At 44.2% G+C, this 144,179-nt stretch overlaps 3 protein-coding genes across 3 annotated transcripts in view; 1 reads left to right on the top strand and 2 right to left on the bottom strand.

Annotated features, from left to right (window-relative positions):
- Positions 1–2,745, bottom strand: part of si:ch211-198m17.1 (protein HEG) — a 57,225-nt gene extending 54,480 nt beyond the window's left edge. Inside the window, exon 1 of the mRNA XM_028819321.2 lies at positions 2,502–2,745. Coding sequence (XP_028675154.2) covers positions 2,502–2,577 — 76 coding nt within the window. The 5' untranslated portion in view covers positions 2,578–2,745. The remainder of the gene's footprint in view (positions 1–2,501) is intronic.
- A 23,445-nt stretch (positions 2,746–26,190) lies between these two features.
- Positions 26,191–84,856, bottom strand: LOC114664720 (zinc finger protein 281-like). The gene is made up of 7 exons (XM_028818950.2): positions 84,649–84,856; positions 59,552–59,955; positions 47,672–47,785; positions 46,624–46,747; positions 42,071–42,154; positions 31,513–31,631; positions 26,191–30,027 (listed from the first exon to the last, which is right to left on the bottom strand). The coding sequence occupies exons 2-7, from the start codon at positions 59,912–59,914 to the stop codon at positions 28,399–28,401; spliced, it is 2,433 nt and encodes an 810-aa protein (XP_028674783.1). The 5' UTR covers positions 59,915–59,955; positions 84,649–84,856; the 3' UTR covers positions 26,191–28,398.
- Positions 84,857–99,358: 14,502 nt separating this feature from the next.
- Positions 99,359–143,302, top strand: kcnj19a (potassium inwardly rectifying channel subfamily J member 19a). Its single transcript, XM_051918923.1, has 3 exons — positions 99,359–100,354; positions 134,664–134,880; positions 142,342–143,302. Exons 1-3 carry the CDS (start codon positions 99,689–99,691, stop codon positions 142,947–142,949), a joined length of 1,491 nt encoding a protein of 496 aa, XP_051774883.1. The 5' UTR covers positions 99,359–99,688; the 3' UTR covers positions 142,950–143,302.
- Positions 143,303–144,179: the final 877 nt, after the last annotated feature.

Genomic DNA, 144,179 nt, shown 5'->3' with positions numbered 1-144,179 from the left:
CGCAATGAATAAAAAGTAGCGAGGGGGCCAGAAGGACGTTAGCGACCTTCATATCCCGACTTGATGAGACAACCGGACTAGCTTGTCCAAAGTATCATCACGATCGCTCGAATGTTCGAATACAATAATGGATATTTAAAATATGACACTTGGTTTACCTTACGACAGAAGAAACACACACACGTGTGCGACGCTCGCATCCAAAGTGACCTACAAATCGCAAGAACGCACTCTAGTGGGTGCACCTTTAACGTATGGGACCCCTGACACCCTTCCTAGAGTCTCAGCAGATCCGTTTAGTGCGACGTAAAAGGGGCCAACAGCGTAAATCAGAGGTGCTTAGGGGACAGGGGGTGACACGATGCGACAGTCCCAAGACGCTGCCACTCTAGATTTACAACGTCATAAGTTAATAGAAATCACAACAATTACAATAATACATGCTGCTTATAGCGCCTTTCCCATGTTCTGAATAGGTGTGACGCACTTTGAAGGGTGTAAAAAAAATAAAAAATAAAAGCAACAAATAAAAGATCAAATACAACAATGGATGCAAACTGGGAACATCTGGATTATTGTCGTTTATCGTCTCTAATGCAAACTTATTCCCAGTATTCCTCTTCATTTGGTTTTATGAGGTTATTATTTGCATTCAATGACGTGTATTGCCCGTCGCTCATTTTTAATTTCTGTACAGCACCGAGCACGAGAAAGGCGCTATATGGACAAAAGGCAGGATTACCAACAATTTAATACATGAAAGAAATGTATGAATTAGAGTACAAAAAATAAGCAGGAATATACGAGCATTGCTAAAAAGGAAGCCATGAATGGGATCATCGGTGTGGACCACCCATAACCTTAACGGAGTTAGTCGAGCGTTAAACCTCCCATCCGGGAGTTTCTTATGGCAGCGCAGTTACGCAAACGCCCCTCAGATCGGGAAGTTTTCCTGTTGACATGCAACACTTCAGGTGGTCTGACGAAACCCCGAAACCGCACAACAAACCGAAACTGGCGGGGCTCGATAGCGGAAAACAAAAATCGGAAAAGCAGGAAGGCTCGGCCAGCGCTGCCTGAAGGTCGAGGAAGGCGCTATACTGAGTGGATCAGCAGAAAGGTCAATGAGGGGCGTCCTCGCGTCTATAGGCATCCTGGTCACCTCATCTTGAAAGGCGCTATATTCAATCACGAGTAGAGTTAAACTTCAATCCCCTGCACTGCCGTCCTTCACCTCAAGCTGCTCACCTGATGTTTTTTAGGTGACCTATAAGGGGTCTCCCACTCTAAACCATATAGCGCACCTTTACCACGATAAGCGCGCAGCCCAAGACACCTGTCCAGGTGGGTATAACCCTCATAGGGGGTGCGTCGCACTGGTGGGACCAGCCCGCTGAGTTTTAAGAAAATCGAGCCGTCCATTTTCTTTCCCGCTTCTCCGGTTTCGACCACACGGGCAGGTCTGGGGGTCGCACGCTACAAAATGAAGGTACCCGAGCGGTTTTTCACATCGATGCTACAGGGGTGACATTTTTGGTTCCCAGAAGACCCCATTCACATCAAAGTTCCAGGAAGAACTCTTTAGATTTGTATGGGACGGGAACAGATTTGTTAAAATCTCAGTGGGCTCCCTCGCTGCATGCAAAGACAAGGGCTAACCTGCAGGTTTGATGTCGTATGTCCTCCTGGGGGTCTACCAAACATTAAACAGATTTCAGTTTGTTTTTCTACATATTGGAAAAGTTTTTCAAAGCACAAGGAGCCAGAGTCGTATGTAAAGCGCCCGCCCCAGAATGCAATGGTGGAACCACACAACCCAGTAAAGAACCCCAAAGTGCCATTAAAGCGCCAGCGTTTAGAAGAGCGCGGAGAACAAAACCCGGGCGGAACGCCAAAACAGGGCAGGATTGTTCACACCTGTTTAACCGAACAAGGAGGGGTCATGGAAGCAGGGCACCAAAACTGAATGCCACCGATTCCAACTTTGGGTCACAGGCGGCTGATCCAAGAGGACGCCTGCGTGTCGATGGCGACGGACCTCCGCTACAGTTTAGAGAGAAAAGCGTAGTTTGCGGTTCGGTTTGCTCGGAGACCCCGGCCGGGCCCCCGGCCAACTAGGGTGCGGTGGGAGTCGGAGACCCTCAAAGCTTGACTATCTCTGACGTATGAGTAATGGGGGGCTCTGCTTAATTTCACGCTTAAAATGAATCTCTGCGACTCTTTCAGTTCTCTCGGGAATGAATCACCAGCACTAGCAGGAGATGACGAATGCGCAGCGTTATGCCCAAACTCCGCCGGCCCCTTCACCCCCTGCCCCGGACACTCACAGTCGCTTTTACTGATTAAGAGGGGGGTGTGTTTGTTGGGAAGTCTCGATGCCAACAATAAACAGAGAAATGCCATAAAGTTCCCAGGTAAATACACTCAGGCGGTCGGGGCTCAGCTGATCCCCTCAGTTACACACAGTATCCCGAGTATACACACGCCCATCTCGCCCATACCTGTTACGTTGGCTTGCGTGGGAAACAAAATCATCTGCACCAGCGCCCAAAAGCACAGCGTCGTCAGTCGATTCATGTTTAGCTTCACGAATCAGGTCGGTACCGCGCAGCACAGACACAAAAACTCCAAGTTTCTTCCACCGGGCTGCTGTCGAAGAAGAAGGAGGAGGAGGAGGGGGAAAAAAACTGAAGAGTGGCGCTGAATTAGAGAAGAGTCCGGAGCGCCAGCGCAGGTGTTCACTCCGCAAGCAGGTCTGCGTCTGCGAACAGCCGAGGCGGAGTATAGCGGTTTGGAGTGGGGCCACGCCCCTCGGGGGAGGAGACTACGGGTGCCTCATAAACAAAGAAAGAAGAAGAAGAAAGGCAATCATATACTGTAGTGCTAGTCCTGTTGAGCCATGACGAAACAAATCACAAAATATTCAATTAATGACAGAAAAAATAAATGAAGTAATTAGCTGCATTTACACAGCTCTTTAACTACTGAAAAACGTTAAGAAAGAAAGAAAAAAGAAAGAAAGAAAGAAAGTAAGTTTACATAGTCATTTCCTGTTGGCCCATACCCAAAGTAAATGGCAAACATTTAACTTTATTTTTATAAGTTTGTTTTATTTTGAGAGACACCCACAGTTAAGTAACGATGCATTAACTTTGAAGAAAGAAAGAAAGAAAGAAAGAAAGAAAGAAAGAAAGAAAGAAAGTAATATAGTGCCTTACGTGTTGGCTCATACCCAGGATGAATGCCAAAAGATTTAATGAAAGAAAGAAAGAAAGAAAGAAAGAAAGAAAGAAAGAAAGAAAGAAAAGTTATATAGTGCCTTATGTGTTGGCTCATACCCAGGATGAATGCCAAAAGATTTAAAGAAAGAAAGAAAGAAAGAAAGAAAGAAAGAAAGAAAGAAAGAAAGAAAGAAAGAAAGAAAGAAAGAAAGTTTACATAGTCATTTCCTGTTGGCCCATACCCAAAGTAAATGGCAAACATTTAACTTTATTTTTATAAGTTTGTTTTATTTTGAGAGACACCCACAGTTAAGTAACGATGCATTAACTTTGAAGAAAGAAAGAAAGAAAGAAAGTAATATAGTGCCTTACGTGTTGGCTCATACCCAGGATGAATGCCAAAAGATTTAATGAAAGAAAGAAAGAAAGAAAGAAAGAAAGAAAGAAAAGTTATATAGTGCCTTATGTGTTGGCTCATACCCAGGATGAATGCCAAAAGATTTAAAGAAAGAAAGAAAGAAAGAAAGAAAGAAAGAAAGAAAGAAAGAAAAGTTATATAGTGCCTTATGTGTTGGCTCATACCCAGGATGAATGCCAAAAGATTTAATGAAAGAAAGAAAGAAAGAAAGAAAGAAAGAAAGAAAGAAAGAAAGAAAGAAAGAAAAGTTATATAGTATCTTACGTGTTGGCTCATACCCGGGATGAATGCCAAAAGATTTAATTAAAGAAAGAAAGAAAGAAAGAAAGAAAGAAAGAAAGAAAGAAAGAAAGAAAGAAAGAAAGAAAGAAAGAAAAGTTATATAGTGCCTTATGTGTTGGCTCATACCCAGGATGAATGCCAAAAGATTTAATTAAAGAAAGAAAGAAAGAAAGAAAGAAAGAAAGAAAGAAAGAAAGAAAGAAAGAAAGAAAGAAAGAAAGAGCTGCAGTTTTAGTTTGAGGACACTTCACAGAATCGCGTCTTTACTCATCTACGCATCCATCCGGAGGCAGGGGCCCCCGTCAGCAGCACTGAGCCCAAGGCAGGAGACCCCCACACCATGGCCCAAATGGAAGGCCAGGACATAGCAGGACACACGAACTGACAGGCCCTGTGATGATTCACTCTTGTTTGAGGTTATCATTTAGAGGGGGAGTTCCGGGAATTCACGTCTTTGTTCTCCTTTGTGTTCTCCCTTTTGAACCCTTTAAAGATGGGAGCAATAAATTAGTTCAACAGCGGCTCTCCAAGACGCGGCTTTTCAAGGCCCAGCAGTAATCTGATTATCGTCCAGATAAAATCACTAAGCCGTAGGTAGTGAGAGGGGCTGTGCAAATACGGGGGGATTCCCACGGCGATATTAAACGTAGGGCGGCGAATGTCGGGCACTCCACAGCTCCCCAAAGTCCTGGGTTAAAAGCCAGGCTCACTGACGCTCTGTCTGTCCTTAGGAGTACATGGGGGCTCCTCGTGCATCCAAAGAACTCACACGTCATGTTACCTGGCGACTCAAACACGAATGGCCGCGTCGCTCTGCACCGCTTTACTGCTCGTCTAGAACGGGCACTGGAGGAACAAACCGGGTGGGGGGATGGGGGGTTGCGACTTGCGAAGACTACTGGCAATGAGCTCATAGTACAACAGGCGGATTGAGAAAATGGACGGACTGATGGACGACACAGCTGAGCGCTATATAGATAGATACACAGTATAACGCTTTCAAGGTGGGCGGGAGAAAAATCAAAATCGGGACTTCGTTAGGAAGTTTATATGAAGATCGGCGCATTACAGCTGAATGTGAATCTGTTATATAGTGCCTTTTAGCTCTATCTATATTTGTAATGCCTTTCACATCTATTGACCTATACACTATAATAAAGTGTCTTTAATATCATCTATTATATAGGACATGTCACATCAATCATATATAGCGCCTATTTTTTGTATAGCACAATAGATAGATAGACAGCCATGAAAGGCACAATATAAACAAACAGATAGATAAGGCAGAACAGAAAACATCATTTCTTATTTATCTTTTTCTGTGTGTTAGTTGTATAGAGCCTTTCATATGCATCTAGTCATGGAATTTATAATGCCTTTAATATTTGTTGATCTTCTTATGTGGCACTGTTCATTAAATCACATGTTGTGCCATTCATATTTCCGTCTATTATATACATTTCATATGTATCTACAGTATATATATATGTGTGTGTGTGTGTGTGTGTCTTTCCCAATTTTCTTTTATAATAGCTCCTTTATGCATAGATCTGTTGTATAGCACTTCTGATATCTTAGATGTGAAATTCACTGATAGAAAAAGAGAATCCGCTGTGACGAGCAGCCGAAAGAAGAAGATCTCAAATTCACTATCTATCTATCTATCTATCTATCTATCTATCTATCTATCTATCTATCTATCTATCTATCTATCTATCTATCTATCTATCTATCTATCTATCTATCTATCATATAGCGCCTTTCATTTCTTTCTATTTAGTGTATTGCATTGCTTGCATATCTAAAGCCGTCAATGTGGCCGTAGAGGTTAAGGCTTTGAACTTCAGGCCCTGAGGTGGTGGATTCAAACCCCACACTCTGTGTCCCTGAACAAGTCACTTCAGCGGCTTGTGTTCCAATTAGTAAAAGACGACATAAATGTGCCCATCTGCATCTCAAATGCTGTAAGTCACTTTGGGTACAGACGTCACCCAGGTAAGACTACATTGTTTATTTGCGACTTTGTCCTTTTATAAGGTGCTTCTCATCTATCTACCTCTTCTAATATAGTGCCTTTCAGACGTATGTTTTACATACAGTTTATTATTCCACTTCTAGTGCTATTTAGATGCTTTCAGATTCTTTCATTCAAGCCGATTTCTTTATTTCTTTCTGCACGAGGTATTTGTAGAGATCTTTCCATGTAATTTATTTCATGCCATACTTCTGGATATGTAAATAGAAGGAATTGGAATATAGCGCCTCTGTAGGTCATTTTGCAGACCCTCTTTCAGACGCATATCGACTGAGCCGTTGTGACAGCGCCATCCTTGTCGGGGTTTTCGCGTGTCGGGGGTCTTCGGTTGGTGTCGCACTGCGAGAGCTCGCGTCTGTCTTTCCATTTGAAGCCCCCCCAAATCCCTCAATTTTCGGTTTGCTCTGACCGTCCTCGTCCTTGTGGGCCTCCTCGAGTCGGTCGAGAATTTTCACCGTCACACCAGTCGAGTGATTTTTAACCCTTTAGTAATAAAACGGGTACACGTTTTTAGTTTTGTCTTAAACTGTTTAACTTTCCTGTGAGTTATCACCAAAGGGAAGTGACGGAGGTTACAAAACAACGCGAACTAAAATTAAACTGCAGGAAAAGAGCGGGAGGACCTGGCGAGGGGGCGGGGCGACATGAACAGAGGGCGGGGCCTGGTGGCGAGGGGCGGGGCGTCGGGCGTGCTTCATATTATCATAAAAAGGGACACAGAGATTGCTCTCTTAAACACGATGGGGCTTTAATGGCCTTTTAATGGGTTGGGTGGTTCCCTGTTGCTCCATAGCTTGACAAAGAGCCATTTCATTCTAAGGAGGCTTTTTTGCATATGAAGTTGGTTCTTTGGCTGTTGATAAGGTTCCTAATATGGGAACAAAACAGAAATCTGTCATGTCTGGTAGGCGACTTAGCAGGATAGAAGAGATCAGGCATGCAGTGAGAGTCCTCTTAAAATCAGGAAAGTCACTGGGATTTCACCAATCTGTCGTCATCTCGGAGCCTGCCGGAGCTTGAAGTGACATTCGATCCATCCATCCATCCATTTTCCAACCCCCTGAATCCAAACACAGGGTCACGGGGGTCTGCTGGAGCCAATCCCAGCCAACACAGGGCACAAGGCAGGGACCAATCCTGGGCAGGGTGCCAACCCACCGCAGGACACACACAAACACACCCACACACCAAGCACACACTAGGGCCAATTTAGAATCGCCAATCCACCTAACCAGCATGTCTTTGGACTGTGGGAGGAAACCCACGAAGACACGGGGAGAACATGCAAACTCAACGCAGGGAGGACCCGGGAAGTGAACCCAGGTCCCCAGATCTCCCAACAGCGAGGCAGCAGCGCTACCCACTGCGCCACCGTGCCGCCCTCAAATAATAATAATAATCTTAATAATAATAAACTGTATTTATATAGGGCAGCACGGTGGCGCAGTGATAGCGCTGCTGCCTCGCAGTTAGTCCTCTCTGCATGGAGTTTGCATGTTCTCCCCGTGTCTGCGTGGGTTTCCTCCCACAGTCCAAAGACATGCAGGTTAGGTGGATTGGCGATTCTAAATTTGCCCAAGTGTGTGCTTGGTGTGTGGGTGTGTTTGTGTGTGTCCTGCGGTGGGTTGGCACCCTGCCCGGGTTTGTTTCCTGCTTTGTGCCCTGTGTTGGCTGGGATTGGCTCCAGCAGACCCCCGTGACCCTGTGTTCGGATTCAGCGGGTTGGAAAATGGATGGATGGATGGATGTATTTATATAGCGCCTTTCCCATGATCAAAGTTCACTATGGAGAGGCGCTATATAAAAGCGGAAGGCTTCAGGTTCAGCACACCACCATTGCCAGTCTTTGAAATTCGAAAGTAAGTCGATTAATCGGGCAGAGCTCCGAAATGAGAAACGTAGAAACAGCTGCTTTTGTAGGCGTGTGCTTTGTAAGTCGCTTTGGAGAAAACCCGAAAGGCAATCCAAAGACATTTTTGTGTTACCCTGACATATCGTGTATCGCCCGCGATCTTTGTGTCCCCTTTGGAGATATTGTTCTACATATCTATTAGCGAACTCCAAATCTAACACCCCGGGGATCGAAACCTCAATGGGGGACACCAGCACCCCCGAGCTAAGGACTGATCCGAACTGGAGAACTGCGGAGCGGAGCCGCAGCCTTTAATTCAGTCCAACCCACCACAGCGCCCCCATCCTGTGGCTCCGGACATTCCGCCGCACCTTCGACTTCAGTCTTCCTCCGTCCGTTAACTGAAGCCGCCGCCGCCGCCACGCCCCCTTCACGGCAGGGCCTGGTTAGCCATTAAGCAAAATAAGCGGGTGCTTAGGGCACCGAGGAAGGGGGGGCACCACAGACATTTTCCATCGCCGGATTTACTTTGGATCACTTGGTGCAAAACTTCAAATGGTGCCGCTGAACCAGAGTCCACAAGATAGGGCTCCCACATTAAATGACAAAATGATAAATAAATATGTATACAATAATAATAAAATAGTAATAATAAAGGTTAATGATCTACAATACAACACAATCAGAATCTGCTAACTTGCACTCGTCCACCGAGGCTCACGTGATCGTCCTCGTCCGCTCAGAGTGAGCGCAACTCACATGTGGGGGTAGAGAGGGGGGGGGGGGTCCAAAATCATTTAAGCGCGTAGCCTCTAATGGTCGTAAAATCCAGCGATGGCTCCACGGTCTCCGCTCGACTGGCCAGGAAAGGCCGCGGGACAAATGACCAGTGGAGCGGAGACAGGAGGGGCGCCGGCGGAGGTCCGGGCCGCACCTCAGCTCAGGTTTATGGAGCGCCTTCCTTCACGGCTCCGTCTGAACGCACCGGCGCTTTCGGGGTTTGCTGTGGGGCTGCAGAGCCGTCGGCTTCATTCGCCGCTTCATTTAAACACCTGGTTGTTGTGGTATCAGAAATACTAAACAGACAGAGAAAGGAAAGGCACTATATAACAAATACATAGAGTTGAAAGGCGCTACATAATATAGAAACAGGAAAATCTGAAAGGCTACAATAGATAGAGCAAGGAAAGGCACTTTATACAAATACACAGAAAGAAAGAGAGATCAGAAAGGCACTATACAACAGATAAAGTAAAAGCACTATATAAGGTTAAGGTTTCTTTATTTAGTCATGTTTACACAAGAAAACATGAAATTTGCCTTCTCAGTTGCATCTAATAACAGACAGAATAAAATAAAACGGACAAATAGAAACGAGAAAGGTTAAGGTAAGGCAGTTAGATAATACATATTTACACACAAAAAAAGTTACAGGATATATATGAAAATATTAATCATTATCTCCGATATTTCTTATTGAAAAGTCGTATGGCACTAGGAAGAAAGGAGTTTCTGAAGTATATAGATAAATAGATAAACAAATGAATTATGTAAATGATAGGCTGATAGATCTGAAAGGCGCTATATAATAGATAAATAGATAAATGAATGAATTATGTAAATGATAGGCCGATAGATCTGAAAGGCGCTATATAATAGATAAATAGGTAAATGAATTATGTAAATGATAGACTGATAGATCTGAAAGGCGCTATATAATAGATAAATAGATAAATGAATGAATTATGTAAATGATAGACCGATAGATCTGAAAGGCGCTATATAATAGATAAATAAATGAATGAATTATGTAAATGATAGGCCGATAGATCTGAAAGGCGCTATATATTAGATAAATAAATGAATGAATTATGTAAATGATAGGCTGATAGATCTGAAAGGCGCTATATAATAGATAAATAGATAAATGAATTATGTAAATGATAGGCCGATAGATCTGAAAGGCGCTATATAATAGATAAATAGATAAATGAATTATGCAAATGATAGGCCGATAGATCTGAAAGGCGCTATATAATACATAAATAAATGACTGAATTATGTAAATGATAGGCCGATAGATCTGAAAGGCACTATATAATAGATAAATAGATAAATGAATTATGTAAATGATAGACTGATAGATCTGAAAGGCGATATATAGTAGATAAATAAATGAATTATGTAAATGATAGACGGATAGATCTGAAAGGCGCTATATAGTAGATAAATAGATAAGGCACTATATACTGTAGTAGACAGATATAAATTGAATAAAATTTAATCCCAGAGGAGTTACAGGCTTCAGTAAAGGGAGTCCATCATAAAGTTCCAAAACTAACAATTAACAGTATAGCTGACAGCGTAGAATGGGGTGGTCTTCACCCAGGCCAAAGGACCCCCTAGATCCGGGTCTGCTGGGTGTACGCGGCTCATTCCTGACGGGTTTCTTGCCCGTTGTCTGTAAACGTTTGTGTGTTTGAGGGTTTGCGGCGGGTAAAGACGTCTTCCACGTGATTGGCAGTAATTCAATGCTGCCTCGTGATGCCCTGCGTGGAGTTGGCATGTTCTCGCCGTGTCCACGTGGGTCTTCTTGCACAGCTTAAGTGGTCTGGCCTCGCTAAAGTGGCGCCCCGTCCTCAGCAGATTGTTCCTGCCTGTGTGGGTTGAGAACACGGACGGATGAAATGTCATTTTTTTTTTTTTTTTTTATATAGCGCCCACCTGCTTGTGGAGGTCTGCACTCGAGGAGACAGGAGGACACAGAACTGCTAGTCCAGGGCTTGAAGTCCAAACTGTAACTGGCCCACCACTCCGCCTGTCAGGAAAACTTAAAAGAGAAATCCAGTGGAGGGCTGGGGGGCTTGAAGCTCAAATTCTGGCTACTCATTTTAAAGAAAGCCCCCATTATTACTACGAGCAGAGCTATTTCTGGGAGGGCAGGATGGCACAGGGGTGCAGCCAAGGATTCATTTTTTGTATTCCATGTATGACCAATCAGTAGGAGCTCTCATAAAATAGATGGGGGCGGGGCTTCACATCTGAAATCTGCCCCCTCTGTAAATGACGTGACATGACGTGATGGCACGGTGGTCAGAGCTGCTGCGCTCCAGAGAATCTTGTTCTAATCCCACTGCCCCCCCTCCACCATTAACAAGTACAGTAAACTGGTGCCTGGTGCAGAGATAAGTAAGGAGGGAATGCCCATTTTGCCCCCAGTGCCAGGGCAGTTTCCTGGTATAAGTGACTGAATGGGGTGAGTTTCTGTGTGTACGTGTGTGTGTTTTTGGGGTCTTATCCCGAACAAAGAAGAAAGAAACGGACAAAGGGACCCTCAAAAGTTTATAATGACCCCACCAGCACTGCTGGCATCAGCTTTGGCCCCTCCAAAGTCTCAGTTGGATTTCCCAGCTGTGTGCCATGCCATGTTGGGCTGAGGTGCCAATTACTGTGTTGCTGTGCCCCCCCCACCAAATGAGGTGCCTATCATCATCCCTATTTGCTCACTGAAAGTTTAAAATGGCCCTACCACTTCCTCTGGCACCTCATAACTCATGATTTGATTTCTTGCATCATGCCATGCTGGTAGTGGCTGAGGTGCTAACCTCTGTGCCACCATAGCCCCCTTGTCCTTGTTTGCTCACTCATACCATCACCGTTTACCTTTTTGCCTCAGGTGATTCACCCGTAGTGGGGCTGTGGCCTAACGTGGATGGGTACAATGCCCACAGCCATGTTTATGTCCTAGAGATCTCATATTCCAGGGTCTGTGCCACACTCAGCAAGGCATTCTAGTTGGTCAAAGCAGCGGGCAACACCCAAACTTGGTGCCAGAACACGCAGAGGCCAAGTGGCAGTAGTGCCATCACCCAGGCTCCACTCCGTCTCCAGTCACATTCCTTCTTAATCTGCTGCCAACCTCAGTTTACCCACCTGGGATGGGCAAATTGTGAAATACAGGCCAGTATTCCGGAGTCTAAAGTGACAAGATCCGCATTCCATGTGTCAGCATTCCAGATGGTGCCAAACTGGATGGGGTCCATCAGGTGGCCAAAGGTACAAAAAAAAAAAGTGAAGCCCAGGGTCCAACACGGACTTCTCTATCAGGGTCACCAAAAAGGAGCAGGAGGTGACAAAACCGTGTGGTCGAAACCACAAAGTCCAACGGTCGATTTGCCAGGGAGAGGAAGAATTTGGAGCCAGTCAGGAATGTGAAATGCCCACCAGCTTAGAAGGGAGACAATAGTGAGTCACCACCCTACACACCCGCGTCTCTCTGACATCATGTGTCACAACTTCTGGCCATCATGAGGTGACAACGGTGAGCCGTCACTGGCAGCAAAAAAAAGTGGCATCAGCAAAGCAAAATGGCAGCCCAGAAACGGTAACAAAAAGAACAAAAAAGTTAAGCAAGAAAAAATACGAAATTCGGCACGCATCAAACTCCTAAAAATCATAAAAGGGACCAAGACAAAGTGGAGAGGACTATGCCACCCAGGACCAGTCAAGAGGGCTACAACTCTTCCACCCAGTTGCCCAGGCCACTCACTCATTTAGGATTTTGCACGTTGTTGGTATGCGGCGTCTGGAGATCAATGCCGATGTTGGGTTTGGCAGTTAATGGGGTGGCCACAATAGCCTCTAAAACTCTTATAGCAGTCAAGTTGGCACATCTTCTGGGGATCCGAATGTCACAAATAAGTAGTGGCACCAAGAAAGGGACAGTTTTCATCTGCTTGTGGATGTCCAAATTTGTTGAGTTTTTGGTATTGTGGTGCCCGGCGGGCATCCATGCCCGGCCGGGACGCCTAGGAGGAGTGGAGGAGGGCTTGTGCCTCCTCCAGGACACGAGGGGGCGTCCTCCCTGGTGGCTTTGGGGACCACGGGTACGGAGCTTGGAAGCTCAGCCCTGTAGGGGCCCGTGGTCACCGCCAGGGGGCGCCCCAATGCCTTGGGAGTGTTGGCCCTCAGTACTTCCGCCACACCGGGAAGTGCTGGGGGGAAGAAACCTGAAAGCACCTGGTGGACTTCCGGAAACACCTTGGGAGCTTCCGCCACACAGGGGTGTGGCCACGGAGGCCCTAATGATGCACCTGGAGCCCATCCGGGGCATATAAAAGGGGCCGCCTCCCTCCAGTCAAGGCGAGAGTCGGGAGGAAGAAGACGACGAAGCATATTGGAGAGGAGTGGAGGCGGACCAGAGAAAGAGAAAGGCATTGTGTTGTGGCCAGGACTTTGAAAGGGTGATTGGTGCTTTGTGCACTGGGATTGTGCAATATAACTGTAAATAATGTATAATAAACGTGTGTTGGGTGACATGAACGTGTCTGCCTGTCTGTGTCCGAGCCAGTCTCCACAGTATGTTGGCTGAATTTTGGGGGCACAAATACACTTGAAGCAATTAGGAAATTGGGGTCGGGGGGGGGGGGGGGGGGGGCTGTGGGACACCAGTTCCAAGATGGACCACAGGAGGGCTGCAGTCTGCTGAGTCACTCAGAAGTTTACGTGGCCAGTAGGGGTCAGCATTCAAGTGGTGATAACAGACTTGCAAAAAAGCCAGAGGCCTGACGGTCGATTCCTGGAGGAGGACATCTTGGGTGAGAAAGCTTCGTGTTTTACCGCCACAGTTCTGTTTTCCTTCTGAAAAATTGCCAGAAATTGGCTGAGTGTCCCGGGTTTGACCCACATCATGCATCTCAGGTAAAAGCTTCCATGTTATCAAAAGCCACGCCCACTTTCTATCCATCACATATAGGGCCCGCCTACCTTCTATTCGTTACCTATCGGGCCCGTCCACCTTCTATCTGTCACCTATAGGGCCCGCCTACCTTCTATCTGTCACCTATAGGGACGCCCACCTTCTAATCCGTCACCTATCGGGCCGCCCACCTTCTATCTATCACCTATCGGGCCCGTCCACCTTCTATCCATCACCTATCGGGCCCGCACACCTTCATTCATCACCTATAGGGCCGTCCACCTTCTATCTGTCACCTATAGGGCCCGCCCACCTTCTGTCACCTATAGGGCCCACCCACCTTCTATCACATATAGGGCCCGCCTACCTTCTATCCATTACCTATCGGGCCCGTCCACCTTCTATCTGTCACCTATAGGGCCCGCCCACCTTCTATCCATCACCTATCGGGCCCGCACACGTTATATCAATCACTTACAGGGCCCGCCCATCTTCTCTCCGTCACCTATTGGGCCCGCCCACCCCAAACAAGCAGGTGGTGCTCTACTTAGATTGAAGACTCTCAGCTCCGTCTCCTTAGTTTGCAAAGCTTTGGTGGGCTCGAAGGGCTTTGGACTACGCAGATGACCAGCACACTCACCACCGGACAGCCAAATTTTATTATAAATGGAAGACCCCATAAGTGGGCAGTACACACACATATAAATGCCAACTTGAACCGAACCAGGAATCAAGGGGTGTGTGACCACAGTGCTACCCACCGAGTCACCCCTGTACCCCATGACAGTAGACGGTTCAGCTTGCCAATGATGAAGTCAGGTTTGTAACGCTGACCCCCCACGGCCCCCTACTGAGGTCTGGAGCTCCACCGAGTGCCTCCTCCTGTCCAAACGTCATTTCAGCAGACGCTGATCCTGCAGTTTCTTACACGGTAGATTTTGGGGGACATTTCAGATTCCAGCCTCATGACGACGACGTGTCCTGCTATGGGAGGTGCAGTTCAGGCTGTCACTCATTAATGACGTCAGGACAAACAAGATGAACGCAGGCTGGCTTTGGTCACACACAGACTGCTGTCATTCCAGCTTTATGACAGTTCGTCATCGTGAACGTCGACTCTTCAGGTGCCCCGATAAAGAAAGAAAAAACAGTCCAAGGCACAGCCGTCCTGTGCAAGGCGCTACATCAACAAAGATGAAATGGGGAAGGGGCTGTGAGCCCAGGGGTCTGGATGGCAGGGCATCAAAGGTTTAGTTTACACATGAAAGGCGCTACATTGACAAAAACTAAATACAGTACAGTTGTGCAAGGCGCTATAGTAACAAAGATCAAGTGTGGAGAGACTGTGATGCCAGCGGTCTGACGGGTAAGTCTGTGGACTGCAAGGTACCAGAGGTCCAGTTTACACATGAAAGGCGCTACATCAACAAGGACCTCATACAGCTGTGCAAGGCGCTATATTAACAAAGATCGAGTGTTGAGTTCTGTTACACCAGGGTCTGAACAGCAGGGCATCAAAAGCTTAGCTTATAAATGATAGGCGCTATATAGGTAACTACCAGTGATGGAATTTTGGAGCAACAGGACTACCCTGATACCAGGCAGGCCAAAACTCTGACTGGCATCTATGTGCCAACTGGGCACTCCATCACCCTGGCACCACCTCCAAAAACTACTTGTATCGTTTACCGATAAAAACATTTCCTTAAAGACTTAAATAAAGTACAGAGTCACGGCTTATAAAGTTGTGTAAACGTTCAGACAGATTCCTGGCACGAACCACTGTGACTGTTTGCCGTGGCACCATGCCAGCAGAACCACTGATGTGATGATTTTGCGTAATCGAAACTGAAGCCCTGAAGAGCATTTGGGTGGAGTTCTGGAGGTGCAGTACCCAGGCGCTCCAGCAGAGGGCAGAAGGTGCAGCTCAATCAAAGCTCCTCACTCAGCTCTTAAATACGTCAGATGGCACCCCCAGTGGTAAAGCAGTGGTACAGCAGGCCCTGGGGTCGAGTCGGGCACACTGCATAGCAGTGGTGTTCTTCCTGGCACTCCCTCACTTCATGTTTGGTTGGCTTGGCAAACTTGCATTGCCAAATGGGACGGGTCAGCCAGCCTTGCCAGGCGTTCCGGGCAGGTAGAGGGGTCCAGCACTTGATCTGCTCACAGGCCGTTCATTCCATCTTTTTGAATAATTTGATATGATCTGGGGGTCAGGTGGTGGGCCGACACCTCAAATGTCTCTTGCCTTGTCTTCCTAACTTTTCTCTTCCAGAATGGCCTGGTGGCACAGTGCTTGGCACTCCTGCATCCCAAACCAAGCCCCCTTAATTCACATTTCCCCAAGTTTCAAGGCTTTCCCTGCATGGCCTTCCAGGTCCCACATGACACGGTGTCTGATCCAGTGTGGGCACATGGAATGGCATTCCATCCTGGATTGGGTGCCCCTTAGTGCCACAAAAAGCTCCATTGGGTCACCTGCACTAGCGTGACGGCCCAGTCGGTGCCAGCCTATTGTCTATTTGCCGAGTGCCACTTTTCTTTTCCGTTCACACGGTAACTTGGATATGCTGCTGTCAACAATCCAGTAGCCATGGAGACCAAAAGAAACAATGCCACGGTAAACCTTCAAGGACTGTGGGCACACCGTGAAGCGATCGATTTGCCTCGCGAGTGGCAATGTGGAAATCTGGAGGGCAGACGTGGAGCTTCATGAGCAAGCGCTGGCCGGGCTCACCTTCCAGTTAAGCAGCGGTGGGTGAGCGTCACCTTTCTCTGTCCAAAAAACACTCGAGTGACACCAGCACTGCACTTGAAAAGGGCATAGAAGCACTACATTTTAAACTGGCATAGAAGTCTCCAGGAGTTGCCCACCCAAACGTGACCTGCAGCTGTAAAGCGCGCTGGCTGGGCGTCTGTGATGAAAGCACACAGCTGATGGTTCAAACCCCTCGGCCACCTCGAGGTGGGACCCTCCAGGCTTTCTCTGACCACCAGAGGGCTCACAGGGAAGTGCCAGCTGCAGCCAAGAGCACTCATTAGGGCAGGATAACAGAAAACGGCCATGAAGACCCGAGGGTCTTGTGCTCTGTAGTTAATAACCCACTTCAGGCCCAAAGACCTCCTCTGCCAACGTCTGCAAAATGAAAGATCAAAATAATTTAACTAATAAAAGTACATCATCTGTAGACATCTCCCCCTGACTGCCCACTCCATGTTAAGGACCTGCTTTGGAAGATCAGCAACCCCTGCTTGTGTCCTGGACCCCAACTCCCCCCCCCCCTACACTTTTTAAATCCTGCCCTCATTGCCACAATCGTACCCGTTATGACAACCATAAACCCCTCCCTTGACACTGGCATTGTGCCAGCCACTTTTAAAATGGCTTTTGTGACCCGCAGCTGCTCCGTCCTGCGTGTGACTGGGAAATGGCATCTGGCCCCCCAAGGTGGTCCTCCAACTTATGAGGAAAACTTGGGGGCTGGCACAACAACTGGCATGCCAGCTTCTGTATGTATTTAAAAAAAAAAAAAACTCCCAGTGCCCTCGGATCCCAATCCGGGTGGTTCGTCATAAGGTGGGTGCTGCGCCGTGTTATCAGCGTTACCAACCCCAACCTTCTCCTCCTCCTCCTCCATGCTGACAACCTTAATTTTCAGCCGATCTCTCACTTACCATTTCTGTCAAAAGTTGTTGAGAGTGTTGTGGTCTCCCACCTCACCAATTACTTAACTTCAAATAAGCTGATGGGACCCTTCAGACTGGTGACAGGCCTGGTGCTCTGCTTTGGGCACCCAATGACCGGCTTATGGCAGCAGACTCGGGACAAACTGGCATATAAATTCTTTTAGACTGCAGTGCAACGCAGCTTTTGACACCCGGGTCAGACGTGACATTCTACTGTCCAGAATGGAGGGCATTCTGGGGAAACTCTGGCACCACCTTCCGGTGGGTATGTCTGGCACCGCCCTCCAGTGGGTGCATCTGCCACCGTCCTCTAAAGGGGATCTCTGGCACCGCCCTCCATTGGATGTGCCAGGCAATGTCCTCCAGTGGGTGTGTCTGGCACCACCCTCTAAAGGGGATCTCTGGCCACCGCCCCTCCAGTGGGTGTGTCTGGTGCCACCCTCCAGTGGGTGCATCTGCCACTGCCCTCCAAAGGGGGATCTCTGGTGCTGCCCTCCAGTGGGTGTGTCTGGCACCACCCTCTAAAGGGGGATCTCTGGCATTGTCCTCTATTGGATGTGCCAGGCAATGTCCTCCAGTGGGTGTGTCTGGCACTGCCCTCCAGTGGGTATTGGCACTGTCCTCCAGTGGGTGTGTCTGGCACCACCCTCCAGTGGGTAGTAGCACTGCCATCCAGTGGGTGTGTCTGGCACCACCCTCTAAAGGGGATTTCTGGTACTGCCCTCCAGTGGGTGTGTCTGGTGCCACCCTCAGTGGGTGCATCTGCCACTGCCCCTCCAAAGGGGGATCTCTGGTGCTGCCCTCCAGTGGGTGTGTCTGGCACCACCCTCTAAAGGGGGATCTCTGGCATTGTCCTCTATTGGATGTGCCAGGCAATGTCCTCCAGTGGGTGTGTCTGGCACTGCCCTCCAGTGGGTATTGGCACTGTCCTCCAGTGGGTGTGTCTGGCACCACCCTCCAGTGGGTAGTAGCACTGCCATCCAGTGGGTGTGTCTGGCACCACCCTCTAAAGGGGATTTCTGGTACTGCCCTCCAGTGGGTGTGTCTGGTGCCACCCCTCCAGTGGGTGCATCTGCCACTGCCCTCCAAAGGGGGATCTCTGGCGCTGCCCTCCAGTGGATGTGTCTGGCACTGCCCTCCAGTGGGTATTGGCACTGTCCTCCAGTGGGTGTGTCTGGCACCACCCTCTAAAGGGGATCTCTGGCACCGCCCTCCAGTGGATGTGTCTGGCAGCGCCCTCCAGTGGTTGAAGTCCTCTTTGACTGACAGGCCACTGCAGGTGCAGCTCAGCGCTGGTCACACAGGGGGTCCCTCAGGGGTCTTGTCCTCGGCCCCCCTGCTCTTCTGTATCTCCATAATCTTCCCCATGGACTGGGTTATCATTTGTTTTTGCAGATGACGCTTGTCTCTCTTTCAACATTTAAAGGTGGTGGGGGGGGGGGGGGGGGGGGCTGATTAGTTTTGAACCTTTTTTTTTTCTTTGTATGGAATGTGATTTGCTTTTAATAAAATCAATTAAAAAAAAAAAAAAAAAAAAAAAAGTGAAACTTCCTCGACTCTCCGCAGTGAATTTCAGACCCGGACGGCGCAGAACTCAGTCAAACGAAACTGCAGCCCAAGTGACGACAACGCGCTCCTCCTCAGCCCCTCTTGCCGGTGATGGTGTCAGACCTTCTCCTGATGCCAGGACTCTCGGGGTCTCCTCCCTATCTCATGGCGGGCCTGTGCACTGGTACTGTGAGTGCTGTGCAGAGTGCAGGCAGACCCTCAGCGTTTTTCCCAGTTGATTCTGGGGGTCCGTCAGCGGTCTGTTCTGCTCCTCTTCTGTTCAATGCTGGCATGGACTGGGCGTTCAGCAGGGTGGTGGGGTCCAGCGGCTGGGGGCCATCTGTTGGTGAAGAGAGATTCATGGATCTTGACTTTGCCGACGATGCTATAATCTTCAAAGGAGGCTCTGATCGGGGGTCTCGAGAGACTGAGTGAGGGTCCTGATAAAACCAACAGCCAGGCCTTTAATGACCTCTTGGGCTTGGCCATCAGCCGTGTGTCTGTCTGTGGAGTGTGTCAACCTCATCAGTGACATTCATGTGACTCTGGTGACTCTTCCTATGACATCAGTAGACGGATTGGGAGAGCATGAGGGGTCATGAGGTCACTGGAAAGGACGAAGGTGAGACATGGATGCTATTCAGTGACCCGAGACCAAGACTGGACCCCCTTCATGTGTGTCTCTTTGGAGGGTCCTTGGGTATCCACTGGTTTGACTTTGTGTTGCTCATGGGGTCCCAAATGAGGCACATGACCAGCATTGTGAGGGAGCGTCAGTTACGGCACTACTGCCATGTGACGCCATTACCCGAGGGTGATCCGGCTCATTGTCGAGGACCCAAGTGGCTGTGCCAGGGCAAAGGGACGCCCACCTAACACCCGGCTGTGGCAGATAGAGGGTCATTACTGGGGGGTGGGCCTGGACCTGTGTGTCTGCCTATGCATTTTGTCATGTGGTGGGTGTGGCAATATGCTGAACCCTGACTCCGCCCACATAAAGTAACTTCCCTATCGTCACCTCCGTCATGTACCCCCGTTACTCGCTCTTTCTGCTCTTTTTCTAATGCTGAGACACTTGTCCCTGCTTTTGTCACATCCCACACCCCCCACTGGCCGGTGTCCCTTCTGATCTTTTATCACAGCTCCAGTAGATTTAAAGCTCTGTTTTGAGGGTCCCGACGTGGAGCACATCACAGCCATCTTGCTTCACCTCCACTGCTCTCCGTGTCTTATAGGATTGAATATTAAATTCTCTTATTAATCTACAAAGCTTTAACTGGCCACACAGCGGAACACGTCAGTGACCTTCTCCATCACTCGGCTCCTGCTTGCCCACTAAGGTCCTCTGATTCCGGCCATCTTGTTGTGCCCACACCCCCCCAACCTGCCCTCGGTAGGTAGATGACAGCAAGGCCTTCAGTTCTATATAGCGCCCTGACTCTGGAATGACCATCAATGAGATCCGCAAACTCCACTCATTCAACTGAGAGGTCGTCGAGCATTGGAGTGGCCACCACTAAACCTTCTACAGACCAAGTGTGGGCCACACAGAAAACAAGCAAATTTAACTGGGTGATAGACCACCAGAACTGTCATGGGACAGGGGCCTGCCACGTCTCAAGAGGCTCACAGAAAGTGACCGGAAGCGCTGCCCTCAAATTAAAGGACACGCTGACGCAGTTCAGAAGACGTCACCCACCTGAAGCTAAGCAAGGAATGGAATGGGAGACCACCTGGGAAAAGCAGCTGGCGGGCCTGTAGTCTGAGTGTGAACCGCCAATGCCCCTTATTGGCTGAGTGTGGATCCCCGAAGGCCACTGTGGTCTGAGGATGGACCGCAATGCCCCCTTGTAGTCCGAGTGTGTACCCCCAATGCCCCCTGTGGTCTGAGTGTGAACCCCAATGCCCCCCAGTGCTGTCATGGGGGACACTGTGATGTACAAATGGTGCCGTCCTTCGGATGAGATGTAAAACTGAGGTCCCGACTGTTGGTGTGGAGCATTAAAAGACCCCTGGGTATCCTTCATAAAGAGTAGGGGGGATCCCCTGAATCACCCCCCAGCTCTGACTGGCCAACTCTGTCACCTGACAGCTAAGGTGTGGTGAGCACACCAACACAAAATGGCTGCGGTCCCATCATGTAGGTGGGTGCTGCACATTAATGGCAGTTGAAGTGGCTCCCCACTCAAGGAGTGAGAATCGGGGTACAGCCCTGTAAACAATTCTTATTCTTCTTATCATTCAGTATTTTTGAAGTTGAAGTTACTTCTTCACAGCCACACTTTGTATTGTCTGCAATGCAAAACTGTGTTGTAAAGTTAAGAGCTTACTATCAATCTTTATAAAAGCCACTCTGGCGCTTCCAATGGAGGCCACAGAGGAGAAGCCTAAAACTTAAATACGTCCGTTTTATAAGCCAAGGCAGCCGTCGAGCGGCGAGCCGCGTTTTCCAGGTTTTTGACAACTGAAGGCCTCTGCGAACGCTCGCCTTATTCCTGGTGCCAGTTTTCTTACAGCAATTATTACATTTAAAAAAAAAACTCGCTCATGTGAATTTTTACGTAAACACGGAAGCAAATCAAGACAAAGCCACCCATGTGACACAAACACTCGACTGTGATTGGATCTCAGGGAGGAGTGAAGACGACTGAGCGGTGAGCTCTCGTGCACAGCTGCTCTTCTTTGTAAAATGGCGGCCCCTCGTGATGTTGCCTTTTCTTTGTTCAAAGACGACACACTGTAACGATCTTCACGAGGCGCGTGTAACTTCGAGGCTCGGATCAACGCTCCACAACGGACGCATTTGGTCCATTTTCAAGTTTTAACCCTGTGCCCCGTAGACTGAAATGTGAAGTGTTTATAGAAAACGATTCACTTCAGGACACAACTTCACGTGGCAAACGCACACATCCAGCGGCATGCAAAAGTCTGTGACCACCCCCCCCCTCCGGCCTTGCTTGAAATGTCTGTTAGTGTGAACAGAGAAGCAAGCAGAAGATGAGCCGATCTCCAACAGACGTCACATTTCTTTTAAGATTTTCAGTAAGGTGACAGTTTTACTGCGGTGCATTGGCACCCTGCCCAGGATTGGTTCCTGCCTTGTGCCCCGTGTTGGCTGGGATGGCTCCAGCAGACCCCCCGTGACCCGGTGTTCGGATTCAGCGGGTTGGAAAATGGATGGATGGATGGATGTAAACAGTTTTAGTCCCATCATGCACGAAAGGCCCAGAAGAAAAAATGAAAAGGGCCTGAAGCAACAGTTTGGGCCCCCGACACGGTCCAGTACTTAGTAAGACCCCCTTTACACAGCTTATAAATGCTTTTTGTAGGCTGCTAGGAGTCTTTCCGTTCTTCCTTGAGGGTCTCTTCGCTCATTCATCCTCACAAGGGGCTCCCGACTCAGATTCTTGGGGCCCGTCACTGCTCTTTGGAGATCTTCAATGATGTCTCAGGGCGCCAACCTGCACCTCGTGAGGTATTCCATTGTGTTTCAGATCCTTATCTCGTTGGAGGGGCCGATACTCGATGGGGTGACGTTTGCTTCCAGAATGTGCCGGTAATTATTTGACTCCATTCCTCCCTCCGCCGATGCCAACGTCACCCCATTGAGGATGGGCCCCTCCAACGAGATAACGATGAAAACATAGTGGAATAGCTCACGGGGTGCAGGGCTGGCAGTTTGCAGTGACCCTCGCAGTCCGACGACCTGAAACATCATTGAAGATCTCAAAAGAACAGAGTCGGGAGCCCCTTGTGAGGACGAACGGGCAAAGATCCCCCCCCCCCCCCCCCCCCCCCCAAAAGTAAGAACGGACCCTACACTAGGCATGTGAGAGAGTGGACTGTGACACCTCAAAAGGTTGGTAAACACGACTCCAAGCAATGGACATGCAAAGCCACCGAGTACAAACGAGATTTTATGTCAGACCACTGAAAATCTGATCACGTAAATGACGGCTGAAATCCGCCCATCTCTCGGCTACTAATGTGACGGGACGAGTCCCGGACATCAAGACCACCCTCCTTCATCTCATTTGGCTCCCGACTCGGAGATTCTTGGGGCCCGTCGCTGCTCTTTGGAGATCTTCAATGACGTTTGAGGTCGCCAGCCTGCACCCCTGTGTTTCGGATCCTTATCTCGTTGGAGGGGCCCATACTCGATGGGGTGACGTTTGCTTCCAGAATGTGCCGGTAATTATTTGACTCCATTCCTCCCTCCACGGCTGCCACACAAGCACAAAGCTGATCGATCCACTGCCACTGCTTCATCGTTGGGGACGGATTCTTTTCCGGGGATTTGCCCCCCACACACTTTTAGGTTTCATTTCGACTTCCTGAATGCCTCAGGCTCGTTCAGAGGTTCATTTGCAAACTTCAGGTGCGGAGTTTGGTGGCTGAGATGCAGTAAAGGTTTGTCTTCTGTCGACTCTACCCTAAGGTCAGATTTAAACAAAAGCGGACCACCACACCAGAGGCTGCTGAATCTTCCTGAAGTCACACAGGGGGGGCTCCGAGTTGCCTTTCCAGCAGTTCTTTCAGTTCTTCCAAGACCTCAACTTGACCTCCGCCGTTCCTGTTAACTGCCATTTCTTAATATCACGACAATCTGAGGAGAACGGACCCCTGAAAACATTTTGCTGTCTTCTTGTCGCCTCCCCCTGCTTTGTTGAACCTCAACTGTCTGATTTTCCAGAGCACCGGGGCAGCTGCTTAGAGGAAGCTCATGGCTGCCGATCATTGGGACGAGAATTATTTAAACAGCTTTGACATTTGCATGGCCGGTTGGGTCTCCTGAACGAGCCACAGTCCTGACAAGCTAATGGAAGGTTCAAGACCACCCTAGGAAAAGTGATCCGAGACCTCAAATATCAGGGGGGTGCTCCTTTCCCGCTTGCACTGTACAATTCTACAAATCAAAAAAAAAAAAAAAAACAACGCCACACTAAAAGTGTCCCCTTGAAATGGATGCCTTGTGGTGGTCTGGTCATCTTCGGCCCACCTAACTATCCACACTAACGGACATTTTAAGTTAAATCGGGGGCAAAGTTTTGCATGCTGCTCTAGCACACCTGTGAAGAAGTAACATTGATTTGAAAAAACACCAAACTGATCCCCCACCCCTGACGAAACCCCAAACCCCCCCCCCAAACCCCTCAGACTATCGCAGCCAATCGTGGACGACTGTCCCCAACTCCCACTCTGACAACTGCACTCGATTCATCCAACTTTCTGGCGACTGTTTGGGGACCATTCACCCCCCCCCCCATGCTAGACTCTTTGAGGGGGGGGCACCCCATTATCCACGTTGGGTCCAGAAAAGAACCCAACTCCAACTATGAAGCATGGCAGAGAATCGATCAGCTTTGAGCTTGTGTGGCAGCCGTGGGGGAAGGAATGGAGTCAAACAATTACCGGCACATTCTGGAAGCAAACGTCACCCCACTGAGGATGGGCCCCTCCAACGAGATAACGATGGAAACACAGTGGAATACCTCACGGGGTGTGCAGGGCCGGCGGTTTGCAGTGACCCTCGCAGTCCGACGACCTGAAACGTCACTGAAGATCTTTAAAGAGCAGAGTCGGGAGCCCCTTGTGAGGATGAACGGGTGAAGAGACCCCCCCCCCCCCCAAATAAGAACGGACCCTACACTAGCATGTGAGAGAGTGGACTGTGACACCTCAAAAGGTTGGTAAACACGACTCCAAGCAATGGACAAACGAGATTTTATGTCGGACCACTGAAAATCTGATCATGTAAATTAAGGCCGAAATCCGTCGATCTCTCAGCTACTAATGTGACGGGACAAGTCCCGGACATCAAGACCACCCTCCTTCATTTGACTTGACATGCGGGGGGACGGGACGAATGGAGTTTGAATAGTCCTTAGTTGAGCTACAGTGGTGGTGGTGAAGGGGGGATAAGGATTTGATCCCCCCGTTGAATTTTTAAGTTTGCTCATTCAGAATGAAAGGAACTGTCTCAAATTTTCATGGTGGTTTCATTTGAATGGAGAGACGGAATATCAACCAAAAAATCCATAAAAGACACATGACATCAAAGTTAGAAATTGATTTGCATGTCATTGAGTGAAGTAAGAATTTGATCGCCTACAACTCGGGCAGAAGTCTTAACTCTCTGGAGGCTTCATTTTTTTGTGATCGTTTCGTTTTTATTATCCAGATTGAGGAAAAACATAAAACTAACAAAACGGTTTTTCAGCAGAATTCCTCCGACAACTCAAAACTCCTGATCCGACAGTGCAGAATCCGATCCGAGTCCCCGACAATACACACAGTGGATTCCTTTAGACGAGAGGAGCTTAAACGAAGGGCGACTCCGCGTCCTCACATGGGTTTTTGCTGCCATCTAGTGGACAGAACTATACAACACGTCTGAGGTGATTTGTCCTGGCGGTTAGTTAGCCTCCAGATCTGTGTGTGTCGACACTTATCAACACCTGCCTTGAAAGAGTTAAAGAGAATTGGAGACTCCCGTGACCGCCAGTCTTCTAAACCTGACGTACCCAATGACTTGTCTCAACCAAACGGGATCGAGTCTTAAGAGATGCAACCAACGCTATCTGAGGAAGGACCCTCCAGAGCTCCTCTCCATCGAGAAGGCTGCTGCTTTATATTTATACATGTCTCTGATAACATCTGGTGACACGAGGGTTAAGATAAGGGCTGGGGGAGGAGTTACCTGACGCAAAGTAAAGACCATGTGACAAAAATCTCCCATCCCATTGGCTGTCCAGCAGAGCTACCGAATGAATCACGAAGGTCTGCAGCTGGAGCGGACAACCAAGCAGCACTTACGTGGAATGAAGAAAGTGGGCGTTTTGGGCCTCACAAACAGAAGAGAGACTTGTGGGTCCGACACACCTTGTGTGTTATGTACCTGACATCAAGACCACCCTCCCTCATTGACTTGACACACTTGGTGTATGGAGCCTGAAACTCCTTAGCTAAGATGGATGGAAAATGTTGGCCTTGACTGGACGTTTGGCGACCATTTCTAATGGGTTAGCAGGGTGAAGAAACAGGAAAATACAACGGTTCCCGGACAACACGTGGAAAATAAATTATGTGGGGGGGGGTAAAAAAAAATAAAATAAAAATCACACATACAGTTTGCAGCGCATTATAGTCAACGGAACTCTTCAAACGTATGAGGGAACAGAGATCGCAGCTGAACTTGGCCTACCTGTAAAGTTTTTGCCAGGCTGCGTGTTCTCGGCGAGCTTGCGATACTTCAGAAATGTGTGGGGGAAAAACAAGGCGGAAAGTCGTCACGGAGTCATTGACACACCCAGCGATTAACCGGTCGAGTAACTGGACACTGTGGGGGAGACGAGATCAGCAACCACCGCCGTCCCCTCCAGACTTGAAGTCGTGCCGCCATGTGACATCTTGGACAGAAAGAGACACGAACACAGCCAAGGCAAATATTATTATTATTATTATTTTTTTGTTTAAACCCAGCCATTGTCAGAAACATTCACATACAAGCATTCAAAATATTTAAGCAAAACTGTTGATAACAGAAGTTTTAATGAATTCATCTAAACAATTATAAATTGAATGAACTGTTACAGTCCTGCAAAGAGTCACATCACAGGTCTTAAAAGAAGGAAAACAAACAAAAAAATAAAATAAAAATACAAATTAAATTAGACAGCAAAGAAAGCCGTTGGATTCTAAAAAGAGTTTGATATGGCGACAAGAAGGAAAAAAAAAAAAAAAAATACGGAACAGAAGAGTCAACTACAGGGGGGGAGAGAAAAAAACGAAGAGGAAGAAGAAGAAGTCACACGTTTAGTGTTTTCTTTTTTATACATACTTGCTTGTAAACACTGTCTTGTCTAAATTTAATTAAAAACACAATATGGCAAAAGAAAAAATAAAAATACATGGTAAGAAAAAAATGTCAAAGTGGAACTCACAAGAACGGCACACTGCTTGGCGTCACGACGACCTTGTTGGTTTTTTTTTTTTTTTTTGTCTTGTATTTGTTCGTTATCTCTCTCCTTGTAAACACGGTTGGCTTCGTCGATGTGAATTTCGCAGTCCCTGCTTTACGCTCCAGCAGTGATTTGAGGTATATAAAAAACATCGCACGTCACTCGAGTGGTCACATGTTGTTCCCTAGGGTCACTTTGCAGTCTCTCTCTTTTTTTTTTTTGCGCTACGTCCAAAGGGCTTTTCACTTTCGCCACGGGCTCCACCAAACAATCCTTCCGGCCCTTTCCGGGAGAATTCAATAAATATGGAAGACAAAGCAAAGTCCAGCTGCAGAAATAACACTTGTCAATCACCTCGGGTGGAATCTCATTATTATTATTTTTTGGTTAGTGAGTGAAGGTCCACTGATTTTTTTTTTTTTGTTGTTGTTTTGTTTGCACAGCTTTTTGTGTTTTTGTGTTTTTTGGGGACAAAAATTGATAAAAGAAAAAAAAAAAAAAATGTAGATATAAATTACAAAATTGGTAACATTCAGTGAAAATTCCAGCTCTTCTAGTTGTTAATGCCTCCTTCCTCTCACCACCTACAGGAGGCGCAATTTTACCCATCGACTATTTTGCACAGCTTGGCACTGCGGAGTACCAGCCTGGGATGCTGGTTTGCTTGCGTTAAACCACAACATTGGTTTCAGTGGGCAGAAAATCCTCCAAAAGGGCACTCCGGCTGGGGTGAACCTACTGCACTGTATTGAGATACGAGACAAAAATAATAAAAATTAAAAAATAAAAAAACTTTACAGTCAGTGCATAAAAAAAAAAAAAAAAAAATTGGAGTTCAGCAGCCACGGCTCACCCACGGTGGCCAGTGAAGAAGACGACAAGGACGACGACGACGATGATGACGACGATAGTTAATCGTTAGCGTGTGCAATGTTGAACAGACAGCAATCCCCCCGGGCAGGACACCAGGGTTGCTAATAATAAAAAAAACAAAAAACAAAAAGTGGCAGACGCTTGACGGTGTGGACCCCAAGGGGTCCTTTGCATATGCAGCTGAAGAGAGTGGCACGTTGGCATGTCTCCTCGGGCAACGGCTTTCTCTCTCTCTTGCACTCATAAACAGGCCTGCATCCGCCCGCTTGCCCACCCCACCCTACCCCCCCTTACTTTACTTTACTTACCCCTCCCCGCCTTAGTACAGCTGTCTCTTTTTATTCCTGAGTAATACTTAATTTCCTTGTAACAGACTCAATTTTTTTTTTTTTTTTTTCCATTTTTTTTTTTTTTTTTTTTTGCTATTTTGAAAAACTGGGCTATTCCCTGCCATTTTTTCTTTTTATTATTTTCGACTACAATTGTAAAGAACTGATTGCTAAAACACAGGTTTATTGAAAAAATAGTTAAGCCAGTCTCCAACTATTCTATTCTGCTTAAAATTCACCCCGACCTGACCTAACTTTATTACAATATCATGAATAAAACGCCTAGATAATTAAAAAAACAACAAAAAAAAATAATAATAATAAAAAATAAAATAAAAGAGTTGCATTGGAAGGACGTCACGTACACCATTTCCTGGTAGGACTTTAGAAACATTCTAATGGCAGTGTAATTAAAAAACAAAAAAAAAAAACAAAAGAACCAATAACTGACGATATCAAAAGCCTCCAAGCAGGTGTTGAGTCTCGAGACCTTACCTGTAGCTTTGGCTCGTTGGGGTCTTTGATCCTGTACTAACTGGCTCATTAACATCTGACAACAAATTAGTGTACCCTGAGAATTCTGACACCGGAGTCCGTATTCGGTGGTCGACCTCTGCCGCCGTGCCGCTGCTAAAAGCCAGCGGCACCCTGCTGCCCGACTTGAACTGAGAACCAAACGCCTGGGCGAAGTTCTCAATCTGGTACGTTGCTCGCAGGTCAATGTTCTTGCCGGGGTCGAGCTGGACCGCCAGCTCCTGAGACGATATCTGGTAGCTGGAAGAAGTGCTCTTTCCCTGTTCCTTCTGGCCGCCCAGCTCCTGGGCCGCCATCGGGTAACCTGTGGGGGGCTCCAGGCTCTTCTGCTGCTCGATCTGGTCGGTGAGCTCCTGAGAAGGGGTCAGCTGCTGATGTGCCGAATCCAGGCTGCTCAAGTGGAAGCTGGGCTGGGAAGAGCCCACCAACATCCCAAAATGGGACTTTGGCAACGCGGCGGGCAACACTGAGGTAACAGACTGGCCGAAACCGCTCTCCAGGGGAGGCGTAGTGTACACGTGCTTGTCAGAAAACAAGGTGTTGGGGTGCGAGGAGGAGGAGAGGCTGACGAAGGGTGAGCCCGAGCCCAGGGTGAAGGTGCTGCTGTGGCTCGTCCTCTCTAAAGCTTGCAGGAGGAATTTGGAATACTCGTGCATGATGAGGGACTTGTCGGCGGTGGACGACGGCGAGTCGGAGCACACGTTCTCCTCCTGGCCCATCTCAGGGTTGTCGCCAGAGGAGTGGATGTCGACGTGCTGGTCACTAATGTCGAAGGTGACGTCGTGCTGCCCGTCCGATTTTTGGGAATAGTGGTCAAGGAGGCTCTGCAGCACCTCGTCCGGGATCCCAGACTTGTCGTGACATGGCTTCATGTCCACGTTCATCGGGGAGGAGTCCAAAAGGTTGAGCGTGGCCTCGCTTTCCATCACACTGGTGATGGCACCCTGAATTACAGTTTGTTGGGAGGCCATGTGACCCACGTTCACTCCATAATCACCGCTGTTGGCAGCCTGCAAGTACCGCCTTTTCTTCAGAAACTGCATGGCGTCATCATAGTTGCTGCTGGTCTGGCCCGGCTTAGACGAGGATCCCTGCAGGAGGCCCATTCCATCAACCCCCGTGCCGCCGGATAAGTCGAGAGATCCCGACTTTTCAGATAGCAGCTTTTGGCCGACCATGCCGGCGGCTGCCCCCAAGGCCAGTTCATTCTTTTCCACCGACTTCCTACTGACCTTCTTGAAGACCAGTTTCGGTGCCCGCGAATGCAGACTGTGCACGTTGCCACCCACCAGACTGTTGCTTGACGAGACGATGGGTATCTCTACTGCGTAGTCGTGGAGGCCGAGATTAGTTGGTATTTGCGTTTCACTTAGTTTCTTCTTCTTCCGCTCGCTGGCTTCACCGGAAGCATTTTTGGATTTGCCCTTTTTCCGCCCGGAAGCACTTATATTTCCCTGAGTAAGGCTGTAGCTGCTGTGCCCGATATCTCCACTTCCCTGGTCAGAGGTCCCAGGCTCCATTCCTTTCTTTATGGCTTCTCCACATGTCCTCTTGTGCTTTAACAGTCGATCCGTCCTTGAAAAATACTGAAAAGACAAGAAATAAGGTGTTGGGGAGCAAACGGGCAGACACGCGGGCGCATGAACGGACAAACACGGGGCAAAGCTGCGGCAGCCCCTTGGAAAGCATTCATTGGTTGGGTTTGGTGGCCTATCCTATTCAAGGGCAATGAATGACAAAAAACTGAGAAGCGGCTACCCAGTGTGGTAAAGCAGAGAGCTCCTGACTGTAACATGGATGCCAGGGGACTCTGGGCGGATGTTGGCATTAGTGTTATGCTTACCTGGGCTTTCGAATCAACATCTCACAAAGTTTAAGGTCACTGTGAATGTTAAGACCGTCAATGTGATTCCAAAAGGCGCCACTGTAAACCACTCAACCCAAGGCGCTGAGGCTTATCAAAGCTTTCACGTCCTTGGAGTTTGTCAATTTTTGTAGAGAACTGGCACCTTTAGTTGTGATTTGGTTTGCCATCGAGCAACACAAAACGCCCCATAGGAAAACTAAGCTCAACAGGTACATCTAAATCAACTACAAGATCGGACTCTTTGCTGTAACAAGCCAAGTCTTTTGGTGCCACCATTTGTCCTTAGACATCACGTCACTTATTTAATGAAGGCCACGTCCACAGGGTCTCAGAGAGGCCAGCGCTACCCATCACATCTGCCACCTCAGCTGTCAAAATGAACAAATGACTCATAAACTCACTGAAAAGCATCCATCAGAGGAAGGCATGAAGAAAACAATCCAGACATTGAATTCAAATACCCAGAATGTGTTTATAAGTGAGCAAGTGGATAACCTCAGAGCAGTAACAGGGACTACTAAGGAGGTACTGCACTCCCAGGTATTTATAGGTCCGCACCCTCTGTACACAGTCACCTCTGATGATCACGGGGTCCATGAGGGGCCTGGTCCTCCTAAAATCCACCACCAGCTCTTTGGTTTTGCTGGTGTTCAGTTGTAGGTGGTTTGAGTCGCACTATTTAACAAAGTCCTTGATTAGGTTCCTATACTCCTCCTCCTGCCCACTGCTGATGCAGCCCTGAACTGTTTTGGTTTCTGTGTTACAGAAATGACATAGGAGTGCCAGAGAAGAGCAACCAGACAGATAACAGGAATGAGTTATGAAGTAAGACTGAAGGAGGTGAACACAGTTCAGGCAAATGGCGATTAAGAGGAGACCTGACTGAAGTGTTTAAAATGATGAAGGGAATAAGTGCAGTGGATCAAGATGGTGACTTCTAGAACACGGGGACACAGCTAGAAACTTGTGAAGAGGGAAGTTTAACACAAACGTTAGGAAGAGAACCACAGACACATGGAATAAGTGATGAAGCAGGGTAGTGGACAGTATGACATTAGGGGGTCTTCTAAGCCCAACTTGATGTTATTTTGGACTGGCGAGCTTTGGTGTCTAGGAAGTCTAGCAAGTGTCTAGGACTTGAGGCACACACACACACACACACACACACACACACACACACTCTCAGCTCCCCACTACACATTACCTGTTGGCAGGTGTCACATTTGTATGGCTTTTCTCCACTGTGCGTCCTCTTGTGTCTCTCCATGTGGTACTTCTGAATGAACCTCATATTACACTGGTCACAGCTGAAGGGCTTCTCTCCTGTAATAAAACAATCAGCCATCAGTTCCACAACCAACTTGTGCATGGGAAAGGCGCAACATTATTATTAAGGCTGGTCCAACCACCCCTCAGCTCTACAACAAGGTGGAGGTCAGCAGTCCCAGCCTCATCTAATGCTCTACATTCTTTTTCTTGTCATCTTCAAGCCCCGCCATTCATTTATCACTCACCTCACACATCCCTTCATTTGGTGTTAATTCTTTTCCTTATGAATTCTGATTTGATATTTTTGAAGCAGATTTCAAATTCACTGGCACATGTGACAAGGCAGCCAGAGCAGCAGAGACCAGGAGGTCGGCGTCTCTGTGCTTCATAAAATGTCCCGCATTCACTCCCTGAACCCACAGCTTTATTCCAGTAAACATTTACAGCAACCCGGAGTTCATCCCAGCAGCAGGCACAGACAACAGGAAGCATATGTGACCTGCCACCTTCAGGGCACTCCACTGATGTTCTATGGGGATTGAGAGGATCTGCCAGGAAGATTGGGATCAACTGCCCAGCTTATAGAGACTAATCCAAGAGGACTCAAAAGGTGGGATTCCTGCTCAAGGGGCAGTGAATTAGGGGTCCGAATACTTCTAAGGTTCTTTGATTTTTTTTTTTTTTACTAAATCTGCAAACCCTTCTGGTCACATGTTTTCGCTTCGTAATTCTGGTTATTGATCTGTAGACTGCTGGGTAAAAATGGCAAATCCTAACCATTTAAAATTAAATCAAGTCAAGTCATCTAATTACTTTCTAAATCTACCATATGTGTAATATTCTGGCTTGAGAATGAAATGGACCCACACAACAACTAACACACTCTCATGCTCAGTGATAGGAGAGAAGAAAACGCAAGTCATGTGGTGAACATAAAAACAGAAGACGTCACTAACTGATAAGAAAGAGGAAAAAAAAAAAAAGGCCTGGTGCATATTGGACACAATTTGATAAGAATTTAATGCTGACTCGTATCCAAATCATGCAATTGTGAAATAAAGCCGAGTCACAGCATATGACATGAGATACTGGCACACAAGGCAGGCAAACTGCTCACTCTCTGGCCGACTAACACTAGCCATCACCCTAAACCGGCGACTCTGCCCAGCTGCCATTGCTTATACACAATTAAACTTACCATATATACTCATGTATAGGCTGGGTCTTGAAACCAGAAAAATCGATCATAAAATCAGACCCCAACTTATAGGACCGTTGAAAAATTCAACACTTAATTTTGCCTCCTTCAATCTCACATCAGTTTCTCAGACGCATCAAATTTTGTTGCAGCAGTGCAGTTACCAATTTCTTTCGCTACTTTAATGACTTTTAATTTAAAGCCAGCTTCATATTTTCTTCTAATTGTTGATAAATGATGCTCTTACGATAAAGGTGTATGAGGGTGTGAGATACAAAAAACACAAATCAGTGCAAACGTCCCTTCGAAATAGTTTGAGTATTACTGTGTGGTCACGCAGGCACAATACATAGAGATAAAAAGGCTGTGTGCTCCGTGGTTCCTCTCTCAGGTGGGCGTTAGTATGTCGTAATCTCTTGGACCAATAGCGTGAGTTTTCCGCATTTGATTTATATGACTGACATTATAAAATACTGTAAATTATAATTTAAAATCAAGTCCCAACTTATCTGTGGGAGAACGTATTTGTGAGTATATACAGTAATAAACATGGTTAACTAAACACATTTAAATGGCCAACACAACATCTACCAAAATAACCGTGAAAGACGCAAAGAAGAATAACCTACTTACGAAGAGTACAATTACACAGAAGGGTAAGCAGAACAAATATACAATCATTTGAAACATAAATCAGTCTGTTTAATAAATTTTAGCATAGATTATAATAAAGGAATAAGAACATCATAATAGGAAACTTATGAAATAAGGCCCAGCATACATATCAAACGAAACGCAACAGACAATTATAATGAAATATACGATGAAATATAAATATTGTATTTTATTTTGGTGAACAATTCAGGTAAATTACCACTTTCAGTAAGCGGAAGAGGGTCAAAAATTGCAACAGACTTTAGTAACGTAATACTTTTAATTTCGTTTACGTAAAGCAAAAATGATCTCAAATATGTACAATATGTATTACCATTTAATGTCAAATGGAAAACTGTGGTAATCTGAAAAACCGGTCATTTTTCGAAAACATGCAAAGAGACAAAAAATGCTTAGAAGGTGGTGCTTTACCATAATATGATGTGAAATTATCAAAATGTATAATATTTTTTGGGGAAACGTTTCAGGTAAAGTACCACTTCCGGTTTGCTGGAAATACTTTAGCTCAAAAGTTGATAGAAATCTCCATTATGTATTTGATACTCGTATGAAAAATTTGGTTGACCGAAGTGAAAGCGTAACACAGGTTATCGTGTTTATATATACACACACACACACACAGACGGAGACGCAATTCCAAAAACGGACAATTACAATTCTTTCCCTACGAGAAAGTAAATCGAACTCAGGGAGGACAAAAATGTTGAGATGCATCAAAATCTCAAAATAGAGTTTTTGACGATTTCAAAACAGTGAATTCATAAAGAATCCAAAATATAAAAAGACCTCATGAAGCACATTTTTGTTTTTTCCATTTTTATACGTTTCTATATAAAAACAAAATAAGTTTTTATATAGTTTCTAAAACTACCTTGTTTTCTTGATTGGGGCTGTTATGTTAAGTGGGTAGTATATTAGGTTTTGTTAACACTTTATATTTTGTATTTATAGATTTTATTTTTTGTACAAATACATAATAATTTAGCTGTCTATCATGTATGCAGGGCCTTATTCATAAATTTCATATCATGGTGTTCTTATTCCTTTATTATAAACTAAGCTAAGATTTATTAACTAGACTGATTTATGTGTCACATGATTGTGTATTTGTTTGGTTCTACTTACACAACATCCAGCCGGAGTCACTACTTACAAAATTCAGGTAACTGGGAAATGATGTCAACACCCCTCTGAAATAAATGCTATCCAACTTACCAGCAAAGGATTCCTAATCTTTGAAATCATCCTCCACACCCAACAGAGGAATTGTACATTAACAAAAATCTCAGTGCGATTTTAGAGAAGATTCGATAGAACATTTGCAAAACCATCCTGCTCAATGAAATAACCAAATTTCCCCTTTTTGACGGCTACATGTCACAAACAATTTAACTCGACAACAAGCCTTACTGATCCCTCAGATCGTAAATAGCTGAAGTGCTCCCTCTAGTGACATTTCACAGATTGCACTACACTTTAGTGTGAACTTCTAACAGCAGTGTTGCGTCACAAGACTTTTCCAAGAATTTTCTGTCCTTTAGCACATTTCCATGCGGCCAGTTAGTCAGAGAAACCCAATTTCTAAAATGCCATGTAAACGCTTACTCCAGTTAGAGAAATTGGGTTGTTGGTCCCTGACAAACCTGACCTAACAGAGTTGGATTCCTCCACAAACACACTGATCATGTAGCCAGGTAAACCCTTGACTGGGTTACTGTTAAGGATTTTATAGTCCATTGCACTCTATCCGTTTGCACACACTCTTAGCAGCTGTGGGTAGAAGAGTCCACAGAATAGACTTCCGGGGGCAAACGCTCAGGCAATCGCATTATTCCTTCTCCTTCCTGAAATGACTGGTCTCAATTAGGGCTGTGTATTGGCAAGAATTTTGCGATATGACACGTATCATAATACAGGCATTACGATTCAGTATATTGCAATACTGTAAGCAAGGTGATATATTGCAATTTTTTTAAATGTAATTTTAGGTAAACCATCGTAGTGTAAAGCACATCACTATACAGTCATATGAAAAAGTCTGGGAACCCTCTTAATTCTTTGGATTTTTGTTTCTCATTGACTGATACTTCCTTTTAATATCTGACATGCCTTATGGACACAGTAGTATTTCAGCAGTGACATTAAGTTTATTGGATTAACAGAAAATATGCAACATGCATCCTAACAAAATTAGACAGGTGCATAAATGTGGGCACCCCAACAGAGATGACGTCAATACTTAGTTGAGCCTCCTTTTGCTCCTTTGAGCCTCTAGACGCTGTCCTCCTATAGTCTTTGATGAGTGTTTGATTCTGGATGGAGGTATTGTTGACCATTCTTCATACAAAATCTCTCCAGTTCAGTTCAATTTGATGGACAGCCTGCTTCAAATCATCCGATAGATTTTCGATAATATTCAAGTCAGGGGACTGTGACGGCCATTCCAGAACATTCTACTTCTCCCTCTGCATGAATGCCTTTGTAGATTTTCAACTGTGTTTTGGCTCATTGTCTTGTTGGAATATCCAATCCCTGTGTAACTTCAACTTTGTGACTGATGCTTGAACATTACCCTGAAGAAGTTGTTGATATCAAGATTGAATTCATCGGACCCTCGACTTTAATGAGGGCCCCAGTCCCTGAACTAGACACACAGCATGATGGAACCTCCACCAAATGGGACAATAGGTAGCAGGTGGTGTTCTTCCGCCATGCAAAGCTCTTTTTGTTCTGACCAAATAATTCCATTTGTGTCTCATCAGTCCAAACCACTTTGTTCCCAAATGAGTCTGGCTTGTCTAAATGTGCATTGGCATACAACAAGCGACTCTGTTTGTGGCGTGAGTGCAGAAAGGGCTTCTCTCTCATCATCCTGCCATACAGATGTTCTTTATGTACAGTGGTGTGAAAAACTATTTGCCCCCTTCCTGATTTCTTATTCTTTTGCATGTTTGTCACACAAAATGTTTCTGATCATCAAACACATTTAACCATTAGTCAAATATAACACAAGTAAACACAAAATGCAGTTTGTAAATGGTGGTTTTTATTATTTAGGGAGAAAAAAAAAATCCAAACCTACATGGCCCTGTGTGAAAAAGTAATTGCCCCCTGAACCTAATAACTGGTTGGGCCACCCTTAGCAGCAATAACTGCAATCAAGCGTTTGCGATAACTTGCAATGAGTCTTTTACAGCGCTCTGGAGGAATTTTGGCCCACTCATCTTTGCAAAATTGTTGTAATTCAGCTTTATTTGAGGGTTTTGTTGCATGAACCGCCTTTTTAAGGTCATGCCATAGCATCTCAATTGGATTCAGGTCAGGACTTTGACTAGGCCACTCCAAAGTCTTCATTTTGTTTTTCTTCAGCCATTCAGAGGTGGATTTGCTGGTGTGTTTTGGGTCATTGTCCTGTTGCAGCACCCAAGATTGCTTCAGCTTGAGTTGACGAACAGATGGCCGGACATTCTCCTTCAGGATTTTTTGGTAGACAGTAGAATTCATGGTTCCATCTATCACAGCAAGCCTTCCAGGTCCTGAAGCAGCAAAACAACCCCAGACCATCACACTACCACCACCATATTTTACTGTTGGTATGATGTTCTTTTTCTGAAATGCTGTGTTCCTTTTACGCCAGATGTAACGGGACATTTGCCTTCCAAAAAGTTCAACTTTTGTCTCATCAGTCCACAAGGTATTTTCCCAAAAGTCTTGGCAATCATTGAGATGTTTCTTAGCAAAATTGAGACGAGCCCTAATGTTCTTTTGCTTAACAGTGGTTTGCGTCTTGGACATCTGCCATGCAGGCCGTTTTTGCCCAGTCTCTTTCTTATGGTGGAGTCATGAACACTGACCTTAATTGAGGCAAGTGAGGCCTGCAGTTCTTTAGACGTTGTCCTGGGGTCTTTTGTGACCTCTCGGATGAGTCGTCTCTGCGCTCTTGGGGTAATTTTGGTCGGCCGGCCACTCCTGGGAAGGTTCACCACTGTTCCGTGTTTTTGCCATTTGTGGATAATGGCTCTCACTGTGGTTCGCTGGAGTCCCAAAGCTTTAGAAATGGCTTTATAACCTTTACCAGACTGATAGATCTCAATTACTTCTGTTCTCATTTGTTCCTGAATTTCTTTGGATCTTGGCATGATGTCTAGCTTTTGAGGTGCTTTTGGTCTACTTCTCTGTGTCAGGCAGCTCCTATTTAAGTGATTTCTTGATTGAAACAGGTGTGGCAGTAATCAGGCCTGGGGGTGGCTACGGAAATTGAACTCAGGTGTGATACACCACAGTTAGGTTATTTTTTAACAGGGGGGGCAATTACTTTTTCACACAGGGCCATGTAGGTTTGGATTTTTTTTCTCCCTAAATAATAAAAACCATCATTTAAAAAACTGCATTTTGTGTTTACTTGTGTTATATTTGAGTAATGGTTAAATGTGTTTGATGATCAGAAACATTTTGTGTGACAAACATGCAAAAGAATAAGAAATCAGGAAGGGGGCAAATAGTTTTTCACACCACTGTAAATTGTGCTGAATTGTAGAACGATGTACAGATACACCATCTGCAGCAAGATGTTCTTGCAAGTCTTTGGAGGTGATCTGTGGGTTGTCTGTCACCATTGTCACAATCCTGCCCATATGCCACTCCTGTGTTTTTCTTGGCCTGCCAGACTTGCTGGGTTTAACAGCAACTGTGCCTGTGGCCTTCCATTTCCTGATTCCATTCCTTACAGTTGAAACTGACAGTTTAAACCTCTGAGATGGCTTTTTGTAGCCTTCCCCTAAACCAGGAGACTCAATGATCTTTGTTTTCAGATCTTTGGAGAGTTGCTTTGAGGATCCCATGCTGTCACTCTTCAGAGGAGAGTCAAAGGGAAGGAAGCACAACTTGTAATTGACCACCTTAAATCCCTTTAATATCTCATGATTGAACACACCGGTCTATGAAGTTCAAGGCTTAATGAGCTCATCTAACCAATCAGCATTGAGCAGTGACAGGCATTCAAATCAGCACAATGACAAGGGGACCCACATTTGTGCACAGCCAGTTTTTCACATTTGATTTCATTTCATACAACTAAACACTGCGTCACTAAAAATCTTTGTTCGGAAAACACCGCAGTACTCCTAAGATATGAAAGGCATACCACTGTTATCTTTTTTGTTGAAAGGAGAGTCAATTATGATGCAGGCTGAGAGGGGTCCCCAAACTGTTTCATATGACTGTATGTATAAAATGAGTAAAAAAAAAAAGTTGACTTTTTTAAGAACTCAGAACAGTGGGATCTGCAACTGCATTTATCACAGTCTCTATAACTTCAGACATCACAGCAATACCTTTTGTGTAATCTGAGGAAAGGAATTAACATGTTCCTATATCACTAAAAAAATCACTGTGCTTTGTAATCCTGCTTTAAAGGTTCATTGTATGCCACACTATGTTTCAAGTAGTTTATAAGAAAATGCATAACATTGCAGAACTGTAATCTGAACAAAGGAATTAAGATTTGCTTACAGTATATCAGTAAAAAATAAAAGTGCTTACAGGATTAAGGTAAACAAATTGAGAAAATTAAAAAAATCAAACTGTTACATATAAATTCAGACAGTACATATATTACATTCTGCTTTAAAGGTTCACATTCTATTGTAGTATGTAGGCCATTTTTTAATTTTTCAATCTGAAGTGGTTAATAAAAGAAAATGCACTGTCCCTGTCACATCCAACATCATTACACTATATTTTCTGCAATCTGAAAAAAGAACTACATCTGCCTATATCAGTGAAAATTAAAACTGCTTACAGGATTCCTAAAGAAAATATTAAATAAACTAGCCGAAGCCCGCCGTAGCATACAGTGGTGTAAGAATAGGAACAGAAAACGGCGACAAAGGAATTCAGAAATCAAGAAGAAGTAAATACTTCTTGAAAGATGCAGTTGTGAATACAGTCGACCGACCCTTGATATACGACCGGCCTGACATGCGAACAACTTGGTTTACGACCAAAATTTTAGTTTTGATTTACGACCAACATCTTGCGTTACGACCCGAATGCGGTCACGTGTATCCGCTTGTGCGATTGTAAACAAACAGCCGAGAGTGTTTGTAAGCGTCAGTCGGGGCCCAGATACATGTGTTGGTGGACGTAATTTCGGTCAGTGCAGTGATTTATATAATTTTTTTCGATAATTGCTAAGGAAGGAAGAGAAGGTAATGAAGGTAAAGAAAGCGATCACAATCGAAACGAAGAAGGAAATTGTGTGGAAATATGAGAGTGGTGTTCGTGTGACCAATCTCGCCAATATGTACAGAATGTCGAAATCCACCATCTCAACAATTTTACAAAGAAAAGATTTGTATAAGAAAACTCCTTCCAAACAATAACCATCTTCCATTTCATCTCCTCCTCCTTCCTTCCTGCAAGCCAAAGATGTCAACTTAAATGGTGAGTACAGTATGAAATTGTTGTTTCTGGTAGGCTAGGCACTTTAAAACTTTTTGGTTAGTACATTAGAAAAATTATTGGCGTTTTTGGTAAATTATGCACATTATACATCCCTTTTTTGTTAAAACAAGTCAAGTAAGTGTTGCTGTGGGAGGTTCGGAACACATTAAGGGCATTTCCATTATTTCTTATGGGAAAAATAGTCTTGACTTACAACCAGCTTGAGTTACAACCAGTCCTCGTGAACGAGTTGAGTTAGTAAGTCAAGGGTCCACTGTAGGTGTTTTGGTGGAGAAGACGGATAATGAGTCGAAAGATCTACTCGTACTACAATATCAGGTCTGTGCTCTGGTCTTTGGGTGTCCGACAGTGCATGTAGAATTTCCGGCCAAGCAGGATTACATGTGAAAGTGATAAATAAATCGGGCTTTCCGAATTTACATACTATGGCCATGGCATCCTGATAACTTTGTTGCATATATCTTGGACTTCCTGGAAATGTGGACGGTAATATGATCATTTTGCCTACATGTATGTTGTTATTTAAGCGTTTGCTTGCAGTGCATCTGATAGTCCTTTGTATTGTTCCACGTGCAGATCTTGTTGATGTAATCTGAGATAGTTGAGACGCGAGCCCTCTGTTTTAACATACGCATCTACGACGTACTGCTGGAATAGTTTGCCGCTGGAGGGCAAAATACTAAAAGTATTCCTCATTGCTAATCTGTACGCGTAAAATTGGCATTGAGTAAGCCTTATTCGCTTGCCAGTTCTTTTATTGGGAACATGTTGTAAATCTTGGTGCCAGCCAATGTCTCCGTAAGGGAATAAAAGTGGGTAAACCATAGGATTGCAATTCATATTGAGCGTCGAAATCTGTTTACAGGAGTTGCCTATGGGATAGATGCAAATGTCCCTTTCGGCAGGCGGTTCGCCATCTTCTCCGACGAAAATCGCTGCAACATCGGTGTGACATGTCAGGGCATTGTATCGTTGTAAATCCTGCCTAGGGTTTTTCTTGAACACCATTCGTACAGATGCTGTTGGATTGGACTGAGCGATTTCATGTATGGGTTTGTATGATTTAGCGAAGGGGTTGATGGTTCCGAGCATGGAATCTAGCTGGAGAAGTAAATTTTCGCTGCATGCAGAGTTTGCTTTAATTTTGTAAGTGGACTTCAGTGGCTTGCGCTGTGTCAAAAACATACAACTGTCCATATCCTGGAGACGTAGAAGTGTTAGCGTATAGTGGAGAGATTTGGTGATAAATTTGCCCGTGTATTTTAAAACAGTATGGTCCGTGGCCAGGAGGTTGAGTTATCTGTGCACCCATGGAAGCAAACGCTAGAGAAGAGTTCTATTCTCGAATGTGCTCATGATAAATTTTCAGCTTTTGATGGTTGCTGTGTAAGAAGCTGTTGTAAAGACACAGGTGGCTTCAATGATAAAGTAAACTATGAGGTTAGAGTGGACATTTTGAGATTTAAGACGACATTTCCACTTTAAATCACAAAGTACACCTTTTCACTGTGTCCTTAATTTTTTTTCTCAGAGGCTCAAATACGCCGCCGTACATTCTGATGCTGTTGTGAAGGTACAAAGAAAAAAGACGGTATGTGAGATTTTTAAAATGTATCGTGTCATTACAATGGGGAATATGCGACGCTTGAATATAAAAGCACTACGAATGCATTTGTATGTCGCCATTTGGTTCACCACATCGAGCCATTCATCAAACATCGAAGCGTACGCACATCGATTCCGGAGGATCCTCAAAGTGGCTGGAGTCGCAAGAAATTCAGGGTTTGAATGTGGAGAGTTATGATGATATTCCAGAAGAAGATGACATGACTGTATTTGGATAAATGTAGATTATTGTACACAAATAAATACTGTATAAGACATCCCCTGAAAATAAGCCCTAGTACAACTTTTGGAGTCATATTTTCAGGGAAATATGGTATATCTCATCTGAGCATGTGCGAGACAGAGAAGTTTCCTCTCACATGACACAGGGACACAATGTTTTGCTTTACAATTATGAGGTGGCAATAAATTGCTTAATGATGAGGAATCACACTTCATCAGCTTAAATTGCTATAATAAAACATCATCAGATGGGTCTTTACTGCCTACAAAGCATTGATTTAATTTCAAGATTGCAACTGGAACTCACCACTATGAATCTTCTCATGTCGCTGCAGCAGGTACTTCTGTATGAAGCTCATGTTACACTGACTACATCTGAAAGGCCTCTCTCCTAGGAATAAACAAAATGCCACAAAGGTGTGAGGTTACATTAAAATATTACGTGGTTTCATCACAAATAGTGCGGCACCCCACCTAAGGCAGATACACAGTAGTGCGTTAACAGCTGAGGAATTTCATCACATTTCAGTAAAGCTGACAAGATTGAATGATTACTGCAAATTTTAACAACTAAAAATCTGGAGTAGTCTCCCCTCGACTTTCTGGTATACTCAGATATGGGGATGGATATTTGAGGATTAAACTGCAAGACAAGGATTACATTTTAATATGATGTAGATTAAAGAACCATGAACAACAAATCAAATTAATAATATATTGAACAATTATTATAAACGTAAAGTTGAATAAACTCTGCAACTGCATGAAAAAAAATAAAATTAAATCGAGTATGTGTTCAGGTGAAATACCACAGTGCTTTACCATAATACGATGTGAAATTATCGAATTGTTTAATATTTTTGGGGAAACATTTCAGGTAAAGTACCACTTCTGGTTAGTGGAAATACTGCAGTTCAAAAGTTGATAGAAATCTACGTTTTGTACCTAACACTTGTATTTAAAACTTAGTTGACCGAAGTGAAAGCGTACTCCAGATATCGTGTTTACACACTCATGCAGACAGACAGAATTCCAAAAAAGGTATTTACGGACTCAGAGTTCTAAAACTCTCTAAACTTAAGCTTTTCTTGTAAAAGTTTAGTTGTTTCTATACCTAAAGATTCTTTACTTTTCTTCTGAATGCTTTAAACGTACGGCGCAGCACATTTAATTAAAGTACTTTGTCTTTCGTGTTACTTGGTACACAAAACACACAATGCACGGTTTAAAACCATGTGCCCTCAGCACCTTACACATGGCAAGGCTGATCACTAACTGAGAATAATGTTAAGTCAGAGGCGCATAGAAATAGTTAGAATATACCAATTCAATTCAACTTGTGGGGGTTATAGGAACTTCCCATTGATTATGAACTAATATTTAGTAAAAATATTCATATAATTTAAATAACTAGCAAATAGCTCTTACACATCCGGCCCCTAATTGTTTATGCTTAGGCAGAAATCAATTATTTTAACATTACTTAGTAAGACCCTTAACTACTTTAATGAACTTAAACCAAACTTATGAAACTTAAAAACTTAAATTGTACTGTAAGAGCACAAAGAGCAACAAAATCTCAAAATCAAATTTTTGGACGATTACAATACTTTCCCTACGAGAAAGTAAATCGGACTCAGGGAGGTCTAAAATGTCGAGATTCATCAAAATCTCGGGGTCAAATTGTTGGACGATTACAATGCTTTCCCTACGAGAAAGTAAACCGGACTCGGGGAGTTGTAAAATGTCCGGATTCATCAAAATCTCGAAATCGATTCTTTGGACGATTACAATACTTACCCTATGAGAAAGTAACTTGGATGTGTGGAGATCTAAAACGTAGAGATTCATCAAAATCTTGAAATTGAATTTTTGGACGATTACAATACTTTCCCTATACTACATATACAGTAATCCCGTGTTATATCGCGCTTCGACTTTCGTGGCTTCACTCTATCGCGGATTTTATATGTAAGCATATTTAAATATGTATCGTGGATTTTTTGCTGGTTCGCGGATTTCTGCGGACAATGGGTCTTTTAATTTCTGGTACATGCTTCCTCAGTTGGTTTGCCCAGTTGATTTCATACAAGGGATGCTATTGGCAGATGGCTGAGAAGCTACCCAACCAGAGCGCGTATTACCTATTAAATAAAACTCCTCAAATATATTGTGAGCACGGGGGCTGTTCACACCCCTAGAAGACATGGCCGCTCCTCAAAAAACACTGAAAGATTACGTTCACATTGCTCTCTTCCTTGCTGGGCTTAAATGTGGCTGTTTTGTCAAGCGATATGCTTCCTGCATGGTGCTTCGCATACTTAAAAGCTTGAACAGCACGTATTGATTTTTAATTGTTTGTTTTTCTCTATCTCTCTCTCTCACTCTCTCTGACATTCTCTGCTCCTGACGGAGGGGTTGTGAGCAGGGGGGGCTGTTCGTACCCCTAGACAATACGGACGCTCTTCTAAAAAAAATGCTGAAAGGCTACCTTCACATTGCTCCCTTCCTAGCAGCTGCGTTGTCCGGTGGTGCTTCGCATACTTAAAAGCCCAAACAGCCCTATTGATTTTTGATTGTTTGCTTTTTTCTCTATCTATGTGACATTCTCTGCTCCTGACGTGCACTCCTTTGAAGAGGAAGATATGGTTGCATTCTTTTAATTGTGAGACGGAACTGTCATCTCTGTCTTGTTATGGAGCACAGTTTAAACTTTTGAAAAAGTGACAAATGTTTGTTTGCAGTGTTTGAATAAAGTTCCTGTCTCTCTACAACCTCCTGTGTTTCTGTGCAAATCTGTGACCCAAGCATGACAATATAAAAATAACCATATAAACATATGGTTTCTACTTCGCGGATTTTCACCTTTCGCGGGGGCGTCTGGAACGCAACCCCCGCGATAGAGGAGGGATAACTGTACAAGAAAGTGAAAACGCATGTCAGCAACTTTCCAGGATGGCTCTTAAGATCTTATGACAATAAGGACGTTTAAATCATGCATCATGCAGGCTTCGGCTCACTTTAAAATGAAGTCTGTGAACCAAAGCGAAAAGGGTATATAAACAGTGGCAAACACTCCTACAGCTAACAGTGTGCTGCTCTCCATAATGTTTGGGACAAGGACACGTTTTCCTTAATTTTTTAAACCCTCTGCTACACAGTTTAAAATTACAAATCAAAAAGCACAGACTTGTGATTGAAATGCACACTGCAGTCTTTCATTTAAGTGGATTTGTACACATTTCGGTCACACACTTTTTCTACAAGCCTCCCCCCCCCCCCCCATTACAGGGCACCATCATCGTTGGCACAATTGGCATCAAAGGTGTTTGTGACTTCACAGCTTCATGACACCTCAGGTTGCTTCTACCCTTTCGAGTCTGTAGTTGCCATTGTTCAACATGAGGAGAAGAGCTGTACCAATGAAAGTTAAAGAAGCCATCATGAGGCTGATAAAACCAATCGAGACACGGGGGAAGACCTTAGGTTGACCGAAATTACCTGTATGGAATATCACGAAGAAGAAAGAATACACTGGTGGGCTCAGTAATCACAAAGGGACTAGTAGGCCAAGGAAGACCACCACTGTAGAGGACAGAAGAAAATGGTAAATGGTCAAGAAAAAGTCCCCAAACACCTGTGCAACACATCAGAAAGACAGTCTGCAGGAGGTCGATGTGGAGATGCCAGAGATGACCATCAGCAGATGACTTCATGAATAGAAATTGAGAAGCCACAATAACAGGATGGCCAGATTAAAGTTTGTGAAAAACAATTTCAAAAGAGACTGCAGGATTCTGGGAAAAGGTCTTATGGACAGAGGAGACCAAGATGAACCTGCAACAGAGTGATGGCAGAAGCAGAGTGTGGAGACAAGAAAGAATTGCACAAGATCAAAAGCAGACCACCTCATCTGTCAAACATGGCGGTGCTAGGGGTGTGATGACTTGGGCATGTATGGCTGGCACAGGTCCTGGCACACTTCTCTTCACTGATGATGGAACTGCTGACGGCAGAGGTACAATGAATTCTGAGGTGCGTAGAAACATCTGATCTGTTCAAGTTCCAAGTCAATGTCTCCAAACCCTCTGGACGGCACTTCATCCCACAGCAAGATAATGAACCAAACACTACTGGGACAACACAAAAAGGGAAAATTCTTGGAATGGCCAAGTCAGTCACCTGATTTCAGTCCAAGCGAGCAGGACTTCCATATACTGAAGAGAAAACTGAAGGGGACAAAACCCTTCAAACAAGCAGGAGCTGAAGATGGCTGCACCACCAGAAAAGATCCTGGTGACTTCTGGTGAATCGCAGACTTGAAGTAGTCATTGCATGTGATGGATATGCGACAAAGTCACTTTAACAGACCCACCACTGCTGTGTCCCAAACTTTGTGGTGCCCTAAAATGGAGGATCTTGTAGAAAAAGTGTTGTGACTGAAATGTGTGCAAATCTCCATAAATGAAAGTCTCCAATGTGCACTTGAATTGCGCCTGAATTGCCGGATTTGTAATTCTAAAAACTGTGGAGCACAGGGGGCAAACCAAATTGCCCCAAACAATATGGAGGGCACAGTACACATCTACAAAAACAGAACCAGCGGCTTCTTTAATTTTGACATGGAGACATAAAAGAAAAATAAAAAAACTAAACGTGCTTTGGAGTTCCGTAACACAAAAGAACAAAATGTGGATCCACAACACGGACACATGAAACATTTCAAAGACACCTGCAAAGCTTGTCAAGTTTTGAATTGCTGCAGCCTGGTTTCCCGAATCCAAACCAGGCCCGAACTCCCCCATTGAACAAATGCCAACCTGGAGTAACCCATACCTCACCTGGGCCACTGGCTCTCACCTGTGTGGATAAGCACATGTCTGCGAAGGTGATAGGAGCTCCGAAACGCAGCATTGCAGTGCTCGCAGATATGAGGTTTTGAATTTGGAGAAAGGCTCCCAGCATCCCCATCCAGCATTCCAGACTGAAAAACAAAATACAAGGACAGTGACCACCATAGGAGTGTTAAGAAACAGAACAGGAAAAGGAAATATCTTAACCCTTAAACCGCCATAACAGGCGTATAGTCTGTACCCAGTGCAATTTGCCAGCACGCCGGAGCTGGTCAGTCCGTGCCATACATTTGTTGAGCAGCCCTAGCGAATCAGCATCACTGTCCTTAGGATTCAGCCGCTTCACTAGACAGCATCAGCGTTGGCCTCTGCGAGCAGCCAATTCAAGGGCAGTTGGCTCGGTGATTTACTGAATTTCATTATTGGCGTGACTTGCACCTTCTACATATCATAATAGATTGTTGCGGTAGCTTTTTGTTATAGTTTTTATGGTTGGTAAAATGATCAGTGATGTAGTAATTGTGATGCCCTTTGCATGAAAAAAATGTGTTCTATTCAAATTTCACTTTTTCTTGGTGAATTGTGACATTTACTTAAAAAGTGCAGCAAAAAAGTACCTGGTGTCCAGGGGTGTATTAACCCCCAAGTATGTGGCAGTTTAAGGGTTAAGGTAAGTAAAAACAGAAAATCGATGGGCTGTCGGGTGACTCTCGATATGTAAATGAGGTGCCGGTAGCTATGACTGCTGGGAAGAGAGCTTCATGACAGATGCTGAGCTCATTCAGCACACAAAGCTCCAAATCGAAAAGCAGGTTGTGTCTTACCGAACGCTGGCAGAAAAAGTGATTAGCAGCTTGAAGTGGACACCATTTAGGCAGTTAGTGGGGCAACTTGAAATGGTCTTAAAATAGCACGAGGGGTTCACTAGCATCTCTCCGAACTCTTAGAATCGTCAAAAAATGAGAAGCACGGTACGCTTCCTTAATGCTGATTTACTTCATTAAGCCAACGAAAAAAGACCAACAGCTTCTGTGAGGTGAACTTCAGTGACGTACCTTCGAAGACTCGCCCCTCTTACGCCTTGGCTTTGAATCTTGAGAGTCCGAACTGGAGCGCTTCGTCTTCTTCCCACCAGATTCTTTTGTTTCTTTCCCTGTTCTACCTGGCAACTGAGAAAACATATAAGAGAGTCAGCAGAAGTAACATCTGAGCACATCAAACTCCAGTGGAGGGGAAGACGGCAGGAACCGATGTGGACGAACCTGATTCAGTTAACCTGCTGGCAATTTCATCATCAACAAGACGACAAAATGGCAGAATGCCTACGTTAATAACAAGAGTACATAAAGCCATGTGGGGTGACATTTCCAAAGGGCTCTCCTCAAACAGATGGGCACTGCTGCTGATCAAATTTATACCACCTGACAACTTAAGAAGGAGGCCGCTCTCCCAGGACTAGGGTCACAATATCTGTCCCTGCATTAAACTCTTCTCAACCCAAGGTCCATGGATGGGTTTCAGGGGGTCCATGAGGTTCAGATAAAAATCTAACATTTATATTCACCATACAGCCCAGTACTGGTGATTTTTCTCACAGGTTTTTTCTCGTGCGTTACTTCTCTCGCCAAGTATTTCTCACACCTAAAACTAATGCGTGAGTTACAAACTCGTGAGAAAAATAACGGCGAGAACCATCACGAAGTGCTTCGGCAGGATGGAAGTGAAAGCAACAACGCCCGGTCAGCTTCTCTGCTGATATCTAGATACTCTGGAGAATTCCTTCAAAGGTTACTTTGGCTTAGGTGACCTTAAAGTTGAACTATGGATTCGTAATCCTTTCCTAGACGACATAGACTCATCAGCGATGAAGACCTTGCCAACGATAACCTCATTGACCGGAGGACAAAGGAAATGTTACAAAATGAATTAAACTCAAAGAGTCTTAGACAATTCTGGTGGGCACTGACACAGGCCTACCCTCGTCTGGTAAAGTGAGCTAGGAGTTCCCAGATTCCCTTTGCTACTATAATTATGCTTGAAAGTTTGTGAACCCTTTAGAATTTTCTATATTTCTGTATAAATACGACCTAAAACATCATCAGATTTTCACTCAACTTCTAAAAGTAGATAAAGAGAAACCAGTTAAACAAATGAGACAAAAATATTATACTTGGTCATTTATTTATTGAGGAAAATGATATGAATATTACATATTAGTGAGTGGCAAAAGTATGTGAAGCTCTAGGATTAGCAGTTAGTTTGAAGGTGAATTCGAGTCCGGTGTTTTCAATCAATGGGATGACAATCAGGTGTGAGTGGGCACCCCGTGTTATTTAAAGAACAGGATCTATCAAAGTCTGCTCTTCACAACACATGTCTGTGGAAGTGTATCATGGCACGAACAAGGGAGATTTCTGAGGACTTCCGAAAAAGAGTTGTTGATGCTCATCAGGCTGGAAAAGGTTACAAAACCATCTCTGAAGAGTTTGGACTCCACCAATCCACAGTCAGACAGATTGTGTACAAATGGAGGAAATTCAAGACCATTGTTACCCTCCCCAGGAGTGGTCGACCAACAAAGATCACTCCAAGAGCAAGGCGTGTAATAGTCGGCGAGGTCACAAAGGACCCCAGGGTAACTTCTAAGCCACTGAAGGCCTCTCTCACATTGGCTAATGTTCTTGTTCACGAGTCCACCATCAGGAGAACGCTGAACAACAATGGTGTGCATGGCAGGGTTGCAAGGAGAAATCCACTGCTCTCCAAAAAAAACATTGCTGCTCATCTTCAGTTTGCTAAAGATCACGTGGACAAACCAGAAGGGTACTGGAAGAATGTTTTGTGGACAGAGGAGACCAAAATAGAACTTTTTGGTTTAAATGAAAAGCGTTATGTTTGGAAAAAGGAAAACACTGCATTCCAGCATAAGAACCTTATCATCCCATCTGTGAAACATGGTGGTGGTAGTATCATTGTTTGGACCTGTTTTGCTGCATCTGGGCCAGGACGGCTTGCCTTCATTGATGGAACAATGAATTCTGAATTATATCAGAAAATTCTAAAGGAAAATGTCAGGACATCTGTCCATGAACTGAATCTCAAGAGAAGGTGGGTCATGCAGCAAGACAACGACCCTAAGCACACAAGTTGTTCTACCAAAGAATGGTTAAGGAAGAATAAAGTTCATGTTTTGGAATGGCCAAGTCAAAGTCCTGACCTTAATCCAATCGAAATGTTGTGGAAGGACCTGAAGTGAGCAGTTCATGTGAGGAAACCCACTTACATCCCAGAGTTGAAGCTGTTCTGGATGGAGGAATGGGCGAAAATTCCTCCAAGCCGGTGTGGTGTGCAGGACTGATCAACAGTTAGCGGAAACGTTTAGTTTCAGTTATTACTGCAAAGGGGGGTCATACCAGATACTGAAAACAAATGTTCACATACGTTTGCCACTCACAAATATGTAATATTCGATCATTTTCCTTAATAAATAAATGACCAAGTATAATATTTTTGTCTCATTTGTTTAACTGGTTTCTTCCCGGTTCCTCCCTGTGTGGATAGCACTTTGAGTACTGAGAAAAGCACTATATAAATGTAATGAATTATTATTATATTATTACTAGAGAAAGAGCCCGTTTCGACAACGTAAGATGAAACGGACACGAGTGGAATAGTAATAAGTATAAGCACCACAAACCTGATATAGGTGTATTGAATAAATGCGTAATTAGGCCTCGAGCTGTAGTCAAAATCGCCTTTCAGGTCTCTAGAGCTTTAATCGAAGTCGCCTTTCTCTTTGAATTTTTGAGGCCGTAAATCCGCCACTGCCGCGATGTTGGGGCTGGATGTCGGTCGAAGTCGCCTTTCTCTTTGAATTTTCGCGCCCGTAAATCCGCCGCCTGCCGGTCTCGTAAGGTTTTTCGGGCAGCTGCGCAGAAAGCGACTGTGCATTCGACTTCGGACAGACATGAGTTAGTGAGTGAGTAGGCTGGCGAATTATATACAAGATTATTTATCTACTTTTAGGACTTGAGTGAAAATCTGATGATGTTTTAGGTCATATTTATGCAGAAATATAGAAAATTGTAAAGGGTTCACAAACTTTCAAGCACAACTGTATATACCTTTGTGAATCAGGGTTTTCAGCACTTGATTCTATCAAAATGAAACGTTGAAATATGTTGGATGTCAAAGATGATGTGTGTGTCACCTTGTCGAAGACCACTATTCTTATTCAAGGCAAACAAGAACAACCTTCTCATTGAAATAAAGTAGATAATGAGAGAGTAGATGATGGAGTAGTAGTAGTGGTAGCAGAAAATGTAGTAGAAGATCTGTTTTCATTTGCACAAGAGGGTTGTATTTCATAATTATAATGAGTGGCCATTATGTTTTGCATAAAAAAAATAGATTGTTTAAAGTTTAATTACTTTGTGTATGTCACATATGTGTGAGACAATCAAATCTCAATAAACAAAGTCTATTACATTCAATGCATGCAAAGCTGTGTTTATGTGAATTTTTCTGGGGAATGGGACTCCACAGCTTCATCAGATTCTTAAAAGGGGTCTGGGACTCAAAAAAGGTTAAGAATCACTTGCTCTAAAACCAGGGGTCTCCAACTCCAGTCCTGAAGAGCTGCAGTGGCTGCAAGTTTTCATTCTAACTCTTTTCTTAATTAGTGACAAGTTTCTGCTGCTAATTCACTATTTCCCTTTATTTTAATTGACGTTTCTTTAGACTCGGACCGCTGAATCGATTCTTTTTTTCTAAAATGGCACCTAAAATAATTTGGATGAGAAGTGAGCCAACAGATGAGCAACTAATTTGAGGCCTCAAACTCCAACCAACTTCACTTCATTCGGTTTCTTAACTTGAAGTCAATTCTCGTTGCTAATTACACCCGTTATTTAATTACATGGCAGACATTTCCACAACTGGTTTTGAGGACCTGAGCAGGTTAACGTTACTGAGGCCTTCACCTTTCTTTATTTTTTAGTTATTGTGTGATAGACGCAGGTTGTTGCTTATGTGTTGGTACATTTTATGACTTAATATTGTTTGGTTGCTAATTAAGGAAAAAAGAAATACCGTATATACTCGCATTTAAGTTCTCCCGCGGATAAGTCGGGGCTTGATTTTACCGTATAATTTACGGTATTTTATAATGTCGGTCGTACAAGTCGAATGCGGAAAATTCATGTTATTGGTCCAAGAGATTACGATATGCTAACACCCACCTGAGAGAGTAACCACGGAGCACAGAGCCTTTTTATTTCTATTTATTGTGCCAACGTGACCGCAGGGCACATTGCCTTTTTTTTCCTAAGTGAGTGTGGCAATGCGCTGTACCAGCGTGTGCTCCTAACCTCTCTCTATTGTGCCTGCGTGACCACACGGTAATACCCAAACTATTCCAAAGCGATGTTTGCTCTGTTTTGTGTTTTTTGTATCTCATACACCTTTTATTGTAAGAGCATCCCTTATCTACAATGGAGCGTTTGATCAGAAGAAAATATGGAGCTGGCGTTAAATTAAAAGTCATTGAAGTGGCCAAAGAAATTGGTAAGTGCGCTGCTGCAACAAAATTCAATGTGTCTGAGAAACTGGTGTGAGATTGGAGGAAGCAAAAAAAAAAAAAAAAAGTGTCGTATTTTTGAATGGGTGTATAAGTCGGAGTCTGAATTTATGATCAATTTTTCAGGTTTCAAGACCTGACTTATACATGAGTATATACGGTAATTAAGGGACCCGAGTCTTATTCCGAGTCTTTCAATTAAAATTAAGGCAAACAGTTAATTAGCAGCAAAATCTGGTCACTAATTAAGAAAAAAGTTAGAATGAAAACTTGCAGCCACAGTAGCTCTCCAAGACTGGAGTTGGAGACCCCCGCTCTAAAGAGATGGACACTGAGTTACTGAAGAACCCAAGAACATCCTATAAAAACCAGCAGGCCTTCAGCATATGAACACCAAGTCCTGGACAGAATTGTTTTAAAGTACATTTTAATACTTTTATTTTTAATAGAAACTTAGTTTTCTAATTTCTATATTGTTCTCAAAACACAGAATCTGGGAAATAAAAGTCCACTGAATTAGCCCAGGAGTCCAATCAAAAACAGAAGCAGGTTGGAACATAAACCTGCAGGCACGGGGGGGTCCCCCAGGACAGAGTTTGAGAACCCATGGTCTATCTGATTGTCATCACTGAAGGGGACAGCAATCATCAACGACAACCAGCAGCCTTTAGCTTTTATAAGATGGGGAATGGGCACGGCGGAGTTTGGCTGAACCCTCCACTTCGTCAAGAGGAGCCAACACATCACCTGTGACCCAACAAGTGACAGAAGCATCTGAAGATTGATTTGTATTTCACGATGTGGTAAATTTGGAATTCTCAATGTGCACAAATGGAGGTAATGAAGACAAAGAGGAAAGCACAAACAGACGCACCCCAGGATGGTTTCTGGTAACTGTTATAAAATACTTGAAAATCAAACAACATTCTATAGGAGTGCGTGATATAAATGGACAGATCTACAAGTCCATGGAAATCCTTCTGGTGGTACGGATCTCTCCTTGAACTGCCTTTCCCAAGGTTTCTTCCATTTTTTTCCTTACTAGGGTTTTTTTTTTCCCTTGTCTTCTAAGAGAGTCGAGGCTGGGGGGCTGTCAAGAGGCAGGGTCTATTAAAGCCCATTGCGGCACTTCTTGTGTGATTTTGGGTTATAAAATAATAAATTGTATTGTATTGTATGGATTAAAAAGAAAAAATTCCAATAAGCTCAAAATGTGTTTTTTAATTTTAATATGTTTGCACTCAAAGTGTGGAAAAATAAAATAGGAGATGTGGCGATTCGTCAGCGTAAAAGTGAATTCTTTGTGTTCTGACTTGTTTGTCAACTGTGTGTAATAAGTGAGCTGACCCCTTGAAGAATATCTCCCAGAGTGCTGTGCGGTTCAGCCAGATGGGCGGGTCGAAGCTGGTTTGGGGCCGGCCCTCTCGCGGCTTTATGCACTGAATTAACACGTTCACTGCCACAGTGAAAACAGGTCAATCTGTTTGTGATGCCAAAGTAAAACCCCGGGTTTTATTTAAATATACGATTTAAGTGCATTTTGAAATTCAACAAAATTCACAGTTAAAAAAAAAAAAAAAAAAAATTTAAAAAACGGGGGTTGATTTGGGGAAATCGGGAGTGGTCTCCCCTGGACTTTCTCGTATATTCCGATATGGGGATGGATGTTTGAAGAGTAAACCGCAAGATAAGGATTATATATGTACATTAAAGAACCATCAACAACAAATCAAATCAAATTAATAATATATTGAACAATTATTATAGAAGTAAAGTTGAATAAATTGGACTCTACAGCTGCATGAATAAAAGGTAAAGTGCCACTTCTGGTTTGCGGAAATAGCTCAAAAGTTGACCGAAATCTACATTTTGTGCATAATACTGTGTCACACACGTGCGACTAGGAGCGAGCTGAGTGCACCAAGTGGAGGTGATTACCCACCGGGCCAGGGGGTGGCGGGTTGCTCTAAACCTGTTCCTGTTATTTCTGCAGACCAGATACGGGAAAACCTGCCTGATCTGATGTCACTTCCGGTTCCGGCACCCAGACGGACATCACTTGCGGTTTACAAACTATAAAATCTCCACCTTGCCAAACTAATTCAGTTCATTCTGGGAACTCAAACTAGCCACATTGTTGTGTTCAATCCAAGTCTTTTGCAGCCAGGAACAATATACGGGTGGCTACCCCAAACCTTTTTCAGTGTGTGGAGACTCATTCTTTCACAACTGGTATGCAAAATTTGGTTGCCCTAAGTGAAGGCGTGCTCAAGTTATTGTGTTTACACACACACACACACACACACACACACACACAGACACAGACATAATTCCAAAAATGGCATTTTTGGACCCAGGGAGTTTTAAAACTTTGAGATTCATCAAAATCTCAAAAACTAATTTTTGGATGATTACAATACTTTCCCTACGAGAAAGTAAATTAGACTCTGAGAGGTCAAAAACGTTGAGATTCATCAAAATCTCAAGGTTGAATTTTTGGCCGAATACTTTGCATACAAGAAAGTAAAAACGTTTAATTTCACAAAAACAAAAAAGATTATATCTTAGTAGACATATGGAATGGAAAATTGTTTGTGCATGCCAACTGTTCAATAATTCATCTGCGTCCCAACTGAATATCGCAGTCGCCACTTGAACTTCAGCGTGGTGACACGCTAATCTTTCTAATATACTCCGATGGCTGTGGTTCTACATATGGAAACAATTTTTGTAGGGGGAAAAAAAAAAATCCAAAATATGGCTATAATGAACCAAAAGTAAAATATTCTGTTCTGTGATGCAACATTCAGTTTTCACCCGCATTTCAGACGGCCACGATCCTTGATTTACATGGACAACTAATGTGTCACATGGCACCACACAGGTATTTGGCCCTCAGAACCAGGGCTGTGGAGTTAGAGACAATTTTGGGTACGTGGAGTCGGGGTCGGAGTGGGCAAAAATGTACCGACTCCTAATAAATTTAAAATGTAATGAAAAAAAAAAAATACAGCAAGTGATAAATGTCCCATTTCACAAACTACTTCTTCCTTCGGCTGCTCCCGTTAGGTGTTGCCACAGCGGATCATCTTCTTCCATATCTTTCTATCCTCGTCATCTTGCTGTGTCACACCCATCACCTGCATGTCCTCTCTCACCACATCCATAAACCTTCTCTTAGGCCTTTCTCTCCTCCTTTTCCCTGGCAGCTCTATCCTTAGTACCCTTCACTCTTTATACCCCTCATCTCTCCTCTGCACATGTCCAAACCAACGCAATCTCGCCTCTCCGACTTTGTCTCCCAACCGTCCCACCTGAGCTGACCCTCTAATGTCCTCATTTCTAATCCTGTCCATCCTCGTCACACCCAATGTAAATCTTAGCATCTTTAACTCTGTCACCTCCAGCTCTGTCTCCTGTGCCACCATCTCCAGCCCATATAACACAGCTGGTCTCACTACCATCCTATAGACCTTCCTTTTCACTCTTGCTGATACCCGTCTGTCACAAATCATTCCACCCTGCCTGAACTCTCTTCTTCACTTCTCTTCCACAATCCCCATTACTCTGTACGGTTGATCCCAAGTATTTAAACTCCTCCACCTTCTCCAGCTCTTCTCCCTGCATCCTCAATAGTCCTAAGTAAGTACTTCTCTGATGTAAAAATAAAGCCCTGTGCATAGTTGTGTTACTACTGGTGTGAAGTTCAGCTGATCGATTATACAACCTGACATTCACATACTGTAATCTGGATTATGGTACATTACAGAAAGGGTTTTCATTTTATTTCAGATCTAATGTGAGTGTAAACAAGTGTAATGATGGAGGTGGAGGTGTGTGCTATGGCCTGATGTGTGTTCAGGGGTTCAAACTGGCCAATGTGGTAGAGCGTCCGCTTCCTAGCCAGTAGTTCTGTGGTTAAATGACGTGGATATCTGCCTCCCTTCAATCAACATGGAAAACACATCAGCATATTAAATACAGAGGAGTCAGAGTCAGAAGTACCGGAAACTAAGGAGTCAAGAGTCGAAGGATTCATCTATCGACTCCACAGCCCTGCTCAGAACGCCAGAGTCGTTTTAGAACAGATGCCAGTATTTTGCATGGAGCTCCAAACCAGACAGAGGGTGATTGACGGTCATTTTATATTTTATCTCCCATTTCTGAAGAATCGCGCCAACAGTTGTCACCTTCTCTCCAAGCCTCCTGCTGATGGTCATGTAGCCCATTCCAGCCTTGTTCCAGACGTCCTCTGACAGATCTTTGGTGATGCCCATGTTGGTGGAGAGGATGGAATAAGAGAAATGGAATCTGTGGCCAGGTGGGCTTCATACACATCACGAGTTGAGATCAGGAGTATCTGGGATTGATTGCCTGATTGATTGTAATCTGTGTGCCAATCCGTGGGAGCCAGAGGGTTGTAGGGGATCAAAATCCTTATTTCACTCAATAACATACGAATCAATTTATAACTTTTATGTGAAGTGTTTTTTCCAGATTTTTGGTTGATTTTCTGTCTTTCTCCATTAAAATGAAACTACCACACGAATTAGAGACTGATCATTTCTTTGTGAGTGAGCAAACTTAAATTCAGCAGGGGATGAAATACTTCTTTCCGCCACTGTATCTACATCTCCATTCCAAACAGGGCAGCAAAGGAGGCCGAGCGCCAGTTGCCAGTCTGTTTTGTCATTAAGAGGTCTGACAATTCAAGACTTTGATACATCAATTGACAAAACCACAACATGACCAAGGAGGCCACATAGTCTGTATGGCCAAAAGCACGAGAACGCCCCTCCAGATGATCGAGTTCGGGGGCTTCACTATGAAAACCAAGCAGAGAGCTTTGCAGTCTCTACAGGCGGTAGATTGGGTCGCATTGAAAAGCTCAGGCACTGCCATCAGGATGCCACCTCTGGCTAAGTCACTATGTGAAATTTCTGTTTTGCTAGATCCGCCCTGGCCAACTGTATAAGTGCTGTAATTTGTGCTGTATGAAGGGTTAACAGCCACAGCAATTTCTGCCCTTTATTTTCCCCCCCATGCTCTTTTAATACATAAAACATGAGACATGAGACAGATGGGCAGGTCTGCTATCTGTGAGGTTCAGAACTCGTGTGTTCTTTATTTCTGGCCGCTACATTCTATGCATTGCACTGCCAGATGAACGCTCATTGGTTGTTACTTCTCAAATGTGAAGAGCTCCGCCCCTCCAACCAACGAGAAATTCCAAACCGTTTAATTTCATCGTAGTCAGTTGCAGACTAGTTGGTCCCAGTCGTTGGGTAAGTCACATTAGACAACGATTCACAGAAACACACAGCCGACCGCCACCATCTGGTTAAAATCATGTAAATGAAGGCCTCGGCGGAAAAAAGTCGACTAAAGTGACATGGCCTTCTGTGTTGTACCTTCTGGATAAACAAGACATTGTATTATAATTGTGGCTTATAATTATGACAAGAATTTTGATTTTCTTCTACGGCATGTGTGTTATGGAATAATATTTGTGCACGTGTCATTAGTTTAAAAGGCAGGTTTTAAGGGGACAATTTATTGTAGAATATTTATGGTCACTGAATAATAAGTATACAGAATTTAATTTTGTTAATAAAAAATAAACTGGTGACACCTGTGGTTGGCAGTTTAATTATAAAAGCAGCAGGCAGCGTGGTGTAACGCTCCACCCAAAAAACAGATTTTACTTAAAAGTTACTAACCCCATATGTACTTAAAAGTCACGGTGGAGGAAAAAAGTTTAATTTCATGTTTTCATACCAAAAGGAGGTAAGAAAGTTTATGGTTCACGGTAGGGGGCCAATGCAGTACAATAGCAAAACATTCATGAAAACAAAACAACAAAATAAATCTCACGTCACACAGGCAGTGTAATCCACACGTAAAGTGTATTTTCACTACAATATATTTAAATGAACTGCTTCTGGAAAGAGCTGTCACAAACGAGGAAGTAACACATACACACACGTGAACAAGTGTTTGACCTGAAGACACCCTCCCCACCATTATTAGATAGCGAATGTGAAAGGCGCTATATGACAAGATAAGAGAATGTGAAAGGCGCTATATGATAAGAGAGAATGTGAAAGGCAGTATATGACAGAGAATGTGAAAGGTGCTATATGACAGAAAGATAAATAGACAGAATGTGAAAGGTGCTATATGATAAGATAGACAGAGAATGTGCAAGGCGCTATATAAGATAGATAGATAAATAGAATGTGAAAGGCGCTATATGATAAGATAGACAGATAGTGAATGTGAAAGGTACTATATGACAGATAGAAAGATAAATAGACAGAATGTGAAAGGTGCTATATGATGAGAGAAGGAGGCACGGTGGCATAGTGGGTAGCGCTGCTGCCTCGCAGTTGGGAGACCTGGAACCTGGGTTCGCTTCCCGGGTCCTCTCTGCGTGGAGTTTGCATGTTCTCCCTGTGTCTGCGTGGGTTTCCTCCGGGTGCTCCGGTTTCCTCCCACAGTCCAAAGATATGCAGGTTAGGTGGATTGGCGATTCTAAATTGGCCCTAATGTGTGCTTGGAGTGTGGGTGTGTTTGTGTGTGTCCTGCGGTGGGTTGGCACCCTGCCCGGGATTGGTTCCTGCCTTGTGCCCTGTGTTGGCTGGGATTGGCTCCAGCAGACCCCCCGTGACCCTGTGTTCGGATTCAGTGGGTCGGATAATGGATGGATGGATGATGAGAGAATGTGAAAGGCGCTATATAACAGAAAGATAAATAGACAGAATGTGAAAGGCGTTATATGACAGATAGATAGCTCGATAGATCTGAAAGGCACTATATGACTGATAGACAGATAGATATATAGACAGACAGACAGAGAATGTGAAAGGCACCAAATAATACAGAGAGAGAGAGAGACAGAGAGATAGATAAAGTGAAAGACACTATATGATAGATATATAGAATCTTATCGTTTTTCTAACAATTTTTACCTAAACAAGTTTTCAAAATTCAAACAGGACCTGAGTGGGCAACTGACCTTGGCCTACCAGAAACTGACTTTCTGCAAAGCATGTGGACCCCCAGCTAGTCCCAAACTTGAGGGCTGTGTTCTCCCTCACCTGCTGGTGCCTGGCCTGTTCAGTTCAGTTCCTCCTGTATATGTGTGAGATCTCCAGACTGCCGATTTTTGGTGTAATGTTAGCTGCATTCTGGGTCGCCCTCAGGCGTTCTTTGATTTGTAATCTTTTTAGTTAGCCAATAAAAGGTGTCATTTTGCTTGGCTTTTCTCTACATTCATAATGGCTAACACGGTACAACACCCTAATACTACCAAAATACATAAAACACACAAGTGAGTCATAAAACCAAAGCTTACCTCTCTGCCGATGCTCAGGTCTTGTATTAACAAATTTGGATTTCGGAGCGACACTTCCAGAAGATCAGGATTCTTGACAGAACTGCCGTACAGCGGTACCCTGTAATCGTGGTCAGTCATCTTCTCTTGCTTGATGCCCATTGTCTGGATGAAGTCCATGGACGTCTTTTCAATGGGAGAGTTGCGCTCCTTCTTGAGGACCATCTCCTGAGGCAAGTCATGCATGACAGATCCTGCAGCGATGCGTGCAAAGCTGGTCACTGGAGGGAGGTGGCTGAACATGATCATACCTGGTGGAAAATTGGGCTCCATTCCACCATTCCGAAGGAACTCGTTGCCAAGTTTGTCTTGAATAATACTCATGACTGATGCCACAAAATTAACTGAAGCCAACGGAAAATATCCTGACAGGAAAAAAAAAGAAAAACACATTAAACAAGTAGTCCCGCTGGAGCACACAAACCAGGATCAGGGAACACAATAAACCAAAAGGCCCAAAGAGCACTTGGCATGTGGATTACAAACCTCCTAAATATTCATAGCGGACAAAGACCAGGGGGCTCTGAATTTCTTATCAGAGATGAAGCTGCATAATGATGTTGATGGTCCTTTCATTTCAAAGCTACATTTCAAGAGGGCAGGGGTTCTCCGAATTTAAGCCAAGGACCCCCAGAACATTTTATCACCTGGTCAGTAATATAAAGCTGACACCCCAAAGTGGAGCTCGACTCTTGGCTCCCACTAACTGCAGTCACACAGAATGACATTTCATTATGGCAAATATTCAATTACAGAACAACGTTGACTCCAAAGTGTTCAAATGTTACGTGACGGCTCTATGCTATAACTACATTGATGCGGGCCTACTGTACTTTTTTGCAACAACTGAAGAATATCGCCATTTTTAAATAAAACAAAGCCAGTTAAAATTGGAAAAACTGACTTTATAAGAATGTCATCATCACCAGTAGCAGCATGGCCCCCAAAAATCTCCAGTTTCAAAGCAACTGCTTTACATGTTAGCAGACATTACCACTCTAAATCAGGAAAGAAGAAAAACATGAACACAAACTGGGGTCTGGGGGGCTGATGGAAACCTGGGAAACTCAATGAAGTGACAGGACGGGTTCGGCAGACATCTTGAATTTGATTACGACTTAATTTATCAGGAGTGGAGGCCAAGCACCAGGGTGCTGTTCTGTTTTTTGACGGGTGTTTATTACACTAAGGGTCACCTGGGCAACTTCCACCATCCCTTGAGGTTCAAGTCTCATGTGGCTGCAAAACTCCTAAGATTCCCAGCCTCCGAAAAACGGTGATTTATTTTAATTATGAGGACCCCAGGAACACCCCGCCCAGCATCACTCACACACTGACACATGTGCAGCATAAACAGGCTGAAACGAATGGACAATAAAGAAAATATGAAACAAATAAAAAAAAAAGTACAGTAATCCCTCGCTATATCGCGCTTCGCCTTTCGCGGCTTCACTCCATCGCGGATTTTATATGTAAGCATATTTAAATATATATCGCGGATTTTTCGCTGCTTCGCGGGTTTCTGCGGACAATGGGTCTTTTAATTTCTGGTACATGCTTCCTCAGTTGGTTTGCCCAGTTGATTTCATACAAGGGACGCTATTGGCAGATGGCTGAGAAGCTACCCAGCTTACTTTTCTCTTTCTCTCTCTTGCGCTTTCTCTGATCCTGACGTAGGGGGATTGAGCAGGGGGGCTGTTCGCACACCTAGACGATACGGACGCTCGTCTAAAAATGCTGAAATATTATCTTCAAGTTACTATCTTTTGTGCAGCTGCTTCCTGAAACGACATGCTGCACAGTGCTTCGCAGACTTAAAAGCTCGAAGGGCACGTATTGATTTTTGCTTGCTTGTTTTTCTCTGTCTATCTCTCTCTTTCTGTGCTCTTGAAGGAGGGGGTGTGAGCTGCCGCCTTCAACAGCTTTGTGCCGCGGTGCTTCGCATACTTAAAGTCCAAACAGCCCTATTGATTTTCCTCTGCCTTTATGACAGTCTCTGCTCCTGACTCCTTTGAAGAGGAAGATATGTTTGCATTCTTTTAATTGTGAGACGGAACCGTCATCTCTGTCTTGTCATGGAGCACAGTTTAAACTTTTGAAAAAGAGACAAATGTTTGTTTGCAGTGTTTGAATAACGTTCCTGTCTCTCTACAACCTCCTGTGTTTCTGCGCAAATCTGTGACCCAAGCATGACAATATAAAAATAACCATATAAACATATGGTTTCTACTTCGCGGATTTTCTTATTTTGCGGGTGGCTCTGGAACGCAACCCCTGCGATGGAGGAGGGATTACTGTATTAAACAATTGGGGAATATCCAATCAGGTTGTTTGAGGCCAATACCACCGATCACCGATTTCATGCTTTTTGACTGGCCATTTCAGATTTTTTTCCTCCACTTTAAAAAATTTTTTACACTATATATTACAGTACACACACACACACAAATTATATTATATATATATATATATATATATATATATATATATATATATATATATATATATATATACACACACACACACAGTGCATCTGGAAAGTATTCCCAGCGCATCACTTTTTCCACATTTTGTTATGTTACAGCCTTATTCCAAAACGGATTAAATTAATTTTTTTCCTCAGAATTCTACACACAACACCCCATAATGACAACGTGAAAAATGTTTACTTGAGGTTTTTGCATATTCATTAAAAATAAAAAAATTGAGAAAGCACATGTACATAAGTATTCACAGCCTTTGCCATGAAGCTCCAAATTGAGCTCAGGTGCCTCCTGTTTCCCTGATCATCCTTGAGATGTTTCTGCAGCTTCATTGGAGTCCACCTTTGGTAAATTCAGTTGACTGGACATGATTTGGAAAGGCACACACCTGTCTATAGAAGGTCCCACAGTTGACAGTTCATGTCAGAGCACAAACCAAGCATGAAGTCAAAGGAATTGTCTGTAGACCTCCGAGACAGGATTGTCTCGAGGCACAAATCTGGGGAAGGTTACAGAAAAATGTCTGCTGCTTTGAAGGTCCCAATGAGCACAGTGGCCTCCATCATCCGTAAGTGGAAGAAGTTCGAAACCACCAGGACTCTTCCTAGAGCTGGCCAGCCATCTAAACTGAGCGATCGGGGGAGAAGGGCCTTAGTCAGGGAGGTGACCAAGAACCCGATGGTCACTCTGTCAGAGCTCCAGAGGTCCTCTGTGGAGAGAGAAGAACCTTCCAGAAGGACAACCATCTCTGCAGCAATCCACCAATCAGGCCTGTATGGTAGAGTGGCCAGACGGAAGCCACTCCTTAGTAAAAGGCACATGACAGCCTGCCTGGAGTTTGCCAAAAGACACCTGAAGGACTCTCAGACCATGAGAAAGAAAATTCTCTGGTCTGATGAGACAAAGATTGAACTCTTTGGTGTGAATGCCAGGCGTCACGTTTGGAGGAAACCAGGCACCGCTGATCACCAGGCCAATACCATCCCTACAATGAAGCATGGTGGTGGCAGCATCATGCTGTGGGGATGTTTTTTTCACGTTGTCATTATGGGGTGTTGTGTGTAGAATTCTGAGGAAAAAAATGAATTGAATCCATTTTGGAATAAGGCTGTAACATAACAAAATGTGGAAAACGTGATACGCTGTGAATACTTTCTGGATGCACTGTGTGTGTGTGCTATACAGTACCTGCCAAATAATACGAAGAGTACATGACACGTGTTTCACCCTAACTGCTCCATTCCATACAGATTTTATTAATGAGAATTACTGTAGGCTTCTACTCATTCAATTCCTTTGGAACACACAAGATGGCAGTGCCGCTGCAGTCTGTACTCATTTCACCAGAACTAAACACATCCTTATTTCAGCTGGACAGGAACAGAACCGGAGTACCACTGACCTTGGCAACTGTGCCTCAACAATAACTACTACTGACGGGCAGCTGCTGACAGCCGCTATAAATATTTGTGTGGCTCAGATATTGAGAAATAAGCAAACACACATTTCAACGAGGAGGACACAGAATTCCTGACAACTGCTAGGTGCCAGCGTGACGCGGGCGCGCACACACACATGGCATACATAAGGGATGTCGATTACAAGTGGAAGAGGACACACTGAACTAACATTATAATTCAGACTCCGGTACTGGAACAAAGGACCGCCGTTTCTGAACATATCTGCAGAAAGACGACAATAGAGGCTTGTCATGTACTGGAAAAACAGATTTATATGCCTGAACCCTTCAAAGTTGTCATATACAGTCATATGAAAAAGTTTGGGACCCCCTCTCAGCCTGCATAATAATCGACTCTCCTTTCAACAAAAAAGATAACAGTGGTCTGTCTGTCATGTCCTAGGAGTACTGCGGTGTTTCCTGAACAAAGATTTTTAGTGACGCAGTATTTAGTTGTATGAAATTAAATCAAATGTGAAAAACTGGCTGTGCTCAAATGTGGGTCCCCTTGTCATTGTGCTGATTTGAATGCCTGTCACTGCTCAATGCTGATTGGTTGATGAGCTCGTTAAGCCTTGAACTTCATAGACAGGTGTGTCCAATCATGAGATATAAAGGGATTTAAGGTGGTCAATTACAAGTTGTGCTTCCTTCCCTTTGACTCTCCTCTGAAGAGTGACAGCATGGGATCCTGTAAGCAACTCTCCAAAGATCTGAAAACAAAGATTGTTGAGTCTCCTGGTTTAGGGGAAGGCTACAAAAAGCCATCTCAGAGGTTTAAACTGCCTGTTTCAACTGTAAGGAATGGAATCAGGAAATGGAAGGCCACAGGCACAGATGCTGTTAAACCCAGCAGGTCTGGCAGACCAAGAAAAATACAGGAGCGGCATATGAGCAGGATTGTAAGAATGGTGACAGACAACCCACAGATCACCTCCAAAGACCTGCAAGAACATCTTGCTGCAGATGGTGTATCTGTACATCGTTCTACAATTCAGTGCAATTTGCACAAAGAACGTCTGTATGGCAGGGTGATGAGAAAGAAGCCCTTTCTGCACTCACGTCACAAACAGAGTCGCTTGTTGTATGCCAATGCTCATTTAGACAAGTCAGATTCATTTTGGAACAAAGTGCTTTGGACTGATGAGACAAAAATTGAGTTATTTGGTCGGAACAAAAAGTGCTTTGCATGGCGGAAGAACACCACCGCATTCCAAAAAAACACGTGCTACCTACTGTCAAATTTGGTGGAGGTCCCATCATGCTGTGGGGCTGTGTGGCTAGTTCAGGGATTGGGGCCCTTGTTAAAGTCGAGGGTTGGATGAATTCAACCCAATATCAACAAATTCTTCAGGATAATGTTCAAGCATCAGTCACAAAGTTGAAGTCACGCAGGGGTTGGATATTCCAACAAGACAATGAGCCAAAACACAGTTGGAAATTTACAAAGGCATTCATGCAGTGGGAGAAGTACAATGTGCTGGAATGGCCGTCACAGTCCCCTGACTTGAATATCATCGAAAATCTATGGGATGATCTGAAGCAGGCTGTCCATCAAATTGAACTGAACTGGAGAGATCTGGTATGAAGAATGGTCAGAAATACCTCCATCCAGAATCAGACACTCATCAGAGGCTATAGGAGGACAGCGTCTAGAGGCCAAAAGGAGGCTCAACTAAGTATTTATGTCATATCTCTGTTGGGGTGCCCACATTTATGCACCTGTCTAATTGTGTTATGATGCATATTGCATATTTTCTGTTAATCTGATAAACTTAATGTCACTGCTGAAATCCTACTGTGTCCATAAGGCATGTCAGATATTAAAAGTTCAGCCAATGAGAAACAAAATCCAAAGAATTAAGAGGGGTCCCCAAACTTTTTCAAATGACTGTATGAAGATGGCCCTCTATTGATAAAACAAACCAGTGGCGATGCCTGCGTATTTGAAGTTCATTTAAATATCGGCACAAACATGGAGCCCAGAGACAACACTGAACTACTCAAGTGCTTCCCTACGGTCGACATCATGCCAAGGCGCACTACAAGTGCCGACCCCAAAGATTCCGTGTGTTTTGTTTTAAAAGTTGAAGTGCAGGGAGGAGCCGAACAGCAAATTTTGTGGTTTCAAATCCCTGGCATCCACCATTACGTCGCAGCAGTTCAGGCTTAGTCCACGGTGACGGGGACAATGCTTCTAAAAAAGGCTCTCCCAACCATTATAGTCTGCTCAGATCGCTTTGTTCAAGTTTGGTCATTCACACCAAAATGGCAAAAAACACACAAGTCGTTCCTGTTTGACATACAAGCTAGGCAGGCCCGGATGTTTGTGGATGGACTCCATGCAAAGTAAATCTGAATGGATACAAAGCACAAGGGCCAGAAAAAGCACCTGAAAGAAACACCAACTCGGGAGTTCTCTGTCGGGACGGACAACACAATCCACGAGAAGGGGGCCCATGGAAAAATACAAACTGGGAGTCCAGCCAAAACAAACAACAATAAAAGGTTTCAGGTGTTTTGGGACAGAGAAGAGCAGTTTGGAACGGACCGTCCCCAAAGCAAACACGAGGTCACGGAGTGAACGGTCACAAGAAAATGGACGCCAGTGCCACATGACAACAGACAGGGACACACTGTTGGCAACCTTACAGCTTACAGAGACAAAAAAATAAAAAATGTGCTGCATGCCCCCTGAGAAGTGATGAAATGAAAAGCAATTGTCCCCTGTGTCCCTGCATGCCTTTGAGATGTCATCAAGTGCAGCAAAGCAAGCGCGACAGCAGATCAAGAGTTGCTTATTCTATAAAGATATTGTAAAATGGCTTGCACACATTTGTTGGGACCCCCAGAAAAGATCATCAATAATGGGACTCAAGTGATTTGCCAAAGTGGCCGTTTTCGTGTTTCCAATCGGTCTTTGCTAATTTAAATGGAGACAAGTCGTCACTCCACTGCTTGATGTCATCGTGTGTTCCCAACACTAAAGGTGGGGGACCAGAGAAAGCAAAGCAGAGAGTTGTGTGAGGAGATCAGAAAGAAAACGACTGACCAGTATGAGAAAGGCAAAGGCTAGAAGACCACCGTCCACAAGCAGCCCTTGAGGTTCCTGTGACGACAGTTGCAAATGTGATGAAGAAGCTGAAGGGCCATACAGGACTGCAGCCAACCCCTCTGGACGAAACACGGAATGGGCAGAAGGCTGGCGAGTTTGGCAGACCAGTGTTTCCCAACCTCGGTCCTGGGGGGCACACTGTGGCTGCAAGTTTTTGTTCTAACCAGATTCCTAATCGGTGACAACACCTGATAGCACTGATCTAACTTCATTAGCTGGCATTATTTTTCTTTTATTCTACATTCAGAAAAGCACAGCAGCACATCTTTTACATTTATAAGACATTTAGAAATATTTCTGCTTTTGCTATCGATTTAAATGCTTAACTCTTTTGTTGATTTCATTCTATTTTGCCCTTTCTCTGTGCAGTTTTTCCCCTTTGTTGTATATTAATAATGACAATTAAAAAAGAGCAGAGCGGACACCCAGGCAAACAACACGGAATAATCAAAGGCTGCAACTACTTTAGCATCAGACCCACTAATTAGTAAATAATGGATTCATTAAACAATTAGAACACCTAGAAAAGTAGAATGAAAATCAAGATGAAAATACATTATTCCCATATAACTGCTTGGTACATTTTAATATTTTTTTTTATACAAACTTAGTTTTCTAATTTCTAGATCGTTCCAAAAACACAGAATCTGGGGAATAAAAGTCCACTAAATTAGCCCAGGAGTCCAATTAAAAACAGAAGCAGGTTAGAACAAAAACCTGCAGGCATGGGGGGGTCCCCCAGGACCGAATTTGAGAACCCCTGGTCGATAGATAGATAAGATACTTTATTAATCCCATCTATACTGGGATTATATATATTATATACACATACATATACATACATACACATACATATACATACACACACATACATACATACATACATATACACACATACATATACACATACACACACATATATATATATATACACACACTCACTCGCATATTAGTCGGGTCTTTAAACCCGAAAAAACGATCATAAAAAAAAAAAACAGACCCCGACTTGTACGCCCCGTTCAAAAGAACGATACTTTATTTTTTTTGACATCTTCTTGCCTCCTCCAATCTCGCTCCAGTTTCTCAGACGCACTGAATTTTGTTGCAGCAGCGCACTTACCAATTTCTTTCACCACTTCAACGACTTTTAATTTAAAACCAACTTAAAATTTTCTTCTGATCGTAGATAAGGGATGCCGTTACGATAAAGGTGTATGAGGGCGTGAGATACAAAAAACACAAAACAGTGCAAACGTCGCTTTGGAATAGTGTGGGTATTGCCGTGTGGTCACATAGGCACAATACATAGGAATAAAAAGGCCGTGTGCTCCGTGGTGACTCTCTCAGGTACGCACTAGCATAGCGTAATCTTTTGGACCAATAGCGTGAGTTTTCCGCAGTCGATTTATACGACTGACATTATAAAATACCAGTAATTACACAGTAAAGTCAAGCCCTGACTTATCCACGGGAGAACTTAAATGCAATTATATACGGTAGACAAAGTCAGACTCCAGAAGATGACTCGCGCATGCAAACTGCCGATTATTAAGAAACCATCTTCTGCCTTGACCGGGTTATGTGTGTGCATGTAAACGCACTGAATGACTCAAGTGAACAGTATGTGCGAGTCACCCACCGGACACCATAACGATGTGACTCAGCAGACAGCCAGGCCGAGTCAGCAGGCTGAGACGTGTGACTCAACACCTAAGAGTGCAGATGTTACGAGGTGAGGTGCTTCTACTCACCGGTGATGGCGCCGGAGTAGCATGTGCAAGTGAGAATGTTCCCTGTACTCTGTGAATATGACAGTAAAGACTCCAATGAAACGAACCGACAAAGATCATAAGCTCAGCACAAAATGGTGGACCTAACATTGCAGGGGGCTTTCTCTCTCTCTTCCCCAGAACTGTATCAGGCAGCCATTCCTTCAACCGAGCTGTCGTCTGCCATCAGAAAGAAGGGACTAAGTGCAGCGAGGTGCTCTACTTCACATAACTTATGAACGGTTTTAAAATTAATAAATCGATCTGCTAACCTTAAGAATTTAGAAGGACAGATTTTCTACTTTCCTGTATTGTAGTCATCCAAAAAACTCAACCTCGAGATTTTCTGATGAATCTCGACATTTTACACCTCCCTGAGTCCGGAAATAACATTTCTAGAAGTGTGTGTGTGTGTGAACATGATAACCTGAGTACACTTTCACTTCGGTCAACCAAATATTGCATACGAGTATCAGGAACAAAACGTAGATTTCTATCAACTTCTAGGCTATTTCTGCTAACCGGAAGCGGCACTTTACTTTTATAATAATTGTTCAATACATTATTCATTTGATTTGTTGTTGTCATTTCTGTGATGTACAGAATATAATTGCCAAAGGTGCATCGACAAAGTATTGAGCAAAGGCTGTGAATACTTATGTATATGGGATTTCTCAGTTTTTTTATTTTTAATAAATTTGCAAAAATCTTAAGTAAACTTTTTTCACGTTGTCATTATGGGGTGTTGTGTGTAGAATTCTGAGGGAAAAAATGAATTTAATCCATTTTGGAATAAGGCTGTAACATAACAAAATGTGGACAAAGTGATGCGCTGTGAATACTTTCTGGATGCACCGTAAGTATTTTACCCTACTATTACACGCTTGGAGATGCGGTCATTTTTTTTTCATGCCGACATTACGATGTAATCTGAGGATTTTTCATTATAATTGATAACTTTTATATATTATTGATAAAATCCATTGTTTCTACATAAAAATACGGTCATTTTACTTACAATGCAAATGTTTTCACCACATAAAGCTTGTTAGGCAGTTAATCTTTCCTGAAATTTGCGATTTCGCGTAGGTTGTGATAGATTGAGGAGTTAAGAAATTTATTGCGTGACAACATCAATTTTGATGAGCTGTCTATAGATCGTTTTTGATTATAGAGAATTTTTCATATAAAACAAGTTGGTTTCGCGCTGTCAGTTTATTAAAAACAAGACATTAAGCCCACTACAATAACGGGCGGTAGAACAGTAGTCCATAAACATTAGTACGAACAGTCTATATTAAATGGCAAGGGACCTTTTACTTAATTAAATTTTTTCCGTAAAATGCCTGTAATTTTCTCTGACAGTAATACTGGCCTTGCTGTCCGTAATATGCGTTTAGTTTTCTGTCACAACGATGGGCAATCAGCAGATTCTCCCCAGCAACTGATGTAATGTGCACAAAAATAAACCTACTTTTACTTTACACTTTACCAGGCCAAGCTTTCTTAATCACAAATCTGACATCCTCAGAGTGAACACTTGCACAACAATGGGGAAGCTGGTCTCCGCGTCTTAGTACCCGATTGGATTTTTTGTTTTCTCTGTTTTAGGTCTTACCTCATTTACCGAAATCCGATTGGATCAGCCACGCGATATTTTATAGGTCCCGCCCTCTCCGTCTTGTGTGATGCGTCAGGCGGCCTTTAAAGCATCGCACTTCACCAGAAGACACACACAAGGACACTGGACGCACACAGGGGTTTTATTAAAGAGGATAAAGAAGAAAACATTCTAACGGTTTCCAAATGTTATGAAATATCTAAAAAAAATCTTCACTTAGACACGATTATCCCCCCCCCCCCCAGAAAACACTGGTAATATTTACTTCTATCTTGCGGAATTTCGAATACATCATTAGGAATTAGTGATGGGTCGTTTTTGAACGAATCTTTAATGTGACTCGGGAAGAATGAGTCGTCTCGTGTGAGTGATTCGTTCAGTCGCGCATGCGCATTTGCGCAACTTTCTATAGTTTTTTCGAGTCTTCGGGTTTTTCGAGTCGTTCGTTCATCACGTGACAGCCCCATAAGCTTAACCAACTCAGTCTGAGCCGGAAAGAGAATTGATTAGTTCATTCCTCGAGTCTTTCGAGTCGTTCGTTCTTTTGTCATGTGACCACTTACCGGCTCAGTAGTAGCGAATCATAGACTAAAGACCCAGGTAAACAATGAATTAATATTTTCTGTTTCTTATTGCATTATAGTTTTGTCTTGTTTGTAGTGTGATCAACATTTGTGTAAGCAGTAGATGTGTTAGGGAGGTAACAGGTAACATTTTAATTATATTTTGCTAAAATGAACGAAATGACTCGAAAAAGGATTCGTTCATTTTGCTGAACGAGACTCAAAGGTCCGAGTCGGTAAAATGATCCAAACTTCCCACCACTATTAGGAATTACCGTGCGTAGCCTCCTGTGTCAGATATGAGGGTGTTTGATTTCAGAATCTGAAGTGAGCACTTATGGAAACTATGAAATCAAGAACTTGTGTCAGCAGTATAGTGATTTGTTGACTGATGAGGAAGTTAAACATGCACCATCTGAATGGCAAGCACTTAAAGTGCAGATATCAATGCAATGGCAGTGCCATCCACTTCTTGTCTATACCTCAGTTCTGCAGAGGAAGAGTCTCTGAAGTATGTTAGTGTGCTGATCTCACTGTTTCTTACAGTTCCTCCTTCCACAGCTTCTTGTGAGAGATTATTCTCCAATATGAATTTAGTAAAGAGTTCTCTAAGAACCCGTCTGACTCAGGAAAACCTTCAAAACCAGATGTGCATTGTTGTTGATGGCAAACCTTTAGAAGAGTTTGACCCACTACCAGTTGTCGAATTCTGGCTGTCATCTGACAACAGGCACATCACTCATAAAAAACCTGAAGAGTCATCAGCATCCACTTCTGCAGGACCATCAGTCCAGGAACCATGCAGTTCAGCTCAAGCAGAAATGAACAACATTCAGCCCATGCTGTCTGAGATGGTAAGGATTCTTGGGGGAGAAGATGTTGCAAGACAAAAGCTGAAGAACATGGCAGAAAATGAATCAGGACAGTGTTCTGTTATGTAACTGTAATATGTGAAAGCGAACTAGTGTAGCAATAATGAAGGCATTGTTTATTAGTGAGTTAAAATGTTAAGGGAATCTTTTATAGAATGTTCTAGAGCAAGGTGGCAAAATACTACTACTCCCTGAAAGAACTTTCTTCAGTTTTAAAATGGAAGGCAGTTTTGGTATCAATAAAAGAGATCAGAAAAAATAAACTATTTTTCACTTTTGTTATTCGTTTATGGGCAAGTGAATTTAACTGGCGGACAAGTGGATTTTCTAAGTTTACTTGTCAGTGGACAAGTAGAAAAAAAAAATTTGATTTCCACACCCCTGGTCACCAAGAGCAAATCAATTAAAATGAGTTCAAAAGAAGTTAATTAGCAGCAAAAACAGGTCACTCATTCAGAAAAGGGTTAGAATGAAAACCCGCAGCCATGGTGGTCCTCCAGGCTCGGAGTTGGCGACCCCTGAATTCTAAGAGGAAGCCAAAAAGAACGAATGAGGAACGACTTACAGTTGAAGTTTGCGTGCACTTTGGGTGAATTCTTTCAAACTCACATTATAGGCCCCCCACAGATTTTATATTAACAGTCGATACATTTAGCATATCGTTTAAGACGTCTACTCTGTGCAGGGTAAAGAGTCACTTCTTCAACCAATGTTCACTTTTTTTTTTGACCAGATAATTCCACGGGGTCACAAGTCTCCATACACTTTGTTAAGTGGGCCTTTAAACGGCTTGGAAAATTCCAGAAAATGATGTCAGGCCTTTAGGCAATTTGATAATTAGCTTCTGATAGCCAATTAGCCTAAATGGAGTCAACATGTGGATGTGTGTTAAGGCCGACCATCAAACTCACTGCCTCTCTGCTTGACATAACAGAACAATCAAAAGAAACAGTAGAACTCCACAAATGTGGATCCATCCTTGGGAACAACTTCCACACGCCTGAAGGTTCCACGTTCATCTGTACAGACAATAATATGCAGGTATAAACACCAAGGGACCACCCAGCCGTCATCCCGCTCAGGAAGGAGATGCATTTGTGTCTCCTAGAAAAGGGGGGACTTTGGCACAAAAAGTTCCAATCAATTCCAGAACAGCAGCAGAGGACCTTGTGAAGATGCCGGACACTGGTAGACAAGTAAAACAAGTCCAACATTGACATCACCTGAAAAGCTGCGCAACCCGGAAGAAGCCGCCGCTCCATTCAAAACACCAGACTGCAGTTTGCAAAGGCACATGGGGACAAAGATCTGCCCTTCTCCAGAAACATCCTCTGGTCTAATGAATCCAACATTGAACTGTTTGGCCATAGTGACCATCGCTATGTTTGGAAGGAAAAAGGCGAGGACTGCAAAGCAAAGAACAAGCATGGGGTGGGACTGTCATGTTGTGGGGGGGTTGACTGCCACAAAATAGATGGCATCATGAGCAAAGAAAACAATGGAGACGCACTACAGCAACATCTGAAGAACACAGCAAGGAAGCTGAAGCTCAGCCTTCAATGGCTCTTCCAAATGGACAAGGAACCCAAGCAGACCCCCCCAAAGTTGTGACAATAATAATAATTCATTATATTTATATAGCGCTTTTCTCAGTACTCAAAGCACTATCCACACAGGGAGGAACCGGGAAGCGAACCCACAATCTTCCACAGTCTCCTTACTGCAAAGCAGCAGCACTACCACTGCGCCAGCTGTGACAAGATGGCTCAAGGTATAGGAGTGACCATCACAAAGCCCTGATTTCAATCTGATTGAACGTCTGTGGTCTGTGAGCCAAGAGGCCTACAAACCTGTCCCAGTGACACCAGTTCCGACTGGAGGAATGGGCCAAAATTCCAGCAACTCATTGTAAGAAGCTTCTAGAAGGACCACCGAAACAACTGGCTCAAGTTAAACAATTTAAAAGGCAACGTGACCAGATAGTAACAAGTTGTATGGAAACTTGTGATGTCAACTGTAAGGACATTTATGTTAGGCAGGAAGGGGGGGGTCTAGGTGGTCTTTTGGTTACCCCCGCCCCCCTTTAAACTCCTTAATATTTTTTTTTCCTCCCCTGTCCACTCTGGTCACCTGACCTGATCATCACACTGTCGCTGCTGTATATTTGAAGGACTCTAATTCTCTTAATGATGTACCTTATGTAAGGGTGCACTATTTATTGAACTTTTGTAGAGTATTTACTATTATTTTTTATTATTTTTTAAATTTTATTTGTTTTTCTCTGCATGAAACTTGTACTTTGATATGCCATAAAGCACTTTGAGCAGATCCTTTTTATGAAAATGTGATGTAGAAATCAATGTGGTTGGTGTTGTCAAGTCGTTCTACAACTGCAATAGCGAGTGTCGAGGGGCACACGGGGGGACTTCTGATACTGAAAATCCCGAAATGCTTGTACGGTGCAGTTTATAAAATTTGGGTTTTAATGACTTTTCAAATACCCGTATACCGCACAGCCTTCAAGTATAAATAGTCCATGAGGGTCTCAGCGTGTTTCCTTGCACATTAGCATTGGGGGTAAAGTGAAAGAAATGATTTGTGAGAAAAAGGAGTTCACTTCTTATAAGTCAGGAAGGAAAAATGGATATAAAAAGACATCCAACGGTTCGAAAATACCCAACAGTCGCATTCAAACTCTGATCAAGAAGAGGAAAATTAGGAGTTCTGTAAATACGGAGCCCACTCACAGTCAGGCAGACCAAGAAAGACTTCAGACGCCAGTGCCAGGACAATTTCAACTAACATGCAAACTTCTCTGAAACAACATGGTAAGGCCGTTTCAAAATGACCAAAAACAGAACAAAAATGGCCAAAGAAGAGCCATAGCTTAGCCAGAGCCAGAACCAGAAAATAGCCCACCAGCACCTACAGAAGCCTCAAAACTTTTGGAATAAAACCATTCTGGAGTGATGAGGCCAAAATGGAACCTTCTGGTCGCAACCACAAACGTCACATTTGGAGAGGCATCAACAAGGCCTGTGAAGAGCAGCAAAGCTCTGCTGTTTGGGTGGTGGGTGAGCCACAGTGACTTTAATCAAGATGAATGCAGAATGTTATCAGAAAATATTGGAGGAAGAACTGGAACCGACACATTATAATAATACCGTATTTATGCGTGTACCACGCACACATTTTTCCCCAAAAATTAGCATTAGAAAATCAGGTGCGCGTCATACATGAGGAAATTTTTTTCCTGTAATGTTTACTTCTTCTGCTTCAGCTCTCTCTCTCTCTCTCTCTCTCTCGACTGAAGAATGAAAAACGTTCATCATGCAACAAAAACAGAAGGGCATTTCATGGAAAACGTGCCCTATACGCTTCCTATACAATCAACGCGCGTCGTACACGGGGCAAAACGTTTTGGCGATTTTCTTTGTAAAAATTAGGGTGCACGTCTTACATGAGGGCGCGTGGTACACGAGTAAAAACGGTAATTCTTTACATTTATATAGCATTTTATCACTACTCAAAGCATGGACCTACGAAGTAAACCTACGATCTTCTTAGGCTGGATTTATACTTCACACGACGCAATGGCGTGCTCCACCAGAAACTTATGCTACGCAAGCTTGTACGTTTTATACTTGCGCGCACACTTTACGTAAATCTGGAAGATTCCACCAGGTGGCAATGCGAGATATCCTTTGTGAATATATTATATGATAATATATATCATATATTTGTGAATTTCCCCTTGGGATTAATAAAGTATCTACTGTATCTATCTATATCATCACGGTGAGAAAACGTTTTGGCTTTGCTGTGTTGTGAACCGCCAGAAACATCCATTAAATTCCCAGGACACCTTGCCACAATATCTCTGAAAAGGATGTTTAATGATTACATCCATCAATCCAGGGATGCACCCATTCCAACAAGCATCGGGGGCGAGGCAGAAACAATCCCTGAATAGGGCATCAGCTCATTGCAAGGTGAATACAAGCACACACCTACACACATGCCGTCATTTCAGCGTCACCAAATCCTCAAACCTTCATGTCTTTGGAAGGACACCGGAGCCCACTGTGGAAACCGACCCTGACAACATGCAAACTCCAGACGTGACTCCCTAATGTGAGAGAACAGCGCTACCGCTCCACCACCGTGCTGTCCTCGCGTGTCATTATTAAGAGTATTCATTAATTAAATGAAGTTAATGACTTATCTGTAAAATGTAGCACACACAGTTTAACACATTTCCTCACGAGAGTGATACCAAGTATAAATCCAAGGACTCTAAATGTGCAGAGAGCTGGAATATCAAACATGTCAGGTGTTCCATGTGGCGATTGCTGCGTGTTGCTGCTGTCAGTTCAGGAGGAAGCCCCAGCAGCTCGTAGCGATTAACAACTTGGTCGGTTTTAAGATGACGTTTACGACGGTCTACTTCCATGATAAAATAAACTGACAGCAGTTCTCAAACTGTGGGGCGCACGAAGTAACAAAAAAAGGGGGTGCGAATGTTGCCATATGTGGCGTAATTTCGCTATTCGTAGGGAAATTTTAAACTTGTAACGGTGTATCAGCAGCAAAAAATATAGGAATAAATTTTATTAGGGTTTTAAAAAAACGTTAGGGGGGCACGATTAAAACTTATGAAAACTCGGGTCGCAAATACTTCAAGGTTGAGAAATGCTAAACTATGAGATTAGACCTTTTCACCGTGTACCTAACTTTTTTTTCTCTGTGGCTCAAATATGCCACCGTACATTCTGATGAAAAGAAAAAACAAAAAAAAAAAAAGAAAAAACACGGCATGCGAGACTTTTAAAATGTGTCGTGTCATTACGATGGGGAATATGCGACGCTTGAATAGAAAAGGCACCACGAATGCATTTGTATGACGTTCATCAAACCGTTCATCAAACATCGAAGTGCGCACATCGATCCCGTACAATCCTCAAAGCAGCGTTCTGTCACATCATCTTGTTTCGGCTTCTCCCATTAAGGGTTGCCACAGCGGATCACCTTGTTCCATATCTTATTATAACCTTTACTGCTGTGGTTTGTTCAATGATTGGTGCTGCCCAGCTGCTGAATCCCGTTAAAATTGTTGTGTCTGATCGCTCAGGTTTTTACATAAAATGGTACACAGCTCACAGATTCTGCCAGATTGTGCCAAGATCAACAACAAATTCCTGATTTTTGCACAAGGCAGTCGGAAATGAGAGCGCAACCGAACATGCGGGCTAGAAATTTCACGCTTTGGAATTGAAATGCAATCCCCTAAGCAGAAAGCGTTATAAACCGACACGGTAACTGTATGCCATAGGGGAAAGCAAGCAGTCATTGGGGTTTTAACCACGACAAGATAAAACCATGCCAACTTAGAAGGGGCGGCGCGCAAATGCATCACATCGGAGAAAGAATGCACGTCGCACTTCTGTCATCGCTCTACTTTGTATATGTACACGGGAAGCTCTGCAGTCTACTTGTGACTTTACGCCGTAGGAAGTAAGTAAATAAATCAAGGTAAATAACATTCGATCTGGCTCTTATATACAAAGTACAGCGATGGCAGCTTCTACCTTCAGCTATAGACTCTTCAGGACGCGAGCAACTCTCCATGGTAGTGTTTAGATGTTGACGATGCATGTGCCCAAAACATTAACGTTTATATGTTACTTATATAAAAGCCAGATCGAATGTAATTTACCTTGATTTAGATAGATAGATAGATAGATAGATAGATAGATAGATAGATAGATAGATAGATAGATAGATAGATAGATAGATAGATAGATAGATAGATAGATAGATAGATAGATAGATAGATAGATAGATAGATAGATAGATAGATAGATAGATAGATAGATAGATAGATAGATAGATAGATGGATGAAAGGCACTATATGTTAGACAGCTAGATATGAAAGGCACTATATAATAAATAGATACTTTATTAATCCCAAGGAGAAATTCACATACTTCAGCAGCAGCATACTGATACAAAAACAATATTAAAGAGTAATAAAAATGCAGGTATAACAGACAATAACTTTGTATAATGTTAACGTTTACCCCCCCGGGTGGAATTGAAGAGTCACATAGTGTGATGGAGGAACGATCTCCTCAGTGTGTCAGTGGAGCAGGACGGTGACAGCAGTCTGTCGCTGAAGCTGCTCCTCTGTCTGGAGATGATCCTGTTTAGTGGATGCAGTGGATTCTCCATAATTGATAGGAGTCTGCTGAGCGCCCGTCGCTCTGCCACAGATGTCAGACTGTCCAGCTCCGTACCTACAATAGAGCCTGCCTTCCTCACCAGTTTGTCCAGGCGTGAGGCGTCTTTCTTCTTAATGCTGCCTCCCCAGCACACCACCGCGTAGAAGAGGGCGCTCGCCACAACCATCTGATAGAACATCTGCAGCATCTTATTGCAGATGTTGAAGGACGCCAGCCTTCTAAGGAAGTATAGTCATCTCTGTCCTCTCTTGCACAGATCATCAGTATTGGCAGTCCAGTCCAATTTATCATCCAGCTGCACTCCCAGGTATTTATAGGTCTGAACCCTCTGCACACGTCACCTCTGATGATCACGGGGTCCATGAGGGGCCTGATCCTCCTAAAATCCATCACCAGCTCCTTGGTTTTGCTGGTGTTCAGGTGTAGGTGGTTTGAGTCGCACCATCTAACAAAGTCGTTGATGAGGTTCCTATACTCCTCCTCCTGCCCACTCCTGATGCAGCCCACGATAGCAGTGTCGTCAGCGAACTTTTGCACGTGGCAGGACTCCGAGTCGTATTTGAATTTATTGTATCGTATTTACTTACTTCCTACAGAATAAAGTCACAAGTAGACTGCAGAGCTTCCTGTGTTTGATCAACACGGGCATGCTCAAAAAATACACGTGTAATGCCACGAAAAGGGCACGCTGACACTTCAGTTCGCACGCAATGCTACGAGAATGCAGTCAGACACCGTCCAGATCTAAACGCTAGCGTGGAGAGTCGCTCGCTCACTCACTGAAGAGTCTATAGCTGCAGGTGGAAGCTGCCGTCGCTGCACTTTGTATCTAAGAGTCAGATTGAATGTTATTTACCTCGATTTACTTACATATCTTCCTACAGCGTAGAGTCACAAGTAGACCGCAGAGCTTCCCGTGTACATATACAAAGTACAGCGACGGCAAAAGCGCGACGTGCATTCTTTCTCCGATGTAGAACCCTCGTCATCATCCGAGTCAGGTCAGGTAATACACATCACGGTCTGTGACACAATATTTGCTCCATAAGACGCACAGACGTTTCCACCCACTTTTAGGGGGAAAAGAAAAGTGCGTCTTATGGAGTGAAAAATACGGTAATTTTGGCCGGAATGACCTTCCATACCTGAGAGTGGCGACATGTTGCAAGGCGAGAACTTCAGTGTGCTACAGTACAACGTCAAGACCTTGGGGTAGATCTCCACTAGAGAAGGGTGCTACAGAAACATCACTAACTCAATGCACTAGTGAGCTAAAGTGTGACAACTGAATAAATAAAACTGTACAGCAATGGAAAAGTGTGAAAGTGTGTGTGTCACTACGAAGTCCCTTTGCAGGTTACAATAATGGAACAAGTAAATCAACCCCAAATTTCCATGGCTGAGAAGATGTTCACTACAGCCAACTGCTGACTCAATACACTTGGTTTGGACATGTGCAGAGGAGAGATGCTGAGTATATTGAGAGAAGGGTGCTAAGGATAGAGCTGCCAAGTAAGAGGAGGAGAGGAGGGACTAAGAGAAGGTTTATGGATGTGGTGAGAGAGGACATGCAGGCGATGGTGTGACAGAGCAAGATGACGAGGACAAAAAGATATGGAGGAAGATGATCCGCTGTGGCGACCCCTAACGGGAGCAGCCAAAAGAAGAAGCTGATTTGATACGCTAGAAATCGAATTATCAGTAGACACACAACACTGCTCAACTACAGAAAAGAGTGAGCCATCAGTGTGTGTGTGTGTCATCAGCAGCTCACAGTAATGTAACATGTAAATGAACGCCATATTCCCAGACCAGAGAAGACCTGAAGCCATGCAGTGGAAAGCAACCAGGACTGGTGGACCTGCTGTACAGTGGCAGACTTTGAGAATTAAACCTGGCAGAGGAGACGGCATGGGAACCTCACCCATATCTTCAAAATCCTCAATGGCACCTGATAAAGCAGATCCAGCAGAGTCCACTTAAGGGGGAGAATCACCTAATCGTGGACCATCCATCCATCCATCCATCAAGACTCGAGGACAGCAGTGCAAAATGAAGGGGAAGTGCATTTAGGACTGAAGCCTGCAAGCTTCTTTATGCAAAGAGTTGTGGGAATCTGAAACAAACTACCAAGACTTGGAGGTGTAGCAGAAAGCAACCTTTAGGCAGGATCTGGAGGAGACGTTGGGACGGCTCAACAATTAGCTAAAACAAAAGGAGCTTAATAGAACATCAGAAATTTGACAAACGAGAGGAGGCCATTCGGTCCATTTGTTGCCCGTTTACTTAGCTAACGGCCAAGCTGTCCCAACATCTCCTCCCGATTCCTCTTAAAGGTTTGTCAAGGTTTCTGCTTCACTTCCATATCTCAGTAGTTTGCTTCGAGTCCAACAACTCTTTGAAAGTGCTTTCTGACTTCTGCACCTCCCCCTAATTTTCACTGATGTCCTCGAGTACCTCATTCACTTGGCTGGATGGTCTCCTCTTGTCTGTCCAATTTCTTATAAATTTTCAGAAGATGCTCACTACAGAAACGTGTCCCATAAATCAAGTGGATTTAATGCCCACCACTAACTCAATATGCTAATAGTGGAATATTTAGTAAATACTCAATACTGTACAACTAAGGCAGACAGGGTGTGTGTGTGTGTGTGTCACCATCAAGACCCTTGGGAGGAGGTGTGCAGGTTACAATAACAGAACAGGTAAAAGAAGCCCACATTCCCGGAAGCTGAAAAGACATAGCAGCACTTGAAACTGTGCAGAGGAAAGCAACCAGGAGCAGCCCAGGACTGGTGGACACGTCCTACTGTGACAGACGTTTGAGAATTCAACGTGGCAGAGGAGTCTGCATGGGAACCTCTCTCCCATGTCTTCAAAATCTTCAATGGCACCTGATAAACCAGAGCTGGCAGAGTCCACTTAAAGGTGAATCACCTGATCGAGGGCAGCAGTGGAAAGCCTGCAAGCTTCTTAATGCAAAGAGCTGTGGGAATCTAAAACAAACTACCAAGTCATGGAGGTGAAGCAGAAACCTCGACAACCTTAAAGTAGGACCTGGATGTAATGTTGGGACAGCTTAGCCATTAGCTGAACAAATGAGTGACAAGAGGACTGAATGGCCTCCTCTCGTTTGTCAGATCTCTTGTGATTTCTGGAAGATGTTCACTACATTGAAGTGTCACATAATACGATTTCTAGGGTCAGTGGTGGGCTCATTTATCAGTGGACACACCACACTGCCCAACTATGGAATACAGCGAACCATCTGTGTGTGTGATCGATCAGCAGGTCACTTTGGATGAACAGTGTAGCTCACAGAAATGGAACATGTACATGAACGCCACATTCCAAGAGTTGAGAAGACACAGCAGAACTGGGAGCTGTGTGTAAGTGAGCCACCAGGAGCACCTCAAGACTGAAGGACACGTAACCCGTTTAGTCACAAGCAGAAGAGACTGCATGGGGACCATCATCCAGGAGTTCAAAGTCATTGACAAAGCAGAATCAGTTTAACTCTTTTAGGGCGGATGTCGACTTTTGTCGACAGGCGGGGTTGAGGGCGAATGTCAACAAAAGTTGACATCCAGGGATAGAGGGCGACAATCAGCTGTTAATGGCGACAAAACTCACTGTCACGTCGCAGGCATTCCCTCTGTGCTTGGAGGAATGCTAGACTCATTGACTCGGCAACTAATCCTTGCGTGTGAGTTGTGAAATGTCAATAATGGCAAGATGGCATCGACATGTCACAAGGGAGTGTAGCGAGTGCAGAAAAGAAAACACTCGGCAGACGATGTTTTGCGCATTATCGCGGAATCGGACTCTGATTTTTCAGAATCGGATTTTATTGACAGTGATCAGGAAATCGAACAAGAGAGTGAGAAGCCGGCATCAGCTGATTGGACACCAGCCGATGCCGCACCAGCTGATCCGCTGCCAGCTGAGCGCATTCGCACAGCCGATGCATCTACGGCAAGGTTCGCGTGGGAGGAATGCACACACAGTGATCCGTGGGCTACCGGACTTCACAAGACGGCATGGCTTGCTGTTGGACACGACAGATCACCAGCTGCTGAACTACTTCAGGCTGCTCTCTCCTGATGCTGCTTTTCAGCTACTGTCAGACGAGACAAACAGGTAGGCAGAGAAATTTTTTGAATCGCGGGCTGCGCTTGCATCGCATTCTCATTTTTCAAAGTGGAAACCCACAACAAAAGACGAGATGAAGTGCGCTGTGGCATTACAAATAGAGATGGGACAGAACTGGTGATATAACTTCAGGGAGCATTGGTCCAAACGTGCTTTGTCCCCTGGTGGCTTTGGACAGGTTATGCAGCGTGATGATAGGTACGTGATGCTGCAAAGTTTTATTCACTTATGTAATAAACAGAAGCAAATCCCATGGGGTGAGCCAGGCTATAACGCCATGCATAAAGTTCAGCCCCTGCTTGACATTGTGGAACCAACATAGAAACAATTTGATCAGCCTGGCTGTGATTTGTCTGTGCATGAATCTATGATAAAATAAAAGGGACACCTTTTTTTCTGCAAATATATGCCAGACAAGCCCACAAAGTGTGGCATAAAGGATTTTGTACTGGCAGAAGCAAACACTGGTTTATGCCTGAAAGTAATTACATATTCAGGAAAGCATTTCTTTCAAAAGAGAGAACTGTCCCTTGACAAGTCAGGCTGTGCTGGAGCTGCTTCAGGGCTATGAACATTTGGGTCATGTTGTGTACATTTGGACAATTTTTATACATGCCCAGAATTGATCATGGAGCTACAGAGCAGAGGAATTGGAGCTTGTGACACAGTGAGGGTGAACAGGAGACACAGGCCTTCACAGGCTGAAGATGAGAAGAGGTGACAATACGGTTTTCATGCAGGCAGAAAACTTGGCAGTGGCACGGCGGCAAACGGGTGACTTGTCTCTCTACAGTACACACTAACAATATATGTGAGAAAGTGCAGCAACAGACAATTGAAAAGTAGGCACTAAAGCAACACGTATGGTAAGGAGTGCAATGTGGCAATGACTGAAATTGGCTGCTTTGAGCGAGATAAGACTTTGCAGGACTTTGCTGTGTAAAATGTATGTGATATGTATGTGAAATCATAGAGTATGCAGGCTCATACAACATGCAAGACAGTAACATTTGTCAAAAGGAAATATTTTTTGTTGATTTCAATTGCTTTGTGTTCTTTTTTTTTTTTTAAAAAAGTTAGTTTTTGGAAAGATATTCAGCCCTGAGAGAAAAGAAACAAAAAAAAAAAATTAGCCCTAAAAGAGTTAAGGGGGGGAATCACACACTCAAGGACCATCCATCCATGAGGACATCATTGGAAATAAAGGGGAAGTGTGTGTAGGACTGAAGCCAGGAAGCACCTCTTTATGTAATAAGATGTTAGAATGTGAAACAAAACTACCAAGTCACGTAGGTGAAGCAGAAACCTTAACAACCTTAAAGAAGGACCTGGATGTGACGTTGGGACTTCAGCTGAACAAATGAGTGACAAGAGGACTGAAGGACCTCCTCTCGTTAGTCAAATTTCTTGAGTTCTTCAGATTTTGGAAGATCTTCACGACAGAAATCTGGCGGTTTTAATGTCCACTGCTGACAATTTCAAATCACTAGCAATCTAATTGTCAGTGGACACACAATACGACACAACTACGGAAAAGAATACGCTGTGTGTGTGTCCGTGACCATCAAGTCACCATGGATGAGCTGTGTGGGTTACAATAATGGAACAATCTCAGAAATGGGGGGGGTCTCCTCCTGCCCAAAGGTCACACAAAAGCTGGTGTCAGGAACAAACACGTACCAGCCTGACACATGTGCCACCCATGACAGTTTACAGGTGAAAAAGTGTGCCCAGTCTGCCACCGAGCCCCTGTGACACCCTTGAGATGACATTTCCCACAGGTCCCAGTTTTCTTTGCCAATTTCGCTTACTCTTTTACTTTTGCTAGCGCATCTGCCCACAAAGCTGCCTCAGGGATGAGTAGACGGGGGTCCTATACAGCAGCCCTATGCGATTTCTACACAAAGACCCCAAACAGATGCCCCCCCGTATTTCGTCTTGTCCCGGCGCCTGCCTCTGGCCCGGCCAAGTCCTTGTCGCCTCATTGTTGCACATTTGGGATTTTATTCACTTGCTGCCGCTTTCGGAGTTGCACGGATTATCGAGGGTCGCTGTTCGGGTCTTTAGTTTTCAGTTTTTCCCCCTCGTTATTATTATTAGAAGCTGATGGAGATCTGACTCAAGTGATGCGGCGGCCGGGCCGGGCAGGACCGCGATCGCTGCTTTTGGGACAGCCGTAGTCAGGGAGGCTTAGCAGCGGCGGAGGCTGCAGCCACCTAACGGACCGTTAGAAAGGCGGCGTGAATACAACGCGGCGGCAAATCGCTCAGGGGGTCAGCCAGCCGCGACTCGGAGATGGGCCTACACAACAAATCGCAACATGGCGTGCAGCTAGGGCCAGAAGTGCAAAATATTTCAAAGAAAAAAAAAACACCCAGAACGAAACAAACACGAAAGAAAAGTAGAAACGAAAAGAAATGAAAAGTGAGGAGGCAGCGGCGAGCGGGACCCTTCGAGCTCCTCCGAGACGCGAGGGCTGCGGGCCCCCCGTGCGGCAGCGCCGCCGCAAACAATTGATGCTCGCGCAGCGGCACATCCCGGGGGCTCGCGGCCACCGCGCCGGCTTCAGCAGCCTCCCGCCAGCCCGGCTCCCGCTCTCCCTGCCCTCGTCTCGTCGCCGTCTCTGCGTCCATTCTTTGTCGTCGTTTCGGCACGACGAGAGAGTCACCCGCGCGACGCACAAAACGAGGGTCCTTTATTATTACCCCCCTCCTTCTTCTCCTCCTCCTCCTCCTCTTCTTCTTCTCCTCCTCCCTACCACCGCCGCCACCGTCTGTTTACCTGCGCATGGCCACCGTCGGCCCCCTCTGCTCTTCCTCGGCGGATCTCTTCTTCTTTTCCGTTCTTTTTGTGGGTTTTATCGGAGCGAACCGTCACTTTGTTGCATGAAAACGTGAGCAAAAATTAGACCCCAAACATTGTTCTCGAGCAGCTGCTGTTCTCCTCCATTTTGTACGAGCGCAGGGGATTGTGGGAGTTAGTGAGCGACTCCGGAGGACGGGTCCTGAGAGGAGACAGTCAGGCGCGGGCGGGGGCGGGAGGAAGACCCCCGCGACGACTCGGGGGGGTATTGGGGAGCGGGGGGGGGGGGTCTCTTGAGGTGACCTGCGAGGACAGTGACAGTGTCATCAGGGTTGGTTCGGGGCGCTAAGCGGAGCGAGTGATGGAGGACCGGGGGACAGAAGACGAAAGGGAAATTAAAGTAGCGGCGAACCGCGGGGCCGCTCAGAAAAAAAGAAATACAAAAAGTGAAGAGATGAGAGTCGCAAAGTAACACAAGATAACAGACGAAGAGAAAGAAAGAAAGAAAGAAAGAAAGAAAGAAAGAAAGAAAGAAAGAAAGAAAGAAAGAAATTGATGACTTGAATAAATAGCGAGGAAAGAAGAAAATAAAAAAGGACACGAGATGGAGAAGGTGAGGTAGTGAGGAACAGCAAAGAGAAGGACTGAAGACCCTGAATAGTAAATGGAAGAGTGAAAAACAATACAAATAAAAGAAAAAAAAACTATAAGGCGAAGTGTCAAAGCTGAGCAACTCATAAATGAAGGAAGGGAAAATGAAAAGAGATAATCTGGAAAACATAAAGACACCAGTCAGCCACAAATGAAAAAGAAAGTAAGAAGTGAACAAATGCGTCTCAAAAAAAAAATAGTACAAAAAATGGGAACGAGTCATAAAATAAAGGCGTCAAAAGAGTTGTAAATGAATAACTCATAAATAAGGGGCTGGAGAGCAAATAGGAACGACTTGCCAAAAAAAGGAAGTCTCTGATCAGCTGTATATGAAAAAGAAATGGAATTCAAAAATCATGAAGAAAATAATACAATAAAAAACAGAAAAGCTATAGAAAATGGTGAAAATTAGAAATATTAATAAAAAAAAACTATAAGGATAAGTGACATTAGTTAAGTGACAATACTGAGCAACTCATAAATGAAGGATGGAGAGCAAATTGGAATGACTTGCAAAGAAATGAAGTCCTCTGATCAGCTGTACATGAAAAAGTTCCAAAATCATGAAGAAAATCTACTCTCTATATATAAAATCCTAAGAAAATAATACAATAAAAAACAGAAAAAATATAGAAAATTAGAAATAATAATAAAAAAGTATAAGGATAAGGCTTAGCCACTCATAAATGAAGGAATGGAGAGAAAAAAGTGGTGATCTGCAAAAAAATAAAATAAACACAAAAGTCAGTAAAAAATGAAAAAGCAAGTAAGAAATTAACAAAGACACCTCCAAAAGCATAAAGAAAATAATACAAAAAAAGAAAAGTGAAAAAAAAGAAAAGAAAATGACAAAAGCTACGAATGGATGGAAGGCGTACAGGGGAGGTGGCACAGGCATCAGGGTGGGGCGAGTGACGGAGACGTTTAAGACATAAGGACAGAACAGGAGGGAAAAAAAGAAGAAGAAATGGAAATTAAAGGAATGGATAACTGCAGGGACATTCAGAAAAGAGAGAGAGAGAATGACGAGTCCATCCATCCATCCATTTTCCAACCCGCTGAATCCGAACACAGGGTCACGGGGGTCTGCTGGAGCCAATCCCAGCCAACACAGGGCACAAGGCAGGAACCAATCCTGGGCAGGGTGCCAACCCACCGCAGGATGATGAGTCAGAAAGTGAAAAAAGATAACAGATGAAGAGAAAGAAAGAAAGAAAGAAAGAAAGAAAGAAAGAAAGAAAGAAAGAAAGAAAGAAAGAAAGAAAGATCGAGACAAGAACAGGCCATTCAGCCCAACAAAGCTCGCCAGTCCTGTCCACTTATTCTTCCAAAATAACATCAAGTTGAGTTCTGAAAGTCCCTAAAGTCTTACTGTCCACCACACGACTTGGTCGCTTATTCCAAGTGTCTGTTGTTCTTTGTGTAAAGAAAAACATCCTAATGTTTGTGCGAAATTTACCCTTAATATGTTTCCAACTGTGTCCCCGTGTTCTTGATGAACTCATTTTAAAGTCACTGTCTCGATCCACTGCACTGATTCCCTTCATTATTTTAAACACTTCAGTCAGGTCTCCTCTTCATCTCCTTTAAAGGCTCAGCTCTTTTAATCTTTTCTCCTAACTCATCCCCTGTAGCCCTCAATCAGCCGAGTTGCTCATCTCTGGACCTTCTCTAGTGCTGCGATGTCCTTTTTGTAGCCTGCAGACCACAACTGCACACAGGACTCCAGATGAGGCCTCACCAGTGTGTTATAAAGCTTGAGCAGAACCTCCTGTGACTTGTACTCCACACATCAAGGCGCTATATAACCTGACATTCTGTTAGCCTTCTGAATGGGTTCTGAACACTGTTGGGAAGTCAATAGCTTAGAGTCCACTAGGACTCCTAAGTCCTTCTCATAAGGTGGACTTTCAATTTCCAGACCCCCATTGTGTATTCAAACCTCACATTTTTACTTCCTATGTGTAATTCTTTACATTTACTGACATTAAATTTCGAATCTGCCCAAGCCTGTCTGCTGTCCAAGTCCCTCTGTGATGATATAACGGATTCCAAATGATCTGCTAATCCACCTTTCTTGGTATCATCTGCACACTTCACCAGCTTCTTACTTATTTTCCTATCTAAATCATTTATACATAGAAAGACAGACAGACAGACATGAAGTGATACAAAGTAATGAGGGATGAAGGCAAGAAAATGGACAGGAGATACTCAGGTGGCAGTTGGATTCTGTTTTGTTAACTTTGACTTAAGTTGTATTTAATGTTATTTTCTTCAAACAAAATAAAAAAGACTGCGGTGAGTTGGCACCCTGCCCGGGATTGGTTCCTGCCTTGTGCCCTGTGTTGGCTGGGATTGGCTCCAGCAGACCCCCGTGACCCTGTGTTCGGATTCAGCGGGTTGGAAAATGGATGGATGGATGGAAAATAAAAAAGAAGTACATGTGATGGAGAATGTAAGATAACGATAGTGAGGAATCACAAAAACGGAGAGCTGAAGACCCTGGGCAGTCAATGGAAGAGTGAAAATAAATTATAAATAAAAGAATAAGCTACAAGGCTAAGTGACAAAGCTGAGCAACTCGTAAATGAAGGAAAGTGAAAAGTGGAGATCTGTAAACAATAAAATAAAGTCACCAGTCAGCCAAAAATGAAATAGAAAGTAAGAAGTGAACAAATACACCTCCAGAAACATGAAGAAAATCATAAAAAAAATGTAAAAGAGTCATAAAATAAAGGCGTCAGAGGATTTGCAAGTGAAATAGAAACACTGATGAAGGAGTGGAGAGCAAATAGGAACGACCTGCAAAACAAATGAAGGCTCTGGTCAGCTGTACATAAAAAAGAAAAGGAAGAAATGGAATTCCAAAATTATGAAGAAAATAGGGCGGCACGGTGGCGCAGTGGGTAGCGCTGCTGCCTCGCAGTTGGGACGCCTGGGGACCTGGGTTCGATTCCTGGGTCCTCCCTGCGTGGAGTTTGCATGTTCTCCCCGTGTCTGTGTGGGTTTCCTCCGGGCACTCCGGTTTCCTCCCACAGTCCAAAGACATGCAGGTTAGGTGGATTGGCGATTCTAAATTGGCCCTAGTGTGTGCTGGGTGTGTTTGTGTGTGTCCTGCGGTGGGTTGGCACCCTGCCCGGGATTGGTTCCTGCCTTGTGCCCTGTGTTGGCTGGGATTGGCTCCAGCAGACCCCCATGACCCTGTGTTCGGATTCAGCGGGTTGGAAAATGGATGGATGGATGGATGAAGAAAATAAAACAATAAAAAACAGAAAAAAATATGAAAAGAAAAGAAAATGGAGAAAATGAGAAACAATAATAATAATAAAAAAACTATATGGTTAAGTGGCAAAGCTGAGCCACTCATAAATGAAGGACTGGAGAGCAAACTGGGATGACTCGCAAAAAATAAATAAATAAATAAATAAATATAGACACTGATCAGTCAAAAATGAAAAAGAAAGAAAGAAATGAGACAAAGGCACATAAAAAACAGTGAAATAAAAAAAAAATGTGAATGAGTCATAAAATAGAGGAAGGACTGGAGAGCAAATAGGAACAACTCACAAAAAAAATGAAGGCTCTGGTCAGCCGAACATGAAAAAGAAATGGAATTCCAAAATCATGACGAAAATAATCTCTCTATTGTAAAAGAAAATCTGGAGCCGAGACGCGACTTTGGCCAAGAAATGTTTTCAAGTCGCGCCCTCCTCTCCGTCATTTCCGGTTCACGGCTCACACCCTCCCGTGGTCCTCTCACCTCCCAATAAAAGAAGATGTATTATGTCCAAATCTTATTGAAGAGTTTCACGCCAAAGGGTTATCAAGAGAAGAACTGAGTACACAGGCAATCCTAGCACCGAGAAATGATGAAGTCAAACGAATTAACGGGAAAATTGCCGATGGGTTACACGGCACATTGGTGAAATGCGTATCAATAGACTCTGCTGAAACAGTTGGTGGTGATGGTGAGGAAGATGAAAACATCAACTTACAATATCACAAAGAATATCGACAGGCGTTAACACCGTCTGGTCCTCCACCAACTGAATTACTGTAGAAAGAAGGATGTATTGTAATGTAATTGCGTAATTGATGTCTGAGTGATGGGCTATGCAATAGGACGAGATTAGTTGGATTGAAACTTGAACGAACAATTCTGACATGTAAAATATTAACAGGCGACAGGAAAGGTAACATTGGACACCAAAGGAGATCTTGATATGCCATTCGTATTAAAATGTTTACAGTTTCCTGTTAGAATAGCTTTTGCTATGACAATTAACAAATCACAGGGACAAACAAATCGAAAAAGTCAGTTTATTTATTAGAGAGAAAGAAACGAAATTCACTCACGGCCAGTTATACATTGTGTTGTCACGATGAAAGTCCAAACATCTAACCATCCATCCATTATCCAACCCGCTATATCCTCACTACAGGGTCACAGGGGTCTGCTGGCACCAATCCCAGCCAACACAGGGCACAAGACAGGAAACAAACCCCGGGCAGGGCGCCAGCCCACCGCAGGGCACACACACACACACTAGAGACAATTTAGGATCGCCGATACACATCACCTGCATGTCTTTGGACTGTGGGAGGAAACCCACACAGACACGGGGAGAGCACGGAGCTGGACAGTCTGACATCTGTGACAGAGTGACGGGCGCTGAGCAGACTGCTGTCAATCATGGAGAATCCACTGAACAGGATCATCTCCAGACAGAGGAGCAAATTCAGTGACAGACTGCTGTCATTGTCCTGCTCCAGTGACAGACTGAGGAGATCGTTCCTCTGCCACACTATGTGACTCTTCAATTCCATCCGGGGGGGGTAAACGTTAACATTATACAAAGTTACTGTCTGTTATACCTGCATTGTTATCACTTTTTAATTTAATATTGTTATTATCAATATGTTGCTGCTGGAGTATGGGAAACTTTTATGGACAGAATTTCTAGGCGCAGCCAGGGTGTTGAGGGGGTCCGGCTTGGTGGACTCAGGATTGGGTCACTGCTTTTGGCAGATGATGTTGTCCTGTTTGCTTCATCAGGCCGTGATCTTCAGCTCTCTCTGGATCGGTTCGCAGCTGAGTGTGAAGCGGCTGGGATGGGAATCAGCACCTCCAAATCCGAGACCATGGTCCTCAGCCGGAAAAGGGTAGAGTGCCCTCTCAGGGTTGGGAGTGAGATCCTGCCTCAAGTGGAGGAGTTCAAGTATCTCAGGGTCTTGTTCACGAGTGAGGGAAGAATGGAGCGTGAGATCGACAGGCGGATCGATGCGGCGTCTGCAGTGATGAGGGCTCTGCATCGGTCTGTCGTGGTGAAAAAGGAGCTGAGCCGTAAGACAAAGCTCTCAATTTACCAGTTGATCTATGTTCCTACCCTCACCTATGGTCATGAGCTATGGGTAGTGACCGAAAGAACGAGATCGCGAATACAAGCGGCCGAAATGAGTTTCCTCCGCAGGGTGTCTGGGCTCTCCATTAAAGATAGGGTGAGAAGCTCAGAGTAGAGCCGCTGCTCCTCCGCATCGAGAGGAGTCAGATGAGGTGGCTCGGGCATCTGATCAGGATGCCTCCTGGACGCCTCCCTGGTGAGGTGTTCCGGGCACGTCCAACCGGGAGGAGGCCCCGGGGAAGACCCAGGACATGCTGGAGGGACTATGTCTCTCGACTGGCCTGGGAACGCCTTGGGATTCTCCCAGAAGAGCAAGAAGAAGTGGCCGGGGAGAGGGAGGTCTGGGCATCTCTGCTCAAGCTGCTGCCCCCTCGACCCGACCTCGGATAAGCGGAAGAGGATGGATGGATGGATGAATGGATGGATGGATGGATGGATGAGTATGGGAATTAATAAAGTATCTATCTATCTATCATTATATAGTGCCTTTCACCTATCTATCTATCTATCTATCTATCTATCTATCTATCTATCTATCTATCTATCTATCTATCTATCTATCTATCTATCTATCTATCTATCTATCTATCTATCTATTATATAGTGCTTTTCTATCTATCTATCTATCTATCTATCTATCTATCTATCTATCTATCTATCTATCTATCTATCTATCTATCTATCTATCTATCTATCTATCTATCCATCATAGTGCCTTTCACATCTATCTATCCATCCATCATATAGTGCCTTTCACATCTATCTATCTATCTATCTATCTATCTATCTATCTATCTATCTATCTATCTATCTATCTATCTATCTATCTATCTATCTATCTATCTATCTATCATATAGTGTCTTTCACATCTATCTATCTATTATATAGTGCTTTTCACATCTCATAAGGAGGCATGCAGTAGCAGCGAGGACCACCATGTGGTCAGAATGAGGGCCAGGAAACAGTTAAAAAGGAGACGTCCAGCGTGCAGACGTGTTCTGTCCACATCAGGTGTGTAGCGACTGGCATCAGAACCTTGTGAGACCCTCTGATAAAATACAGCAACAGAAGTTTCAATGAGGTCTTACACAAGTTATTTAATTAGATAGATAGATAGATAGATAGATAGATAGATAGATAGATAGATAGATAGATAGATAGATAGATAGATAGATAGATAGATAGATAGATAGATAGATAGATAGATAGATAGATAGATAGATAGATAGATAGATGTGAAAGGCACTATATGATGGATGGATAGATAGATGTGAAAGGCACTATGATGGATAGATAGATAGATAGATAGATAGATAGATAGATAGATAGATAGATAGATAGATAGATAGATAGATAGATAGATAGATAGATAGATAGATAGAAAAGCACTATATAATAGATAGATAGATAGATAGATAGATAGATAGATAGATAGATAGATAGATAGATAGATAGATAGATAGATGCTATACTGTTGTAGGTACCAGGAAGGAAGCATAGGCCATAATGGAATGACGGGGCAAACAGGCTTACCAGGAGCAATTCATTCCCCCATTCAACAGGTGGCAGTGTTCCTCAGGGCTTAACCTGATTAGGATGCCCACAGTGTGGCATGGGAGTTGGAGTCCAGAAAGGCAGCCAAGTTTGGTCTTTGCAGACAATCAGAAGGCACTGACTGGGAAGGACTGCCCCGGTTGAAGTGCTCCAAACGACTTGGACAGCAGACCTGAAGTAGTTATTGGGTCGACCTTAAATGAGAGCCCACCGCCTGTGTATTTTTTGCTGGTGTTCTGGCTAAGAAGGAGTTAATGACAATCCTTTACTTGCGCCTGGTGTTGCCTACTACTGTGTCATTGGCTTGGGGCTCAGTAGCGCCGCCTTGTGGTTACACTGTATAACTGTTAGATATTTACTTTTTTAATCCCAAAGATTGCTGAGTTACAGCAGCAGACATAAAATGGCACAAAGCTTGTCGTGATTTTGGGTTGCATTGTGAATGTTTCTTTTATGCTTTGTTGTTCTTGTAGTGGTCATTTTTAAATAAAATAAATATTTTTAAAAAGTTTCCTTACACAATAAGCATATTAAGCGTTACATGCATTTGCAAGTAATCTTGTAATCCATACAAGACGGATATGTTAAAACTACATATTAAAATGTAAGCGGTGTTGTGCACACTCGTTATTTATTATTATTATTATTATTATTATTATTATTATAAATTGGTTTGACTTAAGTTCAATTTATTTTCCTAAATAAGAGCTCAGAGAGATACACACTAATTTGCTGAATCTATTAAATGTGCCTCGTTCGTTCAGTTCCCAAAGATTTATTAATAAGGCTTAGCTTTAGTTTTTTAGTTGAGTTCGTTTTACCCAACTCATTCAAGCTGACGTTTTCGTTTGGAGTTGTGCCACTTTTTAAAATAAATCCAATCCATCTTTTCTTTTCTTTTTTTTTTAGTGTGCTTTGCTGGTGGTCGTTTGCCAAGCAATCTTGGACTCACTGGTCGCCCCCTCTAGAATGTTCCAGATATTCCTGATCTTATTTCCTTCTGGCTTTGAGTTCCTTCTGTTCATTCTCTTCTTTTAAATTACATTTTAACGTTCCTGCCCGCCCTCCATTACTTGGCGCGCCCCCATTCTGGTCTATTTAAGAGTAACGTCGTTCCATTATGGTGGAAGCCTTTTTCCTTTCTTCTCTTCGACTATCATCAATTACTGGCTGGTCGTTCACACAGGGACACCTAAACAAAAATCAAAGATGTTTTTATCGATGTTTTCAGGGGGAAGATGGCCGATGCCAAATTCCTTCATTATGGTGGGATAACTGCCTAAATTCGCAGGATTTCCCCTTCTTTATTATGCGCTCTGGTTTCCCCCCAAGCCCGTTTATGTCGCTCGTTAAGCGTTTTGCAGTCTCGTTATTTCTCCCATTTTAGCGTGCCGTGCCCTCTAGGTGGCGCCCTATCACCGCGAGAGACGCCGTCAGAGATGAGTCTCGTCCAGTTTCAGTCTCCTCGCTCCTGTGCGGGGTCCTAACCCGAGATTCCTGCTGATGTCTTTATTCCCTCAGCATCACGCCGTTTACTTATCACGGCCGTCCCGCAGTGCGACTCAGTAGGGGCTTCATTGCTCCCGGGGGACGTGGCGCTCATTGCTGGGTCTGCGTGTCCAGATGGTGCCTTCAGTGAGGCTGAGCCGCTTGGCGCAGTTCACTACGGGATGAGGCGAAGGGGACGCGCTGTGAGCTGCGCGCGCGCGGGCACGCGCCCGAGGCACATCTGTGCACAAAGAAGCCGCGGATGCCGCACTTCTGCTTTCTCCCCGTGTGCCCTTTGCCGTCAGCCAGCTTTTAAAAGTGTGACTAAGGGGTCGTTTTGCAGAAGGTATCGCCCGCAGACAGTACAATGCTGGAAACGAATCATCTGCATGGTGCCAGCCTTTCAGCACGGCTGGCACCAACGCCACAAAAGGTTCTTGGTCAGCTGCGGTGCGCGTCCCCGCAACTGAGCAATTTTAAGCCATTTTTAAGGACAGCGACACTTGGCAGTTTGTGTGGGAGGAAACCCACGTCAGTACCATAAAAGAGAACTCGAGCCGGGGTTCAAGCATGGTGCCACCCACCCACTTTGTGATGTTTAAAGCCTGCCTGTGGAGGGAGGTATCAGTGCGCCATTATCTTCTAAAAAGAGACGAGCTAAGTAGCGCCTTTTGAAAAAGACAGCCGTGAAAAGCGAGAGCGGGGAAGCGCCGTTTGGGGGCTTTTTTCCAGCCGAAAGAGACGGGTGCCATCATCAGCCCGAGCAATTACTGCTCTCTCGACACACTTTAAAAGCTCGCCTCAATTATGATAAGTGCACAAAAACAGCGTGCGTGGGTACAGCGGGACATTGTGCGGCAAGATTTGCATTCGGCATAAACACGCAGGTGACAAGGAAGAGAAAGAAATTCACTGGCATTAGAAAAATATAAAAGTAAAAAGCAAACGGCGAGGAGAACAAAAAAAAGTTTAAAAAAACTCTCAGGAAACCAGAAAGTCTTCAGGCGACTTCACTTTCCAAACATTTTGTGATGTTTCAGATTTGGGCTAAAAATCAAGCAACACCCCGACAAAGCAAACTCGGGGCTTTATTAAAAAAAGGAGCTGCGCTACCTGCATGTTCAAGATGGCTGAAATCAAAGTAATCCACATAGGCCACAGCGTTATTGTTTGCAGTGCACCTTTTGCAACGCACTTTGTAATAAATGTATTGCATTTATCATTCCAACAGATGGTGCATCACAAATATGTGTTTTAATAAAACACATAAACACGACTGATGTGCCATCTGCTGCAATGAGAAATCACATGCATATGTCTCTGTTATTTGCCATTTGGTATGGAATTTGTAAGAGCAGAGTTAATGTTTGCAATGCGCCATCTGTTGGAATGTCTGACACATAATAACCAGACTGACACGGATACTTTTCAAAGCTATGTAAGCGAGTGATACTGGTGTTCATTTCTGTGCTGCGTATGTTTTGATTGTGTCGGTTTGTAAAATGTTGCTAATTTCTGGAATGTTACCAAGATGTCACTCACTCATCTCCTATACATTTGCACCTTCTGTGTTTATTTGAAAAGGGCAGGCAAGCAACTTTAAAACTGAAACTGCCAGGGTGTTGAAAACAGCTTGTGGGAAAAGAGAAACAGATGAGTTTTGTTTCTCGTTCAGCTGCACATGATGTGTTATTACGCCTAATTAAGGGGCTTTTAAAGTTTTTTTATTTTTTTCAAAAATCATTTATTGTTTTGTCTGAGGTTCTGAGGACGCAGTGTAATGTGAAGCTTGTATCGCGGTATGTATTGTATGTAGGTTCAGTGAATGTGCAATAGAAGTACATGAATTTTGTGGGCATTAAAAATGTGCTTTGCCTCAGGTGCCATTCTGACCAACTCTGGATAGTAGTGCACACGTTACATGAAAAACCTTAAAAATGAAAATATTTATTACAAAGGAAAACTCAAAATGTTCAAAAGAGAGAAAAGAGACAGAAAAAGGATGTCCCTAAAAGGTAATCCAAGGCGGACAAATCCTAAAAACACAATCCAAGAGCAACCCCCCCCCCCCCCAAAAAAAAAAAAAACCAACACAGCAAAAGTAATCAGAAAAGCAAAAAAATCCAACAAAACTGACCGTACACTCCATCACCAACTCAATGATCCGCTGCCTGAGCTTCAATTTGTCTGGCCTTAAATAGCCAGTGGTGATGTCAGGGTGGCCCCGCCTCCTGGGGCTCCACCCACAAAGCACTTTTGAAAAGGTCGTACATTATAACAGACATAGATAGATAGATAGATAGATAGATAGATAGATAGATAGATAGATAGATAGATGTGAAAGGCACTATATAGAGTTTAAAGTATCTATCTATCTGTCTATTATATAGTGCCTTTCAATCTATCTATTTATCTATCTATCATATAGTACCTTTTACATCTATCTATCTATTATATAGTGCTTTTCACATCTCATAAGGGGGCATGCAGTAGCAGCAAGGACCACCATGTGGTCAGAATGAGGGCCAGGAAACAGTTAAAAAGGAGACGTCCAGCGTGAAGACGTGTTCTGTCCAAACTGCGACTGGCATCAGAACCTTGTGAGACCCTCTGATAAAATACAGCAACAGAAGTTTCAATGGGGTCTTACACAAGTTATTTAATTAGATAGATAGATAGATAGATAGATAGATAGATAGATAGATAGATAGATAGATAGATAGATAGATAGATAGATAGATAGATAGATAGATAGATAGATAGATAGATAGATAGATGTGAAAGGCGCTATATGATAGATGGACAGGATGGCAGACCTTGAGATAGCTGACCTTTACATGTCTGAAAGAACCTTGTAATTGAAGCTTATGGGGAGAGTGTCTATCAGGGCTATTGAGTCCACAAGGGGCATCTTGGGAAATGTAGTCCAACTGAACATGATGTCGATGGAGAGAGCTGCCAAGAGCAGGAATCGTTACTTTGAATGAGAAATGCCTCAAAATGTGCAGTGTTGTGATTTGGCATTAAGGGAACTGCCTCACCAAACTTAAGGAGTTGGAGTCACGAGGAGATGGACAAAGCTCACCTGGGAGGTATGGAGGAAGGAAAGAGACAAAGAACTGTGCATTGTCTGCGTTTTGGAAGTGAGGTCACTGATTGACAGGTTTTTCCTTGAAATAAAAAATATTATTTGCACCCAGATTGGTCTTTGAGTCTGGGGATTGGGGTCGGTGATGCCCCCATTTGCCCTCAATAGATAGATAGATAGATAGATAGATAGATAGATAGATAGATAGATAGATAGATAGATAGATATGAAAATCACTATAGAGATATATAGTGCCTTTCACACCATATAGATATATAGTGCCTTTCACATCTATCTATCTATCTATCTATCTATCTATCTATCTATCTATCTATCTATCTATCTATCTATCTATCTATCTATCTATCATACAGTGCCTTTAGTGTATCTCTCTATAAAGAGTCGAAAACCTCATCCGAATTAGGTGACGTTTAATTCGATGTCCAGCAGGAGTCAGTGCTGCGGCCGCCAACACCTACACCATTCTCTGGCTCAGAATGTTAGTAAACTGGATTCGTTCCTAGATGGGACATCAGTGGACATTTTGGTCGAAATGTATCATTTAACGTATTTTGACACGGCGGTGGTCGGTATGATCCTCATTCACCCCGCTGGTTCGCTCACCTTGGACACGAAGCCCCAATGGAATCTCGTCGACTCTCGGGATGCTGATGTTCAATCTAACCCCGGACAGTTTTAAAATGTTTATTCCATTGTCCACCGACCTTAGTGTCTGGTGAGCCGATACTAAGCCTTATCAGGGGGGCGCCCCGGCCGAGGGAAAGTTCCCACCTTGTATCCTGTACTTACTATTATTTTAAACCGGATTATATAAGTCACAAAATGGTTGATTTTTTTTAAAGGATGTTTGTTCAGAATCACCATATAGTTTCCAGTATTTGCCTTTTTCAAAATAAAATGAATCATTTCTGAAATTAACATCACTGTAGGTTCCAGAATCATTTCTGAAAACAGACTCGTTTCGTTAAATCATCTCTGAAAAACATGAGAGAAAAAGGGAAGGGAGGCAGAATCAGAGAATCGCGATAAGAAGACAAGGGAAATCTGAACTCCAGCTCTCCATACAGCAGTGTGATGGCGCAAAAACATCACAACAAGGCGATGGGCGGGTGTGACAAAGCGGGGACTCCGGCGGTGTCTTTTCGTCTTCTGCTTATTTCGTCACAAGTAACTGTTGATCTTCTACACCGTGATGTATAAATCAAGTAATGCGTTCAATATTGCAGCGAATGCTAAGGAGAATGTGACATGTCCGGTGTGACACGCGACTGGCAGTGACTGCGATTTATAAGTCGATGTAGCAGACTCGAGCCTGCTTAATCCGAGTTTGTGTTTCGGGCTGTCTACTTCGATTAAGTTTGTTTTCACCCGTTTGAATCACAGAAGTGTACGCGCGAACAATCGCCTGCAATCGCGCTCGTGAAGAACAATGAAACGAGACAAAGGGGAGCCGCGCGCGTCCATTCAGGGTGTGCCGATGGACTCGTCGCCGAAAGTACTGCAAAAGAAATGACGTGAAGACGAACTGACGCGTCTGTTAACGTCTTCATTCCTCTGATCGCATTGTTTTTATACATTTGATGTATTTATTTTATGTTTGTATCGGCACTCCTCCAAAACGAATGTCGGCAGTGTGCAGGTGTTCGGTTTTTCGGATGACAGCTGACTTTTTATCCACTCTTTTTGCTTGTGGCTGAACGGTAGAATTGGGGGGGCTGTGCTGCTTCCTTTAGTGGCCCCCCACCCCCTCTCTCTCTCTCTCTCTCTCTCTTCTACTCACTCTCCCTTGCTCGTTCTCTCTCTCTCTCTCTCTCTCTGCGCTCAAGCAGTATAGCGGATCTCCCCGGAGAGCCCCTCTTTATTAGCAGCTCTCCCCGCTGATTGGTTCGGAGGGTCGCACGTTCCATTATCCCCCTCCTTTTTACTTCGCCGTATTGGTCATAGTGCACAGTTCCCGCCGAGCCCCGCGACTCCGCACAGCAGCCATGCCTCTTGCCAGTCGGCGCCCGAGCCCAGCGTAAGCGTGCGGAGCGAAGTGGACGGGAGCGGAGCGCGTCGGCTGTGGGTGGCACCGCACGGGCACAGAGAGGGCATGCACCCCCCGCCGCCGTCATATACTGGGGAGACACGAGGACTCATCCTGCCTCCGTCCCTCTGGCACTGCACGAGCATCAGGGGACTCCCATCGTTCCGGACCCCCCTTCCAGACCTGCGTGTTTCGAGCCCACCTCTGGCATAGTAAAACCCAAGACCCTCTGAGGTTTGTATTGTGAGCTCATCACTTGGACGAGGACAGTCGCATCTCTCCGTTGCCCATTGACTAACTCTCAGCGTCGCTCCAGGACTTTGGTGAGGACAGCCGAACCCCCAGAGCTACCCGACCAGCTATAGCATTCACAGAGGAGGACCCCCCAAGAGGTAACCCTGCTGTTATACCTGTTCATTGTAAGAGGGGTGGGGGTGGTACTGCGTGCTAATTTCACAAAAACGCCCATGACGTTAATTTTGTTTTTTATTCGATTCTGTTTTGCACAGAGACCACCGAAGCGCCTGCCAGCTGTTTCTCGTCACCTGAGCTCCGCCACCTGTCCATGACCCTCCAGGGTCTCCCGGCAACTCGGCCCCTCTCACAGGAAGACCTGCGCGATTGCGGATGCCCAGATCGCCCCTCACCTCCTCCTCTTCCTCTTCCTCCTCCCCTCTTCGTCTGCACTGTCGGCCACTCGGAGGATGGACGCCTTCTGACCGCGCGCGGCTGCACCTCGGAGGAAGTTTTCATTTGGCGTGAGAACTTTCTCGTGGCTCTGAGTAATGTCAGCACTAAGGAGGAAATTTGGGGAAGACTACCAAGTTGTGAACACATCCCGAGCAGCAAGCTACACCGCCCCCGTTAAGAAGAAGAGGCAGAGATTTGTGGACAAGAACGGGCGCTGCAATGTCCAGCACGGCAACCTCGGCGGCGAAACCAGCCGCTACCTTTCGGATCTCTTCACCACTTTAGTGGACCTCAAATGGAGATGGAACCTCCTCATATTTATCTTGACCTACACCATAGCCTGGTTAGTAATGGCTTCAATGTGGTGGGTCATTGCCTACATTAGGGGGGATCTCAACCGCGCACACGATTCCACCTACACCCCCTGCGTGGCCAACGTGTACAACTTTCCGTCGGCCTTCCTCTTCTTCATTGAGACGGAAGCCACGATCGGCTACGGCTACAGATACATCACCGAGAAATGTCCCGAAGGCATCATCCTCTTCTTGTTCCAGTCCCTGCTGGGCTCCATTGTGGACGCCTTCCTTATCGGATGCATGTTCATCAAGATGTCTCAGCCAAAGAAACGAGCGGAGACCCTCATGTTCAGCCACGACGCGGTCATCTCCCAGCGCGACGGCAAGATGTGCCTCATGTTCAGGGTGGGCAACCTGAGAAACAGCCATATGGTGTCGGCGCAGATCCGCTGCAAGCTGATCAAGGTAGGCATTGGGCACCTGCGGACCCTCGCGACCCCCTAGAAGGGCACAGCAAAGGGAACGGCTTTAATTAGTAGTAGTAGTGGTGGTAGCGGTGCGTGGTACGGGCTCGTGTGGTCTGCAATGCAGCTTGGAAATCTACGTAACTGCGATCATTCAACGCGATATGTCAGATTTATAGCGTCTTCCATAATGAACTTTATCAAATGCTGCAGAGGCGCAGGACAGAATCAGGTCTGCAATTAATACAAGAAAACCGGAGAGTCACCGAGGGACACGGGACTGGCCGGCAATGGGATCGGAGGGGGACACCCGGGGTTTTCAGAAAAACTCCAAAAAGAAACAAAAAAAAAACGTTTAAGGAATGTGCTGTAGATTGGTAAAATAAAAAATAAAAATACAAAATGCAAACATATCCGTGTCCGTATACACAAAGCTGTCCTGATCAAGTCACAATAAACGTAAAAACAGCGACATTCTGAAAAAAAAAGAACCAAAAGCACTTGAGTGATGACCGTATGTCGCAAAACGGTAAGCCTGTGTTTAAAGAAATAAAATATGTTGGCTTTGTATAAAAGTAAATTCAAATGTTAATGTGACATTCGAGAAATGAACGCGAATTACAATAGAAAAGGGCACAAAGAACAATAAAGCAACGTAATTAGTGCGAGTTCAAGCGGCTGAGGCAGTCGATTAATGGAGAGACAAATCTGTCTAATATATAGTGCCTTTCACCTATCTATCTATCTATCTATCTATCTATCTATCTATCTATCTATCTATCATATAGTGCCTTTTACTCTATCTATCTATCTATCTATCTATCTATCTATCTATCTATCTATCTATCTATCTATCTATCTATCTATCTATCTATCTATCTATCTATCTATCTATCTATCTATCATATAGTGCCTTCCCTATCTATCTATCTATCTATCTATCTATCTATCTATCTATCTATCTATCTATCTATCTATCTATCTATCTATCTATCTATCCTTTCACATCTACGTTATATAGCGCCTTTCAAATCTATCCATTTAACTTTAATATAGTAGCTTTCCTCCCTGTCTATCTGTATACTACATTTGCCATTATATAGTGCACTTCATATCAATTTCTTGTATAGTCCCTTTTCTTCATACCTATCTTATAGCACCTTTCATATACTGTATAGGTATTAACAGGCACATTTAATATCTATGGTGCTATTCATAACTATTATATAGTTCTTTTCATAGGTATGCATCTATTTATCCATAGTCTTAAGGTCTTTGGATATGGTTAAATGCCATATAGTTTAAAGTGCAGTAGTATTATTGACTGAATGACCTATATGATTTGACAGTATATAATAGAATCACTACTATTCTAATATATTAATATATACAGTATACACACAAACTCCCACATATACACTAAATATTACGAGGATTTTCATGTGATTCTTTTACTGCTGTATATCATATAGGTCCATCAGTCAGTATTTCTACTTCACTTTAACGGTTGTCTATTGTATTTTTATATAGTGTCTATCATAACTATCCATCTTTCCATACTTTTCATATTTATTTATGTCTGTATTCTACATTTTCTATCATATAGTGCACATCATCAGTCTAGAACACAGTATATTCCCTTCCTACATATCTTAAATCGACTTTCTTATGTATGTTATATAGCATGTTTCATATCTGTTACATATGCCTTTCATATCTATACCATTTATATCTTTTTATTATATAGTGTATTTAATCTATCTATCTATCTATCTATCTATCTATCTATCTATCTATCTATCTATCTATCTATCTATCTCATACGGTGCCTTTCATTTCCATCTACCTGTTTTTGTAATTGGGGCGGCACGGTGGCGCAGTGGGTAGCGCTGCTGCCTCACAGTAAGGAGACCCGGGTTTGCTTCCCAGGTCCTCCCTGTGTGGAGTGTGTATGTTCTCCCCGTGTCTGTGTGGGTTTCCTCCTGCAGATTAGGTGGACTGGCGATTCTAAATTGGCCCTTGGTGTGTGTATGTGTGTCCTGTGGGCTTGCGCCCTGCCCGGGATTGGTTCCTGCTTTGTGCCCTGTGTTGGCAGGGATTGGCTCCAGCAGACCCCTGTGACCCTGTGTTCGGATTCAGCGGGTTGGAAAATGGATGGATGGATGGATGTTTTTGTAATCTTGTTCATGATGCCAGCTGACATGATGAGTTCTCCCTCTCCTGCCCTAACACAGTTCTGTTATTTCATTTCTGCACTTTGTGCATTTCCTGTGTCCCCGTTCCTCCTCTGTTTTTGGTCTGTAAGTCTCCTCTCATCTTTCTCTTTATGGTTTCATTCGGTGTTCTTATTTTGTAAACGCAGGTTTTCCCTTTTCCGTCAAGTTCGTTTCCGACGTTCCCCGTTCGTATTCACACGTTTACTTTGGACGCTGCCGAGCCGATGGCTGCCTCATTTTCGTGCTGTTTCCTTGGGGTTGACACGTTGCCCGCCTTCACACCATTTCCAAGTGCGCCTGGCGAGTGTTGGCAGCTGTCTGTGGTGCCCTTTGCCTCCCCCCTGACGCCCTCTCAATGCCTCAGGCCCAGTCTGTCATCTGTGTCTGCCGTTTGAATTTGTGAATGGTGTGAAAGAAGGAAGCCTTCAGCCCGTCTCTGCTCCGACATGGTACATTTCAGGATTTAATTGGCTGATGATGTATAAGACAGGCTTTTATAATTCAGAGGTGCCCGCTGTATTTCATACCTTCCCTTCCCACCTGACCCACCTTTATAGCGGTGCTCACATTCTAGAGAATTGAGGCTCACTACATTATATATAGCGCCGTTAAGGCCGGGAGGTGTCAGCCTTGAGTTTGGGGGGTCTTTGATGTAAAGATCACCAGGGCGCTGTGTGTGCTGTGATTCTTCTTCTTCTCCCTCTTCTTCTTCACTTTTGCTCCGGTCAGCCTCATTTCCTGCAGACTTGCTGCGCCGTCGTCATTTGCTGACGTTTCACGTTTTTTTCTGCCTTTTAACCATTACGGATTTAAGTTACACTTTTATTTTGAAAGGTGTTGCTTTCCGATTTAATTTGAGATTTTAAAACATGATGAATGTGCCTCTGTTTTCAGAGAGTGTACTCATATTATAAAGCACCGAACCTCATTGTGGGGCCGCGACCCTGCTATCTATTCACGGACGGGAGGCCAGTCCGCATCAGGCGCGCTCACACAGGCGCGGTCACGCGCGCTATGTTAACGCAAATTGTCAGTGCGCCACTCGCCACCGGACAGCCCGGTTAAGACAACATTTCAGAGAAACACCGGCTTGGTCTGTGACACCCTTGGGCAGTTTAACGAGCCATAAAACTATTTGGGCCGACACCAGCAGGGGGCTCCCCGACCTTAACGCAGCGCGCGCCCCTCGGGTGTCGGCGCGCAAAACGAGACACTGACGACCTGGGGAGTTTGGATCCTCTGTGATGTCCGGAGCGCGCAACTCTTCAATTACATAAATTGGCGCCCCTCGGTGTACACAATTACATTTTTTTCGCCAGCTCAAAGATGGGGCAGTGGGTGCAGCCTTCAGCCCTGGCATTGCTCCTTTGTAAGTGCCCAAGTTTGAAAAACAATTCCTTTATTCCTGTCACAACGACTGTTCTAAACTAATTATTGTGTGCTTATCATATACTGATGGCGCTTGACTTATTTAGGAGGGTGAGCTTGGGTTCATGACATCATATTCATGGTAATATTAATAAATGTGACCCCCCTAACTCAAATTCACTCTTAATTTCAGCTTTAGTTCTAATCCTTTTCTAAATGTTGTTGCCGCAGATTCGGCTTCAGTTCTTTTCAAACAGACAGATGAATTATGAAAAGCACAATTTAGAAAGTCTATGATGGTCTGGGGGACCACACGGGGTCCACACCTGCCTTGGGTTTGATGCTGTCAGGGGGTAGGCTGTGCTCACAACCCTGAACTGGGTTTAGCAGGACTGTTCATGACTGGATGTATAATATAATATAATATAATATAATATAATATAATATAATATAATATAATATAATATAATATAATATAATATAATATAATATAATATAATATAATATTCTAAGTACACTTTATCCTGAGCAGTGTCACAGGCATCCCAGCAGGTAGAGGATGCAATGCAGGAGCGATCTCATGAAAAGGTGCCAGTCTATCACAGCATTAATATAATATAATATAATCAGTCAGTCAGGCATTTTCCAACCCGCCATATCCTAACACAGGGTCAAGGGGGTCCGCTGGAGCCAATCCCAGCCAGCACAGGGCACATAGCAGGGACAAACCCCGGGCAGGGCGCCAGCCCACCGCAGTAATACATATAATATACCTAAATTAAAGGATAAGTGTCTGTGCGTCTGTCTGTGCGTCTGTCTGTGTCAGCCAGTTGCAATGTCTCTGTCATTCCAACAGACGACGCATCATAAACATTTGATGCAATAAAATACATTGAACTTGTCATTCCTACACATGTTGCATCACAAACATTAATATTACTATTATGGATGCCATTCCGAATGGCCTATAACAGTGATATATGAATTGCATTTCTTATTCCAACAGATAGTGCATCACAGACATTTTTAGTAATAAAATACATTGCACTTGTCATTCCTGGTGCATCACAAACATTTGCATTGCATTAACAAACGCCTTACCGAATGGCCTGTAACAGAGATATAGGCATTTCATTTGCTATTCCAACAGATGATGCATCACAGACATTTTTAGTAATGAAATGTATTGCATTTGTCATTCCAACAGATGGTGTATCACAAACATCCATCCATCCATCCATTTTCCAACCCGCTGAATCCGAACACAGGGTCACGGGGGTCTGCTGGAGCCAATCCCAGCCAACACAGGGCACAAGGCAGGGAACCAATCCCGGGCAGGGTGCCAACCCACCACAGGACACACACAAACACACCCACACACCAAGCACACACTAGGGCAAATTTAGAATCGCCAGTCCACCTAACCTGCATGTCTTTGGACTGTGGAAGGAAACCCACGCAGACACGGGGAGAACATGCAAAGTCCACACAGGGAGGTCCCACCAACACAGGGCCTCTTTGTGCAGAGTCAGCTCAAAACTGGCAGTTAACCTAACCTGTGTGTCTGAAATGCTGTGACATAAACCCGCACAAATGCCACAGGGCCCAGAACCTGGCGCGTGAGGTTTGAACCCAGGACATTGAGTCAATGAGGCCTCACCACCGGGTCACTGATGTGAATAGCAGGGTCAGTTGCTTCAACCTTCCATGATCTCAGTCTGCTTAATCAAAGCCAGAGTTGCAGTTAACCTGCCGTCATTGATACAAGGCAGGGCATCACTAAACTGGGTGCCAGGGCACATACATGGGCATCTTGAAGTTCAGTGTACCTTGAAGAAAAGCCCCACATGGATATTGTATAGCTGTGCTGCTGAAATGGGATCTGAACCCAGGTTGCAAGATATTACCTACCGTGCTACCTAATACCAAATCCATTTACTGTTATTTTACTTGGCATCTTGACAGTGAAATGAAGGAGAAGGCGCTTGGCCAAGCAATGAGGAATTCTGTAGAAATCTGTCCTGATGTAAAATGAGAAAGACGAGACCCTCACCAGTCCGCCTCAGAGAGCACTGATGGAGTGCCAGGCTCCGACTCGCTCCTGCCAAGGGGGGGGGGGGTTTGCCCCTGGGGCCGTACTTTTCCCTACTTCTGCACGCCCGTCACATCACGGCTTGTGCCGGAGGTGTGTGACACTGTCATTACAGTTCAGTGAGCGCTTTAATGTCAGAAAACGAGAGACATGCAGACGCCGTGAGGAGCTGTGGCTGAATCCCAGACCTCCGGGGCAGACTGAGGCAACTTTGGTTAAAAACAGAGGTGGCTTACCGGGGGGCGGGGAGGGGGGGGGGTCTGTGCGACTTTTTAAAAATGAGACTCGTGTTTTCTATTCGTTTAGATCAGATTTGAGTTGAGTTGACATGAATCTGTTCATACACAGAGAGCCCGCTTAGTGCAGTTTTGGGGGTTTGTGAGGGCTGGAGAGCCTCCCGGAACCAACCCCAGAGGGGACGACACTCCATCATTTTGGGGACACTCATTCAGGACAATCTCGGGAGTACCCAGCATGCACTAGCATGATGTGACCACATCCAGAGCCAGTCAACCCATTAAGTGACATACGTGGCCACCATTTAGTTTTAGTTAAGTGCCGTTATCACCAAGGGGGACCCCCCCACCACCACCTATGGCTCTAAACAGATTGTGACTGTCACTGACAGGCTGTGACACTATAAGTGGGTGGGTTATGCTACATCTCATACTGTATTTCTCAGTATATTGCAGACTCTTTTCACCTCCATTTTGTCTTTGCCCCTGGGCTTTGGTTGCCAGGGTATTTTGATCTCACGGTTTTTGACCCTGGCATTTTCCCCTGACTGGATCGTTTGCCTATGATTATCATCTCCAGGGGCTTAATTTATAAAACTTGTGTACGTGCAAAAAAAAAAGGGTCTCGAAATGTGTGTGCGCAGCCCTCCATGCAAACGTTGAGATTTACAAAAGATATCTTGAGAGGAGAACATGTGCACATTTACAGAAAACTTGACATTTCAGAGAATGTGGGGAAATGGCGACACCTCTGGTCATGTAAGGAAATGCAGCTAAATGACGTCTCCCGCGTAATAATCGTATCCCTGCGCCATTCTGGTAATGACAAAAATGTCACACCTCGAAAGTGATGAATATGACGCTCGGATGATATTTTAGTTTCCATTTAAACGGACCAGCACTGCGTATTTGCACTGAACGGCGTTTTGTCTTTTTCAACAATAATAACAACATTCATTTCTATTGCACGGTTTCATACAAAGTGCTTTACAAGATGAAGAAAGAAAAAAGAAAAATATATATATAAAAAAAAGATTAGGCAATAGTAAGTAAAAAAAAGAATAAAGTAAGGTCCGATGGGCAGGAGGACAGAAAAAACAAAATCTGCAGGGGGTCCGAGGCCACGAGACCACCCAGCCCCCCCCCCCCTAACATTAATGATCTCAATCAGTCCTCATGGTCTCCAGGCTTCATGTGGAAGAATTTGACGATGCTGGTCAGGTGGACCTCTGGTCTTCAATCCATCAATGATGGACAGCATGGCACCCTGATCAGGTGGTGCGTATCACCGCCACGGAAAACACGAAAAAAGAACAGCAAAGAAAGTAGGGGGTGAGTACGGATTGAGGAAATATGATTGAAATGATCATTCAATGCATACACAGAATAGCTCTGAGAAAGCCACGTTAGCATAAGTTAAAGTGCTCCACCATATCAGCCTGGCAAATTTCTATCGGTCAGCTATTCCTGATTTGAGGTGCCTAATAGCAGAAGGCCGCCCGCTGCCCGCCTCACCACTTCTTTTTAAGTTTCGCTCTTGGAATTCTAAGCAGACCCTCATTTGAAGATCTACATTTATGACTTGGAGTGTAAGGTGACTGGCAGGATGGAGCAGATGACTGAAGGCTTTGTAAACCATCAGCAGGATTTTAAAGTCAATTCTAAACGGCACCGGTAACCAGTGTAGTGACGCTTAGACTGGCGTGACGTGCTCAGATTTTCTTTTTCTAGTTCAGATTCTGGCTGCTGCATTCTGCACTCGCTGTCTTTTTTTTGGGTGGTCCTGAGAAGAGTGCGTTACAGTAATCTAGTCGACTGAAAACAAAAGCGTCAACTCATTTCTCAGCTTCTTGCAAAGTTATAAGAGATCTAACTTTTGTTATATTTCTTAAGTGAAAAAATGCCATCCTGGTAATCTGATTAATGTGTGATTTAAAATTGCGGTCCGAGTCAATATCCATCCATCTATTATCCAACCTGTTATATCACAGGGGTCTGCTCGAGCCAATCCCAGCCAACACAGGGCACAAGGCAGGAAACAAACCCCGGGCAGGGCGCCAGCCCATCGCAGTCCGAGTCAATAATGACCCCTAAATTCTTTACCTCTGTCTTGACTTTTAAGCCTAATGGATCGAGTTTATTTCTAATAAATTCTCATATCCGTTTTTGCCAATCACTAAGATTTCTGTTTTTCTCCTTATCTGCCAGTTTAGATTGGTTGCCTGCTCTCATTTTTCAGGGAACTCACTGACAGCTGAAGCTGTTCTGTAAGCCGGGCGGCACGGTGGCGCAGTGGGTAGTGCTGCTGCCTTGCAGTTATGTTCTCCCCGTGTCTGCGTGGGTTTCCTCCCACAGTCCAAAGACATGCAGGTTAGATGCAGTGGTGATTGTAATTTGTGCTTGGTGTGTGTGTGCCCTGCGGTGGGCTGGTGCCCTGCCCTGGGGTTTGTTTCCTACCTTGCACCCTGTGTTGGCTGGGATTGGCTCCAGCAGATCCCCGTGACCCTGTAGTTAGGATATAGTGGGTTGGATAATGGACGGATGTTCTGTAAGCCATTAACTGAGTGAGGGGGGCACTGCCCGTAGTTCTCGAATGCTGTGGGCACACATCCATAAAACAAGGCAATCTGCCGCAATGTCCAGTCCTGCCAATGTAATCAAGGCATTCGGATTACAAAGAGGGCATCTCACGAGACTGAAGCTGCTTTTGCTAACTGTCAGCAGTGACAATCCATTAATGTGCCAGTGACCTGTGATGCCAACATGAGGTGCTAATCTCTTTCTTCAATTTATCCCGGTGTTCCCAAGAATTCCATGAGCTTCTGTTTTGGAAACACTGGTTTTGTGGTTCCCTCATAAAAATGCAATCAAACAATAATAAACAACAAATGGGCAATTTAATAAAAGATGCCAAAACTTACTTTGCCCCCGGGGTGGTCCTTCTTTTTTCTTTCAGGTCCTTGATTCACAAACTGTAAAACACTCAATATGGGAGACGTTTCTCTTTCTTTTGTATCTAACTGCCTCCTTACCCAAGTCGCTTCTTTTCTGTAATTTATTTGAACCCATTGCTTCCTTACCCACAGGCTGACAAACGTCACGACTCGATGGCATGGGTCAGCCCCGTGATTCAATTATTTAGAGGCTTTAGTGGCTTTGGCAGATATGCTGGCTGGTTTGTCATTGAGGTAACTGGCTCAACCTCACCAGGTTTCAAATGACTCTCACTATTCATTGTAAGAGAAATCAATGTTGTGATATGTGCCAGGTGTGCCCGCTCAATCCCTGGCACCTCACGCCCCAGAACACAGAGGGGAGGCGCTATAAAGCCACTCATGTGCTCTCACAGCAGCCTGATCTTCTTGAATGCAGGAGGCGGGGTCTCGCTTCAGCCGGTGGGTGGCTGCTCTACCAGCCAATGACGTTCTGAGGCAGAGTGACTGCATATGCATGAGGCTGATTAGCATGCGCCATATATGGGTGTGTCAGGGTGGCGTTCGAGGTTCTTTCACATTTATGAGGGGATTTTGTTTTATGAAAGGTAAACTCCGTAGGAACGAGCGCATGCCAGGTTTGATCGACGTGATGTGTGTGGGCGTACGCGTTTTCTTGTTCGCACATTTTCACGGAAAATCTTATTATTGGTTACTAATAATCCGGCGTGTTTTGTGTGTTCTTTGCCGAGTCGTTAGCTGTGCCTGCTTGCTCCCCTTCTGTGCTTTCCTCTTTTTGGGGTCTTTGAACATTTGGGGTTTGATCTTTTGGTTTTTGCCTTCGATTTCTTTTGCATTTTTTTTTTCAGCCTTCTGTAGTTCGTTTTGATTAATTTGCATTTTGTGCCTTTTTGTAATTTTGACATTTTCAACGTTTGTGTTTTTTAAACGACTTTATTTCACTTGACTTCTCTGTTTGTTTGTTTGCTTGGGTCAAATCCTGCATTTTAAAGCCACGTTTGGTGAAACGGATGTCTTCAAATTTTGCCTACGTGTTTAGTATTGACGACAATACAATAATCCGTCAAAACCGATGCAATGACGCAACACAGAAATGAAACGTGATGTGGGTTAGCCGACAGAAGACCACCTAAGTCAGGGCCTCAAACTCCAACCAGTGGCTCAATCAGGCGTCAAGTCTTGTCGTTAATTAAACTCGTTCTTTAATTCCATGGCTTGTTGCTGCTCTCCTTGTGTAATGGCAGACATGTCCGAGGTTGTGGATTTTCTCTTGTTAAAATGGACCTGAGCAGATCAGTATACCTGAGACCCTCATCTTTCTTTATTTTCAGATCTTGTGTGATGGACACCAGTTGTTTTGGCTCATTTTGTATCTCATTCTTGTTTGGCTGCTAATTAAGGAAAAAGAAACAACTGAGGGGTCTGAGTCTTCAAGAGCGAGTCAATTAAAATGAATTCAAACAAAGTGAATTAAACAGCAAAAACAGCTCACTGATTAAGAAAAGGGTGAGAATGAAAACCTGCAGCCACTGGGACCCTCCAGGACCTGACTTGGGGACCCCTGACCTCAGCAGTCTTTAAGAAAATAGCCCAAAGGGCTACACACTACTTTTTAAATTTTTGCCCAAATCTAATAAAGGATCAGGATCACAGCAGCCTAACTGTAGCAGATAAGGGTCTTGAGTGGTCCCCTTGGGTAACTGCAGTCCCTCGGTACCTGAGAGTCCTAATTTAATACAAACTGCAGAGACTGAAGAACTGGAGAAGAACAAAAACTCTAAAATAAAATATAAATTGGACAAAAGAAAGTGAGTGGTGGGGGGGACAGGAAATATAAAGTGAAACGAGCAGGAGGGCAGTGAGGCGCTCATAGCCCCCCGAGTGACCCCATTAGCCTCGGCCTTCCTTGGTTACATGAGGCGTCTCTTCAATTTATCACTAACTCAGGCTTCCTCCTTCAGACCTGATGTTATTTTGACCAAATCGGTAGCAAAGGCTAAGCCCCCCGGCGGCGGCGGCAGTGGCGTCTCTCTGGAAAGGCCGATTATTTATTACAGACCCACATGTCGAGCTGCGCCTCATCAGCACCGTAATCACCTCAGTGCTGTTAGAAACAAACGAGTCGCCGTGAAAAGGGCAGCCTGGGGATTCTATGAATGACCAGCACATCTGAGTCTGAGGGAACTCATTAGGCGTCACAAATGGGGGGCGTTGTGTCTGATTTAGGGGATCACCAGTCCGGGAAAGACTTGAATCTGCTTTGATGATCTTACAATTGAATTCTCTTTTTTCTTTTCCTGGTCTTAATCAGTTTTCTTTAGGATTGAATCAGTTTCTTCTGAGGTTGTGGAATGTGCAGAGTTCAGCCTTTCCATCATGTTCTACATTCATTTTTATTTGGGATTTATCATTATGTTATAAACTCAATCAGTGTCATCTTGTTTTCTGCGAGTGCCACTGTTTTGGGTATTGAACAGGGTTTGGTCATCCATAGCTAAACAAACACACCTGTGCTTGGGCTCAACTCTTTACATCTCAGTGTGTGTTACAATAAAGTACGGCCATCAGCATCATCACTGCTGGTAGACACGAGAGGTCGGGGACAAGCAGGCAAGCCAAGGCTCCGCCCATGACGATAGGATGCTTTGTTCATTGGATAACGAGGTGAAGGCCACACCCACTTCCAAAAGTGATGGCAGCAGAGGTCAGGCTATTGGGCATGCCTACTTTGATGGAGAAATGTCAAGAGATGACGATCTGTTCCGGAATGTTCTGGGAGACCAATTTAAAGAAGTCGAATGGCTTTCAAGTTCATAGGATTGGGGACCCCCACCGCTATGACTGTCATGAACGGGGAGTTCAAAGTGCTAGAGTCCCAAAGGCACCGCCCAATAAAAGGGAAAGCCCATCAAAAAACCTGGCTAGATACAAAAACAGGACCGTGTAGAATCTTTAAAAAATAAAAAAAGCATACATAGATTTAAAGGCACTATATAATGATAGATAGATACAGTATCTATTACATAGTGCCTTTCTATTTATCTATCTATCTATTATATAGTGCCTTTCTATTTATCTATCTATCTATTATATAGTGCCTTTCTATCTATCTATTATATAGTGCCTTTCTATCTATCTATCTATTATATAGCACCTTTCTATCTACTATATAGTGCCTTTCTATCTATCTATTATATAGTGCCTTTCTATCTATCTATCTATCTATCTATCTATCTATCTATCTATCTATCTATCTATCTATCTATCTATTATATAGCGCCTTTCTATCTATCTATCTATCTATCTATCTATCTATCTATCTATCTATCTATCTATCTATCTATCTATCTATCTATTATATAGCACCTTTCTATCTATTATATAGCGCCTATCTATCTATCTATCTATCTATCTATCTATCTATCTATCTATCTATCTATCTATTATATAGTGCCTTTCTATCTATCTACTATATAGTGCCTTTCTATCTATCTACTATATAGTGCCTTTCTATCTATCTATCTATCTATCTATCTATCTATCTATCTATTATATAGCGCCTTTCTATCTATCTATCTACTCTATAGTGCCTTTCTATCTATCTATTATATAGCGCCTTTCTATCTATTATATAGTGCCTTTCTATCTATCTACTATATAGTGCCTTTCTATCTATCTATCTACTTAGTGCCTTTCTATCTATCTATCTATTATATAGCGCCTTTCTATCTATCTATCTATCTATCTATCTATCTATCTATCTATCTATCTATCTATCTATCTATCTATTATATAGTGCCTTTCTATCTATCTATTATATAGCGCCTTTCTATCTATCTATTATATAGTGCCTTTCTATCTATCTATTATATAGTGCCTCTCTATCTATCTATCTATTATATAGCGCCTTTCTATCTATCTATCTATCTATCTATCTATCTATCTATCTATCTATCTATCTATCTATCTATTATATAGCACCTTTCTATCTATTATATAGCGCCTATCTATCTATCTATCTATCTATCTATCTATCTATCTATCTATCTATCTATCTATCTATCTATCTATCTATTATATAGTGCCTTTCTATCTATCTACTATATAGTGCCTTTCTATCTATCTACTATATAGTGCCTTTCTATCTATCTATCTATCTATCTATCTATCTATCTATCTATCTATCTATCTATCTATCTATTATATAGCGCCTTTCTATCTATCTATCTACTCTATAGTGCCTTTCTATCTATCTATTATATAGCGCCTTTCTATCTATTATATAGTGCCTTTCTATCTATCTACTATATAGTGCCTTTCTATCTATCTATCTACTTAGTGCCTTTCTATCTATCTATCTATTATATAGCGCCTTTCTATCTATCTATCTATCTATCTATTATATAGTGCCTTTCTATCTATCTATTATATAGTGCCTTTCTATCTATCTATTATATAGCGCCTTTCTATCTATCTATTATATAGTGCCTCTCTATCTATCTATCTATTATATAGTGCATTTCTAGCTATCTATCTATCTGCAGTAGATAGATAGATGGACTGACAGACCCCAAAACAAAGGGTTGTATTTATGTCGATGCCCTTGTGCCACCCCCCCCCCCCCCCGGGGCGCCCGCTTGTCGTCCTTATTGTGTGATTTTCCCCAAACGAGGCCCCCGATTGACTGTCGTCCTCTAGTAACGGCTAATAAATGCGACAAGCCGAGAGTTTCGGATATTTGATCGGTGACCTCAGACAAGCCCCCCCCCCCCAGTAAGTTCGCTGTGGCAGACGATTGATTGGCTCTTCCTTGATTTTTTTTCTGCTGATAAATCCCGATGACAAGCCCCATTGTGTCGAAGAAGCTCTGATCGACGTTTAGTGGACGAGTTTTGTTTTTTCGTAGCTGCGGTGTGTCACCATCGATTCCTTGACTGTTTTGCCTTTCCATCCCATTTCACGGTCTCAGATCGGCCCGCCGCCCTCCTTGGCTCCGCAGGGGCTTTGGTGCGCTTTGGTTTCAAGCAGTTGGGAGTCTTGGATCAGATGATTAGATTCTGTTATGCAAGAAAAAAAAAAGAGTGGCACTGGAATGATTTCACTGCAGTTTGTTTTTAATTTTCTCTTAGCAGATTGAAGAACTTTCATTTCATGCCGTTTAGACAGTGACGACGACACCAGACTATTCGCGCGCCTCCTTTCTTCATGTGGGTCGCAGGTGCGGCGATGTCAAGCAAGCCATGTCGAATGCCATTATACAGTCTATTTATGAGAACAGGCATGGCAGTGACACCGCCATGTTCACTCGTGTGTGTGGGGGGGGGGGGTCTTCTGTTCTCACATCTGACATCAGCCCGCTCGGTTTCTGATACTGCGCTCTTCGAGACTCGGAACGGAATTCCAGTCCAACATCGCAGTCCCAAGAATCAGGCACTCCAGCCGTATTATGACATTTTAATGGGAATAATCCTGAATAGATTGCGAGTGACTGCTTGGACAGGGGTCCGAGAGTAGGGATACCTCCAGGTGAACCCCCTTTAATTCTGAAAAGAAAAGAAAATGACTGGACAAAACAAAGGTCAGTCACCGAGGTTCAATGATCCCTCGCTCTGCAAGTGGAGGACAGCACGAGTCTGATATCACCGAGACCCCGGAGAGTTGACTTATCTGGTGGTCGTCATTATTTGAGATAGAGAGGCCTCCCATAAGCCGGACGGAGCTCTGCAGGTGTGAAGCTGGACTCAACTGGCGCCCATTGGAGTCAACTTCACCTGCTTGGACCTCCGGGGCTGCTCAGATATGAGATATGTCCCGTCTCTGAATGAGACACACGTATAGCGCACAGTAAAGTCTAATAGTGTCAAAGTGACCAACATGTGTAAATATATGGAAAATGTGGACCCCCTGTATACACATAAAGCATTCATTTAACACTAACGATTACGTTGTGCGCCTGTTTCCGAAAGTACTGCGATCAGATTTCTTACATCGGAGCGGCGGATGGAAAACAAGCGGCAGTTGAAAACAGCGCCCTCATTGGTCACTGGGTGGAAGTGCACACCTCGCAGGAGCATTAAAGGTGCACGTGTGTGACGTTACGGAAAGTGTTTAATACGTTTACGGACCTCCAAACATTAAAAACAAAAAATAAAAAACTTAAATACGAGCAACAAAAACTTCCTATATTTTTAATTTAAATTAATATAAATGCAAATGTAGACCACCTGGGCAACACAGCAGATGTGATAACACATCTTGAAACTTGAGTGAGTCATCGAGCTGGAAACACCATTATAGAAAATATGTGAATAAACAAACAAACAAACAAACACACAAACAAACAAACAAACAAACACACAAACAAACAAACAAACAAACACCCTCTAAATCACAATTAACAACAATTCAATTCACGGAGTCAGGCAGACAGAACGAATTGAGTTAAAATCCAAGCCGTCTTATCATTGTGTCTGCCGTTAGAATATTCAGTTACAAACCACTCACACAAAACTTGTAATAAACTTACTGACTCCAGACATCAAAAAAAACATTAAATATGAGCAAAAACATCGCGCTCCCCCCAATGTCTAACGATATCAAGCGTGACCGCGTCGTTAATTATAATTTGTGAACAGATCCTTGGGTTCACAATAATCATTCTGAATACACCATTTAAATTTTACAAATGTTTATTTCTTTCTAACTTCCAATTTAAAATAACATAAAATTTTATGAGCCCTGTTGCGTGTCTCGTTTACTTAAGGTCCTGTCCTGTGGGTCTTTCCTAATCGTCCTCCAACTTTCTACAGTTTTACAGGAGCTCTGCTGGAAAAGCCACAAAGGCTGCACTGGGGTTCAAAAATGGGCTGCGAGAGTAAAAGGAGGACCAGGCTGATGTGTCATTAAGAGCAGCGGACCACCCTGACACTTCAGAGCATAAAGGGGATAAAGTGACAGAAGAAGAAATTACATGTCAAGACAAAGATACATAGATGAAAGGCGCTATATAATAGATAGATAGATAGATAGATAGATAGATAGATAGATAGATAGATAGATAGATAGATAGATAGATAGATAGATAGATAGATAGATATTCCCAGCGCTTCGTCACTTTTTCCACATTTTGTTATGTCACAGCCTTATTCCAAAATGGATTAAATTCATTTTTTTCCTCAGAATTCTACACACAACACCCCATAATGACAACGTGAAAAAAGTTTACTTGAGGTTTTTGCAAATTTATTAAAAATTAAAAAAAAACTGAGAAAGCACATGTCCATAAGTATTCACAGCCTTTGCCATGAAGCTCCAAATTGAGCTCAGGTGCCTCCTGTTTCCCCTGATCATCCTTGAGATGTTTCTGCAGCTTCATTGGAGTCCACCTGTGGTAAATTCAGTTGACTGGACCTGATTTGGAAAGGCACACACCTGTCTATAGAAGGTCCCACAGTTGACAGTTCATGTCAGAGCACAAACCAAGCATGAAGTCAAAGGAATTGTCTGTAGACCTCCGAGACAGGATTGTCTTGAGGCACAAATCTGGGGAAGGTTACAGAAAAATTTCTGCTGCTTTGAAGGTCCCAATGAGCACAGTGGCCTCCATCATCCGTAAGTGGAAGAAGTTCAAAACCACCAGGACTCTTCCTAGAGCTGGCCGGCCATCTAAACTGAGCGATCAGGGGAGAAGGGCCTTAGTCAGGGAGGTGACCAAGAACCCGATGGTCACTCTGTCAGAGCTCCAGAGGTCCTCTGTGGAGGGAGGAGAACCTTCCAGAAGGACAACCATCTCTGCAGCAATCCACCAATCAGGCCTGTATGGTAGAGTGGCCAGACGGAAGCCACTCCTTAGTAAAAGGCACATGGCAGCCCGCCTGGAGTTTGCCAAAAGGCACCTGAAGGACTCTCAGACCATGAGAAAGAAAATTCTCTGGTCTGATGAGACAAAGATTGAACTCTTTGGTGTGAATGCCAGGCGTCACGTTTGGAGGAAACCAGGCACTGCTCATCACCAGGCCAATACCATCCCTACAGTGAAGCATGGTGGTGGCAGCATCACGCTGTGGGGAACTGGGAGACTAGTCAGGATAAAGGGAAAGATGACTGCAGCAATGTACAGAGACATCCTGGATGAAAACCTGCTCCAGAGAGCTCTTGACCTCAGACTGGGGCGACGGTTCATCTTTCAGCAGGACAACGACCCTAAGCACACAGCCAAGATATGAAAGGAGTGGCTTCAGGACAACTCTGTGAATGTCCTTGAGTGGCCCAGTCAGAGCCCAGACTTGAATCTGATTGAACATCTCTGGAGAGATCTTAAAATGGCTGTGCACTGATGCTTCCCATCCAACCTGATGGAGCTTGAGAGGTGCTGCAAAGAGGAATGGGCGAAACTGGCCAAGGATAGGTGTGCCAAGCTTGTGGCATCATATTCAACAAGACTTGAGGCTGGAATTGCTGCCAAAGGGGCATCGACAAAGTATTGAGCAAAGGCTGTGAATACTTATGGACATGGGATTTCTCAGTTTATTTATTTTTAATAAATTTGCAAAAAACCTCAAGTAAACTTTTTTTTTTATGGGGTGTTGTGTGTAGAATTCTGAGGAAAAAACAAATTTAATCCATTTTGGAATAAGGCTGTGACATAACAAAATGTGGAAAAAGTGATGAAGCGCTGGGAATACTGTCTGGATGCACTGTAGATACATTAAGGCACTATATGATAGATAGATAGATAGATAGATAGATAGATAGATAGATAGATGTGAAAGTATCTATCTATCTATCTATCTATCTATCGATTATATAGTGCCTTCACATCTATCTATCTATCTATCTATCTATCTATCTATCTATCTATCTATCTATCTATCTATCTATCTATCTATCGATTATATAGTGCCTTCACATCTATCTATCTATCTATCTATCTATCTATCTATCTATCTATCTATCTATCTATCGATTATATAGTGCCTTCACATCTATCTATCTATCTATCTATCTATCAGATCTATCACTTTACACAACAACAATATTGACAAACACTTTCGAGATTCCAATCCGCCAGTTCTCTCCAAGGCCTGAGGGTGGCGCTATACAAACAGGTTCTGCCCTCCCTGCTCCTGGCTGAATCTTTTCTTCCCGTCCTGTGTCTTTGTGTGACGTGTGGCCCTGCTGGTCACGGTCTGTCTGTCTGTCTCATCACACGGACGCCCCTGCACTTTTCTGATTTCTTGTTTGCCCCCCTCATATTTTCCTCTGCACACGACTCTCCACTCTTCATCTTTTTCCTGCTCGTCACGTCACCTAAAGATGTCTGCAGAGCTCCGCCACTGCGCTGTGTTGCATCCCCGTGTGTCGTCTTGTCCTCAAGAGGCCACGCTCTCCAAGATGCCTAAATGGTTCCATCCTCCTCCAAACACCCCTTAGGGGGTTGTCACCTTTGATTTCCTGCTCCGTTTCACTGCCCACACCATGATGACATGCTCAGTATCCACGATGCCCTCTTTTATTCTCCTGGCTTTTACCGTCACTCGTTCCTCTTGTCACGCCACACTTGATGTTACACATGGCTGCCAGTGCCTCCAGCAGACCTACCACATCTGCACACACCGGCTGATTGCCCACTGGTCATGACAACCGAGGGACACCATTCAAGTTTTTAACATGCATTTCAGTACTCCGCTGGCGCGCGTGCCCTCGTGTCTTGGCACACAATGTCCTGAGCAGTGATGCCCTTTTGATGCACAATTGCTGCTGAAGATTATGTTCCCACAGAAAGAGCCAGATGGTAGACTGTAAATGTTTAATGAAGGTGCAGTCCTTGGGGAGGCTGTGCCCACTTAATATTCCACCAGTGTTGCCCTGCAAAACTTTGCTTTCTAGAGAGACCTGGCGGGCTCTGATGTGGTTTAATGCCATTGTGCTTTGTCTAATGGACAGCTTCACTTTGAAGTGCTGCAGGCTGTGCAAATTATTCTGGGAAGAATCCCACATACATGCTGGGTGCCAGTGTAAGATGGTACTGTGGTACAGGCACGGGTGGCAAACTCAGGGTCACGGGTTTAAATGGCACTGGAGGCTCATGCTATCTGTACATCATAAATGATGTGAAAATGACATGGGGGACTGACTGATGATTCAAGGCGCTATATGACAAATTTGTATACTTCAGCTATGAAGCGCGTGTGTAGACGTGTACAGAATATACACACACATAAGCCAAAGGGTCACACTGAAAGTCACAGCTAGTGACACAAGCGCAAACACCAAGGACCTGCAACACGGAGGTGACACAACGAAACGCCCCATAGACAGGTCTGTGAAAACCTGAAAGATGACACAAAGAAATCGTCAGAAGGATTGGGGGCTTCAGGGGACACCTCACTGACTTTGACCAGGCCTGTGCTTTCAATTTGGAGACTCTGCCAGAGGTCTTGGAGCCTCACGTGGGTTCTGATGCCCTCGCTGGGTCTGATGACGTTAGTGAGGCTGATGCTCTTTATTGGCATAGTGGTGGGTGGGGAGGTGGGGCTTGGTGATGTCACAGCACCTCCAATTGGGCGAGGTCTTCGGGGCTGGAGAGGAAGGCAGAGGATTGGGAGTTTGCTGAGCCACTCACAACTCTTGTCTTTTGTTATCCTACTGGTTGGACTTGGGGGGGGGGGGGGGGTGAAGAAATATTTATCTAGAACTACATACAGTGTGTGTGTGTGTCACAAAGGGGACAGGGCAAAGGTTGGGGTACCTCCTTGGTAAACCAAAAGAAAGAAAGGGGCCACAAAAAAGGCTTGCAGGGAGTACAGGAGCTCTCTTCAGTGCAAGTCCTGAATTAAACTGTCACATTTGGTGACGGGGACAGATATCTAGACAGCTCTCTGGAAGGAGGCGTGGCCTCTGGGAATACTCAGGAGGCGTGGTCAGGCATCTTGCTGGTGCCGCCCTCTGGAGCTGCAGATGGAGGAGAAGAAGAAGAAGAAGTTAGCAACAGCGCCCCTGGTGGAACTGCGTACAGTACAAGAGCCCTGAAGGTGCCCTTACTGTACTGTACATACTGTGTGTGTGTGTGTGTGTATGTTTTATATATAAGACATCTTAGAAAAGACAGGCAGTTAGGCAGCCCCTGATAATTGGGTTTTAAACTTGGAATGATAAATATAATTGTATTTTAATTATAATTTTTTTTTGTCTTATACAATTTCTTGTATTAGGAATTTGTTAGTTTCCGCATACCCCTTGGGGTCAAAGTGCAGGGTCAGCCATTGTACAGCACCCCTGGAGCAATTACAGGTTAAGGGTCTTGCTCAAGGGCCCAGCAGAGTAGGGTCTCTTTTGGCAGTGACGGGGATTTGAACCAGTGCAGATCCTTAGCTATTATCATACAATATACATATGATAGTTTGAATATTTAATACAATACATGAAAACCAACACACAGGCACAGGTAATAAACTCAATAACAGACTCACATGGTACATGCAGCCAATCTATTTATGTATGAAATTGAATTTTTGTTTGTTAGAGCGTTGGGTGGCACGGTGGCGCAGTGGCAGTGCTGCTGTCTCGTGGCGAGGCGCATCCTGGGACCTCCCTGCATGGAGTTTGCATGTTCTGCCTGTGTCTGTATGGGTTTCCTCCCGTAGTCCAAAGATGTGCACGTTCGGTGGATTGGCCCTAGTGTGTGATTGGGGTTTGTGTGATCACCTTGTGATAGACTGGCTCCCTGTCCTTGGTTTGTTCCTTGTGCCCTGTGCCAGCTAGGATAAACTTCAGCAGACCATGTGACCCTGTTCAGGACTAAGCAGGTCAGAAAATGACTGACTGACTGACTGTTACAGCGTCACGCGAAAACCACCATACCTGTTTCTACAAAACATTAAGGTTATTTCAGTACAGGATTATAAAATAATTTTAGATTTTCTATATACAATTACCTAGAAAAACAAAAACAAGCCACCTTACTACATGTTGCCTTTATTTGATGAAAAAATACTAAAGTAATAGCACTACATGTCCACTAGTCGGCAGCAACAAGTTAATCATTGAAATTGCTCGGAAGGAACGGCACTTTGTTGATTTAGCATCGATCTGTCAAATCTGAATACGACTCAATTTCTGTCTGTCTGTCTGTCTGTTCAAGCATCACATTAAAACCATCACACCTATTTCTAAAAATCTCTGCCGTTTTCTGTGGGCATGGACCTGTGGTCAGGGGAGGCAGGTGAGGCTCGAAAAGTAAAAATAAAAACTAATAATCCATCCATCCATTTTCCAACCCACTATATCCTAAATACAGGGTCACGTGGATCTACTGGAGCCAATCCCATCCAACACAGGGCGCAAGGCAGGAAACAAACCCCGGGCAGGGCGCCAGCCCACTGCAGGGCACACACACACACACTAGGGCCAATTTAGAATCGCCAATGCACCTAACCTCCATGTCTTTGGACTGTGGGAGGAAACCCACGCAGACACGGGGAGAACATGGAAACTCCATGCAGGGAGGACCCAGGAAGGGAACCTGGGACTCCTAACTGCGAGGCAGCAGTGCTACCCACTGCGCCACCCAAACTAATAATGAAACATAAATGTGTTCACTGCTCTGTGCTATAAATTTGTTTTTTGTAGGATTCCCATAATTGTGATCATTTTTGTAGTCAAAATCGTGGAATTGGCGCATTTCCTGTTCAAACAGAGGAGAGAAACACGAGGGGCAGCAGCGACGAGACTCACCTCACCTTGGACTGCACTCTCCTCACACACTGACGGGGCCGATTGGTGTGTGTGTGAGAGTGAGTGTGTAAGTAAGAGTGTGTGTGTGTGAGTGTGTGAGAGTGAGTATGTAAGTAAGAGTGTGTGTGTGTGTTTGCCTTGCAATGGACTGCTGCCCTGTCTGGGGTATTTTCCTGCCTTGTGCCCTTCTCCTGCTTGGATGGGCTCCAGCCCCCACCCCACAACCCTGCTCTGGATGAAGCAGACCTAGAAAATGGTGTGGTTACATTATTATGTACGCCATGAATTTGAAGAATTAACTTCGACATGATAGATATTTTAGTATAGTCAACAGGATCACAAAGATAGATAGATAGATAGATAGATAGATAGATAGATAGATAGATAGAGGTACTATATAATAAATAGATGTGAAAGGCACTATATAATGATAGATGGATAAGGTACTATATAATGATAGATAGATAAGGTACTATATAATAAATAGATGTGAAAGGCACTATATAATGATAGATGGATAAGGTACTATATAATGATAGATAGATAAGGTACTATATAATAAATAGATGTGAAAGGCACTATATAATGATAGATAGATAAGGTACTATATAATAAATAGATGTGAAAGGCACTATGATAGATAGATAAGGTACTATATAATAAATAGACGTGAAAGGCACTATATAATGATAGATAGATAAGGTACTATATAATGATAGATAGATAAGGTACTATATAATAAATAGATGTGAAAGGCACTATATAATGATAGATAGATAAGGTACTATATAATAAATAGATGTGAAAGGCACTATATAATGATAGATAGATAAGGTACTATATAATGATAGATAGATAAGGTACTATATAATAAATAGATGTGAAAGGCACTATATAATGATAGATAGATAAGGTACTATATAATAAATAGATGTGAAAGGCACTATGATAGATAGATAAGGTACTATATAATCAATAGATGTGAAAGGCACTATATAATGATAGATAGATAAGGTACTATATAATAAATAGATGTGAAAGGCACTATATAATGATAGATAGATAAGGTACTATATAATAAATAGATGTGAAAGGCACTATATAATGATAGATAGATAAGGTACTATATAATCAATAGATGTGAAAGGCACTATATAATGATAGATAGATAAGGTACTATATAATAAATAGATGTGAAAGGCACTATATAATGATAGATAGATAAGGTACTATATAATAAATAGATGTGAAAGGCACTATATAATAGAGATATTTCTTTTTATTTTTAATATAAACTTTATTTTGCACAATAATAGAAGACATGACAACATCAATACAAATAACACTGACATTACTCCACCACGCCTCCTACCCCACACATTAAGTCAAGTACACAAGTCTGTATTTAGTATTCAGTACTCCAGCTAGTCCTTTTCATATAACAATCGCACACCAGCTCTTCTTCGTTATTCCAAATTCATTTTTAGTTGCCCCCCCCTCAATGGAGCACAGCACCCCCTTCACTCCCCACACTTTTTCAAATTCTTCGATATTACACATCTTCTTCTATAATTTGCCACCGTGGCTGTTCGTTTGTCTGTCCAGGATTTTAAATCACCTGTAGCTCGCAAACCGTTTCACCTATTGACTTGAAATTTGGTACACATATACTACGTGACATTTATTATCCGCTTTCAGGGTGATGATTTTATTACTCTTTTTATTTTATTTTATTTTTATTTATTGGCAGCGTTTTTACACAACGGAATTGTGAATCCCTGCAGGTGTTTCTCGAGGTTCAATGGAGATGGCGTATAACATCCCCGACACAGGACACCCCTGACGAATCCCCCTGGTCACAGCGAATGGCTGGCTTAACACCCCATTGATTTTCAACACTCCAAAACACGTTGGAATACAACAATTTGATGTATTTTACAAAAGGTAAACCAAAACCAAACGCTCTTGAAGTTGTGAACAAATATTTGTGATCGACCCGATCAAAAGCCTTTTCTTGGCCTAAAAATAGAACGGCAACATCGAGATTGAAAAGTTTCGATGCAGAAATGACGTCCCTCAGCACAAATATGTTGTCGTGGATTTGTCTGTCCGGTACGCAGTAGGACTGGTAGGGGTTGATGATGCCGCCCATCACTTTCCTCAGCCTCGTCGCTAAACCCTTTGAAATGATTTTACAGTCCGTGTTGAGTAAGCTCACCGGCTGTCAGTTCTTCAGAAGGCAGAGGTTGCCTTTCTTAGGGAGCAAAGTGACGACAGCTTGGCGACAGCTGACCGGAAGCTCCCCTGCCTGTAAACTGTCCAGTACCACCTCAAAGAACTCCACACCCAATAACGGCCAGAACTGTTTATAAAATTCACCCGTTAAGCCATCAATTCCCGGCATATTTCCAGTATTTAGACCATTGAGTGCAACTGTGAGTTCTTGAAAAGTGAGGTCGCTGTCCAGAAACTCGGCTGAATCGCCAGAAATGTGAGGCAGTCCTTTGAACAAAGTGGCTGAAGAGGAGAGACAGACGGCTCCTCTGAAAACAAAGTCTCGTAAAACGACACAGCAAAGTCCCGGATGTCCTCAGGCTCTCTCAGCTCTTCTCCAGTATCTTTTTGGAGAACATGAATAACTTTACCTTGGGCCTCCTTTTTTTTCCCCCCAAAGCAAAGAAAAATTTTGTAGGTGCATCGAGATGGTTAAGTTGTTGAAGACGAGAACGTATTAAAGCTCCGTGAGCTCGAAGCTCCAATAAATCCTGTAGTGTTGTTTTCTTTGTGCTCAGGGTGTGCAGCAGATCTTCAGAGTAGCCATTTAGCGGAGTCTGATGGATCTCGGTGATCTCCTCCTCGGGTGTCTCCATTTTTAAAATGCAGGCCTTGGTGACGTGTTCAGTGTATTGTCGAATCTGCCCCTTGGACACGTCCCACCACTGTCTCAGGGATCCAAGAATGCAGCTTGGTGGAACTCCGCTGCTCCCAAAAGAAATTCAAACATTCCACAAAGTGACTGTCCTGAAGGAGAGTGGTGTTGAAATGCCAGTAAGATTTAATGGGAGGAGAAAGGCAGCAGAAACCAGAGAGTGATCGGAAAAAGCGACGGGAGTGATGAGAGTGTCAGTTAATAAATTGAGGTGCCGTTTCGGACTGTAAAAGCGATCCAAGAGGGCCATCGAGAAGGTGAGCCACGTGAACGGTTTGTCAGCTGGAAAGTGGGAGCGTCACACATCCACCAAGTCGCAGGCCTCGATGATTTCCTTGAGTATCCTGACTGACCCCAAGTGCGGCTCGGCCCCATTTCTATCCATAACCCAGTCCTCTGTACAATTAAAATCCACTCCCCCCCCCCCCCCCCCCACCCCATCCCCAGCACGATGATCTCATTTTTAGTAAATTCATCCAAAACCCCCCTTAATAATTCAAAAAAATCCACCCTGGCAGTGCCATTATTGGGGGCATAAACATTAATAAAAACCAACGAGTGGGGGCCAACCTCTGCCTGCACAGCTAACAGTCTGCCAGCCGTAACCTCAGTCACCTTTGTGATTTTTAACAACGAGGTTTTACTTATCAGCACCGCCACCCACCCGCTCACACTGGCGCACCCCAGTCCCGCACCCAGGCAGCCTGACCCTCCGGATCTGAGTGGGTCTCTTGTAGGAAGCCCACATCTACAGGTGCTGGTCATAAAATTCGAATATCTTGACAAAGTTGATTTATTTCAGTAATTCAATTCAAAAAGTGAAACTTGTATATTAGATTCATTCATTCCACACAGACTGATGTATTTCAAATGTTTATTTCTTTTAATGTTGATGATTATAACTGACAACTAATGAAAGTCCCAAATTCAGTATCTCGGAAAATTAGAATATTGTGAAAAGGTTCAATACTGAAGACCCCTGGTGCCACACTCTAATCAGCTAATGAACTCCAAAGCCTTTAAATGGTCTCTCAGTCGAGTTCTGTAGGCTACACAATCAGGGGGAAGACTGCTGACTTGACGGTTGTCCAAAAGACGACCATTGACACCTTGCACAAGGAGGGCGAGACACAAAAGGTCATTGCTAAAGAGACTGGCTGTTCACAGAGCTCTGTGTCCAAGCACATTAATAGAGAGGCGAAGGGAAGGACAAGATGTGGTAGAAAAAAGTGGACAAGCAATAGGGATAACCGCACACCCTGGAGAGGATTGTGAAACAAAAATGTGGGGGAGATTCACAAAGAGTGGACTGCAGCTGGAGTCAGTGCTTCAGGAACCACCAGCACAGACGTATGCAAGACATGGGTTTCAGCTGTCGCACTCCTTGTGTCAAGCCACTCTTGAACAAGAGACAGCGTCAGAAGCGTCTCGCCTCTGGACTGCTGCTGAGTGGTCCAAAGTTATGTTCTCTGATGAAAGTAAATTTTGCATTTCCTTTGGAAATCAAGGTCCCGGAGTCTGGAGGATGTGAGGAGAGGCACAGAATCCACGTTGCGTGAGGTCCAGTGTAAAGTTTCCACAGTCAGTGATGGTTTGGGGTGCCATGTCATCTGCTGGTGTTGGTCCATTGTGTTTTGTGAGGTCCAAGGTCAACGCAGCCATCTACCAGGAAGTTTTAGAGCACTTCATGCTTCCTGCTGCTGACAAACTTTATGGAGATGCAGATTTCATTTTCCAACAGGACCTGGCACCTGCACACAGTGCCAAAGCTACCAGTAGCTGGTTTAAGGACCATGGTATCCCTGTTCTTGATTGGCCAGCAAACTCGCCTGACCTTAACCCCATAGAAAATCTATGGGGTATTGTGAAGAGGAAGATGCAATACGCCAGAGCCAACAATTCAGAAGAGCTGAAGGCCACTATCAGAGCAACATGGGCTCTCATAACACCTGAGCAGTGCCACAGACTGATCGACTCCATGCCACGCCGCATTGCTGCAGTAATCCAGGCCAGAGGAGTGCCAACTAAATATTGAGTGCTGTACACGCTCATACTTTTCATGTTCATACCTTTCAGTTGGCCAACATTTCTAAAAATCCTTTTTTTGCATTGGTCTTAATTGATATTCTAATTTCCCGAGATACTGAATTTGGGACTTTCACTAGTTGTCAGTTATAATCATCAACATTAAAAGAAATAAACATTTGAAATACATCAGTCTGTGTGTAATGAATGAATCTAATATACAAGTTTCACTTTTTGAATGGAATTACTGAAATAAATCAACTTTGTCATGATATTCTAATTTTATAACCAGCACCTGTAAGTGCTTTTGTCGTAAAAAAATCACAGACCAGGGTCACATTTAGGGTCCCCACATGTAACTCAGCCATAATTACACACACAAAACACACCAGATTCACTCGCTTGACTTGACCATCCATCAGGACTTATTTTGAAGAATCTCGCGCACTCTGTTCATTTCATTTTTTTAACCTGGTGTTCTCCTTTTGGTCAAACCCTAAGTTAGCTGCATTGCGCTTTATGTTTTTTGCTGAGCTCAAAAAGAGATCAAGGTCCGGAAAATAGTCCTGCACTTGAACCCCCACCCGTCTTTCCCTCTAAATATTCCAAGAACGTCCTGATGTTCTTCATACCGTATCCCCCTTTAGGCTCCAAACCAAACACTGAGAAGGTGTTGCCAGAAATGTCCAAGTCATTCTCTTCTCCTTCACCACTATCTGCAGTATCCCTCTTTCTAACTGACACAATTTGTTGTTTGGACAGATTGTCTGATATTAAAATCTTCTTTGCGCCCGTGGTGGACTCCACTGCTTCTTTTCTTTTCCTAGTGGTTATTTGTGATGTCTTCTCACACCCACTCGACTCCACACTCACATCCATCTTATCTGCCTCACTCATTCCTGCTTGCTATTTGTTTAGTGCCCAGGCCCAACTCAAGATGGCCCTCATTAATATCAACATTGGGCATGTCCGAGTTTGTCCCATTATTGGTGGGCAGGGTGGCACCACTTGGAGACGGATCATCTCCTACTGTATCATTACAGCTCCCTTCATCCTGAAGCAGGGGGACAGTCTTGTCACTGCAGACCTCTGCAGCCTGATCAGTGGGGGCCTCCTCAGTCTCAGCTGTGCGCCCTTCTTTAAGGACGGGGGCTCCTTCACCTGGGACATGGGGCTCATCTACAGGTGTATCACCAGGCTCGGCCAGCACACCTTCATTATTATTGTCATGCTCTTCTTTAGAGTCTAGTGCAGCATTATCTTTGTCAGCAGGCTCCATTAGCTCCTCGGTTTCCTTCTCATCTAATTCACTCAGCTCATCTTCTTCAAACTCCTCCTCCTCTTCAGTCTCTGGCTCACTCTCTCTACTTTCTTCATCACTTAAATAAACATTCTCTCTTTTACAATCAATCGCTTTATGGCCTGCTCTACCACAATTGAAACATTTCATCGATTCCAAACTCACAAACACCACGTAATCCACACCCTCCACTCGGTACTTTAAGGCCACGTTAAGTTCATCATATAAATCATATAAAGCTGTCGCCGAAAAGACACAACATGCTTTAAATCAGGGGATCTGCAGCTCAGTGGAATCATGCTAACCGGAGACATCACTTCTCCATATCTGCACAGTTCACGCTGCAAGATTTCATTACTCAAGAAATACTACTCTTTAATAAAACCCCTGTGTGCGTCCATGTGTCCGTGTGTGTCTTCTGGTGAAGTGCGCATGCGCGGGGCACTCTTCAACGCATATTACGGACAAGGCGGAAGTACAGGGAAGGGTGGAATGAGTGGCAGAGTCACGGGCCTCTAGCAGATGTTTCAAAGACAGAGAGGGCGGGACCTATAAAATATTCGCGCGGCCGATCCAATCGGATTTCGGTAAATGAGGTGAGACCTAAAACATCCATCCATCCATCCATCCATTGTCTCCCGCTTATCCGAGGTCGGGTTGCAAAGGCAGCAGCTTGAGCAGAGATGCCCAGACTTCCCTCTCCCCGGCCACTTCTTCTAGCTCTTCCGGGAGAATCCCGAGGCGTTCCCAGGCCAGCCGAGAGACATAGTCCTCCAGCATGCCCTGGGTCTTCCCCGGGGCCTCCTCCCGGTTGGACGTGCCCAAAACACCTCACCAGGGAGGCATCCTGATCAGATGCCCGAGCCACCTCATCTGACTCCTCTCGATGCGGAGGAGCAGCGGCTCTACTCTGAGCTTCTCACCCAATCTTTAAGGGAAAGCCCAGACACCCTGCGGAGGAAACTCATTTCAGCCGCTTGTATTCGCGATCTCGTTCTTTCGGTCACTACCCATAGCTCATGACCATAGGTGAGGGTAGGAACATAGATCAACCAGTAAATTGAGAGCTTCGCCTTGTGGCTCAGCTCCTTTTTCACCACGATAGACCGATGCAGAGCCCACATTACTGCGGATGCCGCACCGATCCGCCTGTCGATCTCACGCTCCATTCTTCCCTCACTCGTGAACAAGACCCCGAGATACTTGAACTCCTCCACTTGGGGCAGGATCTCGCTCCCAACCCTGAGAGGGCACTCCACCCTTTTCCGGCTGAGGACCATGGTCTCAGATTTGGAGGTGCTGATTCCCATCCCAGCCGCTTCACACTCGGCTGCGAACCGATCCAGAGAGAGCTGAAGATCACGGCCTGATGAAGCAAACAAGACAACATCATCTGCAAAAAGCAGTGACCCAATCCTGAGCCCACCAAACCGGACCCCCTCAACGCCCTGGCTGCGCCTAGAAATTCTGTCCATAAAAGTTATGAACAGAATCGGTGACAAAGAGCAGCCCTGGCGGAGTCCAACTCTCACTGGAAACGGGTTCGACTTACTGCCGGCAATGCGGACCAAGCTCTGGCACCGATCGTACAGGGACTGAACAGCCCTTATCAGGGGGGCCGGTACCCCATACTCCCGGAGCACCCCCCACAGGATTCCCCGAGGGACACGGTCGAATGCCTTTTCCAAGTCCACAAAACACATGTAGACTGGTTGGGCAAACTCCCATGCACCCTCCAGGACCCTGCTAAGGGTGTAGAGCTGGTCCACTGTTCCGCGACCAGGACGAAAACCACACTGTTCCTCCTGAATCCGAGGCTCGACCTAAAACATAACGCACGAAAAATCCAGTCGGGTACTGAGACGCGGAGACCAGCTTCCTCACTCTGAGGATGTCAGATTTGCGATTAAGAAGCATGGCCCGGTAAAGTGTCAAGTGTCAGTCGTTGAAGGGGTTTTCCTAAATATACGAATTTTCATGAGATTACAATAGGATGACTTTTAAAAGCAGATTTATTTAAAAAATCCGTTGCTGAGCAAATAGATCTATTGCAGAACAGGAAAATGAGCGTCAGAAAAATGCCAAAACACACAGAGCTAAGAGAGCAAGTCTTACTGCGGATGAACGAAAATCACTGCGTCAGCAACAAGCTAAAATAAAGAGAGGCAGGATAAGAGATCTTCAAACAGACGCAACACATCAATCAACAGCCACAGAGGAGAGGATAAATGTTATATTAATTATAGTTACTGTATTGTCATATTTAATTTTTATTATTATTTTACTTTAGGCTTCTTGCAAAAATATTAAGCTCCCTTGGCATTTAATATAGACTGATCCTACTAATGTTTATGAACTACTGTTCTAGCGCCCGTTATTGTAACGGGCTTAATGACTAGTTAGAAATAATAACCTTACGGGCAGTAGTCGACTGCGGCAACACCGAGATCAGCGCGCCACTAAGCACAACACCCTGCTCGACCAGTCGGGGCACCAGCGCTTCATCGTCCAGGAAAATCGCCACCGCTTTATTCATACGTGAGGCCGACCGCACATTCTTACACCCCACCACCCTATCGACCTCCATAGCGCAGGCCTCCACCGAGACCGCCGGATCAACAAGCAACATTATGGCGTGCCTTCTGGAAAGATTTGAAAAACTATGGAGATAAGCCATCTCGTATAACTTTTGACGCGTCCTCTTTAAAAACAGAAAAAGTATTCATAAAACTAAAACAAACAAAGAAAAAGAGAGATACGATACGCACCAGCCGTCGACGACCGAAGCCACAGACACGCCCACCCCAGACCACACCAATCGAGAGATATGATAGGCTATATATAATAGATAGAATTATTTTTTTTGTCCCGAGTAAGAAATTTGGCTTTTAACAGAAGCTTTTTAAATAAATAAACACGTAAATAGGTAGATAAGCATGCTACGTGACATTCATTCTAGCACTCGCTGGGAAAGCCAGCCATAACGGCGCATGCGCGATGACGTCCCAGCAGTCGTCGTACTTTACGGCCGAGAAGTTGGAAGTCGTTAGGGCGCCGTTTGTGACCTCTGAGCATTCGCTTTACCCAAGTGAGAAAAGTAGACATGGATGTCCCCATTTAAGACTGGTGTTTATGCAACAGATGCTAACTAATAGTACTATAGTGCAGATGAAAAAAGAAACCAATGAGCAATTAAGGAACAAAATGTCAAGTCTATAAAAGATTTTTCTGCTTTTGGCCACAATAAACAGTACTAAATGTGCTTGGATGGTGCAAGTAAAAACCTGCACAAAGGAAATGGACTGTGGCAGGGAATATGACATCTAATGACGTTTGAGATTCGGCCGGTAATCAGCACCACGGTGAAAGGCGCTATATAAAACGGCCAGCGAGTCGAATGTCTGGCGTCTTCACACTCGAGTTTGTTTGTTTGTTTGCGTTTAATCTCTTGTATGTATTTATTTATTCGTGCTGCCATCCTTTATGATTCTCCCGCTACTTCAATTAGCTATCCCGACAGGATGAAGCCGTTAAAAAGTTTGACTGACGGACGCAAAAGTGAATCAATTATCTCTGCGAAGCGCAGCCTTGCCGACGGCAGCCCCCCGCCGCAGCCTCAGGGATGAATGACATTTGTAAATCAGAACGCATCGATTTTCAGTCATCCGAACCGGAGCGAGGCTTTCGATGGGTTGCCCACCTCACCTCGAGTGGCACGCGCCGCTGTAGTCAAGCCCACCCTGAGGTGCCTTTACCTCGCCTCACGTCGGAAGGAGTTTAATGAGGCGGTCGGGACGCAGTGCGCTCCACGTGTAAGCAGACTGTGAATTATGGAAATGTTTAAATAAATTTAAAAAAAGATGACAAATGAGGAGAGCTGAGCGACACTCCGTAAGATCTGAGCTATGGCGCTTCAGTACACGCGGAGAATCAAAAGGAGACATAAAACAAATGCACTGCGCGGTGACGGCGACACAAAGAGCACACGGAGAAGCGACGACAGCGACAGATCTCCGATCTCACAGAGTCGGCGGGGTCCGATCATCAATTACATTTTTAAATACACGAGCGGACCGGACAGCGAGCAGCGCAGAAAACCGCGGAAAGGGGCGGTAATACAGGCACGTGACCGCGCATTTGCATACAGAAAGCGCACCTCAAACAGGTAAAAAAACACGCGCGCTTTATAAATGCAGGTATGCAGTTTCACATACAGAGACGCATTCCGGGCGTGTGAAAAAGTAAGTGCACCCCATGAAATGTTGTTCAAACGTATGTGGACATCATTTAAACGGTATCTGAGGATTGCAGGTATCGTGGGAAAGAGGGGTCCTTTCATCGGATTGGCTGGCCCAGCACTGTTTCAGCCGTGGAATGGCCAAATGGGGGAGGCAGCTTGAAGGATGAGGTCTCCAGGACTCTATACAAATCCAAATCTTATTATGGGATATATCATCTACTGTTAAATTCTGCTCTGTACTTCTAAAATTTATATTTTTTATTTCTTACTATATTGAGAAATTGTTCTGTTCTGTGTATTGTATTGTATTGTATTGTATTGTATTGTATTGTATTGACCCCCTTCTTTTGACACCCACTGCACGCCCAGCCTACCTGGAAAGGGGTCTCTTTTTGAACTGCCTTTACAGAGGTTTCTTCTATTTTTCCCTACAAGGTTTTTTTGGGAGTTTTTCCTTGTCTTATTAGAGAGTCAAGGCTGGGGGGCTGTCAAGAGGCAGGGGCTGTTAAAGCCCATTGCGGCACTTCCTGTGTGATTTTGGGCTATACAAAAATAAACTGTATTGTATTGTATTGTATCTATAGATAAAGGTGATATAATAGAACAAACATCAGGCCACATTTACATTTTATAGTCAGTCGGTCATTTTCCAACCCGCGGGACCGCTGGAGCCAATCCCAGCCAGCACAGGGAGCAAGGCAGGAAAAAACCCCAGGCAGGGCGTCAGCCCACCGCAGGACACACACACACACCAAGCACACACACTAGGGACAATTTAGAATCCATTGTGTAATTTAAATAAACACGTGGAATACGTTAGCACACCCCTGCAGTTATCAAATACCTCCGTGACAACGAATTTGAATCAGATGCGCATGATCAGCAGGATATCAATATGGCAGGCCTTGTCTGAAGCGGGCCGATTTAAAGCTTGGACATTTCGTTTGGTTTGAACAGTGTGTGTTATCACCAGGCCAGGACTGAGAGAGCTTTCTGGTGCCTTCACAAAGAAGGTTTAAGAAGTATATGGGTCTGGAAGGAGATATTAAAGACAATTGGAAACCACTGTCTACAAATGAGGACAATTTCAAACTGCCAATGTGCCCATGCCAGGCCACCTGAGAGCAGAAAGTAAGCTGCTATTAGAAGTCCCGTAGCGTCGAATTTCATTACATGAGCAGCCAAGGTGCTGATGCAGCAAAGCAGCCCCAAACCAGAAGATCCTCCCCATTGCTTTACTGCTGCACTATCAGGTTCTTCCTATCTTGGATTGGCACCAGCCTGTTCACAACTACTGGGGATAAGAGGTCTAGGTCTAGATAGATAGATAGATAGATAGATAGATAGATAGATAGATAGATAGATAGATAGATAGATGCTACACCCATTTTTTAATTTATGATTGTTAAATATTATACAGGGTCCTAATTTCTACTAAACTTTACAGTGGAAGAAAGCTTATTATATGTTGCCTTTTATTGTTAAGTAATGTCATACCCCCCACCATGTTCTGCAAGTTAAAATGTGAACCTTCTTGGCTCTCCTCTGACCCTTCTCTTGTAAAGGATTTTCTGACGTTGCTTACTTAAACAGACGAAACATCACATGAAGGTTAATTGCTAATTTCACCTGAAGTCTTCCACATCTGCTTAATATCCTGCCGAGGCGGAGTGCGCGGCCCCTCATTCTATCTGCTAATTTGCGCCTTTCCTGTGAGATTAGCTGGAGGACGAGGGTGTCTGCTGGGAGCGACTTTTCTCTTTTTTTAATCACGTTTCTTCTGATTCTCGATCAAATGATTTCCATAGTAACGACAAACCCCCTCGTAGTGCCGGTAATCCACCATATGACTCTATTGTGGTCTTGCCCATCCGCACAGCCTGACGAGTCCTCCGCTGGGGTCCTGCAGAGGCGCTCTATGGCCCCGACTGTATTCCGGCTCAACATGTGGCTCCTCTCGTGTTTCTCGGGACCGAGCAGCTCTAATGGCCGAGGTTTCCAGTTTATTTGCAGTTCTGCTTGTGTGACCCTGCAGGGTCTGCTCACCTCTTTGTGCCTGCGGGTGTCCATTTTAGAGTCCGCCACTCCACATGCTGTCTCTCCCTCCCTCTTTTTCGTTTCTAGCTGATGTTAGGACCGCCATGAGCTCAGTGCGGATGTTGCCACTTGGCTCGTCTTTCTCTCTTCTTCATTTATTCTCTTTTTTGTATTTCAGTCACGGCAGACCCCGGAGGGTGAGTTTCTTCCTCTGGATCAGTGTGAACTGGATGTCGGCTTTGGGACGGGCGCCGATCAGCTTTTCTTGGTCTCTCCTTTGACAATCTGCCATGAAATCAACCCCAAGAGCCCCTTCTTTGATCTCTCACAGCGGTCTCTGATGAACGAGCAGTTTGAGATTGTGGTCATCTTGGAGGGCATCGTGGAGACCACAGGTAAGGCAGGCAGCAAAACTGAGAGCGCTATAAAGACAACACGCGCTTTAATTTAATAGTGCAGGAAGAATGTAAGGGAATACAGCGCCTGTCACGGGAAGGTCAATGCCGCAGGCTTTAGAATAGAATTTATGTGCAGTGAAACAAACAAAAAGAAATCACAAGCAGTGCTCAGTAAGACATTAAAGCTTTTAACTTTACAGTGCAAAAAATAATAGTAAAATTTAAACAGAGTCCAATATTAACTACACAAAGCAAGTGATTTATTAAACAACTACTTTCACAAAAAACATAGCAAAATGAAACCTTTAATTGGCTAACCATATTGTGATCTTTTTAGTTAGCCAATAAAAGGCATTGTGGTGCTTGGCTTTTCTCTACATTCATAATGGCTAACGCGGTACAACACCCTAGTACTCCAAAAAACACAAAATTTCATAATTATCTTTTATATCAAGACCCTGCAAAACGTTTAGAACAATAATATTACTAGAAAGCAAAAACTATTTAATAAAGTGTCTCTCTTACAACTTAGATTACAATGTTCAGCACAGACGAATCCAGCGTCCTGGGTTCAAATCACACACCTGGCGGCGTTCTGCTTCCATATTCTGACAATCTGAATGCGGGGACCACCCATACCCCCCCGCCCCCCCAAGTCCCCAAAGTGTATGTGCGACATTTTATTAAAAGGTGGCCACACATCAGCACATGGCTGTGCCCTGAAGTGACTGGTGCCACGTCGGGGGCTGAGCTCACCGCTGCTGGGATAGGCGCCACACCCCCGGGACCCAAAGAAATAAAGTGGGCTTGAGGGTGTTATGGAGAATTATGTAGTAGATAGACAGATAGATATGAAATACACTGTAAGATAGATAGATAGATAGATAGATAGATAGATAGATAGATAGATAGATAGATAGATAGATAGATAGATAGATAGATAGATAGATAGATAGATGTGAAAGGCACTATATGATAGATAGATAGATAGATAGATAGATAGATAGATAGATAGATAGATAGATAGATAGATAGAAGTGAAAGGCACTATATGATTGATAGATAGATAGATAGATAGATAGATAGATAGATAGATAGATAGATAGATAGATAGATAGATAGATAAAAAGGCACTATATGATAGATAGATAGATAGATAGATAGATAGATAGATAGATAGATAGATAGATAGATAGATAGATAGAAGTGAAAGGCACTATATGATAGATAGATAGATAGATAGATAGATAGATAGATAGATAGATAGATAGATAGATAGATAGAGGTGAAAGGCACTATATGATAGATAGATAGATAGATAGATAGATAGATAGATAGATAGATAGATAGATAGATAGATAGATAGATAGATAGATAGATAGATAATGCTTTATTTCTCCCCAAGTGAAACCCGCAGGAAAATTGGATCAAATTGCAGTATCATTTTAAAATCAGAAGAAAGTTATTGTAAAAATGAGAAAGTCACATCATGTCCTTCATAACAATATTCAAAGTGCTTTTTAAATTGATTCAGTATACATTTTATATGGCAATATTTTCATTTTTTTCCCAAGTACATACTACACACATTTTAAATTTAGAATAATGTAATATTATACAAGGTACTGATTTGTATTAAGCTTTACAATGGAAGAAAGCTATATTATACAGTGCATTTTATTGTCAAGTAATGTCAGAAGTACTTAAAATTAAATAAACCGAAAGAAAGAAAGAAAGAAAGAAAGAAAGAAAGAAAGAAAGAAAGAAAGAAAGAAAGAAAGAAAGAAAGTGTATAGAATACTGCCTTTCATAGAATGTGAAAGGCTTTTTAAAGTAATTAGCTTTACAGCTTTATATGAACGATATTTTAAATAGTGATGTTGATCTGTAGTTTTTATCTGAAGGCTTTACAAAATATTTACACTTTTTGGAGATATTTTAGACATGAATAAATAAATAAATAAATAAATAAATAAATAAATAAATAAATAAATGTGCAGATCAACAACTATACTGTACTGTATATGGTATGTGAGCACGAATTATTAAATCTGTCATGAAATATATTGTTTGCTGCTTATTTCTTTATGTATGCATGTCATTATTTGTCAGTGACGCGCATGTAACCTGACACAAGCCCTGAAATGACAACTGTCACTTTCACTTGTCACCTTTGAGAGGGCTGGCTCTAGCAAGCGCTGTCTTTTGATTGGTAAATCGTCGGTAAAGCGGGCGTGACTCTTCTGCCTTCACATGCCGACTCCTAATGATGAATCTGAAGCTTCGTGGCCCGATTCTGGTCAGCTTGTTCTTGCGCTCGTGTGGGTGACGGTCATAACTGCGCATGTGCTTTGCCTGCTTCAGGATTCCCGCGGCTCAAGGGCGTGTGTAATGTTGCGGCTGTGCACTTCCCCCTTCACCAAAGACTCACCAATCAAAACACAGTCTTGTCTAGCGCCCGCCCTCTTAACGTTGACGGATCAAAATGGCAGTTTTAATTTTACGCCGTTTTCCATGATGTGCGCCGTCACTGCAATAAATAAATGGGGAGGGTAATGAAATTAAAATAAGGAAACGCACAGCACAGGTCATAAAAATTGTAATTATTCCTGCTCACATATCATGGCGTTTTCTTGTATTGTCACATTTCACGATACATTTATATACTGTTGTATTTTTTTTCACTACGAGGGTGATCCGTCTCGTAAGATGGAGATCAGGCCAAGGGGTCGCCCACATAACACCAGACTGCGGCAGGTCGAGGGTCATTTCTGGAGGGTGGGACTGGACCGCGTGTCTGCCAACCGGGATCCCGAGTTGTTATCGTCGTGTGTTGGGTGCGGCGATGCGCTGTACCAGTGCGATGCTCCCCAACTTGACTTATTTTTTTTACAGCTTTATACATAAAGGTATTTATATAGCACATTTAATATGTAACATAGGACAGCCTATAGAGAAAGCTTTGTGAAACCTTTACCATAAAATAAAATAAAAACAAAATGCAGCACCCTGACTTAGATAACTGGACAAAGAATAGACGAATGGCCCGTCCATATCAAGCAAAACATTTATAATAAAATTAACTGAAGGTGGCAAACAATTAAAGAAATCCAGAATGGAGACTCTTCCTGCCAAACTCGCCTCTTTAGTGCCTTGACGATGTGACGCTGATGTGACACCCGCACCCTCAGCTCCTTCCCTGGTATGGCGGGTCTTCAGGATGTCGTCTCGCACGCACCACTCGCACGTCTATGGATTTTAAAGGTCAGTCCTCGAGACGGAAAGGTCAAAGTAATAATTACAGCAAGAAAAATAAAAATCTTTTTAAAACGCCCGGGAAGCCTGCGGCTAACACCGACCGTCTGGCCACACAGATGCCAGCTTTCTGACAGCTCAGCTACACATCCCCTGTGTGTTGTGCCACTTTGACCCGCGAGGTCATTGGAGTGACCACTTGACCGCTCCGCTCCCATGTGCCTCGGGCTGATGACGCCGAAACGTCTCGGTCTCGGTCCCCTGGCTTATGTCACATTCCTAATTATTTCATCCAAATAAAATCCCAGGAGGCCTAACCTCCGTGCCTGCTGGAGGCTCTGGGTGGCCACGCAACACAACCTGAACACATGGAAAGAAAGCTGGCAAAATCCAACATGGCTGGTCAGAGAGTCCTGCAGTTCCACATTTCTTGAGCTTCTGAAAAAACTAAACTTACCTGTGGGACAAATATACTTCTGTCTATCTATTATATAGCCCCTTTCCTATCTCTTCATCTCTTAAAAAGGCGGAGTGCAAAATGAAAGGGCTGACTGTGAAAGGCACTATATGAAAAACCTCCACGCTGACAATAATGTCTTCAAATGACTGACTTTGTAACCTATGTGTCATCTGCAGACATAAAAAGGCCACGCAGGGCAGGTGGGGGGCTCACTGAGTCCCAGGGGAAGCCGAGGAAGGACAGCAGATATGCCACAAGACCTTCTGACAGTAGTGAAGAAGATGAAGGTCAAGTCGTATGGGGACATCAGTAGATCATCATCAGGGCCTTATAGAGCAGTCAGAAAGGAGCAAGGAAAAGAGGCAACAAGTGGGAAGAACACAGCAAAGCGTGGATTGGATTGTCCTCCAGCAGCTCACAGAGAATGGGACAGGGAATGGCAGAAGACACCCCCAAGGATGCAGTGGGCTAGCAGTAAAGGGACTGATGATGACAGCGGTTGGTAAGGCGATGCCCGATGGGTTAAGGTGTCCCTGGCATGGACCTCACAGTCAGAATTCAGTTAGGTGAGGAGTGGGGAGGAAGACAGCAGCAAGTGCTTGAGTGGCGAGAGGCAAAATGGGGAAGCTTGAAGGTGTGTGTTATGGTAAGTGGGCCAGCCACCCCCCCCCCCCCCCACCTAAACAGACACTTAAACCCACAGAGGAACACCCAGGCGGTTATTTCTTTACCTTGGCAGGTGTTGTGCTTTGTGCTCTCCTCACTCCTGATGATTGCTGATAAAGTCTTAGCTTCTTTGGCTCATGTTTGAGGGTCGGAGTCCAGTGAGAGCGCCCCCTGCACTTTGGGGTACATTTCTACAAAATTCATTTTAGAATTTATTTTTAAGTGGCTATCCCCCATGGCTCCGCCCACATAGTAGTGAAATGGGACAAATATTAAAAATCAAAAATAAAAAAAAAATGTAATTCTGGCCAAGCGAAAGATAGGCATGCACTGTCATCAAACGTTGGCACTGTATCTGATCGTGTTCAGCTCTGAGGGGAGAGCGTCCCCCACGTGAGAAGAAGAGCATGTGGCCGTAATATCTCTGCCAATCAACGACTACCCTCTAAAACACACGTTACTCCTTAATAATCTCTAGATGATCATGTCTGCTGAACAAACGGGTATAAGAAGAGGCAAGGTGCGCTCCAACACGTGGCAACAGGTAGAGCAACTCAAAGAGAGGCTGGCGTGTTAGTGATCTCCCCTCTCCTGAGGGCCCACCTCCCCACTCCTGAAGGCCCCGCCCATCTCCCCACTCCTGAGGCCCTGCCTCCCCACTCCTGAGAGCCCACCTCCTCACTTCTGAAGGCCCAGCCCCCTACTCCTGAGGCCCCGCCCATCTCCCTACTCCTGAGGCCCCACTTCCCCACTCCTGAGGGCCCTGCCCATCTCCCTAATCCTGAGGGCCTGCCTCCCCACTCCTGAAGGCCCCACCCATCTCCCCACTCCTGAGGCCCCACCCAGCTCCCTACTCCTGAGGCCCTGCCTCCCCACTCCTGAGGGCCTGCCTCCTCACTTCTGAGGGCCCACCTCCTCACTTCTGAGGGCCCAGCCCCCTACTCCTGAGGCCCCACCCATCTCCCTACTCCTGAGGCCCCACCTCCCCACTCCTGAGGGCCCCACCTATCTCCCTACTCCTGAGGCCCCACCTCCCCACTCCTGAAGGCCCCACCCAGCTCCCTACTCCTGAGGCCCCGCCCATCTTCCTACTCCTGAGGCCCCACCTCCCTACTCCTGCGGTCCCGCTTCCACCCCCCCCCTCGGCCAGCAGCCTCTCTCTTGGATTCGTGCAAATAAATTGGTACCACAAGCAAACTCTGATACTTAACGTGGTGAGAGAAGTCGTGAAAAATCAACCGGAATGTTTAAGCAAATTAAAGGAAAAAACCCGATCTAAAAAAGCGGACAGACAGACAGATGTTGGATTATATATTGTGGAGCACAGCCCGGACACAGACAGGCAGACATCTTTTAAGCACCACAACACGTTTATTTACAAGGTGAAACACACAACCCAAAACTCCCCCAAAGTCCAGGCCTCTCACACAATGCCGTCCTCTCTGGTCCGCCTCCACTCCTCTCCTCCCAGCTCTTGCCTTCTTCCTCCCGACTCCAGCCATCGAACGGAGGCAGGTGGCCCCTTTTATCCCCACCCGGATGTGCTCCAGGCGCCTCCCGATTAGCTTCCTCTGGCACTCCTCAGTGTGGTGGAAGTACCGGCTGCGCACCTGGAAGCACTCCTGGTGTCCCTGGTCTCTTTCCCCCAGCACCTCTGGGTGTGGTGGAAGTGTTGAGGGCCAGGGCTCCATAGGCATTGGGACGCTCCCCTATAGGGTTGAGCTGCTAAGCTCAGTTCCTGTGGTCCCCAAAGCCACCAGGGCGGTCGCCCCCTCGTGGTCTGGAGGAGGCGTAAGCCCTCCTCCGGTCCTCCTGGGCGTCCTGGCTGGGTACCACCCCCAGCGACTTACCACAGTATATATATATATATATATATATATATATATACATTTATAAATGTATTTTTTTATTTTTATATTTTTGATTTATATAAACTTTTCTTTCTTAATCTTGTAAAGCTGTACCATTTGTATGAAAATGTGCTATCGAAATAAATGTTATTATTATTTTTATTATTGTTATAAAATGCTACTGAGGCTGGAATATGAAGTGTGGGGGAGGTCTCAGCAGCAGTGACATCATGGTGACCCCGCCTCCTGCTGCTCCACCCACAAAGCATACAGAATGGAGGCACATTTAAAAAAGGCAGAACGTAATTACAAACATGATAGAAAATACATGAAAAATATGAAAGAACATCATTCCAAAAACAACAATAAACAACAAGCACTTTGAGAGTTACTGCTAATGTAAAGTGCCCCTATAAATAAAATGCATTATTATTATTATTATTATTATTAACAATAAACACCAACTCAAGTTGATCCGTAACGTTAACCACCAGAAGAGGCAAAATGATAGGATGGAAGAGCAGTCCCCGTCATACACTGTAGGGGGCAGCAAAGGTGATGCCATAGCCTTCAGTCAGGTGCTAGCCGGACTTTCTTGATTTTTTTTTAGCAGCACCACCCATTAAGCTTCGCTTGTATACCTCAAAAGTGAGCTTTTGTCTTTTATTTATTTATTTATTTATTTATTTATTTGTTTGTTTGTTTATCCATCCATCCATTATCCAACTCGCTGAATCCGAACACAGGGTCACGGAGGTCTGCTGGAGCCAATCCCATCCAACACAGGGCACAAGGCAGGAACCAATCCCGGGCAGGGTGCCAACCCACCACAGGACTGTTTGTTTATTTATTTATTTATTTATTTATTTATTTGTTTGTTTGTTTGTTTGTTTGTTTATTGAGTCTTGCTGGATGTTAAGTGGCCACCTTCTGTCAATCCTCCTTTTGGATGTCCATATCATTTTGGAGCAAGTACATAGATTTAATAGCTCTGGGTGGGTCATGGAGGTCCGAGGCGGTGTCCCCCGATTGCTTACCTTTCTATAAGGTCACACTGATGTCACTTAAGGCCACAAGTCTGCACGGGCTTGAAGGCAAGTGGGGGCTCATTGTCTCCATACTGCCCCCAAACAGGTACTCTTCCACACGAATTGGTTTTGTTAAGTGATGATTTGTGAAAGCCCAGCATGCCCTCCACTCAAAGGATGTCTTGTTGTGTCTTCTCAGGAATGACCTGTCAAGCCCGGACCTCCTACACCGAAGACGAGGTGCTCTGGGGCCACCGCTTCCTGCCGGTCATGTCACTGGAAGAAGGCTTTTTCCGAGTGGACTACTCTCAGTTTCATGCCACCTTCGAGGTGCCCACTCCGCCATACAGCGTCAAGGAGCAGGAGGAGCAGATGGCCCTGCCGTCGCCACTGAACACCCCGGCTCTGGGGGAGGCCAAGATGGCCAGGAGGGAGCGAGTCTTCTCGGTGGACTGCATCGACACCATTGAGGAGCGCAGCAGCAGGCTGCCCAGCAAACTGCAGCGAATGAGTTCAGGCAAAGATGAGCTGCAGAGGAAGATCCTGAGGATGACGTCCCACCACTCGGAGAAGACCTGCAGCACGGGGGACCTGCCCCTCAAGCTGCAGAGGATTAGCTCGGTGCCGAGCCAGGGGGACGTGGAGGAGAGACTGCAGCTCAAGGCCCTGAAAATCAGCTCGGAGCCCATGACACAGTCCACCGGGGACCTCGAACAGACCGTGCCCATCACGCCGGTGGGAGTGGGGAGGCCCGAGGACAAGCTGCCTGCCAAGCTGAGGAAAATGAACTCGGACCGCCTCACTTAGGGCTGGCAGCCTGCACAAGTAGTTTTGGGGGTACAACTGTGATTTCATTTTTTTTTATTATTTTTTTATCACCTCCATTCCAAAGTGGAGCTTTAGGATGCACGCAAATCAGGGGGTCCATGACTGGCCCGTCGAGAGGTCATCTCCTAGGTAGTTCCCACACCAAGCCAGCTCTGAGTGAAACAAGCTCAAGACACAATCACACTCCTGAAAGCAGAGACTGCGATGGCGATATGAACGTGGGGTGCCCCCCCGACACCTCACCCGCCTCTAGCTGTCCCACCTACAGAGCTGTCCTTGGGATTTGGTCCCTGTGTCCTCAGGCCTTATTCTCTACCAGCCACATGAGGCCAAGACCCCCAGCACCACAGAGAGGGAAAGGAGCAGCACAGCTGATGAGATCTCCTAGCACTTTGTCCATCATGCATTGCCTAATTGAAAGGTAACCCTATAGACTCCCATCATTCCTTGCAATCGCGCCCCACAATCCTGCATCCTGGTGAAACTCTAGAACCTTCACCCTCAAACTTGTAGACCACAGAACTGCACCATTGGACCAAAGTCTGGACGTTAGGGGAGAAACACGTGCAATATTTCGCCACACCGCCCCCTGGTGGCATCACAATAAGTAGCCATAAAAACCCAACGTCCCGTCGTAAGAAAGGAGACCTGCTGTATGATGACATTAAACCCGACTTTAAAACAGTAACCATGTGCAGTTTGCACTTCTATAGCGCCCTTCACGGACTCGGGGAGCTCCCACTGCCTTTTAATTCAAAACTATTAGCAGAAAAGAACAAAGCCATGAAAGGGACCTACACGAGAGACGACACATCCACGTGGGCACTTTAACTGACAGAGAGGGTCCTTCACACACCCAGGCACAGGGAGGGATGAGCACAGGGAGAGTTCAGCTCTTATTGTGAAGTGGGTGAGTGACGGTGCTAGTGGAGGGGAGCCGGGACAATGGGTCCTTCAGTGGGCACTGAGTGTGCGGATGAAAAGGACGGCACATGTGGGGGCTTGGGGTGAGTGTTAGGGGGTAGCATTCAATGATAACAATGTGTCAGAGAGGGAGGGTTCTGTGACTCCCAGAGACTCAGTTAGAGGCCCCATGGACCCCTGGGTGGGCAAAGCTCCAGGAAAGGGGTGGTAGTGTGCCTTTCACTTTACTGTGTGCCTATCTCACTACAAAGGAAGATTTTTTTTGTCTCTACTGGCCAGTGAGTT

Source organism: Erpetoichthys calabaricus, chromosome 14 (assembly GCF_900747795.2).
Source record: "Erpetoichthys calabaricus chromosome 14, fErpCal1.3, whole genome shotgun sequence".
NCBI lineage: Eukaryota > Metazoa > Chordata > Cladistia > Polypteriformes > Polypteridae > Erpetoichthys > Erpetoichthys calabaricus.
Note: the sequence above shows the minus strand (reverse complement) of the source record. Positions and strands in the feature narration are given on the sequence as shown.

Coding starts and splice junctions, on each gene's coding strand:
- LOC114664720 (XM_028818950.2), bottom strand. CDS start 59,914: ATGAGTATTATTCAAGACAAACTTGGCAACGAGTTCCTTCGGAATGGT. Junction 47,786..59,551: donor ACCTGAGCATCGGCAGAGAG/GTAAGCTTTGGT, acceptor ATGTTTTCTCAG/TTGCCAGGTAGAACAGGGAA. Junction 31,632..42,070: donor ACATGAGAAGATTCATAGTG/GTGAGTTCCAGT, acceptor GTTTTATTACAG/GAGAGAAGCCCTTCAGCTGT.
- kcnj19a (XM_051918923.1), top strand. CDS start 99,689: ATGTCAGCACTAAGGAGGAAATTTGGGGAAGACTACCAAGTTGTGAAC. Junction 100,355..134,663: donor TCCGCTGCAAGCTGATCAAG/GTAGGCATTGGG, acceptor TTTGTATTTCAG/TCACGGCAGACCCCGGAGGG. Junction 134,881..142,341: donor GGGCATCGTGGAGACCACAG/GTAAGGCAGGCA, acceptor GTGTCTTCTCAG/GAATGACCTGTCAAGCCCGG.